Below are 109,646 nucleotides of genomic sequence, written 5' to 3'. Positions count from 1 at the left end.
TGCAAGAGGGGCCGGGCAGGAAGTTTGTCCGACCAGTCCTTTGAAGAATGTGTGTAGTCGAAGTGAATCGTGGCAGTGAGGACGGTGACGATTGCCCAGGGGCCTGGGGTTCTCCCCGCCTGGCCCTGACTTGGCGATTCTGAATGAGAGCCCCCCCCCCTGCCCCCCCCGCCCCCCCCCCCCCCCCGGCTGTGCTCACTGTCAGCCCTGGGCGTGTTCCCTTTTTCTGGAGTGTTCTGTGTTTCCCTGCTGTGCACTTGCTGAGTCTGGAGGGGCACCCTGTTCACTGGCCACATGGGGGCGACTGTCTGCCTGCTGCGCAGCTGTGAGAGCTCCTGGCTCTAGGACACCCCCACCCCACCCCCGCTTCCTTTCCCGTGCCCCCCCCCCCCGTCCCCTTCTCCCCTCCCCCTCCCTCTTTTCCCTCCCTACAACCCCCGTGCCTTCCCACCCACCGCCCGCTTCCCCCCTCCACTTACCTCCCCTGCTTCCCTCCCCCACACACCCACCCCCCTCGAGCCAAGGCCATGTGTGGCCAGAGAGCGCCGGGCCAGTGTGGGCTGGAGCCCGTCCTGTTCCACAAAGCGCAGGGCTTGCCCAGATGCCCTCAGGGGCCTGGCAGCAGCGACCGCTTCAGGATGGCAGGAAACACGCAGGAGACTCGCGGGGCGTCTGATGGTGGCTGCTGGTGTTTGCGTTCTGTTCCTGCCCCGTGATGTGGTCTTCTTTCCTTTCTCTTGTCTTCCTTTGGCTTTGTTCTGTTTTCAAACTGCTTTAGATATGACCGCTCAGCGTGTGAGCTTTCCTAGTTCCCTGGTCAGTCAGCGCGGTTTGGCACCCATGGGGACCCACTGGAGAAGAAGCCAGAGTGTGCTGGGGTTAGAGCAGGTGGCGTTTCCACACCCTTGACCACCAGGTGTGGCCACGAGGCTCCTGCTCCAGGAAAGGCCTGTTCCCACGAGTTCTGACGGCAGGGGGGCCGTCGGGTGAGCTCCTGCCGGAGGAGTGCCCGCTGGCCATCTGGGAGACGCTGGGGTGACACCACCAGCAGGTGGGCTGGGCGCCTGCCCGCGGGCTCCCACCGGGGGTGGCGGGGGGCCCTGCCCGGCCTCCCCCGGCTCTCCGCAGATCCCACCAGAGGGACGGACGTGAGGGTGTGGGAGGAGCGACCTCATTCCTTTCTCAACACGCTGATCTGTGAGCCCGTGTGACACAGGACCGCCCTGTTTGTTTTTGTTACTTTGGTTGTGAACCCTCCTGTGGAATTGGCGAAAGCTACGTTTTTACTGTCCTTACGAGCACGGTTGGCGTTGTCTGTGCTGTAGGTGTGGGCAGTGGGTGTGTGTGTGTGTGTGTGTGTACATATGTGAATATGTATATATCCTGCGGCAGGCGTGACTGCTGCTGCCCAGCGGCAACAAGTACAATAAAAGCTGGCCCCAAAACAGCCTTGGGTTTCCTGGTGAGTTGGGTCAAGAGCAGGGTCTTGGAGGCAGGTAGGCTCCTTCGCCGGGTGCGCAGAAGTGAACACCGACCCACTTGTGTCCCTAGGGTTTGTGTGAACGGCCAGGTAGGGTGCCAGGGCTACCGTGGTGGACCGTCCCCCAGTGCCACCCCCATCTCTGGGGGCCCACCCTTCGTGCTCACCTGACACTCCAGTGAGTGACCCTTTGGGACCTCCAGGTGGCTGGAAATCTTCCCTCCCTCGAAACATTAAAACCAGTTTTCTAAGCATAGGATACAGCCCATGACAAATGCATTCTAGAGGGGATGCTGTCTCCTGCCCACAGGTCTGCTTTGGGAGGGGTCCACTGGGAAGGAGCAGGGGCCACACGGGGCCACCCTCCAGGAAGGGGCTGGGCTCAGGGTCCACAGGCAGTACCTTTCGCAAATTTTGTTTCCCTAGGAAATGGGACAATGTTTCAAGCTAAGAGAGGGAAAGCAGTTCACTCTGGAATAGACACGTGTGTGTGTATATATACATTGTTTTTAAATACTAAATACAAATGCATGGAAACAGCTGTCCATGCGCCGGTTTTGTCCTGTTGCTGGAACCCACAGAGGTGGGCAGGTGCCCCTGACCCCGGCTCCCACGTGCACCCTTGAGGGCCAGGCTGGAGGGTTAGGATGGGTCCCGTGATGATCTCCATTTCGTATGTCTGAATGTTGACCTTAAAATAAAGATAACTGTTGTAAAATAAATGTTTTCACCGCAAACCAGGTCTTTATTTAAGGATCCCTGCGGCATCCTCTTTTGGGGGCGTCTTGCACCGGGGGGGGGGGGGGGGGCAGGGACCTCACTCCCACCTGCCTGGCCCACGTGTGGACAGAAGCCCCTCCTTGGTTCTGTTTTTCACCTCCATTTTCTAAATACCACAAATAGGGTGAAGAGAGGGTCCTGTAAGCCCAGGGCGGCTTGGACTGTGGCTTCTGCGGCCCTCCTGGGACATGTCCCAGCAAGCCGCTGGCCGAGAGCCCGTGCTTCCACTGTCCCCTCATTCCCACCTGGCTGACTTGGTAACTCCTACCGCCTCAGCCTGGAACCGCCCCTGTCCCCCAGGCACTGGAACCGCCCCTGTCCCCCAGGCAGATGGCAGATCACAGAACTGCCTGGCAGGACGGGGCGGGCTGCAGGAGTCCGGAACAGCACGCCGGGCTTGGGCCCGAACCCTCAGCGGGTAGCACAAGGTAGGCAAAGGGTGACTCTGGGGGCACCTGGGGCAGGCTGGCCACCCCCCGCTGTCCCCTGGGCCTGTGCTGTGTCCCCCCGTCCCCCGGTTCCGACCAGGTCACCCCAGTGCCCGCCCACCCAGGGCATCAGCGTGGAGTGCACTCGGGTCCTCGTGCCTGGACGCTGCTCTGCCTCCCTCCTGGGTCGTGTCTGAGCCAGTGGTGACCTGGCACTGCATCCTGGTGTCTCCTCAGCAAGGCCACCCTCCACCCCAGCCCCCATCTGGTCCTCCAGCCTTCATGGCTCCACGGGGTTCAGAGTTTCACCCCCACACACACCACACCGCCTTGGTGGCAGACAAGAACAGTGCGTGGCCTGGGCCCCGTCGGGCACCCCTGGACTGTGTGCAGGTCACAGCATGGGGTTTCCGGCCCCACTCCAACTACTACTGTGCCTCTCTTTCCCCATCTCGGAGATTGAGGTCTCTGCCTCAGGGCACGTGTGTCCCTGGGGGGTTCGTGTCTGGCCCACACAGTGGGGCGGGTGGCCCAGGGGCCTTGGCTTTAGGTGGGAGAGGCCACCCTGAGCCAGGAGGCCCGTGGGTGTGACCACCTGGTCCCGGCCACAAGTGTCACCTTCCATACCCTTTCAGTGACTGTCCCTCACACCTGGAACCCCCCCCCCCTTGGGTCAGGGTACTGGGTCGTCTGTTCCCTTGGTCTTAGAGCAAGGCAGAAATACTTGGAAAAAAATTAAGCAGCATAGAAATGCTAAAAGTAATTTAACAAACACCTTGAAACAGACCCTCCTTCTGGACATAAATATGAAGCCGTTTGATTTAGACTTTCCATAAAAGGAAAGCTGACGGTGAAGCCCTGTACCTCCCTCCCCAGCCCCGCATCCCCCTTCCAGCCGTGGCCACCAGAATTTCGGTCTCTTTCTGCCTGTGGTTCTAACCCTGCCCACCGGTGTCAGCAGCCACAAAGCCCATTTCACTCATGATTTTATCGAGCTCTGAGATTTTGCCTCAACTGTAGCATGCTGTACTCAGCATGCACTTTCCCTCAGTGTAGGTGTTTTGAAAACTCCGTCGTGGCTCCACGTAGGTTTGGTTTGTTTGCTTCAGCTGCTGCATGGCATGCAACCTAGAACCAACCACGAGTGGTCGACGGCCTTGCTAGCTGAGGACGTGGCTTTTCGGTTTTTCGCTGTTGACCAAAGCCGGGCTGCCAGGAGCAGGTGCACGCACGGCCAGCGGGCCGTGGCTGGGCACCCATCCGGAAGCCCGTGGACTGCGCCGGTCACCGTCACCACTGGAAGCGGGGAGCAAGCGGGAGGGGGCGACCGGGAAGTGGCGGGACGTGGCCCCCCGCGGCGGGGGCAGGGGTCTGGGGACCCGGGGCGCCGAGGGCCAGGCGGGGGGGGGACTCCCTCCCGCTCAGGAAGACCGCGGCAGCGACTCCGCGAGAGCAGCTCGAGCGGCCACGGGCCGCGGGCAGGACACGGGGGAACCGGGGCGTCCGGGTCTGGAGGGGTCCCCGGCGCGGCCCCACCCGTTGAGCGCACGGCCGCTCGCAGCCCCGGACGCCGGGCTCTCTCCTGCCGCAGGGGGACCCCCGCTCCTACCGTTTCTCCGCGGACTCCGCTCACCGGCCCCCCCCCACCCCAGCCCCTCTCCGTCCGGGGGCGCGGTGCCGCGCGGGCCGGCTCCCCACGCTCGCTCGGCGGCTCCGCTGGCGCTGGGGCCCGGGGGCGCAGCGGGGGGCGCGGGAGGCTCGGAGGGGGCGGGGCCAGCGCTAGCCCCACCCCCGCCACGTGACGGCGGGCCAATCCTCGGCCCCCTGGAGGCCGGCCGGTGACCAGAGAGACGAGCCTGAGGACCCGCGCCGGGAGCCGGGCCCACCCACCGGCGCGCCGACCCCGGACGTGTCGCTGCTGAGGCCGACCCCGCTCCCAGCTCAGCCCCTCCTCCGGCCCCGTCCTGTGGCGGTCAAAGAGGCGGGTCCTCGTGAACCCCATGTGCGAATTACCCCCTTCTTGCCCTTCGAGCCGAGGCCAGCTAAAAACCCACCCGCTAACCCCCGCCGGGCCCCTTCGCGCCTCTGAATCTGCCGCTCCCTCCCGTCCTGCTCGGAGCAAACCCACGGCTCCAGGCTGCTGAGCCCGAGGGAGCCCGGCCAGGAATCCGGGCACCTTGCGGTTCGGTGCGGGGCGGGGCGGGGGGGGGGGGGGCAGCTGAGGCCCCGTGAGGGGCGGAGTCTTGCCCCAGGCCCGTAGCAGCCCCCAGACTCCACTGCTGACAACCTGGCTGATTTGCCCGACTGAGCGTGACCACCAGATGTGCCCAATGCCGGTCTGGGGCTCCCCAAGCTTCCCTTCCGGCCAGGCCCCGGGGGCATCGCTCCTCGCCTTGTGGCAGCCGCTGCTGGCAAAGGGGTGGCACCTCACGGGCTGACGAACCTGAGATTGACCCCGGAGACACCATTCTCAGGTTGGACAGTCCTGGAGGCACCGCCCGGGGGCAGCTGGTGAAGGACACCCACCATGTCATGGGAGCTTCTGGACCAGCGTGGGATGGGCTCCCGGCTGTAGCCCCGTCTTCCCAGCTCTCCTCAACTTCTCCCCCAGGCACCTGCCCCCCCACCTCCACCCCTCAGCTTCTGCTGGGCCCGGAGGAGCCCAGATGCCTGGAAAGGCAGCATGAGGGCCACCGGAGAGTGTCCTGGGGATGGGCTCATCCATCCCTGGAGGGCCTCACCCTCGCCTTCTGCCCCAACTGGAACCCCCCGATGTGCCCAGAAGCTGTGTTGATTGTGGTTCCCAGGAAAGTCTTGGACCTTGGATTCTGGTCCTATCTCTGGGACTAAGAGGCCCCAAGGCCCGGAGGAATTGTCCCCTCCTTTCTCTGGCAGCCTGAAGACCCTCCCCCAGCGCCGTCTGCAAGGTGACCTACTACTCCCTGCCCCCAACAGGACCCAACAGGAGATGGGCTCAAGAACGCCCACCCGCCCTCCCCCAAGCCCATGGCCTAGCTTCCCCAAGTTGCCTTGGATGAAGGGACCACAGCCTGAGGGGGCAGGTCCTCTGGTTCCGGCTTCCCGTCTCCCGATTCTGCCCTAGGCCCCCACTGACCCTCAAGAAGCGGGAGGAACTCGTCCTCCCCCAGAGGCTGGCTGAGTTGGGCAGGGGCAACTGGGCCCTCTCCTTCGAGCTGCGTTGTGCACACGCACACGTGCCTGTGGATTTGCTGTGTGCTGATGTGTGTGCGTGGTGTTGATACGTGGGTGTACGTGTGTGGGTTTGAGTTATTCTCTGGGAGCTGGCCAGCCTCTAGCTGGACTCTGGGGGGGCCGTCCGAGGAATAACCTAGCCTCTGCCTGGACCCTCATTAACAGTTTGCCCTATTTCTGTTCTGGAAAGACCCAGTGTGACCAAATGGCACGTTCCCGGCCTCACTGCCCCAGGTTACCTCCTAAGCAGGGCCAGGCCAGGTTCCCAGCACACAGCACAAAGCACAAGGATGTTAGAATGGGTGAGCGGGGGCCCCAGAACATGGGGGGGGGGGGGGTCTACTCACCAGCTTGGGCAGAAGCCCCTCCTGCTGACCTCTGGGCCCCATGTCCGTGCTCTGTCCCTGGTGCCTGGCCACCCCTCGGACAGCCTCCTGCCTTTATCTGCCTGCCCTTGGCCTGGCCCCCACCCAGTGACTTCCTGTCCACGCCCCCGCAAGCTTTTCCATGACATGGTCTTTTGTGGGGGGGGGGGGGGGGGGGGGGGGGGACCAAGGAGATCAGGAAGGCAGGAAAGCGGCAAGAGCCAGCCCTGGAAGAAAGAGGGGGAGGAAGGCTGGGGGTGCCCGGCAGCCCACCCCCAGCAGCCCGAGCCTCTGCGTCCCACACACCCACACCCAGGCCGGCCTGCCACAGACCCACCGTCTGGAGGGGAGCGAGAGAAGCCCACACACCCTCGAGCCCGGTGGCAACGAAGGCAGGGCCGGAGGTGGGTTTCTGGCCCCACACAGCACGGCCGGCCGCTGAGGCCCCGCCATGTCTGCTGCAACTTGGGGCTCTTGTCAGTGGCTGGGATCCACTCGTCACTCCCTCCTACCGCCGCCCACACGCTGATTTCCGCCCCGCTCCCCGATACTACAAACACATGGTGGGGGTGGGAGGCGGCTGCGGAGGCTGTCTCTTGAGACCCAGAGCCCCAGGTCCCCGCGGCCACCCAGGGGCCCGTCTAGCAGAGCCAGGAGCTGTGCCCTCCTAAATCCGGCACTGAGCCCGGATCGCCGGGAAAGCCGAGCGCGAGACCGGGGGTGCCTGTTGTGCTGCGGAGAAGGCCAGGCCCCTGGACTCTTCCTCTCCGTGGTGGCTCCGCACCTCGGTCCCAGGCAGGGCAGCACTCAGGTGCCCCTCACCCATCGGTCACGGCTTCATTTCCCTGAACTTTATTTTATAAAACGTACAGAGTGAGTTACAGCGGTAACGTCTTTTTTTAAACTGAAATAAGTTACGACATCTCTGTAAGCAAGGCCACGCGAGGCGGGAAGAGGCTGGGTGGGGGCGAGGGCAGGAGGGCTCAGGCTCGCTCAGGCTCGCTCAGGCTCGCTCGTGGAGGCCACTCTTCCTCATCACTGCCGTCAGGAACAGCGTCGGTCCCGAAGTAGCGGTCACCGAAGTTCCCTGGGGAAGGAAGCAGGCCCTCGTGGCGGGGATTCGGGCCGCCAGACACCACCCCCCCCCCCCCCGCCCCCAGCACCGCTGACCGGCCCTGTGCGGCCTCACCGATGCCAGGGATGATGCGGAAGAGGTCATTGACGCGCTTGTCCACAGCTGTGGTGAGGATCCTCACTTGCGGGAAAGCATACGCCACCGAGTGAACACCCATCTCCGCCATGAGCAGCGACAGCAAGAAGATCTTGTCCTCCGGCACGTCGTGGTCCTGCACGGTACGGGGCCAGTGAATTCCAAGCCAGCCCTGCGGCCGGCGGCCCCCTCCAACGCACTCACCAAGAGCACCCGCACGGCCATCATGGCTGCAGCGCCCGTGGACACGGTGCAGTCCATCAGGATGACATGGTCGTCACTAATGTCCTTGGGCAGCCGCAGGTAGTGGAGCTGCGAGGAGCCGGAGTCGGAGCCGGAGTCAGAGCCGGCACAAAGCCAGGGCTGCCCTCCGGGCCCTCCGGGCTCTCGCCGCCCCGGATTACCACCGCCTCCCCCCCTCTCCCCCCCCTTGTCCTCCAGGCTCCCTGCGCCCCTTGGCCCCTGCCCTCCAGGCTCCTTCCGCCCCCGGCCCCGCACCTCGGGCTCCCCAGTGAGCTGGTTGGTCTGGATGAGGATAGTGCCTATCCGCACGTCTTTGCACACGGCCCGCAGCGCGGGCTCCATCGTCTCACCGGCCCGCAGGATGGACACGCCAGTGATCTGGGGGCCCGGGGGTGGGGGGCGTTGAGCTGGCCGGACCTACCGCCTCGCCTCCCCGGCTGCCCCAGTCTCGCCCCCCCCCCCTCCCCCCGGCTGCGGCCGGCCCCGCCGGTACCTGCTTCCCCGCATAGCACTTGCCCGCGTAGTCCTGCCCCTGCGGGGTCTGCACGACGCAGTCCTGCGCACAGAGGGGGTGGGGGCGCTCGTGAGCACGAGAGGCCGCCCACATCCCGCTCCCCCGCCCCCCTCCCCCCCACCCCCGCCGGTCCCACCCCGCCCCGCACCTGGAAGGGCAGGAAGGAGAGCGCATGCTCAATGAGCAGCCGCATCAACCGCTTGGAGTAGAAGATGAATTCGTCACGGCTGGTCTCCTTGTCCCTGTGGGCCGGTGGCGTTAAGCAAAGGGGTGGGCCGCCAGGGGCCACCTCGTCCTACAGAAAGGGCTCTCACCTGATGATGGTGTGCATGCCTCGCACCTGCGGCGTGCTCTCGAGGACACTCAGCGTCTGAGGCAGAGGGTGGCACTGGTGCGCCGAGGCCAGTGCGGCCCTGGAAACACAAGCCAATTGGGGGACTCAAGAAGGGGTGTCTCCTCCTGGCGCCCCATCCTCCCGCTCCGACACCGTGTGGGGGGCAGATGTGAGGGGGACAGTGGGGCGTGCAGAGTGGGGGCCGCCGCCTCCCTGTGGCCGACCTGGAGGGAGGGCCCCACCCCCGAGATCCGCCCGCCAGGCGAAGGCAGAGCAGCTGACCTTCAGGTGGGAAAGCGAGGGGCTACGGTGTCAGCCTCCCCTCCCAGCCCCAATCCCCTCCGGGCCTTGCTCGGGAGAAAGCGAAAGGGGACCAGGCAGTGGGAGGGAGAAGGAGTCTCAGCCCCCAGGAAGGGCGACTGGTCCCCAACCCCAGAACATGTCTCTCTGGGCAACAACTGAGCTTCAGGGCCAAACTTCACCCTGACCCTTCCCTCCAGGTGATGCACCACCCTCTCAGAAGACAGGAGCAAATCTAGCTCAGGGCCACCCCTGCTGCACCAGGCCTGGAGTGGGGAGAGGAGGCGGGGGGAAGTGGGGAACAGAAGGGGCGGGGCAGGACGGAGCAGAGGGGGCGGGGCAGAGGGCAGAGCTGAGCAGAGGGGGCGGAGCAGAGGGCAGAGCTGGTGGAGGGCGGGGCAGAGGGCAGGGGGCGGGGCAGAGCTGGTGGAGGGCGGAGCAGAGGGCAGGGGGCGGGGCAGAGCTGGGGGAAGGCGGAGCAGAGCAGAGGGGGCGGGGCAGAGGGCAGAGCTTGGGGAGAGCGGAGCAGAGAGCAGAGCTGGGGGAGGGGGGAGCAGAGCGGGGGGGCGGGGCAGAGCTGGGGGAGGGCGGAGCAGGGCCGGGGACAGCAGCCCCCCTCCCCCAGCAGCGCACAGCACAGCAGCAGCACAACCAGAGCGCACTCTGTCCTCACATATCCCAGCGCAGCTTCCTCTGCTCGCCAGGTGAAGAGTACGTTCGGGGAGGGAACAGGGCAGGAAACCCAAGGGTTTACAAAGAGGAAAAGAACAAAGAGAAAAAGAGCATTTAGCAAGGGAGCGCGGGCAGCCCCTGCAGCCTCCGGCTAGCTGGCCTGAGAGAGAGAGGCAGGTGGCGGGCGACTGGGGGACCCCTGGAGGCTTTGCTCTCCGAGGCACGCCCCCGTCCTGAGGCCTGCCTGCCTGCCTGTCCCCGCCGCCGACCGCCCACCAGCAACACTTCCTGGGGCTGACAGAGGCGAGCGGCCACCAGCCACCACTTCCCGTGGCTGGCCAGAGAAGGGGAACTAGCCGGCAGCAGCATTTGGGTGTTTTCTCAAGTCTGAAACCCCAGGAACTGTATTCTCACAACAGAGGCTTCCAGAGGGCCTGACAGGACAATCCCTGCAGGTGCCCTGGTCTGGAGGAGAGCCAAGCAGTGATTCAAGCGAGGGCAGGACGCTGGAGGGGCCAGTGACTGGCCCTGGAGGCATTCCCAACGCAGCAGCTGGGGCTCCCAGTTGTGAACCGGGGGCTGTCCTGGTGCTTCCCGATCCCACAGAAAGCCTGGGCTAAAGGCAGGTCATTCATTCATTCATTCATTCATTCATGCTGAGCACTGTGTGGGGTAGGTGCCTCCTCTGCTCCCTTGGGGCCCTGGTGCATTCAGAGCTCCTGGCTCTCTCTCTCTCCAGGGCCAGATGGGCAGGGGGCCAGGGGGCTGAGGCCTCACCACCATCTGTGGGAATCCAGACCGGACCCTCAGATCGGGCAAAGGAGGTATAAACCCAGGCCCTCCCTCTATCTTCTGAGGGGCAGGCCTGTAGCCACTGACCTGGGGGGCACCCAACAGGGCTGGCTCAGCACAGCTGTGCCCTCTGGCGTCAGACCCCATGCAACCAGCCCCATGCTAGGGAGAGGCCTCCAGAGAGGTCTGACCAGGGCAGAGTCAGGGCTCTGTGTGACCTTGGGCAAGTTCCTTAACATCTCTGTGCCTTAGTTTCCTCATCTGCCAACAAGGACAGGCAAAAGCAGTGTGGGGGCCACCACACTGTCCCTTCCGTGCCTGGGGCAGGGCTGCCCAAGGGTGGGCATGACAGGAGAGGACCCTCCCGCCTGCCCAGGTGACAACCCAAATTCTGAGCTGCCTGTGGATGTTGGAAATGCCTCCGTCTCTGCAGACAGGTGTAGGAAGTCTTACCTGACACTGAGCTCACGCTGCGGCAGCAACACAGGGAGACACAAGGGAATGGGGTGGCACGTCAGTGATGGTAGCGCTGCTCACCTTGCAGTCACCGGACAGCACAGCCCCTCGCCACCGTGCACCCTGGCCAGCTGGGCCACCCCCACCCAGGAACGGACCTGCCACAGCCCCACCAAGGGATCGTCCGAGGCAGCTGCCAACCATGGGAGGGAACCAGCTGTTACGGCCTGTGACCTGGGCACCCTCTGGACTGGGCAGTAAGAGCCAGGACTCCTGGGGCTCTGTTCCTCATTCCTCAGGCTTCCAGCACCCCATTACGGAGCCTGCCCAGAGCGGTGGGCAGTGCCCTTAGCCAGCCCAGCGCATGTAACTTCAGGTTGGGGCACCCCTCCTGGAGTGTTCGGGACACAGCACCCAGCACTGACACCCAACGGTCCCTGGAAGCTTTGGGAAGAACAGGAGTGCACCCTTCCACTCAAGGCCCAGCTCAGGCCGGAAACACCAGAAGGCACCTGTACACTCCACGCTTCCTCAGGGAACCCAGCTGCCTCCGGCCAGCACAAAGGGCTGGGGGCTGGTGGGCAGCAAGGCTGACCGAGCAGGCCTGGGACACTGGAGGGCCAGAACGTGGCAGGGGACAGTAAATACACGGGGGCTGCAGAGCGGGTGGCTGTGGATGGTGGCTGCAGGGAGCCAGGGAGTGGGGCTGGGCGGGCTGCAGGTAGCTGGGAACCTGGCCCAGCTGACTCACCTCCTCCAGCTGGCTGTGCATGTGCTGCACGATCAAGTCGATGGCCACTGTGTTCCCGCTCCCTGGGACGGGACAGGACAGGTCAGGAGGGTGACACGGGCAACCAAGGCACCTCCTCTGCCCACATCCCCAGGGCAGGTGGGTCTGCAGGCTCACCCCAGGGCACCACGATGTCTGCCACACGCATGGTGGGCTGGATGTACTGGTCGAAGGCAGGTTTGACGAACTTGTTGTACTGCTTGATGACGCCCTCGATGTCTCGGCCTCGCTCGCTGATGTCCCGACGTAGCCGTCGCACGAGGCGGATGTCAGAGTCTGTGTCCACAAAGATCTTCATGTCCAGGAGCTGGATGGGGAGAGCCGGCTGCTGAGCGGGGCGTGCCACCGGCATGGCCGGTGTGGGCGACATCGGGACCAGTTCCTGCAAAGATCTCTGGGCTGTGTGCCGACCTTGGGGCACCTTGAGGGTCTGGCTGGTACCTCTGGCTGGCAGCGTGCGTGGCTGTGGGGGCATGTACACGTTGCGTGGGGGCGCTGTCCACCAAGGGCTTCAGCCAAAGGCCACTGGATGGGTACTGGTTCCTGAGGCAGGTGGAGCCGGCACCACTACGGTGGGTCGTCCGCTATCTACGTGCCCTCGCACACACCAGGGGACTGGGGACTTGTTCCCTCCCCACCACATCCCCCATCATGGTCCTTGGGCTTGGTGAGTTCAGGTCTGGCCAAGGACGGGCGGATGTGGGGCTGGGCACTGCTGTACGGTGGGCAGCGGAGTTCCCTGAGCCTCAGCCCAAACTCGCTGGCCTCAGAACTACAAGGAACCGGGAGCAGATCTGGCACAGCTGGCTGTGAGCACAGGCCTCCCCCGATGGGCCTCGGCAGGGGCAGGAGAGGGAGCCCCGCACAGCAGGGCCTGGCGGGATGGATGCGGCCGTGCACGCCTCCCAGGGGTCAGGGGTGCGCCACGCAGACGGCACAGACACAAGGGCCCGCCTCCATCCCAGGCAAGAGCACGCACGTGCACACACGCAAACCCACACCCACCACCCCAAGGTCACTCTGACCTCAGTGCCCTCACGAGCCCCAAAGAACGGCAAAGGAAACACAGACACGTAAGAGGGTGAGTAAGGGTCAGAAGAGAAAGAAAACACAGTAGAGGCCCTGGCCCAGGGCTTGCACCCCCACCTGGAAGGGAGCCCCTCCTCAGGCTGCCTCCCCCACCAAGGCCATTTCCAGTCTCTCTGTGGGAGTGGCGGGTCTGCTTGACCCAACGTCCTGACTGGCTCCCCACAGAGTAGCCATTCCTCACCCAACACCCAGTGACTGCACCACAAGGATGGGACAGGTGGCCATGCACCTGTCAGAGCCAGTGGCTTGGCCTGCTTGGAGGAGGCAGGTTTGAGGTTAGAACCACAGCGGGGGCGGGGAGCTGAGCCGGGGTGGGCGTCCCCGGCCGTCAGCCTCGAGCCCTGCTCTCACCTCCAGCAGTGTCTTGTCAGCAAAGGCCATGATGCCCTCGAAGATGATGACGTTTGCACCGTAGAGCGTTTTCTGCAAAGGAATCGTGCAGCGGTTCACCCTCTGTGCCCACCGTGCTCCCAGGAGGATAGGCATAGGCCGAGCCCAGCGGGCCTACCCAGTCTTTCTTCCGGCTGTGGGTGGTGAAGTCGTACACGGGAACCTTGACACTCTTGCCCTGCTTCAGCTTCTTGAGGGTGGACACAATGAGGTCAAAGTCAAAGGCGTCTGGATGGTCAAAGTTGAAGTTGTTGCGGGCAGCCTGCTCCTGCTGCTGCGTGGTGAGCACCTGTAGGGGGAGGAGGCAGGGGCTCTGTGTACCCCTCCCCGCCATGCCCCGGGGCCGGGGCGGGGGCTCCAGGCCCCTCTGAGGCCATGGCCTGCATGTGCGGGAGTGCTCCTCACCTTGTAGAAGGAGTCCATGGACAGCAAGACCACCCAGGGCACGTCCAGGGCCTCGATGATCATCCTGGCCACGGTTGTCTTCCCGGAGGCGCTGCCGCCTCCCAGGCCTGCGGGAAGGGGCAGAGTGACCCTGAGCAAGGGCCGCCCAGCCATCCTCCCAGATGGGTTCCCTGACACAACTGAGGGGCACGAGGCTGCTGACATGAGTGGAGCTGCTGCTCAGGTGCTCGATGACAGGTGCTGCCTGACCTCCCCCTCCCGCCGCGGGCCTGGCTCACCGATGGCGAAGGCCTCCTTGGACTGCGTGCCATGCTCGTTGTACCAGGGCGGCCGCCCGGCTGTGTAGATGGTGCGCTTGCTGGTGCGCAGCAGGGGCGGCTCAGACTTGCACTGGCTGGTGGTGCGCTTCCGGGGCGAGCGCCTGGTGCCCACAGCTGGGAGGAGCCTGTCCAAGGACTCCGCATTGCTGCTGCAGAGAAGGAGTACACGCTCGCCTCTGCCGTCCTGTGTCGGGCCTGGCGTGGCCGCCGTGGGGCGCAGCCCCCCCTCCCCCCGTGCAGGCACACGGGCACGGCGCGGGGGGGCAGACTCAATTGGGGCATACACAAAAAACCACCCGCAGCCCACCCACAGGGCTCCGGGCCTCGGACCGCCACTGCCCACACAAGTTCAGAGGGACAGCAAACACAGGGCAACGAGGACTGCCATCTTGGGCCTGGCTCCTCTTTCCTCGTAGGCTGGGCACCAGCGGGCTCCATAGGGCCCCTGTCCTTTCAGGAGATGAGAGGGGCACACCAATGGCAGTCAAGACCCCGTGGAGGACTATGTTTCCTCCCAGGACACTCTCTGGGCAGTCCTCTTGTTTTATATGATCTGATCCCTGCCACCCCGTAGGGTACACAGGGCGAGGGGCTCCGGAGACAGAAGCTGCTGACGGGAGAGCTGGGCAGGGCGGCAGAGTGGATGGGTGCAGGAGGAAGGCCCTGCGCTGGGAGGCCTACAGGGAGGCCCTTGCTTCTTGCCCTCCAGCACGCTGCAAACTCCGGGCAGAAGGCCACGGCCCCCAGGGGCTACGAGCTGGAAAACTCAATCCAGGGAAGGCACGGACGGCATCCGTGTTCTGTCCTGCCCATGCTGTCCCCCTAGTGCCGAAGGGACATGCTGATGTCTCTGTCATTTCAGAAGGGGCACGGTGTGGCTGCTGGCCCAAGGCCTCAAATCCCAAGAGCGGCAGCTCCGGGGACATTCAATTTGGCTGAGTGGCCCAGCTGGGAGGCAGTGTCTGCCCGATGCCTGCTCAGAGTCTGTGCTGAGAGGCTTGGACACAAAAGCCTGGTGTAAAGATGGCTGCAAGGCCAGGACAAGCCCAGGGAGAAGGCATTTCTGGCCACCGCATGAGAGAGAGACTGGGCTGGCCAAAGCATCACCTTGCTGACCTGCTCCCGAGGCTTCAAGGCAGGTCGTGGCCCAGCACAACTACTGACTATCCGGGCAGAGCCCCCGGCGGGTGGGAAGACAGGGCAGGGAACCACGTGGACGCGCTGGGCAAGTCGGTCCCTGCGCAACGCTTTCTGCAGCACTGCCTGTCCACCCCTGGTCCAGGACCCTGGTGATGAGTGCTGCTCACAGTACTAGCAGGAGAGCCGGGGATGAACAGAGACAGGGAAGGCGTCCTGGAAGTATGGCTGGGTGAGAAAGTCCAGTGCCATGAGACACGAACTCATGTATATATTTACATAAAACCGCCCGCCTGCACACACCTTCATTTGAGGGTGCGTGAGCAAAATGGGGCGCACAGAGGGGACTACGGCCTGTGAAGTCTGCTGCCACCCCTACAACCAGCAGTGCCGGGCCGCGGGGTGCCTGGAACCGGGCCGCAGACCCATGCCCCGGCAAGGGTGCTGCCAGCTCACCCAGGCCCGTGACAGTGCCTTCCTGCCTCTGGAACAGCCTGCAAGAGCCGGGAAGGTGGGGTGCACATGTGTTGGGCGTGGGAGGAATTAGCTGAAGCCAAAGGCGTGACAGGTAGCGCTCGGGAGCCTACTGGTGTGTTGAGAGGACAACTTCAGCAGCAAGAAACCACCCACCACATGACAGGAGACACGTGGCCGCATCCTGGGGGACAGACAGCACAGGACTGCCGCTGCTCCTTGCCAGGACAGCACAAGGAGCCAGCGCTGGAGGTGATTAGCCTGTCTGTGTGCTCAGTGTCACCTCTGTGGCTCTGGAGACAGCAATCTGGAGCGAGGACAGCCCTAGGCACTGTCACCCAACAGCAAGCATGTGGGGGCTTCTGCCCAGCATGGAGCCACCCCAGCAGTGCCGCCCACACGCCCAGTCAAACCAGAGAGGGACACGGTGCGGGGGTGGGGAAAGCATGCACCAAGCAGCAGTATCTCCAGGACCTGGGCAGAGGGCAGTGCTGTGTGATCTAACCCCGGACGTATTCGTCTAACCACGCTGAGCACACAGCCCCCACGGCTCACCAATGTGTTGTCCTCCCAAGCAGGCGGCCCGCCGCTCGCTCTGGAGATGACAGATGGCCCATTCGGGAGAGTGGAGCCAGCCCTGCCGTGGCCCTGGGGGTGACGGTGGGCAGAGAACAAAGTCCAGCCCCGTGCCTTCTGCGAGCACACTCCAATGTGGAAAACCTGACTTGCAATGGAGGAAGTCCTCCCCATCTCAAAGAACGCGCTCTTGTGCGCTCGTGCTGAGCATGCCCACGCAGGACCGCCTCGGGGCAGCGTAGGCCTGGGGCTGGCATCGCTCCCGTCCCCTGCTTCTCACCCCGGCGCAGTGGCCTGGCCTCTCCAGCAGGAAACTCAGAGTCCCTATTTGTGAGTGTTCATTGTACTACTGAGGTAATGACGGCCACCACCACTGACAACTTCTGAGGCTCATGCTGCCAACAGCCTGGGACCATTCCAGGGAAGAGTACCCGTGCGCCAGGAAGAGCTGAAAGTAGGGCAGAGAGAGCTTTGCCAGAAACCCGCCCCGTCTAGGGCGCCGCCCCATCTAGGGCGTGTGATGGGCCGGAAAGGCATCAGGCTGGGTCTGCAGCCAACTCCAGCTGCACTGCCTTCTCCAAAGCCCCGTCTCTCTCTGGGAATCAGGGACAAAGCCGCGCTGTGACCTCAGAGCAAGCCGCACCCCATTTTCTCAGCGACACGACCTTGGAAATGGGAACATCGCACAAAAGATCTCATTTCTCAGTCAACAGATGGTCGGGGTGCTTCTGGCTACAGTGACAAAAGCTAATCTCAAACCAAAGGATTATGAGCCACAACAGAGACTCACCTGTAACAGACAGCCCCAAGCAAAACCAGACCCTGCTGGCGGCCAGCCCTGCCTGGCCCCTCACGAGCACCTACCCGGCCTGTTTCCCTACGTCGATCGGACACACGTTACATGGGGCTGCCAGCGGCCAAGACACTGCAAAGGCAGTTGCCTCACTACAGCCACGAGGGACAACAGGCCTGCCACTCACCTGCCTTCTGCTCCGAGGGCCCAGCATCCCGAGATCCTGATGCCAGGGTAAGCTGGGGGGCTGCTCATGGCTGGGACACAGGGGACAGTGGACAGCAGGGTGATCCCAGGTGTGTGCAGGAGCATCTCCACAGGGCCACTTAGACCCACAGTGGCCCCCTTGGACAGCTCAGGAGACACCTGAACTGTCCCTCCATGCGTGGGCAGGAAGTGCTGCAGGTGAGAAGCTGGGGTTGGGTCCGAAGAGCCTCCCGTGTGGAAGGAACAGCACTCACTGCCGGCCTCAGAGGCTGAGGCCACGGGCATTAAGAGGATCACCCGGCTGGGGGCTGTGCACTTTCCTGATATTAATAGCACTGACCCTGCTGAAAAGAACAGTGTCCTGTGGCCCTGGCAGACCTCAGGCCTGCCCTGGCCTGTGCACCGGCTGCTGCACTGCTGGCCCAGTGCTTGCTGAGGACCACAGTGCACCCCTCCTAGAACACCATGGAAAGAACTCCAGACCCCAGGCCTGCTTGGGACTGTGAAACCAATCCTCTCCTACACCCCTACAGGACAGGGAAATCTGAGGTCTCTCCTGGCCAAGTCTTGCTGAATGTCATTGCTGCGCTGGGCGTCACACTCTTGGCCCCAAGGTGCCTTCTAGAGGCATAAACAAACCTGAAACTCTATCCACCTGCCCCACCCCCTCCAGGGGTAGGCTCCAGTTCATCCCCCAAGGCCACCCAGTGCTGCGTGTTCAGCCAGGGGGAAACAGTCATTCTCTAGCCTGGCAGCAGGAGAGAGAATGGGTTCAGCCCCAGCCTCAGCAAGGGTGGGTCAGCCAAAAGATCTTTACTGCAGTGTGTGAAGCGGTCTGCATCCCTAGGTCCTCAGCCTCCTTTCCAGCTTTCCTCCTGGCTTCTAACAACATGGAGGCTCAGGGAAGAGAAGATTCCAGATGGGGCTCACACACCTGAAGAGGGGCCGCTCCTGGCCGGCCCAGGTAACAAGGGTGTGTCTGCCTCCCTGTCCAGAGGCACTTGGAGGCAGAACTGAACTGTCCAACTTTGCCCACAAGCGCTTCCCCCTCCTGCTCCCTGGCCTGGACAAGCGGGCAGGGGCTGGCCCACACTTGGGAGGCTAGAGCTGTCCTGGACAGGGCTGCAGAGTTGGGGCATGCAGCACCAGGGCCTTCACTGGTGCCTGACGCTCTGTCCAGGTTTAGGAAGTTTGCTGGATGAGTCAAATGAGGCTGGATGGAGGAGGGAGGAGCCAGGCCCCAGTGGACCCCAGACTGCTCAGAGACAGAGGTGTCAGGGGAGTATTCTCAGGGCAGGTAGAACACTGGGGGGCTGCAGTCTTAAAGGAGCCAAAAACAGGCTCCAGAGACTTGCACAGCCCCTACCCCATTACCCTGGAAACTTCCCTGCAGAAGTCCCTCGTTCCTGCTGCTCTGGGCGGGTCCAGCCAGCCTCCCTCCATTCCCATAGCTGCAAACCCACCTCCACCAGGACCGCACCAGGAGACAGCCCCAGGGGTTCACTGTTATCACCACCATTCTCATTTACCCATCAGCATGTCCAGTGCTAAGGGAGTTGGAGTCTCTGTCCTCATGGAGCTAACCCTCTAGAGGGGCAGGCAGACAAAACACAAGGGCAAAGTAGACAAACCATACCAATGCGCCCGCAATGACGTGGAAGAAGCTGGAAGGGTGGTCAGGGAGAGCCTTAGCTCAGGGGCACTGGCACATACACCTAAAATGCCAACCAGACCCAGCTCCGGGGCCCTTGGGGGGTGTGCAGGGACTGTGGGGGCAGCACAGAGGAACAGCCCTCAGGACACCAGCCAGCATCAAGGGACAACCGTGAAGTCCAGAGGCAGTTCCAGGGTAGACCCCATGGGCCTCTGGAGAAAGCGTGCCGGAGTCTCCACTTACGGCTCCCAGGTCCTGGCTCTCTTCCTACGACCTATGCTTCCCTGGACATCATGGGGGGGGGCACCCAAGCCCACTACACGATTCTGCACGCAGGATGGGGCCCTGACTGCAGCTGCCACCTATCTGTGTCCTCAGGGAGTGCTTTTCTCAAGGGCCTACCTAGCTTTATCCTCTCTGATCTCGGGCTACCTCAAAGATTCTTTGGCACAAGCAGGTGTCACAGACGCAAGTCCTACAAGACTCACCCGGTGCCAGGCATATAGTCACTTTTTGCCGGGAAGGTGTGAGATGGGAAGGACACACAATGCTCCTCAGGGCCTGGGCAGCCTCCTGCGATCTGGCGGCTCCTGAAGGAGAGCTGTCATCGCAGGGCAGCCTCGCCTCATCCCTTACCCCTCCCCCCCCTCCTCCCTCCAAGAAAGAGGTTGCCCTGGCACCCAGACCATTCTGGAGGAATCCAGGCACACAGCATTTCTGCCTTGGAGAGATCACCCAAGTCCCGGGATGAGATGCCCGGGCTGGAACCGTGGTTTCCTTGGACCCCCACAACCTGCGGCCCTCGCAGAGCCTTCCTGAAGCGACAGTTTAGACCCGGAAGTGCAGGAGGCTGCTCCGGATCGCGGCTCAGCCACCGCCCCCTGGTGGGCCTGGCCCCAGGAGCTCAGTAGGAGCCCATTTCCTCTTGGCCTCTTCCATCTCCCCAGTCAGGGTGACAAAATGGCCCTGCCCCCCGCTCTACCCTTCCAACTTCAACTCTTGCAAAGCCTCCCCAGAGCCTGGCGGCACGGCACAACAGGTGGGGCAGGCGGAAGGCAGCAGGCACGATCTACCCCAGACTCACGAACCCTGGCCTCTTAGGTGGAGCAGAGCCTGAGTCCCGGCGGATTCCAGAACACACTGACCACCTCAGATGCTCCAGCCCAGGGGCCCTCCCCGTCCCCTCGGGATAGACAACAAAGTCCACGCCAGCTACGGGCAGAATCCGCTTTATCCGCAGAACCTCGGACTGGGCGCCCGGCAGGCCTGCCCATGAACCCGGTGCCGCCGGCCATCGAGGAGCGGCGGGGCGGACACGGTCTCACCTCCGGGCTCAGCGCCGCCGGCCCCGCCAGGCCCGGAGGAACCTCCCACCGCGGCAGGGGGCCCCCCGCGTGTCCAGACCCAGCCCGTCGAGGTCGCCCTGCCCGCAGGCGGACGCCCCACCGCACCGCGGGCTCCGGCTCACACGGCGGACGCGAGAGGGCGTGCGCGGCCCCCAGCCCGTGCTCGGCGGGGCGCGCCTACCGGTCCTCGCACGAGGCCTCGCTCCTCTCCGCCGGCCGGTCGGGCCCGTCTCCCGCCGCAGCGGGCGGCGGAGGCAAGCGGGGCGCGTCAGCAGTGGCTGGGGGCGCCGCCATGGAACTCTGAGGCCTCTCCGCGGGCCGCGTCTCCGGGGCTGGCCGCCGGGAGTCGTAGTTCGGGGCTTTGCGCCGCACACTCGCTGGCGCGCCGTGCGGACTACAAGTCCCACAAGGCCGTGCGGCTGTGCGTGCCGGGACTCGTAGTCCGGCCTCACCCGCTGCGAGCGGGCGGACGGGCGTCGTTTGCGGGGAAAGATCCCACCCCGAGCTTTACCACAAACTCAGCAGCACAAAGCCCCTGGAAAAAAATCAATAAACATTTATTTGATACAGTCATATTTAATACATACAGTTGATGGCCCACCCCCGCGCCACATGGGGCCGGGAGGCGGGGACGAGGACCGGGGACAGATGGTCACAAGGCGGGCAGGGCCCGAGCTCACCGTCAAAACATCTTGCAAATAAACACTTTGTAGATAGAATATATATGTATATATACGGTTACAAGTGATAGCTGGAACCTCTCTTCCGAAATGCACTTATGTACGGAGAACCGGCATTAAAAAACCCAAACCAAGAAACCCAAAGCACAGGCTGTGTGGCTGCCAGGCCAGAGGTACTGGCCGGCGCCCCCCCCCCCCGCCCCCGCCCGCGACCCCCAGGCCTCCAGGGTAAGCCACCTGGGGCCCATCGAACTGGACACACCGGGACAGCCCTGCCCCCCGTGGGTCAGGGTGCACCCATTCTCTCCCTTCTGAACCAGAGGGACAGGAAGGGGCTACCGCTGGGAGGGCCACTGATCACCTCACACCAGGATACACCCTCAACTGCCTTTGCACAAGCAAATAAAGTGCATCCTATTTTTGTGTGAAGTGTCAGCCCCTTCAGTCGGGCCGTTCCTGTTCTCAGGGCAAGGGTGGGTGGGCTGGGCCAGAGGTAGATCTTCAGAGAGGGACCTGGCATTGTGCCCTGGGCTTGGGTCTTGGGCAGGGTTCACGCCCACCATGCCCTGGGGGTCTGCCACTCCAGTCCCTCTCACTGAAGGTGTCAATCAAGGCCAGGCGGTTACCTGGCCGGATTCCCACCAGAGTGGGAGGTGGGCGGATCCCGCTGAGCCGCCCAGGGCTCTGCCCACTTTGGAGGAGGGCTCTGCCCACCAGCTCGCCACTGCCACTCACCAGAACATGGGAAGCAGGAAGGGAAGAAGGGAGAGAGGGGTCCGACCCAATAGTCACTTTTGGCAGCAGCCCCCCACACCCACTTTAAAGACAAAGAAGGGGGTTAAAGTGCTAAACATCAAGTTATCCAGGACCCCACCTCTTCCCACACATCTAGGCAGGGTTCCCAAACCAGGGACCAACTGTGGACTTCAGGGGGTGACCTGGAAACTCACCCCCCAGCAAAAAACCAGCCCCCCGTTCCCCAAGGGCCAAGTACCTGAGAGGCTGGGGCGGGCGGCCGTCCCCAGCAGAGGTGTTGAGGTCCAACCTCCTCCAGCCATTGGTGACAAAGACAAATGCACCTGGGGCTCCTGCCAGCACCTGCATCCCCTCCCTGCCCAAGGCTGCCCCCCTCCCCCCACAGTGGCTGCCTGACCCCACCTCTGCCTCCACCAGCTGTATTACCATAGTGACACCCAGGAACACAGAAAAGTCTTTCTGCCCACGCTGCCCTCCCTTCGTGTTTGACACTGGATCACATCCATCCGTCCATGCCTCCAGTCTTCGATCAAATCAAGGTGTGTGTGAGTGGGGGTAGTCCAGGTCTCTACACCCCCTCCCTAGCACACAGGCCGGGGTTGCCCAAGAGCCTTTTGGCCAAAGGAAGGAAACTGGAGACGGGCAGCATGACCAGCCCCCAAACCCCCCTGGAATCTGTCTCCCTACTGCAGGGCCAGGAGAGCCAAGCCTGGCTTAGGGCCCCTCCTCTCCTGTGACTAGATGAGGACGGGAGCTGAGGGGCAGAGAGGTGCCCGGTCAGCACCGCCTCCCTGAGCAGGGGAGAGACACCCCCTCAGCCCCTAGATCCACCGTCGGCACCAGGAAACCCTTAGCACCAAAATGTCGGATTGTTGTTTTTGTATAAAAAACAGAATAAAAAAAAGGTTGTTACTTGTCACAGCAACAAGACTGGCATCCACTACACCCAGGAGATACACGCACACGGGCAAATATCAAAATTCACATCGTCCAGGATCGGCAAGGCCGAGCCCTCAGCCCACCCTCTACCCCCCAGTGGGAAATAACCTCTGTCCAAACCCAGTGGCTCTGAGTACCTTCCTCCCCCCTACACTGCCGAAGCTGGAAAGTGGGGCCCAGGGAGGAGGCCAGAGGCGGTTTGGCCACCTCCTGTGGGTGCCCTGGACTCCAGCCTGAACCCTGGTCAACCTGCAGACCTAGCCACGCTCTGAGCCCCCAAAAGGGCCAGCACAGAGCTGCCACCAACACAACGTGACCTTGGCCAAGCCCCCTCCTGGCCTTCAGCTCTCATATCGAAAGACCACACAACCAGAAACAAAAGGGCAGGTAAAAAAAAAAAGGGGGGGGGGAGGAGACTCCCATGGGAGCTTAGCCACAGGCCAACCCAGACCAGCAGACAGAAGGCTGATTCCCACAGGGATTACTCCTCAGAGCTGGGCCCCAGTTCCATGCCCCACATGCCTGTGGACCCCAGACCAGACTGGCCCATCCCTGACCCACTGGGCTGCCCCAACCTAGAGCAGTGGTCTTAGCAAAGCTGGAGATTGGAGGCAAAGCTATGCTCCATGTGACCCCTTCACCGCCCCCCCCCCCCCACTCCGGCAGCCCTGCAGGTGAGAGCAGAACCCTCCCCCTGCCCCAGGCAGGGAGCACCCATGAAGACAGGATGGCAGGAGAGCCCACGAACAGGGCCACCTCCACCCACTGTGACGGACAGGGGCCAGTGGGGCAGGGGCCCGAGCACAGCAGGGGTCACACAGGCAGGGGAGGGTGGGCCTGGAGAGGTAGAGAACAGAAGCAGAGGAGCCAAATGCGGAAGGACGAGGGAGGCCACGGTAGGGCGGCTGTCTGGTCAGCATGGTAGCAGTCAGACTCAGGGTCTGTCCTGGGAGGTAGCTGGGGGTGCTGGGGTCCAGTGTTGGGTAGAAAGGTGAGGCTGCTCAGGTGCCCTCATCAGCCCAGAACCATGGGTCACCGAGGACCCCCAAGCCTTGGGCCTGAGAAAGCAGACGGGGCCGGGAGCTTGCATGGTGAAGGCCATCTGCCTGCCTTGCTCTACCCCGTGGCGCTGAGGCCTAAGCCACAGACCCTCTTCCTGCCCATCCAGGGCCCCAGACTCCACCAGGCCCATAAATGTCCCTCCAAGCTATTGCACTTCCGTTGCTGCCACGGGCCTCCCCCCAGAGAACCAGCCCAGGTGTGCCCTGTGCAGCCTGCACACGGGAAGGGCCGTCAGGAAGGAGAGAGGGACTGGCTGCCTCCGCTGGACAGATGAATAGGCAGGGGTGGGGGGTGGAGAACCGGAGGGCAGGAGGTCCTGGAGCTAGCTACCCCCACCCTGAACAGAGTGGGCTTGGTGTCCAGTGTGGGGACCAGGCCCCACCCACCTGCCAGCCACTCTGCTCACTTCTCAGGAGCTTTGCTGGCTCCCACCTTCCGGCCAGTGGAGCCCCGGGCCCCTTTGTCTCTGCCTCCTGGGGGCCAGTCGTCTCGACGTGGGGGCATCTTGGGTGCGGGCTCCTCAGGGGTCCGCTCCTTGGGCTTTCGGCCTCGCTTCTTCCCACCTGCCAGACTCTTCTTCTCTTCCTTCTTGGGTGCCAGTGAGTCCTGGCTCCTGTGTTTGGGAAGTGGGTCAGCCGAAGTACGGAACCAGTTCTGGAAAGAAAAACACCGCAATGTAGACCCCGAGGCAGGAGGATGCTAGGCACTGGGGCCAGGCAGGCTGCTGCGCTACGGTGCCTCCTGCTCGGGGTGCGGGGGAGTGGTGCCCAAGCTCCTCCCGTCCTCCAGGGAAGCCAGAAGCCACTTTGAAATAACCCCACCAGATTTCTTCTTTCCTTTTCTTGTTTTGTTTTTTTTTTTTTTGAAACCACCAGATTTCTCAACCTTGGCTGCTTGCTCAAAGGCCACACAAGCTATTACCCCACCATTCCCGCCCTGGCCCAATCCCCTGCCTGGGGCCAGCCCATTTGCTGCAGGCTCAGCAGGTGTCTCAGCCCATCCCACCTCTGCATGGGTCTTGAGGATGTGATACTTGACGCCACTCTCAGAGCTGAACTCCTTTGGACACAGCAGACAGCAGTACTTTCCCACCAGGTGGTCTCCCTGCAAGGCATCAGGCAGGCCAGCCCCCAGATATTGGACCCCACCCCACCCCTGGGAATACCAGAAGCACCAGATCTAAGCAGGGAACCCCGGCCCTCTTCCCGCACCTGTGTGGCTATAGGGTCGGGGCAGCAACTACAGCTCATCTTGTTGGGTGCTCGATGGGTGAGCTTAGGGACCCATCAAGGCTTCTGTGTGGCAGGACCTCTGAGCTGCCCCCGCTGCAGGGGAGGTAAGGGATAAGGAGAGGATGGGAAGAGGAACGTGCCTTGGGGAAGGGCTGCAGCCTTGGCCTAAGGCCCCTCACCCCAAGCCCAGGTCCACTGTGCCCGCTTACACCCACACAGACGAGAAGCCCCTGTGGGCAGAAGAACTTGGGCCAACGGACTCATGGATAGGGTTGGAGAATGCTGAAGTGTCCTGGGCTGGGCTGGCCATCGGGCACTGGCCGGTCCCTGCCCCACCGGGGTGGGGTCACACACCCAACATGCCGGAGCCCCTAAGGGTTGGCTGGGAGTGCAGAGCACCTACCCCACCACGGGAAAGGGCCAGGGGACTGACCTTGCTGCAGCTGGCGAGATGGGCCTTAAGGCCGGACACACTGGAGTAGATGGCTTCACAGCACTGGGGACAGGAGACAACGGTGGGGGAGGGCCTCCCAGCAGATGTCCCCACACAGACACACGCGTACCCCTGGCTGAGGGATTATGGGGCCTCTGGGGTAAGTGGGGGGCTTGACCCCAGGGGTCCTGGGATATGGCAGGCTAGACCTCTAAAGCTGAGATTATGGGGCTCCATCTAAGGACCCTGCAGGGATCACAGGTTGGCTGATCACTTGGAGACCTCCTACCCAGGGCCACACCTGGGCTCTTTACTCCTCAGCCCCAGGGTCCCCACACCCACCCACCAGCCTGCCCCAACTCACGTCATTGGGGCAGTTGACGTGGCCTTTCTCCTTGACTTCATTCTTCCACGCCTCCAACAACTGGGGGTTAAGTGTGGGGAGGCCTGGCCGAGTATAGTTGAGCTGTAAAAGCAGGTGAGCACCAGGGTGAGCCCAGGGGGCCTGTGTTAATGGGAGGCTACTGAATGCCAGGCCAGAGCCGACCCCACCTGCTCCAAGGACCAGACTGTGCCCCCCACAGATGGCAGATGTGAACCTGGAAGGCCAGCAAATGGGCCAAGTCGCAGGGGCGGGGCCGCTGCAGGGGACCCCAAGCTAGGTCACGCCCTGTTCGGGGACGGGAGCTCACCCGGGCAGTCTCAGGTACTAAGTCATCCTTCACCCGCCGCTTGGTCCAGTCTCGAGCCAGTTCGTCCTCTGCAATCTCTTGCAGGTGGAACACGGCAACCTGGGCTGACGTGCGGCGGATGCGGCCGCTGGGGGTCCGCTCCACACCCAAGAGGTCCTCAGTTTCGGGGGGCTTGTCCTCAGGTTCCTCAGGCGGCTGCAGAGCAGGAAGACAGGGTGAGCAACAGGGACCAAGTGGCACGGGGTGCAGAGAGACAGAGGTACGTGCCCCAGGCAGCGAACACGGGCACTCGGGGGTCCCAGGCTCACTAGGCCCCATGCACGTAGCCCCCAGAAAGGGAAGGGGGAGCACACACAGCAGATGGCACGCGACACACGCTTGGTACCCCAGGGGCAAGAGGACCCAGGCCACAGGCTGCTCACTGGGGCCGTGTGCTCCGAGCGCATGTGGTAATCGTGTCCGGCCTTGGAGCGGTAGGTCTTTCCACAGTGGGTGCAGGGAAAGGAAGGGCTGTCCACTTCACAGGGAGGCTTTCCGCAGCGTCGCTGGTGGTACTGGTAGCCCATGAGGCTGGAGAAGGCGGCCCCGCAGCCCTGGGGTCAGAGTCGGGTAAGTGGCCAGCAAGGGGCTGTGTCCCATCCCACGCCCAGCGCCCCGCACAGTGCGCCCCGCCCCCCCATCCCACTGACCTCCTGGGGGCACCGCAGCCTCCCCATCTGCTTCAGCACCTTGCGCAGCCGCTCCCGCTCCTCCTGCTCACTCCCCTCCGAGGCCTCGGCGTCAGAGGGCTGGGGGGCAGGCCCAGCCTTAATATCCCCACCACCACAGGGCCCCTGCCCCAGCCCAGGGGTCAGGGCCACAGGTGTCCAAGGTCAGGCACGGGAACCACTAAGTTCTGCTGCCACGTGGGGACGAGAGGTCAGTGGGCAGGGCAGGCAGGGTGGGGTGGGGTGAGATGGACTAGGAGGCTAGCGGCTGGTGGGTCAGGGCATACCTTGGCGCTGTGCTCTGCCATGGTGTGGTAGTTGAGGCCGGCCTTGGACTTGAACTGTTTCCGGCAGTGCTGGCACTTGAGAGCATCCTGCAGCTGCAGACATGCCCCTGTCGTGAGAAGCTGAGTCTGGGCACTTCCCCCCCTGGGACCCCGGGCAGCCTTACCTTTTGACACACCTCCATGTGCTTCTTAAGCCCCACGAGGGTCTTTCGGGTGACCACGTTGCAGGTGGGGCAGACAGCCTCCCCCCGTTCATGGATGGCCCGCTGCCACTGCTCCTCAGGGCCACCTGTAGGGCAGGGCCAGGGCCTCAGGGGCTGGTGGGGGCTCCCGGACGCCCTGGATGCCAAGCACAGGACCCACGGTCCACACTCAGCCCCCAGTCCCTGTGGTCCAGGATCTGCCCCAGAGTTGAGATCTGTCCTGGGCCCTGCACATGGCAGCCCCCCCACCTGGAGCTGGGTGGGCCGTGGGGGCCGGCACGTCCTTGCTGACCGTGCTAGCAGGAGCCAGCACCTTCTTGCGCACATCCTCGGGGCCCGGCCCCTCCTGCTTCTTGGCACGGTGCAGGCGGGATTTGTCCTCTGCCTTGGCCAGGCCTGTGTGCACATACAGGATGGGGCAGGTGTGAGCCAAGGGTGCAGGCACACTTGTGCATGTGTCGAGCCCCAGATGCTGTACTGGCTAGGGCCTCACCTTTGAGTCCGAAGGTCCCTGAGATGGACGGCTGCTCCCCTGTAAACTTCTTGGGTGTCTTCTGTTTCCTTCCTGACTCGGGGGAGAGAAAACAGGGCCCAAGGTTTCTGGTCAAATAACCGTCGGGAGGCCTGGGCCAACAGACCGCTACCCCCACCCCAGCCACTGCCTCCCCCCTCTCGTCTTACTGTGCTTTGTGCGCTCCGCTCCCTCCTCAGGTGGGGACACAGGGCCTGTGGCCCTCGGTGCCTCCTTGCTCCCCAAGGGCCTGCTGCCCAGAGAAAGGGGGCTGCTGCCGGGGTCTGTGCTCAGCTGGAAGGCCGAGGTGTGGCCCGTGGTGGATGGGCCATACTCCCCATTCTCCGGCCTCGCCTGCTTTGGCAGGATGGGGCATGCATCCAGGCTGTCCGCAGCCCTGCAGGGAGCAGGCAGGTGAGGGGCAGGAGGGCCCACTTCTGACCCTGTTACCACCTCCAACCTGGAAGGAGCCCCCGTACCTTTTCTTACCACTGCTCCTCCCTGTGGCTCGAGGAGTTTTGTTCTCGGACTTGGTCAGCAGCACCATTTTGCAAGGTGGTGTGTGTCTGCTGATGGCAATGGGCCTGCTGACCGTCACTGGCTTACTGACCACAATGGGCCTGCTGACCGTCACCGGCTTCGTGACTGGCATGGGTTTCGTAACTGTCACAAGTTTTGTCATCGGCACCGGTTTGTTGATGGTCACTGGTTTGGTCACCGGCACGGACTTGGTGACTGGCACTGGCTTGTTGAGACTCGCTGCCTTGGTGACCGGCATGGGTTTGGTGACCGGCACGGACTTGGTGACCGGTATGGGTTTGGTGACCGGCACAGGCCTGCTGACCGTGATAGCCTTGGTGACCGGCACAGGTCTGCTGACTGTCACTGGCTTGGTGACCGGCACAGGCCTGCTGACCGTCACTGGCTTGCTGATGCCGATGGGTTTGCTGACACCCACGGGTTTGCCAACAGTGACAGGTTTGCTCACTCCAATGGGCTTGCTGACCCCAACGGGCCGGCTGATAGTGACCGGCCGGCTGACCGGCCCAGGCTTAGGGGCAGGCAGGGGTCGGTCCATGTGGTTCCAAATCCGGTGCTTCTCCAGCTGGGTCTTGGAAGTGAACGCAGCCTCACAGAAGGGGCAGGGAAAGGTCAGCCTCTCTGAGATGGCACCCTGGGTGGAGAGGGCAGGCATGGGATGGCAGCCCAGGCCTCTGCCCAGACACGCCCTGAGCAGACAGGTGGGGCAGGGCGGGCCCCAGGCCTCTATTTCCCTGCCCCACAGCCCCTTACCCCTTGGCACCGCTGGTAATGGTACTTGAGCCCGTAGATGCTGGGGAACTCCAGCCAGCACCCTGAGTTTGGACACTTCACCCTTGAGTGCGCCTTGAATTCATCTTTCCACTGGTTCATCAGGGAGAGCTGGACATGGAAAAGGTGAGGCTACTGACCCCTCAGCCAGCCAAGTCTCTGCCAACCCAACCCATGCCCAGCCTCCGTCTCCTCCCCAGGCCTGCAGGGCAGACAGGCTCCAGGAGCCCTTCGACCTCCGAAGTGCAGCAAGATTCAGGCCACCCCAAGCAGCGATGGTGTACTTGACCTGTTCTAGGAACCCCACAAATGTGACCCACTGGGTCCCAGGCCGCACCATGAAGCCAGAAAGCACAGAGCGACCTCTGACGCAAGCTGAGGGCTTGGGGCTGGTGTGTGAAAAGCAAGCAAAGGCAGGGTGGTGGCCTTGACAAGCAGACCCCAGCATGAGTCCCACCCCCGCCTTCAGGGAGCTCACAGGAATATCTCGGAGGGCCTGGTTCTCGGCTTTTGGACGCCCCTTTTTCTTCCCTTCCGTCCTGTCACTGGCTGGACTCCCCGGGTCAAAGCAGAGTGGGCTCTGGCTGGGCACTGTCTGCCCGCCCCGGACCACCGGCATCCCTGCAACACATGATATGCCAAGGCTTGGAAGCTGCATTCCCCACAGCCTCACCTGCCACCCAGGGGGCTGCTCAGGCCTGGAGGAAGCCCCACTCCCCCCACAGCGAAGCATGGGGAGTGGGAGACTGTGACTGTAGTCAGCCCAGGACAAGAATCCAGGGGCCCAGGCGGCCCAGCTGAGCACCCAGGAACTAGACTACTGGGGGAGCTGGGAGCTGAAAAGGAGTCCCACAACCAGTAGCAGCTGCCTGTGGTCACCTGGAGTTGACCTTGGCCTGATCCCTCTTACCCAATTTTGGAGGGTCATGCAGCACAGGAAGTCGGACTTCGTTCCGGCCTCCATCCTTCCCAGGTCCACTCTTGGTGGATCCTGGGAGCCGGCGGCCTCCTCCAACACAGAAGGGATCGGTCATTTCTGCAGAGCAAGTAGACAAACCTGTGAGGCTCACCAGGACCGACTCAGGACTTGAATGGACTACTCTTAAACCCTGCCCCCAGATAGGCCCCTCTCCGGCTCAGGGGAGGAGAGCCTGCCCACCTGTGTATGTATGGTAGGTGATGGAGGCTTCTGGTTTAGGGGAGGGGCTGCCCAGCTGAGGTCTCCCCAGATTATCCAGGAGACACAATCATCTTGGAAGCACCTAACTGTCCCGAAACCCTCATCAGCTCTCATAGACTTCCTTTGTCCCCAGACACACAGTCCTAAAACGTGCCATGAATCATACCTGGTACTGAGCTGCGGGCAGCCCCTGAAGAGGTGGAGCGTTCAGGAAGAAAGAGACCGACAGCATCCCTCCCAGGGGCCAATTATGACGCTAATATGGCTGCTAGCTCACAAGCCGCTCTGGCCCAGCACCTTGGGACACCTTACTCCACAGCCCCACTCAGACCGAAGGCAATGCCACCCTACCTGGACATGCACCCCTGGACCCTTCTCTCCAGGACACAGATGGAAGATGGCCAAGATGGGCACTGCAGGCCCCTAGCCTACTCAACTGAATAAATTCCCCTGGGCGGGGGGGGGGGGGGCAGATCAAGGACTGAGGATCCCAGGAGCACCTGTTTCTAGTCCCCATGCCAGCTGAACCGTTCAACCTGACTTTCTTCTCAGCCTTGTCTCCAGCAGGAATCCCTCAGCCACCCTCTACCCGGCTGACCTCCTCTCCACCTCCACCCTCAAAAGCCTATCTGTCCCCCACCTACAGGTCCACCAGTGCCACTCCAGAAACTGCCAGGCCATCGGCCACAGGGATTACCCTGCTGCCTGAGGCTGGACATCCTGGGCCTGTTCTGCTGGGGGACTCCAGACCCTGAGAGCTCTGGGGAGGGACTCTTGAGCTCAGCCCTACAGGATCCTCCTACAGGGACACCTAAGGTCACAGGAAGGGGGGGGGGTGTCGTGTGGGCAGGCAGCCCCTCCTCTGGCAGTTCCTAACGAACTTACATCAGAGGAAGCGGGGAGGGACTGCAGGGCCTAGAGGGGGTCCAGAGACTGAGGTCTCTGGTAAGGACAATCACTGCTCATTACCAAGGGGGTGCCCATATCCTGGGCCCAGGGGGAGGTTCGGGTCTACACGGGCCTAAACAAACTTCTCTGAAGTCTTCACACCAAAACTTCCAAAGGAGACATGCCAGCATCAGTCATCCCAACGCCATGATGATTCCACCAGCCTGGGATGTTGGTGCCTACCAAGAACCCACTTTGCAATCTCTCCGGCTTGGGCGGAGAACTCAGAGTTGGGGGGCCTGGGGCCAGGGCTGGCCTAGGGGGCAGACACCCTCCTTCCATCCACGACCTGTGACTAGAACAACAGGAGGAAAAGAGATTCCACCCTGTCAGAGGACCCAGCAGGGTGGCAAAGGTGGGACCCTCGCAGGGGGGAGGGGGCGCCACAAGCAACGCTGGCGGGGGGACCTCGGCACAGGCCGGGCGCGCGGATGAACCCGGCCAGGAAACGTACACCTGGAGACTGGCCTCGCCACACACCTGTCACCTGCAGCCGGGGTGCGGGGCCCCGGCCTGGCCTCGAAAGGGCCGATCGCGGGTGCAGGGGGGGAGGGGGGGCGAAGGCAGTGAACCAAAATGGCGACTTTTTCTGGAGAAGGAGGAGACAGGAGCGCGGCGCCGGCGCGGGGCGCGGGGCGCGGCGCGGGGCGGGGTGGGGGGGGGTCGGGGCGCGGCGGGGGGGTGGCGGGCGGGGGCTCCGGGCCCGGTTCCCCCCCCCGACGACCTGCGTGCGGGGTCAGGGTCGGGGACGCGGCCGAGCGAGGGCTGCCCCGGGGTCCGGCCCAGGGCGCGGCCGGGTGCTTACCTGCGGCGCCCTGCGGGACGGCGGCCGAGGCGGGGGGCCGGGGCCGGGGCGCGGGGCGCGGGGCGCGGGGTCCGGGCGGCGCAGGCTGCGCGCCGCGCTGCGCACATGCGCGCTCCCGCCCCTCCCACCTTTGACAGTTTTACTGTAGGGGGGAGGGGGCGAACTCTCGCGGTATTCCTGCAGCCGCTCCGCGACGGGGAGGAACGGGTTGGGGGGGAGGGGGCCCATCGGCCCGGCCCCCTCTCCCGGCTCCTGGGTCCGTCGCCTCCGTCCGCTGGGGCTCCAGTGCAAAGTGGCCCGTTATGCCGCCCGTAGGGCAAGAGGCGTTTTTTCAGGCAGTGGGGTAAACTGAGGCACTATCAGGACGCTGGGAACTGCCCCGATCCCAATGTACGCGGATCGAAGCGACCAGATGCCTCTAGGTGTTGGCCCTGGGAAGGTGCAGCAATGGAGACCACCGTCCTCTGGGAGCCTGAACTCCTGGCCCCTGGGAGATTGGGGCCTGCAAAGCAGGATCTGGATCTCTTCCAACCGGCCCTGTGACCACCTCTGCCTGTGGCCACAGTCAGGGGACCGCCTGGCTACTAACAGTGCTGGGGGAGCAGTTTGAGGCCATGGGCTCTATGGGGTTACTGACCACTGGACCAGCCTCTGTCTGCTTCGGGTGGGGGTGGCCAGGGCCAGTGCCTTGCTCTGCCGTGCCCCAGAACCCAGGGGACACTGGTATCAGGGCTGGGGGTAATGGGGTACCATCGCTACCAGGATTTGGGAGTGAATGAAGCAGAGGAAGAGGTGCTAGTTGGGAAATAGAGTTACAAGACACACCTCCTTCCCTGAAGCCTTTCCCACCCCCGGCACCTACCCCCTCTCCACCCTTCTGTCTACCCTGCAATAGATTCAGGGCAGAGCACAAGAGACATGGTCAGATTAGGGTCTGCCTCTCCTCATGGGCACTCGAGAACTGCTTCTCTAACGGCTGGCACAAAGTGCCGCCAGAGAGAGGGGTAGGGGCCCTCTTTGGAGCGTTCATTGGGTTAGAACTTCCCTTGGAAATCAGAGCCAGAGAAAGGTCCATGTGGCCCCAGGAGGAAGAGGAAATGTCCTTCCCTCATTGACCGTGTCCACCCTGGGGACAGGACATCCAGGGTTGGGGGAGGGGTCAGTGCGTGAGACCCAGCCAGGTTTGTCATCTTTCCCCGTGTAAGTCTGCATGTCCACGCATGGAGCACGTCCTCGTCTGTTGATAGGTGTGTGCCTTAGTGACCACGTGTGCCGGGCAGTCTCCTGTGTAGACGTCTGATGTCAGGGTTATGTCTATGTGTCCCATACTAGGGGAAAACATGCCTATCTGTATGTTAGTATCCAGGTGACTAGTTGGAAGGTGTGTGTGTGTAGGGAAATCTGTATCTTAGCAGATGTGTCTCCAGGCTATAGAATGTCTGGATGTTGGGATATTGTGTGTCCTGTGCCCCCTGTGTTTATGTTAGGGGGTCACTGGGTATCATGGTGTATTGTGGATCTGGAAACCAGCATCATGTGTCTCTGTGTCTCCAGACTCCCGTGGTCAGTTTCTGCCTCTGCATTACCATGTGTCTGCTTGCTGTGTGGGCACATGTGTCAGGGTGTTGTTGTGACCCATGTGTTTCCTATGTTAGGGCATTACCCTGTGTCAGGGGCTTAATGGGGGCCCTCCAAAGATTGCCATGTCAAATCCCTGGAACCCACGAATGGGGCCTTATTTGGAGAAAAGGTCTTTGCAGATCTTAAGTTAAGGGTCTTGAGGTGAGAAGATCATCTGGGATTATCCAGGTGGCCCTTAAATCCAGCGACAAGTTTCCTTGTAAGAGGAAGATATGACACAGAAGGTGATTTGACCACGACGGGCTGAGATGGGAGTGATGTGCCCAGGGATCCCCGCAGCAGCCGCGAGAAGCTGGGAGAGGTGAGGAGGGGTTCTATCCTGTGCTCCGGGAGGGACTGTGGTCCTGCTGGTTTTCAGACTGGTAGCCTGCATTGCTGTGATGAAATCAGTTTCTGTTGTGTTAAGCTTCCCAGCTGTCATTCGTTATGGAGGCCCCAGGAAAGTAACTCACCTGTGTCCGTGCATCTGGCTGCAGTCCACCGGGCTGAGCCCAGGATTCCCCACCCGGCCCTGGGGTAAACAGGTGTGCTGTCAAGATGCGACACCACTGCCCCCTAGTGGCCCTGTGGAGGCACCTGAACTGGGCACCGGGCACCGCCTCCTCCCACAGCCAGGGGCCCTCCATCCAGGACTCTTCCCACTCTCCAACACCCAGTTGGCCTGAGCCAAACACCACACTGGGGCAGTTGAGAACCAGGTTTATTTCTGGTCTTTGTCAGAATATAAAAAAGCGCAAAACAAAGAAGACAAGACAAGCATGGCAGGGTGGGGGGCAAGACAAAGGAGGGAGAAGACTGCGGCAGTGATAGGAAGGGCCCCCTGGAGAAGACAACGTTGTGATGGCACAAGGCAGGCTGTGGCAATCAGGGTGGCCAGAAAGGACGAGGGGGCTTCCTACTGGGGCCCGCGGGATAGGGGGCACCAGGCCAGTTATCCAAATCCCACTCGGGACCTGCAACAAGCCACTTCCCATCTGGAGGCCGGCTTGGGGCACAGAGAGGAGGCTGGAGGCTCAGCCTCAATCCCTGAGATTTTCAGGGCTCCCTAGGGGAGTGGGAAGGCAGAGGAACAAGAAGGTGGGGGCTACCAGGACTGCCCTCACTGTCCCTCTGCTGGGCAGCACCAGTCCCAAACCTTGGGCCCTCTGGCTCACAGAGTGGTTGCTCAGGTGCTGGCTGGGTCTCTGGTGGGCAGGGGTCGGGGGCACAGCCCTCAGGACAGTCTCTTGTGTGAATTCAGATTTTCTTGGGAGAGGAGCAGTGAGAATACATGCCCACAACTGTCCCTCAGAGGCAGCCTCCGCAACCGTGGGAGGAGGGGGGACACCCAAACCCAAGGCCAGGAGACAGCTGGGTCTGATCCCCGTCATAGGGTGCTCATAGTGCTGGGTTAGGTCTTGGGTGCCTGAGCAACCCCCAGACCTCTCTTGCCACAGTTCCCGGGAACAGATGGGGGCGTGGCGAGGGTTTCAGAAATCACGAGGGCACGCACTTGGCATGGTGTGCCTGGGGATGCGGCTGCTGCTGATTATCCGGGTGGGGTAGGGGAGGGCACTCGCCAGAGGGAGCTTCCACAGCTTATTCCGCCTGTCCTCTAGATGCTGGGTGAGGGTGTAGAACTGGACAAATGGGCAGACAGACAGACCTCTTGCCCTGGGGGAGGGCAGGATGCTCAAAGGAAGCATGATTCAGCAGGCAACAGGGGCACAGACATCAGTGTGGGTGAAGGGAATATAAATAAACGGACTCCCCGGGAGTCTAGGGGGATAACCAGACCCTGCTCTGGCTCCACGTAGCTGCCCCACACGCTGCCAGCAGCACCAGAGGGTGCATTTGGGCTCAGGTCCTGCAAGGAAGGGCCACACCCAAGCAGCCCGCACCTGCTCAACGGCCCAGAATGCACAGCCAGAGATGGCAATCCTGGTCCCACCTGTCCATCGGGCTGGGCTCAGCCCCTGGGGCCTCCTGCAGGGTCCGAGAGGGGCTGTGTGCCAACTATGCATCATCCTTGCCACAGGCTCCGGTCACAGTGCTGGGGTCTGGGGTTCAAGCCTCAGGCAGCAGCTAGGACATGTTTCCAAAGGAGGCTACGGGGTGGGTAGGGGTGAGGAGGGGTGGAGATCTCTGGCATCTTCCACTCTGCCAGGCACAGGATGGCCCTTACCAGCGTCCTACAGCCGCCCCCCTGAGGTCAACTCACCCACCCTCCTCTTGGCCCCATGGCCCAGCCTCTCCCCCTGCCCCCCCCTCCCCCAAGACTCTCAGGGCCCCCTGGCTCCTCCCACTGACCTTGGCTCAGCAGCTGCAGGCTCCGCCCCTCCTCGCGCACCTGCAGGCGCAGCACCTGCTGCAGCACCTCCTGCCGCTGCGCCTCCTGTGCCAGCCCCATCCGCTGCAGTTTCTCCCCATTCAGCCTCAGCAGCGCCCGGCCTGGGAGAGAGGGGAGGAGGGGTCAAGCCAAGGTCAACACGCAAGGAGCATTAAGAGCCAAGGCAGAAGTGGGGGGGAGAAGAGGGGGACATAGACTTAAAGAGAAAGAGAGGCAGAGACAGAGAAATAAGGAGAGGAAAGAGGAGGATAGGCAGAGGAAAGGCAAGGACGAACAGAGCCGGGGCAGAGAAAAGCCAGAAAAAGATAGAAATGCACTGGGGAGGCAATGGCAGATTCTGCAAAGAGACAAACCTAGAAGGAGAGGTTGACTAGAAGGAAACAGAAGACAGGAAGAAATGATAGCAAAAGAAACGGAGGCAGGCTGAGGGGGGCTCTCCAGGGGATCCTTACGCCCCTCACACCCCGAGCAACCGAGGGTACCTGTGATGGCGTGCTGGGAGAAGGCCTCCACGTAGACGAGGTAGTTGTGGGGACAGTGCTTCTTGAGCCACTTGCAGACGTCCTGCTGACTCCACAGAACCACAGGCCTCGTCAGGCCACCCAGTGAGGGACTTGTGTGGTACAGACCATAGTGGTCGGAGTATAGCCGGCCCTGCAGGGGAGATGGGTGGCAGGTGGAGTGAGGTGATGGGGAGGGCAGGGGCTGAGGTGGGTATGCTGGGTGGGTACCTGGGGGGCCTCTGTGCCAGGCTGCTGCAGGAGCTTGACTGGCCGGCCGCCAGCGGCCCTCTGGCTACGGGAGTCGTGCCACGTGAGGCTGGTGCCTGGCGTCCGAGGCAGGTGACAAGGGATGCTCTCAGTGGACACTGTGTGATCCAGGAGGGTTCGGCAGAAGCTGAAGTGTGCCGTGGCTGTAGAGCACGGATGCCTGGTCAGAGTGGTCAGGGACAGGGCCAGAGGACCCTCTCTCTGCAAACCAGCTCCCTGCCCAACCCATCTTCCCTCCCAACACAGAGAGCCACCTTCCCAGTTAGAGGTTCCCAACCCCCCAAAGGCAGAAAGGAAGTACACAAGAGCTGTCTTGAGCACCCACCCAGCCCAAGGATGACGACCTAGAAACACCTTTCCTTCTCTGAGTACACAGTTCATACTCTGGGGAACAGGACTGTGCTTAGATTAGAGAATAAATGTGCCCACCAGGGAGCCTCAGACTTATAGCCTGGCGAGGGGCTATCCTGAGTCAGGCCTGATCTTGCCCTTGCCTTGGGCTGACACGTGCTGAGCCAGAGTGGGGCACAAAGACAGGACCTGCTTGTGAGGGAGCACTGGCCCCTACGTCCTGGGAGAGCCTGCATGGTGGGAACCCCCTGAGTATGCTGCCTGCCCCTCACCAGTGAGGGCACCCCGTCTCTGCAGCCATACCTAGCATCTGAGACTTGGCTCCTGCCCTGTTGTGCTCTGCTCATCTGCTGACCCACCAACAAGAGGCCTGAATGAACTCCGGGTCAGCCAACAACCAGGATGGCTCTCCTCCACCTGCCGCAGAGCCCTTGGCCCAGGACAGCTCCTGGGGATAGTGGGCTTCCAGAGGGCATGGGCTGCTCAGCACAGTTGTGCAGGGTCCAGCCGTATGCTCAGAGGGCCCAGTGACACCTTGCGCCCTCTATTCCCCACACAGACTTCATTTTACTCTTGAAGTTTCAGTTTCACTCTCATTTCTGGGCTTGTTGCTGACATAGGTCATGGGAGGGCAGACACCCCGATGAGCTCCTCCCAACACCTTGCACAGGTCTGGGCACAAAGGAGGTGCCCAGAAATACTGTGGATTAATGGGTGGGTGGGTGGGTGGGTGGACAAAGGCTCTGTGTGGTATCCACACGTCAACAGAACCCTAGGGAGAGATAGGGCCCAGGTGTGCCCTCATCTTTACAGCATCCAGGCCCCAACTCAGCAGGCAGAATCAGGTTCTTGGCCAGGGCGCTTGCCCCACTGGCTCTCAGCAGAATGAGAGACCCTGCCTCCCATGGACACAACCTCGCAGCCGCAACTGAGGGCAGGGTTTGGCGATGTGCCCAAGAGGTCTCGGTATCGGGGAAAACCCATTACTTCCCCTCCTTCTAGCCCTTAAGATTCCTCCGACTTAACGTCCCCCCTTCATTCTTACAACGTTCTGGAATCGGATGACACCAGGTGACTCTAAAATTGAGGTCCAGGTGTGGTGTGGCTGCCCCGTTGTGGCTTCTAGTATCGTGGAAAAAGATTAATAAATCTTTCAGGACACAGGTGCCTGTGCCGCTCGGCGTCGCGTCTCAGGGCCTCGCGAGCGGAGCCGTGCAGGGCCGGGGCCCCAGAGCTAAGCTCTGGGCGAACCAGTCGGACGCCACCGAGCGCGCTGCACCTGTCAGGGTACAGCCGGGCCCCGCCCATTTCCTGCCCAGCACCAGGAGGGATCTCCATCTTTCCGTCCGTCTGCCGGTCGTTCCGTCCCTCCCTCTTAGCCCCAACGTCAGAATTCCAGCATAAAATGGGGCGGGGGAGCCCAAGCCCGACTGTGGCCTCGGCTCCCTCTCGGCCCCACTGCAAGAGCTGGGGAAGGAAGGGGAGCTCGCGCGAGGGAAAAGGTGACCGCAGGATGGTGCGAGCCTGAGGACAGGAGCCCCAGCCCATAACCTCCTTCCAGCCAAGGGTGCGCTGATCCCGGAGGCCTGAGGCTACCCGCCCCACCGCCCCAGCTCAGGACAAAGACACCGGAGACCCCGTTCGGCAAGGACGCGCCCCCCCAGTCCGCGCCAAGCCGCCACTTGGAGTCCGCCAGTTCCCGCCCCCGTTCCTCTCGGTCCTCGAGCCCCCAACCTGCGATATCCCCGAAGCCCTGCTCACCGTCCACATCCCGGCGCTCCCCGAAGCCGGCGCGCACAGCCCCGGCGCGGCCTCGCGGGGGGCTCAGCTTGGTCCTTAGCTCCGTGAACATGGGGCCCAAGGATCCCGGGCCCGTGCACACGCCCCTCGCCGGGCGCAAGGCGGCCCGTGTGGCCGGCGGGGAACGCGCGCCGCTGCCCCGCCCCAGCCGGCCCCGCGCCCGAGCCGGTCCCCGCGCCCGGCGAGTCTGCGCGGCGAGGCACCTGCCTCTGAGCCCTGAGTGCTGGGCGCGCTCCGGGAGCTCCGAGGTGTGTCGGCGGCGCGCAGGTCTGCGTATGCAAAGGGTGTCTGCCAGGGTAAGGGACGACCTTAGGCACCTGGGCATGGCTTCAAGGAACAGTGATTCTGTGCACCTATACGGGATCCAGACGTCTGAAGGGGCTTCTGAGGCAGGGAAATAAAGATGCGATCTTTCGCGCGGGGAAGGAAGGGGTAGGAGGGGAGTATCCTACCTGCTCCTGGGATCTTCTGTCCACCGGAGCCCAGGTCAAAGGCCAGACCGATGCCTTGCAACCACTTCCCTTCATTCTCCTACCTCAGATTACCGACTCACTCCTTTATTTACGCATTCTCCACACCTATCCAGAGATCTCTCCTCAAATGGGCACTTGCTCCCCTAGACCCTCTCTTAACCCCCACCACAATGTGAACTCCAGGAAGACAGCCAGGGTCTCTCCCCTTCCCTCTGTAGCCCCAGAATCTGACTCAGTGCTCAGGATGTGGCACCAAAAGGGGGTTGGCTGGGAATGGGGAGGAGAGAGAAGCTCCAAGGAGGCTGCAGCAGGCAGGAGGGATGTGTTTGTTCCAGGACGCCGCTGAGAAGTGCTAGGGTGGGCTGGGGGCTGCCCTGTCCAGAGGCTACCCACTGAGTTTCGTTTGCTCTGCCAAGTCTGAGCACTCTCCCCAGGTGTATGTGGGCTGCTGGAGGATGTCCCACAGAATGAGCAAAGGTACACGCGGAGATACAGAAACGTATGCAGAGTCGTCATGTATGTCCACCTGAAACACGAGCACAGGTGATCTGACTGGTACCCATGTCCACCAACACACGCAAGTAGAGATCTGCACCGAATTCATCCACATGCTGTGGCCACGCATGCCCACATACCAAATTGTTCCCAACATATCTACTGCCTTTACTTATTTTCGCCAATTGGCCCTGTAGGGGCTGCGCTTCTGCCCTCACTGCCATGTTCAAGGTGTGGTGGGGGTGGGAGTGGAGCCTGTACAGGGACTGGTGCCTGAACTGGAGCCCGGGGAACCTGAGCGCTGAGAGCTAGAACAGCAGCCTGCACCCTGGGGCACGAGCAGACAGGTGTGCCCACTATCAGGACACATACACCGCACACAAGCTGTCCACAACTAGTCAGGTGCAGCCCCGCTCAGATGTGTTAAGGCCTGCCCCAGGGCCAGGACGATTCTGAAGGGAAAGGTGAATGGCTAGGCCTGATTATGAGCGGTCCCCGGCGGTCAGGCGGACTCGGGGAGGGGACCCATGGGTCCCGCTCATGCAGGCAGGTCTCCTCGGAAATGCGTCGAAAGCACGCAGTAAGTAAAGATGACCCAGGCTGAGTTTTGAGGTCCTGCAGGTTTTTTTCCAGGATGATGTCGCTCCAGGAGGTCTCCAGCTGGGCGGCTCGCACGCCTCCCCACTATCAGGCGCCCCGCGCGTGCGCCTGCCACATCCCCGCCCCATCGCCGGTGCCGGAAGTCGGTTTTCAGGAACTTCCGCCCGAGGAATGCGGAGTGGGCGGGGCTTCGTGCGGCCGGCGACCTTTGCTTCCGGGGCGCGGGTGACGCAGGGCCCGGGAGCTCTTCCTGCTGAGGAGCCTGGGACGTCTGTGGTCTTTTGCCTGCGGTCGCGGCCTCCGTCCCCTCTTCCTCTCCGGCGGTGGTCGTCACCGGCGCCATGAACAAGAAGAAGAAGCCGTTCTTGGGCATGCCCGCTCCTCTCGGCTATGTGCCGGGGCTGGGCCGGGGGTAAGGCTGGGGGCGAGCCGCGGCGCTTGAGGGGAGGGAGCCGGCGAGCAGAGCGGGCCGCGCGCGCTTGGGGAAGAGGGGCTAGGGGCCGGCCCGGGCCCGGACAAGACCGTCCGCACTACCCGACGCTTCTCCTCGGGAATCAGTCGGATTTGGGGAGCTTGGCGACGGGGAAGATTTCTCGAGAGGGTTGACAGATTAGGATCTGTGGCCACACTGTTTGCAGACGTCCCTGGGCTTGGTTTAATCCATGTAGAAGAATGATGCTTTGGGGTGGACCAGAGCTGAGTACCACTTCTGCTTGCTCCCTAGACGACGCGAGGCTTGGGCTTTGACCATGCGTTGGTGGTGAGCCCGTGTTTGGATCTGTAAGATGATCTGTGAGCAGGTCTGCAGTGAGGACTACGGGAATCTTTGACGGGTCGTAGGAACACCGCGGCTACTCTCCCCAGGCCAGGCAGACCCCACACCCTTGTCGAAAGCATAAGTGATCCTTTCCCGGCCAGATTCCTCTGTGTGGCGGCTCCCAGTGCCCCCTTCTTTCCCCGTGGTGTTGGTCGTCATACACTGGGTGTTGGAACTCTCAGCTCAGGCACGCAGGGCATCTGTGAGGCTTGTGACTGGGTCTCCCGCGCCTGTCACACGGATTACTGTCACAAGAGGTTGAATAAGTGAGCAGTCATCATCATTCTATTTGTTTGGTTATTCATTTGTTTAGGGAAGCTATCAGGTTGCCCTGTGGGGGGTTAAGGTTGGAGTGGGAAACACACAAGTCTCACTGGCATCATCTTCAGAAGACCTCCTACCGGGAGAGGTGAGGTCTTTGCATTACTAAATATATAAAGAGGAACAGATTCGTTTTTAAGCCTTTTTTTCCCTAAAGTTTATTTGTTTTGAGAGAGACAGAGACAGAGACAGAGAGAGAGCGCGCATGTACATGAGGGGAAGGGCAGAAGGAGAGGGAGGGAGAGAGTCCCAAGCAGTCTCCACGCTGTCAGTGAGGCATTGGATGTGGGGCTTGATTGAACTCACAGACTGTGATCAGCAGTCAACGCAGGGATGCCTGGGGGGCTCAGTCAGTTGAGTGCCCGACTTCGGCTCAGGTCATGATCTCACGGTTTGTGAGTCCGAGCCCCGCGTTGGGCTCTGTGCTGACAGCCCAGAGCCTGGAGCCTGCTTCGGATTCTGTGTCTCCCTCTCTCTCTGCCCCTTCCCTGCTCACACTCTGTCTCTCTCTCAAATATAAATAAACATTAAAAAAAAGAGTCGATGCTTAACCCACTGAGCCATGCAGGTGCCCCTAAAAATTTGGAACTCTTGGGTCCCAGCGGTCAAGGAATGCTCTATCGAGTGGTAGCATTTGAGCCCCATTTGGCAGAAGATTGGGATTTAGGGATGTAGAAATGTGTGTGACTGACACTGTGTGCTGGGTGGTGAAGAAAAAAGGCCTGGTGTGGAGGAAGCTGAGGGACTCTCAAGGGGTCTGTTGGGTGGAAGGTGCAGGGGTGGAGGGGCCGGAGTTCCTGTGGGAGAGACAGAGCCGTCAGAGCGCCGTGGTCAGGCTGCGCTGAAACGAGAAGAAGGCTAGAGGCAGGGGTAGCGAAGTTGGTTCCCGGCTGTGATGGGAGTCAAGGTTTGGGGAGGAGGGGTTTCAGAGGAAGACTCAGTAGAACTTGGTACCGAGGGGATGGAGAAGAAGGCACGGAGGTGAGGCCGGTGGTCTGGTGCCCGCCCGGTACTTGGAAACACCCCAGGGCGGCTGCAGGATAAGCACAGAGAAGGAATTCTGGTTGGGTCACATCGGGGCTGAGGGCCTCCTTGGATGTGTGGGGGACGCGATCAGCAGGTTATTGGAAATGGGAGGCGGGAACCTGGGCAGAGGAAGGTCTGATGCTCTGGTGAGTCTCTCAAGGAGAAGGTGCGGCCTTGGTAACCTCCTCAGCGTAGGTAGGTCGGAAGCTTTCTGTCCCAAAGAGAACAGACTAGTAACGTTGGCGAGCGCAGCGTGCTTGGTTCCTTACTGCCTGGCGCTTTGGTGCCTTCCCAGAGATGCGAGAAAAAGAGGGGTTATTAAGCGGGGACTGTGGAGGGAGAACAAAGGAACAAGTTCGCCTGGGTAAATGGGTGTCTTGGGGTCTCCTGCAGTGCCACTGGCTTCACCACCCGGTCAGACATTGGGCCCGCCCGGGACGCAAATGACCCTGTGGATGACCGCCACGCGCCCCCGGGCAAGAGGACCGTCGGGGACCAGATGAAGAAAAGCCAAGCTGCGGATGATGACGATGAGGATCTGAATGACACCAACTACGATGAGGTGACTTGTGGCGCGCTCCCAGCCAGTCCCCAGAAGGGCCGGCCAGCTTCTTGACCCCGTGTACCCTTGGCATCTCTGGCGACGGGCTCAGAGAGGCCAGTACAGCTAGCGCCTCTGCTGTGCCCAGGGTACCTTCAGCAGAGGGCAGGAAGGGAGCAGGACAAAGATACGTGCACTGTTGTCTCTTCAGAAGAGATGTACTAGCCCTGGGGTTTTGTCTTGGCTTGTTTTTAATAATGAAAATTCCAGGTGGAATTGGCGATGATTCTCTATTTTGTTTCAGTGCATACTCTCTTAGTTAGTTAGTATTTGGCCATTTGAGGTTTTCTTCATGTGTGTTCTAACAGGTGGCATTTTTACTCAGGAAAAGATTTTTAAAATTTCAATTCTGAAATGATTTAAAAAAAAAAATTTTTTTTTTAACGTTTATTCATTTTTGAGAGAGAGAGCGTGAGCCAGGGGAGGGGCAGAGAGAGAGGGAGACACAGAATCCGAAGCAGGCTCCACCCTCTGAGCTGTCAGCACAGAGCCCGACGTGGGGCTCGAACCCACAGACCGCGAGATCGTGACCTGAGCTGAAGTCGGACGCTCAACCGACTGAGCCACCCAGGCGCCCCAATTCTGAAATGATTTTAAACTTCCAGGGAACTTGCAAAAATCGCGTGGAAAATGCCTTCACTAGCTTCTCCTCATCTCACGTGACCTTAGTACAGTTATTGAAACCGGGAAACTAACATTGACACAACACTGTTGGCTGTGTACCTAACCCGTGGGCCTCATTTGCGTTCCATCCGTTTTCCCCTGGTGTCTTGTTTCTGGTGCACCCAGTCCAGGACCCTGCACTGCACTGGCTGTGTCTCTTGGTCCCTTCCCCTCTGGGTAGCTCCTTTATCTCTCATGCCCATGATACTTGTGAGCAGTACAGATGACTGACTTTATTTTCCCTCAGTTTGGGATTGTCGGATTGAGAAAAATTGTTTAACAAACGTTTTACAGCTAGAGGTGTTCTCTGTTTCTGCTTGTGGGGATTGTGTTGGGGGTAAAGCTGACCCTCTAAGTATGTTGTTGTGCCCTTAGTTTAATGGTTATGCTGGGAGCCTCTTCTCCAGTGGGCCCTACGAAAAAGATGACGAGGAAGCGGATGCTATTTATGCCGCTCTGGATAAAAGGATGGATGAGAGAAGAAAAGAAAGGAGGTAATGTAAATTTCTGCCCTTTACACTGTATTTACCCAACTCTCTTTCTCCTTCCTTTTTTCTTTCTCTTGCTTTTAATTCTATTTATTTATTTTAATAGTTTATTTATTTTGAGAGAGAGAATGTGCATGCGTGAGTTGGGAGAATGACAGAGAGAGGGGGGAGAGAGAATCCCTGGCAGGCTCTGAACTGTCAAGAGCAGGGCCCAATGCAGGGCTCGGACCCATGAACCGTGAGATTATGACCTGAGCCAAAGTTGGACGCTCCACCAACTGAGCCTCCCAGGTGCTGCATTAAGATTGTATTGTATTTATTTTTTGACGTTTGTTTATTTTTGAGAGAAAGAGAGTGCAAGTGGAGGAAGGGCAGAGAGGGAGACACAGAATCCAAAGCAGGCTCCAGGCTCCCTGCTGTCAGCACAGCTGGAGCCCACAAACTGTGAGATCATGACCTGAGCTGAAGTTGGATGCTTAACCGACTGAGCCACCCAGGCACTAATCTCTGTACCCGTGGGGTTTGAACTCACACCCAAAATCAGGAGTCATATGCTCACTGATTGAGCCAGTCAGGTGCCCCTGTATTTACCTAACTTTAAAAGAGATATTTGCTTTGACTTACTTCAGATGTGGAGAAAAGTTGCAAGATGCACGTGTCTGCTCAGCTCTGAGGCCACCTGGATCTTAATTTATGGCAGCCACACTTGGATAAGTGCCAGGCTGTTGGAGCGTAGTCTTAGGGCTGGGGACTGGAGTGGAGAGCTTAAGAACTCTATTGTTTTCCAGAAATCTACAGAATTTGAGGGATTGTTTTGATCACACGTCAGGATTACTGTCTTTGAGAGGGGTGTAGTGATGTTAGTTGATATTTATTAAGTAATTTGGAAGTTAGCTGAAGATGAGAGATGAATATGTAAGTCCTTGTAGGCAGGGGCTGTGGCTTGAGAATCTTGGTCCACACGACAGCGCTGGGACTGCGTTGGGACTGTGGGGAGTCAGGCTGGGCTGGTGGGGATGGGTGACGGTGAGCCTGGAGGGAGCAGGTGCACTCTGTCCTTGGGGGCCTGTTCAAGAGAAGACGTGGTTTCTCTGTGGGTTCTCAGGTGGGTGTCTTGCCCTGAACTTTGGTTTAGCAAATCTGTTCGTTGATGTTACTTCAGTCTCCATTTGATATGGCAGCTTTCTGAATTCCCCGACCCTGTTTCTGGGGAAATTAAAACAAAGTGAACACATAATCTTTTAAACCATAATAAGTTATATTGTTTTGTAAGTTTTTTATGATTTGTAAAACAAATTTTAAAAATGAAACAAGTTACAAATAAGAAAGCTGTAATTTTTTTTTAATACTGAAAGAATGTGTTTTTGTTATAGAATATTGGGACAGTGAGACCAATATAGATAAAAGGGTTATATTTGGTTGTAAGTCCAGAAAGTGATAGTTAACATTGCTTCTTACACATGCAGTTTAGTAACTTCCCATAATGTGTGTAGAGTTTTTATTTTGGAAGGGCGAAATACAGTTGTTCAGGGCTTTTCGTAACGCTGGTTATTTGTTATTACGTAGACGTGCGTTATTTTATATACATCTAGTAATTAAGTATATGTGGTTTTGCATATTAAAGAAGGTTGAATTTCAGTCTTCTAGAATTCACTTCAAAAACTGGGGGACATGGATACGTGTAGAAAGTCATCTCATTAAGTGGTTTTGGAAAAATGCTTGACTTTTAAAACTTCTGTTAGGAGTACTTTTTACGATACGAACCAGTGGGACAGTGCAGCCAACCATGCCCTCATGTAGTCTCAGCCCTGGCTACACAGCTTGTACATTTGCTTCTCCCACATCCGCTGGTGGTCTTTGCTGGGTCGTGTCAGGGTCAGTTTATCCTCTGCACTGGTGCAGCACCTTTATTGCCCCCAGCAGCATGAACCCCAAAGCTTTATTCCAATGACTACCTGACAGCCAGTCCATATCCGTATTTTCTTTTTTTTTTTTTTTAATTTTTTTTTCAACGTTTATTTATTTTTGGGACAGAGAGAGACAGAGCATGAACGGGGGAGGGGCAGAGAGAGAGGGAGACACAGAATCGGAAACAGGCTCCAGGCTCCGAGCCATCAGCCCAGAGCCCGACGCGGGGCTCGAACTCACGGACCGCGAGATCGTGACCTGGCTGAAGTCGGACGCTTAACCGACTGCGCCACCCAGGCGCCCCCATATCCGTATTTTCTTAAGAAAAACGTTTTTTAATGTTTATTCATTTACTTATTATTTTTAACATTTATTCATTTTTGAGAGTCAGGGAGAGCATGAGCAGGGGAGGGGGAGAGAGAGAGAGAGAGAGAGACAGAATCTGAAGCAGGCTGCAGGCTCTGAGCTGTTTGTTAGCACAGAGCCCGATGCGGGGCTCAAACCCACAAATTGCGAGACCATTACCTGAGCTAAAGTCAGATGCTCAACCGACTGAGCCACCCAGGTGCCCCAATGTTTATTTATTTTTGATAGAGACAGAGTGTGAGCAGGGGAGGGGCAGAGAGAGGGAGAGACACAGAATCCGAAGCAGGCTCCAGGCTCCAAGCTGTCGGCAAGCACAGAGCCTGACACGGGGATCAAACTCAACAACTGTGAGATCTTGAGCTGAGCTGAAGTCGGACGCTTAACTAACTGAGCCACCCAGGCACCCGCATATTTTTCTGCTGGTCTCCAGAACATAGTAGAACTGCTCTTTTCCAAACCAAGATACAATCAAAACCACTCCTCAATTCCTGTCTCTTAAGTCTGTCCCCTTACCCTGCCTTTTTAAAGTTTTTGTGCCATTGGCTTTTTGAAGAGATCAGTTGTTTGGTGGCAGGGCGTGAGTTATGGAGTGGCTGCCCATCTCCTCGGGTGTCCTTAACCTGCTCACAGTATTCCCTGTGGAGTGGGAATTGGATCCTGAGGCTGCATTAAAATCAGGTAAAATGAGTTTGACCAGAAAAGCTGATGGGGGCAGCTTCTCCCCTATGTGTGTTGCTTTTCATTAGGAGCCATGAGGACTAACTGTCTCCAGCTTATGGGGAGGTGCTGGTCTTTTCCAAGCGCGTCATTTGTCATAACACATTCCCGTGCCTGGTGTTTTCCTCTTTACCTTATGAAGGAAACGTAAATCTCAATGTTAGGAAGTATTAGTTACGTGGGTCACATTAACTCTTGTTTAACTTGGTTGATGCTTTGTTACAGTAACCCATAAATTTCTTCTCAGTGCCTAGACCTGGTCCTAAACCACCAGAACCCGGTAGCTCTCTGTCCCTGAAGGCCAGTTGCACGGATTGATGAGACAGCCCATTAGTTCTGGCACATGGAGCAGAAAGCTGTCTTTAGAGGTGCACTGACTGCTTGGAAGGGAGGGAAGCAGTGACAGGCTGAGAGTCAGGTGAGCAACTAGGACAGTGGTTCAGTTTTCACAGGATGGATCTACCTTTGGGATTTTGTAGAATTTTAAAGGTGTCAATGCACTCATATTCAAATGCAAGTATTTTTATCAGGGTAAGATAACCTGCCCCTGTCCCGTTTTTTTAAGTTTATTTTGAGAGAGAGAGCGGGGAGAGAGCATGTGCACTTGAGCTCATGGGGGAGGGACAGTGAGAGAGAGAGAGAGAGAGAGAGAGAGAGAGAATCCTAAGCAGGCTTTGTGCTGTCAATGCAAAACCTGATGTGGGGTTGGATCTCATGAACCACGCACGGGATCATGACCTGAGCTGAAATCAAGAGTTGGATGCTTAGCCGAATCATCCAGGCACCCCCAGCTTCCTTTTATTTTAGTGAATTTCTGCCTGTTTTCATTTGGTAAATAATTGGGTCAATATAATTATGGATGTATCCATTGATACTTTAAAGTATATTTGATTTAGCCGCTGAGTGTGTGGAATTATTCTTTTGGTGACTTAATGAAGAATAGTAAAATGATTTCGTTTCAGAATTGACGTCCAGTATTTCTCTTTTTTTGAGAGAGAGTGTGCATGTGCGAACGAGGGGGAAGGGGCAGAGGGAGAGGGAGAGAGAGAATCTTAATCAGACTCCATACCCATCACAGAGCCTTATGCAGACCTCAATCTCATGATCCTGGGATCATGACCTGAGCTGAAGTCAAGAGTAGGATGCTTAACCAACTGAGCCACCCAGGTGCCCTGACGTCGAGTATTTCTAATGGATGCACACATTTTACGTCCTAGGGAGCAAAGAGAGAAAGAAGAAATCGAGAAGTACCGAATGGAACGGCCCAAAATCCAACAACAATTCTCAGATCTGAAAGTAAGTGGATGGGTGGCACGCACTTTCTCATGCATCTAAGTTACCCAGCGGAGAATGGGGTAGGATTGATGAGACTTTACTAACTTGCTCTTTTTTAATTTTTTACTTTTTAAATATTTACTTATTTATTTTGAAAGAGAGCGAGTGAGCATGAGCAGGTGAGGGGGAGAGAGAGGGGGAGAGAAAATCCTAAGCAGGCTCTGTGCTCAGTGAGGAGTCCGACACGGGGCTGCATCCCACAACCATGGGATCGTGACCTGAGCCAAAATCGAGAGTTGAATGCTCAACTGACTGAGCCACCCAGGTGCCCCAGCTTGCTCTTTATTAAATTCATGTGATAGCAGACGGTCCCTGCTTTAGTGTTTAATTTTATGTGTATGTGTGCAAAGAAAAAGTTCTTTCTCCCTCTGCTGAAAAACATGGGACTTGTGAGCTCATTTTCTTAGTAACTTTAATTCTGTTTGTGCATAAGGTTCTCCACACAGTCTTCTGGGCTTTGACAGAACAATTTACATTTGAGTGAAATAGAGTAGATCCAAGACATTGAATTTTTTGAGTGAAGTAGATAATTTCTGCATCAAAATTCTTTCTAAACCATGATGATTTGGGGACCAGGGGTCAGGGAGAACATAGTTTTTCATGTGCACATGAAAGTCTACCAGAGAATTCATGTTTTTCGGGGGTCGAATGTTTCCAGAGGAAGTTGGCAGAAGTCACAGAAGAAGAGTGGCTGAGCATTCCCGAGGTTGGTGATGCCAGAAACAAACGCCAGCGGAACCCGCGCTATGAGAAGCTGACTCCCGTTCCCGACAGTTTCTTCGCCAAACATTTACAGACTGGAGAGAACCATACTTCAGTGGATCCTCGACAAACTGTGAGCATCTGAAAAGAAGGCGACTAGGTCTTTAGCCTCATTAGAGAGATCAGTAGTGGGAGCCATGGGTGGTGTTAGAGTAAGTGCTTCTGTGGTTCAGAAGCTGAACTGTGGCTGAGTCTGTATAGCTGCATGTATATCAGGCTACCCTGGAAAGATTTCAGAGTGATGGGATTCTTGTGCATGAAAATGCAACCCAGTGTTTTTTGTCCTCTCCCCCTCCTCCCCCAGCAATTTGGAGGTCTTAACACACCCTATCCAGGTGGGCTGAACACCCCATACCCAGGTGGAATGACACCTGGATTGATGACACCTGGCACAGGTGAGCTGGACATGAGGAAGATCGGCCAAGCGAGGAATACTTTGATGGACATGAGGCTGAGCCAGGTGAGTCTGTGTTGCGTGGCGTCTTCCTACGATGTAGAAATTGCTTTCTGATGATCAAACTAACATATGTTAGTGAAAAGTGCGTATTTTGAAGTGCTTTGTCACAGGATACGCAGACCTGTGACGAAGTAGTGTCCTGGCAGGACCCTGCATCCAGGCGGCCTGTGCATCTGCCCACAGGGCATGCACAGGTGTGGTGCAGTCAGCGCCAGCGGCAGAGGCCGGGCCGCGCGGCGCTCCTGTTCCCTCTCGGGGAGCTGAGGGTGGTCGCGGGTGACAGAGGGCTGCCTGACAGACCGAATGAAGGCACGCATGTCAGGCTGCGCGCTCTCTGTCAGTGCGGCTCGGCCCTTCCACCTTTATGCGGAAATTAAGTGCGGGTGTATATCCGCAGCGGAATATCACTCAGCCGTACTAAAGAGGGAGAGCTGGTCATTTACAGCAGCGTGGGTAGGCTCAGAAGATACTACGCTAAAAGAAGTAAGTCAGACAGAAAAAGACAAATACCAGATGATCTCATTTATACGTGGAATTGAAAAAACAACCAACCAAAAAATAGACTCTTCTATACAGAGAACAAACTGGTGGTTGCCAGAGGGAGGAGGGAGGGTAGGTGAAATAGATAAGTGGGGCTTAAGAGGTACAAACCTCCTATTGTAAAACAAGTCACCATGATGAAAAGTACCACGTAGGGAATCGTCAGTAAAGTCGAGGTAGCGTTGTGCGGTGGGTGACTGCATCGTGGTGACGTATGGAGTTGTCGAATCAGCATTTTACACCTGTTATACTTCGTATGGTAATTCTACTTCAATAAAAAAAGTTAAATGTGCATATTTTCTGCCTGCACTTGAGTAAATTTGTCAGTGCTCTAGAAAACCCAGGTGAGGTGCAAAAACCTTTCTAATTATGACATGCACATCGGAAACCATGAAGGGATATATTTCCAATTTGATTACGTACCAACGATAAACTTTTGCATGATAGAAAGCACTGTAAATTCACAAGAATGCACAATGTGGGAAGAAGAATCCTCACGTGCTCGACTGCCTGTGTGGCATGTATGACCTTCCACGGTGTAGCCTCACACGGATGCACCTGCACATTCTTAGGAGGCATCCGGGCCTACACCCTCACGCCACCAGTGGATGACGTGGGCTGTGCAGCGGGAGCTACTTGTGACTAGAAGTGGCAAAACAGTGTAGTGAACATCTCAACCGTGACTGTTGGATGCAGTGAGAAACTTTCAGGTTTTCAGGGAACTTTTACTGTACTTGAGCTTTTTCTGGTGAGCAAGTATTTTATGATACAAATCAGCTTACAAATCTAAAAAATTACCCGTTTTTATGTTCCTGGATGTGTACCTACTCTACACTTCATAAATTGGGAAGTAGTTCACTGTTAATGGGTATCGTGATTGAATCTTTGAGGGACTTTGTGGGGTTTCATTATTATTCTTATTTTTTTGCTGTTACAAACCACGCTTCGGTGAGCTTGTTTGTGTATCTTTAAAATGGACTTGCGGGGTTTTTTCACGTAAGTGCTAAGCCGTCTCTCCAGCACACGGCATTGGAGAGCCCACGGCAGAGGCAGAGCTTTCGCGACCAGAGGCTTGCTGCGCTGGCTGAGGGCGGGGCATGCATCGCCTCTGTGCTCACTGTCACGACTGGAGAGGCAAACCCCCTGCGGCCAGCCAGCCTCCGTCTCGCTTCCATTCTTGCCGGTGGCGCGGCTGCATCTTCTCCCGCGCGTCTCCTGTCCCAGCAGGGCTGTCAGTGCTGCTTCTGGCGCCTGCTTTGTCCGTTTCCCTCTTGCCGCGACACTGCTCTGATGTAAATCGTCATTCCTGTTGTGTGCGTCTTCAGGACTTGTTTCTCTTCTAGGGTTTTTTATGGAATACAGAATAATTTCTTAAAAATCCTTTATGGTAACTTTTTTGTGGTAAAATACATGTGATAAAATTTACCATTTTAATGATTTTTCTTAATGTTTATTTTTGAAAGAGAGACAGAGTGAGCAGGGGAGGGGCAGAGAGAGAGGGAGGCACAGAATCCGAAGCGGGCTCCAGGCTCTGAGCCATCAGCACAGAGCCCGAGGTGGGACTCGAACCCACAAACTGTGAGATCATGACCTGAGCCGAAGTCGGACGCTTCACCGACTGAGCCCCCCAGGCGCCCCCGTACTTAAGTGTACAGACAGTGGTGTTGAGTGCGTTCATGTTGTTATGTGACTGTCACTGCCGCCCGACTCCAGAACTTTTTCGCCTTCCCAAACTGAAGCTCTGTCCGCATCGATGCTGATTTCCCAGTTTCCACCTCCAGCCCCTCTTAACTTCTTTTCTTTCTGTCTCTACGAATTTGACTTGACTCTTGCACGTACCCTCACGTGAGTGGATTCGCACGGCATCTGTCCTCTTGTGACTGGCTTCATTTCCATTAGAGTGATGTTCTCAAGGCTCATCCCGACTGTGGCGTGTGTCGGTACCTCTTTTCTTTTTCAAGCGGAAAAACACTCCATCGTGTGTATGTATAGATCCCATTTTGTCTGTTCTTTCGACAGACGCTTGGGTTGCTTCCACCTTTCGGCCATTGTGACTCGTGCTGCTGCGGACACGGGTGTGCGGGTAGCCGTTTGAGTCCCTGCTTCCGAGTTCCTTTGGGTATAAACCCAGAAGTGGGTTGGTGGATCATGTGGTGACTCTCTGTTTACTTCTTTGAGCAGCTCTGCCTAAGGGTTGCAGTTTCTCCCTATCCTGGACATTTGTTATTTTCGGATATCCTGGTAACAGCCGTCGTAACAGGTGTGAAGTACTGTCTCGTCGCTGTGGTTTTCATTTGTGTTTCCCTGATGAATGTTGAGTGTCTTTCCATGTGGAGAAATGTCTTTTCATGTCTTTTCCTTGGAGCAAAGTCTACTCAAGTCCTTTACCCATTTTTTTGGTGTTAAGGTTTTATTGACACAAATACAGCGTGCACATAAGCTGTCTGTTCATTTTGTTTGCTGCACAGCCTGGCTTGAGATTGGTGAGTCTCATGGCCGGCGGGGCTGCGCTTTCCACAGTGGTTTTGTGGTTCCTGGAGGGACCCCGTGAGCGGTCTCTGCATAGTAAGATCTGTGGCACGTCAGCAACGCTTCAAGCTCCTTGACATCGTGGACGAGGAACTTCCGGAAGCCACTGGGGAGCGTGTGCTTTGTTTTCTTGTTGCTCCCGTAACCGGTGCTGGCCATCAGGATCTGGCCCTTGAACCTTCTGTGCACTCTATTTTCCGTGCCTCTGGGTTTCTGCCAGTTGAGTTTAATTTGACACATGGGTCTGACTGGTGCTGGATGAACTTCTTGGTTCCCTTTCTGACGGTGCTGTGCTTCACCTGAGGTCTGAAGGCGGCCACGATGCCGGGGAGTGACAGCACCGAGGACGAGCTGCCCGGTTTTTTTCAAGAGCAGTTTTAGATTCACACCAGAGTTGCGAGAAAAAGACAGATTTCCCATATGCCCTCTGCCCCCACACGTGCGTAGCCTCTTCTATTGCCAGCATTCCCATCTGAGTGGGCCAGTCTTTAAAATTAATGAACCTACATTTACAAATCATCATCCAAACCTGTAGTTGGTATTAGGGTTCACTCTTGGTGTTGTGCATTTTATGGATTCGGACAAACGTATAGTAACGTGTATCCACCATTGCATAGTTGACTCTTGAACAACGCAAGGGTTAGAGGCAGTGACTCCCTGCTCAATTGGAAAGCCGTGTGTAACTTTTTACTCCCCAGAAACTTAACTGCTAAAGCCTATTGTTGACTGGAAGCCTTACTGATCACTAACTGTTGATTAACGCCTATTTTCTACATTGTATGTATCATGAACTGTATCCTCACAATAAAGGGAGCTCAAGAAAAAAACATTATTTAGAAAGTCGTAAGAGAAAATACATTTACAGTATTATCCTGTATTGAAGAAAATCCATGTAGACCCATGTAATTCAGCCATGTTGTTCAAGGGTCAGTTATTATATCACTAAAAAGAGGTTCACTGCCTTTTAAGAGATATAAAAATTCCCCTGATAAGCTCTGCCAGCTCGTCCCTCCCTGCCTCTCCACCTCTAGCAATCACTGAACTTTTTACTGTCTTCCTAGTTCTGCCTTTTCCAGAATGCCATATGATTGGAACCATTCAGTGCGTAGCTTTCTCAGATTGGCTTCTTTCAGTTAGTAACATGCATTTAGGGGCGCCTGGGTGGCGCAGTCGGTTAAGCGTCCGACTTCAGCCAGGTCACGATCTCGCGGTCCGTGAGTTCGAGCCCCGCATCGGGCTCTGGGCTGACGGCTCAGAGCCTGGAGCCTGTTTCCGATTCTGTGTCTCCCTCTCTCTCTGCCCCTCCCCCGTTCATGCTCTGTCTCTCTCTGTCCCAAAAATAAATAAACGTTGAAAAAAAAAAAATTAAAAAGTAACATGCATTTAAATTTCTTCCATGTCCTTTCTGTTGTTTTTTTTAATTCACATTAGCTTAAAAACATTTTTTTGATGTTTTATTTATTTTTGGGAGTGAGAGTACAAGCGAGGGAGGGGCAGAGGGAGGGGGACAGAAGATCTGAAGCGGGCTCTACGCTGACAGCAGCAAGCTTGATGTGGGGCTTGACTCATGTGAGGTCATGACCTGAGCCAGTGTCGGGCATCGCACCAACTGAGCCACCAAGCCACCCAGGCACCCCTCACGTTAGCTTTAATTGTAATAAGATTTGGCATCTCTTTGCATGCTTAGTGGCTATTTCTTTTTAAAAAATGCTTTTAATTGCAGTGTAGCTGACACACAATGTTACATTAATTTCAAGTGTGCTTCTTTATGTCCTTTCATGGCTTCACAGCTCATTTCTTTCTGTCACTGAGCACTGCTCGTTTTCTGGATCTATTTTATCCATCATCTACTGAAGGACATCTTGGTTGCGTCTAAGTTTTGGCAGTTTTTTTTGTTTTGTTTTGTTTTGTTTTAATTTTTTTTTAACGTTTATTTTTGAGACAGGGAGAGACACAGCATGAACAGGGGAGGGTCAGAGAGAGGGAGACACAGAATCCGAAGCAGGCTCCAGGCTCTGAGCTGTCAGCACAGAGCTCGACGCGGGGCTTGAACTCACGGACCGCGAGATCATGACCTGAGCCGAAGTCGGCCGCTTAACCGACTGAGCCACCCAGGCGCCCCAGTTTTGGCAGTTTTGAATAAAGCTGCTGTAAACGTTCGTGTGCAGTTTTGTGTGTGTGTACGTGTAATTTTTTAACTCTGGGTAAATACCAAAAAGTGTGACTATTGGATTATATGGTAAGAATATGTTTAGTTTTGTAAGAGACCAACGAACTGTCTCCCAAAGTGGCCGCACCGTTTGGCATGCCCGCCGGCAGCGAATGAGAGCTCCCGCCGCCCCACACCCTCACCGGCGTGTGGTGTCAGTGTTCTGGAAATTGCTCGTTCTAAGAGGTGTGTAGCAGTATCTTGTTTTCATTTGCATTTTTCTCTGGTGACATATGATGTGGAGCATCTTTTCATATTTATGTTTGTCATCTGTATATCTTTGGTGAAGGGTCTGTTAGGGTCTTTGGCCCAGTTTTTAATTGGATTCTTTTCAGATTATTGAGTTTCAATTGTTCTTTCTATGTTTTGGATACACGTCCTTTATCAGATTTGTCTTTTTGAGTATCTGTTCCCAGTCTGCGGCTTGTTTTTTTATTCCCTTGACAATGCCTTTTTATTAAATTTATTTTTAAAATTTACATCCAAGTTAGCATCTAGTGCAACAATGATTTCAGGACTAGATTCCTTAGTGCCCCTGACCCATTTAGCCCATCCCCCCTCCCATACCCCCCCGGTAACCCTCAGTTTGTTCTCCATATTTGTGAGTCTCTTCTGTTTTGTCCCCCTCCCTGTTTCTATATTATTTTTGTTTCCCTCCCTTATGTTCATCTGTTTTTTCTCTTAAAGTCCTCATGTGAGTGAAGTCATATGATTTTTGTCTTTCTCTGACTGATTTTGCTTAGCATAATACCCTCCAGTTCCATCCACGTAGTTGCGAATGGCAAGATTTCATTCTTTTTGATTGCCGAGTAATACTCCATTGCATATATACACCATGTCTTTATCCATTCATCCATTGATGGACATTTGGGCTCTTTCCATACTTGGGCTGTTGTCGATAGTGCTGCTATAAACATTAGGGTGCATTGTCCCTTAAAAATAGCACAGCTGTATCCCTTGGATAAATACCTAGTAGTGCAGTTGCTGGGTCGTAGGGTAGTTCTGTTTTTTATTTTTTCAGGAACCGCCACACTGTTTTCCAGAGTGGCTGCACCAGCTTGCATTCCCACCAGCAGTGCAAGAGAGATCCCCTTTCTCTGCATCCTCGCCAACATCTGTTGTTGCCTGAGTTGTTAACGTTAGTCATTCTGACAGGGGTGAGGTGGTATCTCATTGCGGTTTTGATTTGTATTTCCCTGGTGATGAATGACGTTGAGCATCTTCTCATGTGTCTGTTGGCCATCTGGATGTCTTCTTTGGAGAAGTGTCTGTTCATGTCTTTTGCCCATTTCTCCACTGGATTATTTGTGTTTTGGGTGTTGAGTTTGATAAGTTCTTTATAGGTTTTGGATACTAACTCTTTATCTGATATGTCATTTGCAATTGCAAATATCTTCTCCCATTCCTTCGGTTGCCGTTTAGTTTTGCTGATTGTTTCCTTCGCTGTGCAGAAGCTTTTCATTTTGATGAGGTCCCAGTAGTTCATTTTTGCTTTTGTTTCCCTTGCCTCCGGAGACGTGTTGAGTAAGAAGTTGCTGTGGCCAAGATCAAAGAGGTTTTTGCCTGCTTTCTCCTCGAGGATTCTGATGGCTTCATTTAGGTCTTTCATCCATTTAGAGTTTAGTTTTGTGTCTGGTGTAAGAAAGCGGTCCAGGTTCATTCTTCTGTATGTCGCTGTCCAGTTTTCCCAGCACCACTTGCTGAAGAGACTGTCTTTATTCCGTGGGATATTCTTTCCTGCTTTGTCAAAGATCAGTTGGCCATACGTTTGTGGGTCCATTTCTGGGTTCTCTATTCTGTTCCATTGATCTGAGTGTCTGTTTTTGTGCCAGACAATGCCTTTCACAGACAGAAATTTTTTAATATAAGGAAGTCTAATTTATCAGTTCTTTCATGGATGGTGCCTTTGGTGTTGTGTCTAAAAAGTCCTCACCAAGCCCCAGATCATCTACATTTTCTCCTATGCTACCATGTAAGAGTTTTATAGTTTCGTGTTTTCTATTTAGGTTTGTATTCCATTTTGAATTAATTTTTGTGAGGGGTATAGAGTCTGTGTCTAGATTCATTTCTTTGCATGTGGATGTCCAGTGGGTTTAGTGCCATTTGTTGAGGAGACTGTTCTTGCTCCTTTATGTTGCCTTTGCTCCTCTGTCAAAGATCAGTTGACTGTATTTCTGGGCTCTGTGCTCGCCCCCCACCCCCGCCCCAAAGTAAGCTCCACACCCGACATGTGGCTTGAACTCAACAGCCCTGAGATCAAGAGTCCCATGCTCTACGGACTGAACTAGCCCCCTGGGCCCTGTTCTCTACCACTGATCCATTTGTCCATGTTTTCGACAGTACACACTGTCTTGGTTACTGTGGCTTTGCAGTGAGTCTGAAAGTTGGGTAGTATCAGCCCTCTGACCTCTTTCTTCTGCTTCAATATTGTGTCGGCCACTGCAGGCCTTTGTCTTTCTACATAAGCATTAGAATCAATGTGTTGATACCCATGGAATAACTGGTTGGGATTTTGATTGCGATTGCATTGAATCTATAGATCAAGGTGGGAAGAACTAACTGATATCTTAATGATATTAAGTCTTTTTTTCAGGAACATGGAGAGTAGATGATACTTTTTTGTTTTGTTTTTTTAGAATTAAAAAAAATATATTTTTAGCTTTTTTTTTTTTTTTTTTTTTTTGAGAGAGAGAGAGGGCACAAGTGAGTGAGGGGCAGAGAGAAAGAGAAAGAGAGAGAAGTGGGGCTCACCTGAAGCGAGGCTCGTGCTCACCCCAAGCAGGGCTCGAGCTCAGGAACCATGAGAGCCAAAGTCAGAAGCTTAATAGACTGAGCCACCCAGGCACCCGATACTTTGTTTTTAATTTCAGATTCCTTTTGTTCACTGCTGATATATGGGAAAGTGATTGACTTTTGTATGCAACCTTGTATCCTACACCCTTGCTATAATTGCTTATTAGGTCTGGGGATTTTTATGTTGATTCTTTGGGTTTTCTACATACACAGTCATCTGCAAACAGAGCCTTATCTTTTCCATTCCAGTCTAGACCACTTTCCTCTTTCTCTTGTCTTGCTGAATTCACTTAGGACCCTCTGTCCACATTTCTTTTTTGTTGTTGTTGTTGTTGTTGTTACTGTTTATCATGGTAATTTTAAGGTGCACAGAGAGAATTGTATAATGAACTGCTATTTGCTAATTTAAGGAAAGTTATTGAAATAATCTTTTTACTTTATAATTTCTAGGTTTTACTCATTCATAGGTAGACCTTATGTTTAGCTAGGTTTTTTTCCCCTTGGGGCTTTTATGATTTTTTTTTTTTTATAACTCTGTTTTATATATATATGTGTGATCATCACAAACTGTTGTTTTGAATTAGTGTTGTTTTTCTACCTTTATAGTGTCCGTATTCACTGGTGGTCAGGATTGTGGGAGGGGTCCTGGGGCTTCTGGGTACTTTGTTTTGGCGTCTTTCACTCCCCTCCAGTTCCTGTTTGACTTGTCCTGCCTTGCAGGTGTCTGACTCAGTGAGTGGGCAGACTGTGGTTGACCCCAAAGGCTATCTGACGGATTTAAACTCCATGATTCCGACCCACGGAGGGGACATCAAGTGAGTGCTCTGTGGAACTGGTGGGAAGGAGTGGGACTCAGGTTGCCTAGAGTGTTTTAGATTTTATTTGAAAAGTATGCAGCCAAAATAGGACGTGGACATTCTAAAAAACGTGTGGTGAAATAGGTTGATGTTTATCTGTACGGTTAAGTATGTCGTGGATATGAAATATGTTACAAATAATATTCAAAATTGGTGGGCGTGCTGAACTAGAAGGCACCTTGCTAACTGTGTCCCACACGAGGACCCTCAAGCTCAGTGCCTGCCTGGCGCCTGGAGAGGTCTTACAGTCTTATAGCCTGTTTGCACGGGTGCTCCGCAGCCGTCTCAGAAGGGTGCTGGTCAGAGCTTTGAGCGGGTTTTGCCCCTTGGGACATCAGATTTGACAGTTCCTGCACTGGCGTCTTCGTTCTGGGCCTGGGCATCCCCTCGGCCTGACCCCGTGTGCCTTCTGACCCTTGCAGTGACATCAAGAAGGCACGGCTGCTCCTCAAGTCTGTGCGGGAGACAAACCCTCACCACCCACCAGCCTGGATTGCATCCGCCCGCCTGGAAGAAGTCACCGGGAAGCTGCAAGTAGCACGAAACCTCATTATGAAGGGGACGGAGATGTGCCCCAAGGTAAGGCGCGGGCTAGGGTTTTCCTGGAAGGCTGCACGATGCCAGCCGCGGAGGGACCCTCAGTGTCTGTAGCACGCGGGGCGTCTGTGAGAGGTAGACTTGAGGTAGAATGAACCTGCCTGCCTCTTGGTGTCGAGACTCCACACAGCTGGACAGGCCAGGGGGAGGAGGCAAAAAGTGTGAAAGGGCTTTTTCCTGCTTATTTTCACTTAGAGCTTAAGGCTCATCTGCGGTTAGTTTAATGGCAGGATAACCTTAACCAGACAGCTGAATTGGTCAGCTTTTCCACCCCACCTAATATAAGAGGCATAAAGATGAATTCTCACTCTTAGGAGACTATTCCAGTACTTTTTTGGTTTTATTTTTATTATTTATTTATTTATTTAATGAACGGGGGAGGGGCAGAGAGAGAGGGAGACACAGAATCGGAAACAGGCTCCAGGCTCTGAGCCATCAGCCCAGAGCCCGACGCGGGGCTCGAACTCATGGACCGCGAGATCGTGACCTGGCTGAAGTCGGGCGCTTAACCGACTGCGCCACCCAGGCGCCCCTCCAGTACTTTTTTGAGAGGTGGGGAGACTATACAAGCTTTAAAAAGTCCTTTGAGACCCTCTAACGCACCATACATTTATTGTGCAGATGGGGTGCCCTTGGCAGTGAAAGATACCCTCTCTGAACCCTTAACACAGGACATCAGGCATAAATTAGAACTTCCCAGGCAATCCCACAGCCACATGCTGATACGTCTCCATTTCGTCTGTCGATTGACTCATCATCCCAAAGGGCAGACTGTTCGTCTCTCATAGTGTTGTGTGTTTCCCTGACTTGGACACAGAGGTGCTGTAGCGACATTCCCAAGTGTTGGCATTACAGGGCCCCCGGTGCAGGCGTGTTTGAGACCAAGCTCACGGACTTAGGTTTGATTGTAAAACCTGGGGCCATGGGTCTGATGAGCCCAGCCCCTCCTGTTCCTGAGGCTTTCGGAGTCGCCTGCTGCTCTGCCTCAGCTTACTGCCTGCACGGACACTTCTGTTGTTTTGTTTTGCCTCACAGAGTGAAGATGTCTGGCTAGAAGCAGCCAGGCTGCAGCCTGGGGACACAGCCAAAGCTGTGGTGGCCCAAGCTGTCCGTCACCTCCCTCAGTCTGTCAGGATTTACATCAGAGCAGCGGAGCTGGAAACAGACATTCGCGCCAAGAAGCGGGTTCTTCGCAAAGGTGAGCCTCCCTGGGGCTGCCGTCACCAGCGGATGCATCTGGGGCTGTGACCCACGTGAGGCAGGCGTCACCTTCTCCACTCCTGGTGCCCGTGTTCTCGCTCGGAGAGCAGACTCTTCACTGCTTTGCTCAGGCTTTTGGTGGAAACGGTTAGGGAATGGGTGATGTTTTCAGGCCTTTTTCTGGGCTGGGTTGCCTCTGCTCTTGGACCCTCTTGGATCGGGGGGTAGTTTCCACTCTGGATGAGGCACTCGGGTTTATATCCCACACCTGCCTTTTCCCGTTGTGTGACCTCGAGCACGGTAAGCAGTCACGCTGTGGCCCAGGTTTTCCCATCTGTAAGAACAGTGCTCATTCGGAACCTGCTTCTTGGGGCTTGATGTGGTGGTGTCTGTGGGGGGCAAGCCGGGCCAGCCCAGGGCAGGCTTTGGGGTGCCCGTCTTCTCCACTGTCAGGAACCTGACGCTGTGACAGGTAGCGTGTCATGGTTTTAAGGCTGGACCAACTGGGTGGTCACAGCAGAGCTGTGTGTTAATGGGGTCCTTTCTGTCTCCTGAAACCCTTGCTGGGTCACGGGATAGCACCTGTCTTCTCGCCTGGTGCTTCAAGAAGGGTGGCATGTGCCATCGGCTCCTGTCACAGCGAATGGTTTGTATGGCGAGGAGGCTGTCCCCACCCGGGAGTCACTGCCCAGATGGAGCCTGTGTGGTGAACTGTTGTTGCAGAGCTCGCGTTAAGAGCCGTGTTTCTCCCTGCACAGCCTGTGAAGTGGATGCTGCTTCTGGTCTCTGTTCCAGAGCAGATACGCATGAGAGGGCTGGTCTGGAGTAAACCTGTGTCAGTGGCATAACTCTACTTGAATTGGTGGTGTGGGGAAAACGAGGTATGTTTTGTAGAATTGAGGGCAGTGTTCGGTGAGAGGTTCCCAGCTCTTGTTTTTAAGGTGGGTGTTTGAATGAGATGTTAAGAGGTGTGTGACCTCAGGCCATGCGAGTGTTCTCACACAGTTTCTGACTGTTTTGTTCTCTGTGTTTGATTGAGGCCGGGCAGAGTCCCCCTTGTGCCTGTGTGTATTCATGCGTGTTTTCCTCTCTTGGGTCTGGTTCTTGATTGCAGCCCTACGACCCGTTAAGTGCTCAGCCAGTCTTTTAAAATGAGGCCAGGAGCAGAAAGTTAGCACCTGTCTTGGTTTATAGAAATCAGCTTGTCTTTTTTTAGCCAGAAAATGAGTTCTTTAATGACAAACATATTAAACTGTGGGTAATTAGCATTATTTATTTAGGAAAGCTCTACTGAATCTCGCCTGCCACAACTCATGATGAATGGTCAAAATGTCTTTGTGGCCACTCCTTTTCACCACCACATTACCTGGATTCATTTCCATCTGGCTTCAGATTCGGAGAGGGGAGCGGGCATGGAGGTGGGGCCTGCAGAGCAGTGTTGACTGATGGCTTTTCCAAGCTGTGCTGGATCTCTAGAGCGATGGCTCTCCTGCCTCTGCTTCTCTCAGAGAGCTGTGCTAAGGTAGAAAGAACATGGAGTCCCCAAGCTGGCCTCTGCCCCTAGTCCCTGCTCTTGGTCCTGGCCTGCCCCTGGCCTCAGAGTATTTCCAAGAACAGCATTCTTTTTTCAGATGCCTGGGGCAGAGCTGGGTGCCGCTTCAGTTAGCTCTTGGTGAGAATCAAGGTGACAGCTACTTCCATCAGTGACTTAGGACACCTCTCCAGCCCTTAGTTGCTGGCATGGGAGCTCTGGGTCTCAGTTGAATGCAGCTGACCTCTTAGTCCGTTGTTGGGAGGATTTGAACTTGGAATGCTAGTCTGACACCTGAGTGACCTTGAGCGTGGTATTAGACCTTTGAGCTGGTGTCCTTGTCTGTATAAGGGCAACACGTGGGCCTGAGGCTAGGCCATTGGCTGCCTCCTGTCAACTCGGCTCACTATGATAGACGTGAAGGTCTATGTTACTCTGCGATTAATACAGTCATCAAAGTGGAGTTATTTTACCCTGAAACCGTATATTTTGGTGCACAAATCACGGCAGCCTCCAGCGGCAGTCACTGTCGGGTCACTGTGAGCAGAGGGATAGCACCTGAGTGTCCTCCCTGCAGGGCCATGGCTGGAGACCATGTTGGCCTCTGTGTGATCCCGTCTTCTGCTTGCGGGCGTGTCTATTCCAGGGTGCTCTTTTCCTACCTAGGCTGCCCCTTGTATACCGGCTGGCTGCAGCCTCTCAACATGGTAGCTGGCCTCTGGGAAGAGCTCTGGCAAGAGCCGAACCGGCCAGCAACAGCTGGCTTTAGCTTTAGCGCTCCGGGCTGCTGACGAGACCGCGGTGGAGGAGTTCCCACTGTCTTCCCCAAAAGTGGACACACACCAGCCCTGGGCGTCGTACCCATCTCTTGGTGAAGGTAACGACCCTGTGAGTTCAGTCCCACTGGAAAGTTCCAGATGCTAGAGACTGAATGACGAAGTTTACTTCCCCTGATCTGCAGTATAATGCAGAGAAGGGAAGCAGGGGCAAAGTAGCTAACGTGTGCCTGCAGGGGTGTACTTGCGTGTCCTCGTGTTTCTGGCTGGTCACTTGGCTGGAGGATAGGACTTTCTTCCTCCACTGCTTGTGCCCTCTGCTAGCACCTTACCTGGTCAGGGTCCTTTCCTGGACCGGGGACTCAAACTGTGAACTCCTGAAGTGGCTAGGTCCTCAGCGGTCTTGCTTTCTTGGGCTGCCACGCTTCCATTAACTAACTTTGGAAGTGGAAATCCTAAGCCAGGCCTTAGCACTCTCTGGGCTCTGGTCATGGGTTGTCCTTCCGCAGTACACAGTGCCACTCAGTCTCCCCTTGGGGGTGAGAGTTCCCCTCTCCAGCCAGGGCTGGTGCACTGGCCTCAGAGGGCTCATCTTTCAGTGTGGTAGAGCTGTGGCCCTGAGGCCTCCTGCAGAGTTCACAGGTGGGAACCAAGCTTTCCCAGTGGGTTGTGACCTGTAGTCTGGGGAGCTGCTTGGATGTCACTGCTTCTTCCTGGACCTGTGCGTTTTGGCTGCGTGAGAAGCACCCGTGTAGGCGGTTGCATCCCATGATGTTGAGGCCTGTTGCTTCGGGGTGTTTCTCCCAGCCACGTTCGAAATGCTCACTAGTGTCCCATTGTTCTGCTAGGCCTTTGCTGCAAATGATGGGGATGTGGTAAGGCCAAGGGATCCCGCAGTCTGAGCCCTTTGCTGCACGTTTTTCTCTGTGAAATCGGTTTCTTGAGTATGCGGTGGATGTGTGGTGCTGGAAGGGCTCTGTAGTCAGGGAAGGCACTTCCAACCCAGAGAGAACCAGTCCCTGCCGCTCCCAATGGAATGGGTCCAGGGTGTTGGCCCAATCCAGGGGCTGGCTAGGGAATGGTTCCGGGTGAGGGGACTCAGCTCAGCAGTGGGCATCGTCAAGCCACCCTTGGGAGGGATTCCGTGAACTCCGAATGGCCCTCTGTGATCCTGCTCCGTGGCGCTGGTACGCAGCCCCGTGGATTGGGTGGGGGCGGCACGTCCCCTGAAGAGGAGGCCTGCCAATTGCTTCTGCTGGTGAGGGAGGCTCAGCTCCATTGGCAGGGAGACCTGCCAGTTCATCTGCTGGTGATGAAACCTGGCTTCATCCGGGTGCCCCCAGAAGGCCCCGGTCTGTGCCCTGATTTCAGATGAAATCAGAGAGCTGCCTCAGAAGTGCTGTGCTTTCCTGGCTAGTGACCTGAGCTGTGCTGTTCTCCGTCAGCCCACCCCTGCCGGGGGCCTCCCGGAGGGCCTGGCCTCACCCTCCCCTAGTACTCACGCTGCAGGGCTCTGTGTTGGTCTGCCTTCTGATTTGGACTTTTTGGTAAATTGTGTATGAAGAAAGGGTTCTGTTGCTTAAACAGAGGTTTGGAAGTTTCTGGACTGCACAAAGTTGTAGCCTCTTCTGGGAGTCCGACCCCCTTCTCTGATGTCACTCCATATGCTGGCTGCCGTGGGCCACCAAAGGAGCCCACCTGCTGCAGAACCAGTCTGTCTGCGTCAGCGCACAGCGCTCCTCAGGGGCCAAGAAGGAGCCCACACCCAGCTGGCCCTCAGATGCACACCAGCCTGGGGAGATGTGTATCCCAGGGCCACTTCTCTTTTCTTTCCCCCGATTTCTGCACACTCACTCACGTGCGACCCGCCCGGCCAGCCCTTCGCACGTGGGTGATTGCCTTCTTGTGGTTCTTAACATTGGTTTTCAGGCCTGAGTGGGAGCAGAGATGGCACACAGCTCCCTGTGCCTCCCTCAGTTGTCTGCTGTGTCCTGGCCTTGCTTGCGATTGAAGATGTTCTGCCCTGGGCTTGGCTGTATCTGCCCCAGACTCGAGAGGACCCACATAAAGGGCTGCTCCGCGATCCTGGCCACCAAGGGAGGGATCTTTTGGCCCTGCTGGTGGCAGCGCTCTTTGTGACACAAGCATCCTGCTTCTGCTTCTGCTTTTCCGTGACCTGATTTCTTGCCTGACCTTTCTCAGCCCTTGAACATGTTCCAAACTCGGTTCGCTTGTGGAAGGCGGCCGTTGAACTGGAAGAGCCTGAAGATGCTAGAATCATGCTCAGCCGAGCTGTGGAGTGCTGCCCCACCAGCGTGGAGGTGAGTCTGGCAGGCTCTGCCTGAGTCCAAGTGCAGCGTCTGGAAGTGGCATCGGCTGAGCATCGAGCTGTGATTTCTGGGGCCGTAAGGCGGGGTGAAATCATACGAGGCCACCTCGTAACATGGCTGCTGGGCAGAATGGCCAGCCTGGCCGTGGTCACTCGTGCTCCTAATGGAAGTGCAGAATGGAATCTTAGCTCGCCTCCGGCCCCTACAGAGAATTCTGTTTTGAGCACTCTTTTGCAAGGGCCTGTCCTTCTTGTTCAGCTCAGAGTTTGTAAATGGGACCTGCACAGTGGAGGGTGGTAGAAAATACTAATGGCGTCTTTCTCTCAGCCCAGCATGAGAGGTTCGTTGCCTCAAACTAGTTGGGTTTCTTTAGTTTGAAACATTCTGGTTCACAGCATTCTGTGCAATGATTTTTAGTGTTGGTTTTATGATATCCAACATGTCCTTAATTATCCTAAGGGGTATTGTGAAATTCTGCAAGCAAAATTAATCTTCATTTATGTAAAAGTAAATAGAGCCCTACACATCTTTGGTGATGAAATGCTGCAGAATGAACAGCCAGGATGTGAGAACCCCAGAAGGCTGAACAGCCGGGTGTCCTTTGTGAAGTCCGCAGTCGCGTCCTGCTCATCTTCTGTGCCACACCTGGAATGAGTCGGGCACAGTGTGTACATTTAACTGGTGTTTGAAATGTTTGACTGAGAATCTGTCGACTTCTCGTGTTCACCAGAGTCACTAAATAAGTCAGAAGCAGAACTGCACGGTTAATCAGATCAGGTGAAAAATGTTGCTGTATATGTTCATGGGCCCTGTTTAAAGGATCCTTGAGAGCTGTTAGAAAGAAGTTTGTGCAAGTGCTGCGGCCTGTTAAGGTTGGCTCAACGTTTGACCTGGTGGGTTGCGCTGAATGCTGTCCTCTTGTTTGCTGGTGTTGTCTCCCCACAGCTCTGGCTTGCTCTGGCAAGGCTAGAGACCTATGAAAATGCCCGCAAGGTCTTAAATAAGGCCCGGGAGAACATCCCTACAGACCGGCACATCTGGATCACGGCTGCCAAGCTGGAGGAAGCCAATGGCAACACGCAGATGGTGGAGAAGATCATTGACCGAGCCATCACCTCGCTGCGGGCTAACGGTGTGGAGATCAACCGCGAACAATGGATCCAGGTGAGGTCAGCAGGTAGGACTCTCCTCCGTAAGCAGCTGTGTCTCGGTGTCTGCTTTAAACACGTACGTTGGGGGGCGTCTAGGTGGCTCAGGTCATGATCTCATGGTTCGTGAGTTCGAGCCCCGCGTCGGGCTCTGTGCTGACAGCTTAGAGCCTGTATCGGATCCTCTGAACCCCTCTCTCTCTGCCCCTCCCCTGCTCTCTCTCTCTTTCAAAAATAAATAAACATTAAAAAAATAAATACAAATAAAAATGCATGTTGGGGGGTGCCTGGGTGGCTTAGTCAGTCAAACCAAGGTCTGACTCTTGGTTTCTGCTCAGGTCATGATCTCATGGTTCGTGAGTTCAAGCCCTGCCTTGGGCTCTGTGGTGAAAGTGTGGAGCCTGTTTGGGATTTTCTTTCTCTCTCTCTCTGTCTCTCTCTCCCCCCACCTTGCCCCTCTCCCGCTTGCATGTGTTTTCTCTCTCTCTCAAAATAAATAAATAAACTTAAAAAAAAAACCACGTTGGAGTCTCTCATAGGGTAGGGGCTGGTGGATGCTAACTGAGGGTCGTCACGCTGGCAGGAAAGCAGGCATGTGTGGCTTTTCCTTAGTTTTTATAGAGTTGACACCCTGAAGGACACCTGTGGGTTGGATACTCTGAAGAACTTTCTGCACACGGACACTAGTGAATAGTACCACTTTTCGAGGAGAAATAATACGATGTAAAGAGAACGGTAGGCCTGGGGCTGGTGAAGTCTCTGAAGATCTTCTGACCCGGCTTCCAGGATGGGCGACCTCTCCTGCCTTCCACTTTCACCACGTGAGCTCTGTGGGCAAGGACTCCCCGTCTCCTGGGGGCCCTGCCTGTAGTGGAGTCAGCCTGGGGCGGGGAGTGCTTCTTGACCACCATCTGCTCCCCACCAAGGGCCCTATGCAGGCGGCCCTCTTGTTTCGCCTACTGCCCTTGGCATTAGAAGGTGGGAAGGTGGCCTCAGGCCTCCCGCCTCTTCCTTCTTGTGTTCCTGCTGCCACAGGTCTGCTTATAGGTCCAGTTGTCCGCCCGGGGGCCTCTCCCCTCCTGAGGAGGTGGCCTCGAGGGGTGCTGCCCTGTTCCCAGGGATCCCCTTTTGATCAGTACCTCTGCCCTGTGTGGGTGTCATGCCATGTGGCCTCTCTGTGTTTGGGCATTTTTTTTTTTTTCCTTTTTTTTTAAAATCCTGGCTGCAAGGTCTCACATGTCCCTCTAAAATTCAACCGTTGAGATTCAGCCCCTTTATTTCCTTGGTGTTTTTAGCCACGTTGTTACTTTTCGATGCCTCCTTCCTTTGTGGAGACCCGTGGAGACCCACGTTTCCAACTTGTGTCTTCTTCCTTCTGCCTGAAGGGCTGTAACAGTTTCTTATGTAAATTCTTCCAGTTTTTACGTGTCTGGAAACTGTATTTGATCTGTTTTTGAAAGCTGTTTTCCCTTGGTATAGAATTTAGGTTGACAATCTTGTTCCGCAGTACTTTCGAGATACAACTTTACTGTCTTCTCTTGTGTGTTATTTCCCATAAGGAATTTGTCATCTTTAGCTTTGTTTCTTCATACATATTATCTTCTCTTTCTTTTTAAAACAATTAATGACTTAAGTTTTTTTTAATGTTTGTTTGTTTTTGAGAGAGCGTGCACGTGCGCACGTGAGTGGGGGAGGGGGAGGGACAGCGAGAGAGGGAGACCCAGAATCTGAAGCAGACTCCAGGCTCTGAACTCTCCTCACAGAGCCTGATGTGGGGCTCAAACTTAGAAGCTGTGACCTAAGCTGAAGTCGGATGCTTAACCGACTGAGCCATCCAGGTGCCCCTGTTGTAGCTCTTACATTTAGATTTATGATCCATTTGAGTTCGTTTTTGGGTGTGGTGTGAGGGAAGGCTTTAACTTCATTCTCCACGTGCATGGCCAGTGGTCATCGGTGTAAGAGTTTATTTCTGAACTCAGTCCTAGTCCTTGGACTGTATGTCTTTATGCTAGCCCTGTGGTATTCGGATGGCTGTAGCTTTGTAGAAAGCTTTGAAATCAGGAAGTGACAAAGTGTCCTTTGTCGTCTACAAGATTATTTTAGGTGTGCTTGATTCTTTGTGTTTCCATATGAATTTTAGGATCAGCTTGTCAGTTCCTGCAAAAGAGAAACTTGGGGGGGGGGGCGCCTGGGTGGCTCAGTCGGTTAAGCGTCTGACTTCAGCTCAGATCATGATCTCGCAGTCCGTGAGTTCGAGCCCCGTGTCGGGCTCTGTGCTGACAGCTCGGAGCCTGGAGCCTGCTTCGGATTCTGTGTCTCCCTCTCTCTCTGCCCCTCCCCTGCTCATGCTCTGTCTCTCTCTCTCTCTCAAAAATAAATAAAAACATTAAAAAAAAAAATTAAAAAAAAATAAAAGAAACTTGGACCAGCTGGGATTTTGATAGGGATGTCATGGGACCGGCAGATTGCCTTGGGGACTGTTGGCATCCTGACAGTATTAAGTCTTCTGATCCATGAACATGGGGTGTCTTTGCATTGATTTAGGTCTTCAGCTTTTTCAGCAATGTCAGTGTACTAGTATTGCACTTTGTTTTATTCCAAATATGTTGTTATTTTTGATGCTATTGTAAGTGGAATTTTCGTGTCATTTTCAGGTGGTTCATTATTTGTGTATAGAAATACAGTAGACTTCTGAATATTGAGCTTGTGTGACCTTGCTGAAATCATTTATTAAATTGTAATAGATTTAATGGGTTCTGTAGGGTTTTCGGTATGCTAGATCATGCCATCTGCTTATACAATTTTACTTCTTTTTTTTCCCCCTTCTGGATACCTTTTATTTCTTGTCTAATTGCCCTGATTAGAACCTCTAGTGAAATGTTGACTAGAAGTGGGGAGAACCAACATCTTTGTCTTCCTTCTGATCTTAGGGGGAAGTATCTAGGTTTTCCTGTTGAGTGTGGTGTTAGCTCTGTAGCTCATTGGTGCCTTAGTTATATTTTAAAGAACTTTTCTTCTTTTCTTTCCATTTCGTTTTGGATAACTTGTATGGCTTTGTCCTCAAAGTTTGTTCTTCTGTAACATCTGATCTGCTGTTTATCTCATCTAGGGGATTTTCCACTTCAGATCTTGTAGTTTTCATTTCTGTGAATTTAATTTTGGTCTTTTAAAAATGTCTTTCGGGGTGCCTGGGTGGCTCAGTTGGTTGAGTGACCGACTTCGGGTCAGGTCATGATCTCGCGGTTTGTGAGTTCGAGCCCCGCATCGGGCTCTGTGCTGACAGCTCAGAGTCTGGAGCCTGCTTCGGATTCTGTGTCTCCCTCTCTCTGTGCCCCTCCCCCACTCACGCTCTGTCTCTCAGAAATAAAGAAACATTAAAAAAAAAATGTCTTTCACATCTGTACAACCTTTTTTTTTTTTTTTTTAAGAGAGAGTGTATATACGAGTGGAGGAGGGGCAGAGAGGGACAGAGAGAATCCCAAGCAGGCTCTACATTCAGTGCAGAGCCCAGTGCAGGGCTTGATCATGATCTGAGCTGAAAGCAAGAGTTGGACGCTCAACCAACAGAGCCACCCAGACACCCTTGTGCTGGTGTTTTGGACACACAGACTCAATATAACGACTGTTTTAGTGCCCTTGTCTCCTAACTCTGATGTCTTTGTCCATTTGGGATTAATTTTGATAGATTTGTTAATCCTCTCGTTACAAGTTGCATATTCTTATTTCTTTGCGTGGCTGGTAATGTTCAACTTGTTGCCAGATACCGTGAATTTCCCCTTGCTGGGTGCTGGGCAGTTTTGCATTCCTGTACGTCCCCTAGGCTTTCCTACTGGACCAGCTGGTGCTTTGGTCCTTTGGACCTTGCTTCAATGCTTTGCTAGGTTGGACCCCAGCAGTAGTGGTTTTGGGACAGTTCAGGGCTAATCCCCCTGTGGAGGTGAGACCTCTCTGTGCACTGTGCCCAGTGACCTGTGTCTCTTGGGGGTTTCCAGTCTGGCCATGGAAAGAGGCACTGTTCCTGGCCCCATGTGAGCTCTGAGGAGTGCTCGAACCATTGTGGATGGTTCTTTTCAAACACTCATGCTTTGTTTGGTGCTCAGTGAAGACCCCCAGGTGGCTCTCTGCAGAGCACATCGCCAGGGTTGTCTCTCCACTGCACTTGTCTTCTCTTGTGCTTGATCCTGTGTACTGTATGCTTCTTCATCTTCTAGGGCTCAGCACCGCCTCCTCCAGCGTTCCCACCTGGGTCCCCCTCCCTGTTCTGCGGCCTGGAAACTCTCCAGGCGGTGAGCTGGGCTAACATGGGGCTCCCCTTGACTGCTTCTGCGTCTCAGTCCTCACAGCCCTTTGTTACCCGTGTCCAGTGGCTTGACAACGGCTGCTTCACAGGTGTTGTCTGGATTTCTCGTTGTCTCAGGAGCGGGGGCAGGGGGGTTCCGGCTCAGTCAGCAGCTTCTCTGGCTCTCTGAGGGCTTTTTGGAGGCTGACTGTGCACCTGGCAGGCCTTACCTGCTCCAGCTCTCTGCCTTCTCGGTCTCCCTGGAGCCCCGTTTTGCACAGAGTGGAGGCGAGCGCCCTGTGCCCCCGGAAAAGCCCACGCACGTCAATTACCATTCCTAACCCCCCCCTTTTGAGGCACACTGGCTTGGCCACAGTGAGTCCCGTTTCTTCTGCCAGCCTGTGTTTCCATCTTGTCAGGAAGGATTACTGCAGGAGGGGATGGTAGGTGTCCTGTCTCCTTGCTGGTTCTCAGACCAGCTTCCTGTAAACCCTCCATTAAGACACTGGCTTTGTGCAGAAAAATACACAGCACGAGCTAGAAGTTTTTAAAATTTTCCTCAAAATTTGGGGCACCTGGGTGGCTCAGTCAGTTAAGCGTCAGACTCTTGATTTCAGCTCAGGTTTGTGTGTCGGAGCCCCGTGTTGGGCTCTGTGCTGGCCGCGTGGAGCCTGCTTGGGGTCCTCTCTCTCCCGTCTGCCCCTCTGCCCCTCCCCTGCTCATGCTCTTTCTCTCTTTCTCTCTCAAAAATAAGTAAACATTTAAAATTAAATAAGAAATAAGCTTTCCTCAAAATTTGTGTTTTGCTGCTATTTGCTTCTGTTTGAATGTGATGCAGGGATCTGAAAGCACACGAGTCTTGCCTGGTCTTTTTAAGCCTAGCACATAAAACGTGTCTTTGTGGTGTCCTGCGAAGCGTGTTACGGCTGAGGGGTTTTGCCCTCTGAGCAAAGTCACCATTTACTGAGCACCAGACTCTGCCGAACGGGTTTTCTCCTTGCCTTCTTACTTCCTACTTCCCCTTCTTTGTGGAACCCAGTCCCGGCCCTGACCCCGGGCCCCGCTGGACACCTCAGGAGCCTCTGCGACAGGCCTGGCTCCACCAGCCATGCCCTCGAACAGCGTCTGCATGTACTCACATGCTTTTCCTTTCGTCCTGCTGGTGCCACTTCCCCTCCTTTGCTGGTTCTCCTTCTCTCCTCTATTTTTTTTTTTTTAATTTTTTTTTAACGTTTTATTTATTTTTGAGACAGAGAGAGACAGAGCATGAACAGGGGAGGGTCAGCGAGAGGGAGACACAGAATCTAAAACAGGCTGCAGGCTCCGAGCTGTCGGCACAGAGCCCGACACGGGGCTCGAACTCATGGACCGCGAGATCATGACCTGAGCCGAAGTCGGCCGCTCAACCGACTGCGCCACCCAGGCGCCCCTCTCCTTCTCTCCTCTAAGTCCCTTGGTGGTTTGGCCCTCAGTCCCTTTCTGAGACTTGTCTGTGCTTCTGTGAGGGTCTCGTCTCACCACATTGCCAAGCAAGAATGGCACTTACAGGGCAGGAACCCCCAAATGTGGACTCTGCTCTGGGTGCTCCCCACATCCTGGATTGCACCCCTGCTGCCCTGCGTCCCCCAGCGACATGGGACAGTCCCAGGGCCTGATGTGTCCAGGATGCATCTCCTGGTTTGCCCACAAAACGTGCTAGTCCTCAGCCTTGCTCACCTCAGTATGAAGCACCACCATTTATGCCTCGTGAGTCACTGCTGACTCCCTTTTTCTCATACCCCTCGTCCGGCAAGCAGTTTGAGCCTGCCTTCCCATCTCTCCCTGGTCCGGGTGGCCTGCCTTGCCGTCTGTCCCTGGTCCGGGTGGCCTGTCTTGCCGTCTGTCCCTGGTCCGGGTGCACCTTGTCACCCAGTTGTGGCAGTCCTTGGCCAGACCACAGCTTCCCCCAGACATGGCAGTGTGTCCTGTTGTGTTTCCCTGCTAATGCTCCACACAGTGGTTAGGGCTGTCCTTTTAAAATGAGACTGATTATGTGACTCCTCCTCTAGTTTAAAAACCTCTGGTGCCTGCCTGCCCCACAGCTGTAAAACCCAGAGCTCTTGGTGTGGCCTGCAAGGCCCTGGGATCCAGTTGGAGTATTTCCTCCTTTTGTCCATTTTGAATCCTGAGTTCTAGACCAACAGATGCAAATGTTTGTCTTGGTTCTTACTACTTTGGAAGTGTGTTCCATGCAGAGCCTCGTGTGGCCACTGAGCTGTCTCCCACAGTGCTGTGCACACAGAGCTGCTTGTGCAGTGCTTGGGAGTGCATAGATGCAGCCTTGTTAAGTCCTTAGGTATTTGTCAAGCATTCATCTGCTGGGTGGAAAGGAGGGTTACCTTGCCGGGTGGGCTGCAGGAGGGCTCGATGGGCATCAGTGCCTTGGGTGCGCACCGACCTGCGGTGCAGGGGCTGTCCGTCCTCTTCATGTGGGCGTAGCGTGCCCCTGTCAGGCACCTGCAGCTCTGGACTGTAGTTTTGTGTCCCTCTTGCAGGATGCTGAGGAGTGTGACAAGGCTGGGAGTGTGGCCACCTGCCAGGCCGTCATGCGTGCTGTGATTGGCATTGGGATTGAGGAGGAAGATCGGAAGCACACCTGGATGGAAGATGCTGACAGTGTAAGTCCGGCTACGTGGGCCTGAAGCACCTGTGGGGAACTAGCTGCAGATGTGAAAGTCTTCTTGATCTGCTGATTTTTTAAAATGTATTTATTTTGAGAGAGAGCATGCGTGAGCTGGAGGGTCGGAGAGAGAGGAGAGAGAATCCCAGGCAGGCTCCATGCTGTCATCACAGAGCCCGACGTGGGGCTCGAACCCACAACTTGCAAGATCATGACCTGAGCCAAGATCAAGATTTTCAAGAGTCAGAGCCACCCAGGGGCCCCTGATCTGCTGACTTTCTTAAACATAGTTGTAGCTGTAAGGAGTACAGATTTCTCCTAACCCGGGTTTACCTGGAGAGCCACTCCTTGCAGACCTCCTGATCTGCAGTGCTCTGTGCTCTGTGTGGGCTGACTATGTGCTGTGGACCAGGAGCCAGCAGAGTGGGAGCCCACAGAGCTCTCTCAGCTGTTTTTTACCTCCCCACATCTACCCCCTGGGTTCTTTTATAAGTTGCACTTCAGAAGGCATTTTGTATACGAAGCTTTTGCCTACTTTGAAATTATTTCCTTGGAATCGGCTTCCAGAGAAGAGAGCATGGGGGTCAAAATCAGTATGTATTTTAGGTATTCAGTGCCTTAAAGGTGGCTCTCTCTTTTTTTTTTTTTTTTTTTTAAGCTTATTTTGAAATAATTTTAGATTTACAGATGTTGCAAACTGTATGAAGGCTTCTCATATGCCCTTCACCCAGATTCCTCCGAATTTGACCGTTTCACCACATTTGCCTTTCCCATTCCACTCACACGTGCACACGCATGCACACACACCCCTTACTGTTTCTTCTGAATAGTTGCGAGTAAATTGCAGAGGTCACGGCCCCTTTCCTCCAAGTACTGCAGCGTTTCTTTAAAAGACGATGTTTTCTTACACAGTCACAACATAGCTATCAAAATGAGGAAATAATGTTGACACGGTGCCATTATGTAATTTGCAGGCCAAATTCCACCAGTTGCCTCCCTAAGTGTCCCTTTCGCAGGAAGGAAAAACACAGCTGGTTCTGGTGCAGCAGCCGCCCCCGGTCACAGCCTCAGGTTTCCGTGGCCCTGATAGTCTAGAGAGGGCTTTGGTCTGTCGTCGTCTTTCAGGAGTCTGACTTCTGGCCCCCTGATTGACTTTGTGACTTTGTGGCCCCCTGATTTGGGTCTCCATGATGTGTCCCCACATTGGGGTTGGGGTTCTGCATCTTTGTGGGATGTTGTGTCCTGGCAGGCTGTGTTGGTAGGTGCCTGTGCCCGTTCAACTCTGAGCAGCTCAAGTGGCATCCATCAGGGTTCTCCACTGGAAGGTTACTCTTTTTCTCCTTTCTAATGAATAAGTGCCTTGTGGGGAGGCACTCTGAGATTAAACATCCTGTTTCTTGCCAAACTTTGACCTACTAGTTTGCAGGCCCATTAATGATGTTTTTGTCCTGTATCAGTTACTATGGTATTTGCCAAATAGTGCTTTTCTTTCTTTCTTTCTTCTTTCTTTCTTTCTTTCTTTCTTTTCTTTTCTTTTCTTTTCTTTCTTTTCTTTTCTTTTCTTTTCTTTTCTTTTCTTTTCTTTTCTTTTCTTTTCTTTTCTTTTCTTTCTTAATGTTTATTTTTGAGAGAGAGAGAGTCAGAGCATGAACGGGAGAGTGGCAGAGAGACCAGGAGACAGAATTCAAAGCAGGCTCCAGGCTCTGAGGTGTCCTCACAGAGCCCAACGTGGGGCTCGAACTCACAAACTGTGAGGTCATGACCTGAGCCGAAGTCGGACACTTCACTTGACTGAGCCCCCCAGGTGCCAAATAGTGCTTTTCTCAACACCGTTTCTTCTGTATTTTATTAGAGTTTATTAGTTGGAATTCTACAGTAATGACCTTTCCCTTATTCACGTGGGTATTTGTGTCTTTCTGTTAGGAGAGGCCAAGGATCCCTACTCCATTCTGGGAGATTATAGCCCCTGATGGCATCACCGGTGTGGAGCTCACATAACCTCTTTTTTTTTTTTTTTCAATGTTTTTTTTTTTTTTTTTTTTTTTTTCAATGTTTATTTATTTTTGGGACAGAGAGAGACAGAGCATGAACGGGGGAGAGGCAGAGAGAGAGAGGGAGACACAGAATCGGAAACAGGCTCCAGGCTCCGAGCCATCAGCCCAGAGCCTGACGCGGGGCCCGAACTCACGGACCGCGAGATCGTGACCTGGCTGAAGTCGGACGCTTAACCGACTGCGCCACCCAGGCGCCCCTCAATGTTTTTTATTTATTTTTGGGACAGAGAGAGACAGAGCATGAACGGGGGAGGGGCAGAGAGAGAGGGAGACACAGAATCGGAAACAGGCTCCAGGCTCTGAGCGGTCAGCACAGAGCCTGACGCGGGGCTCGAACTCCCGGACCGCGAGATCGTGACCTGGCTGAAGTCGGACGCTTAACCGACTGCGCCACCCAGGCGCCCCGAGCTCACATAACCTCTTGAGCGCCACATGTGCTATGACCCAGGGCACAGGTGCTGGCCATGCCGTGCACTTCCAGGGGCCTGTGGCCTGCCCATGGTCTAGTGCACACCAAATATACCTTGGTTCTTTAGGCGAGTCGAGACACAGGCCAACCATGATGGTTGCTAAAAGCTTTTCATTATGTAACATTTAAGACGCAAAGAAGTGTAAAGAGTAACAAATATGCTCAGTGTCTGTATCGAAAGGAAATTCCCAAATATGCCAAAGAATCCTAGTTTCTTGTTGTCGAGCCCCTTTTTATTCTGCATATGGAGTTAAACACTTCACTTCATTTTATTTTCCTTATTGCTTTGACAGCATAGGAGGCCTGGCGAGGGGAGGAGTGGAGGGGGGATAGACCTTGCCCTATGGATGACAGATTGTGGGAGCGGAAGCCCACGAACCATTTCAGATTTTCTTTTTCTTTTTTATTGTCTCTTGCACGTGTCATAGAACAACACGGCTGTCTTTCACAAAGCTGTGCAATTCTGGAGTAAGAGCTCAAGTCTCTGTGCTCAGAAGAGCGAAGTGTTTTCGTAATACTCCCACCCCACGGGGCCCTGCCTGGCTCACCCACACCTGAGACCCCTGGTGGGCTGTCACTTGATCCAGTGGGGCCACGGATGCCCGAAAGTCTTTGTAACCGGCCTCCAGGACCTTGGTCAAAAGTCACAAAGAGTACAGACCAGTTTGTATGGGGTCTAATCCTCATTTGGCATCTTCTGTCACTTTTTCAGTCACTACTGGTCAGGACACGCCCGAGGCGGGGCCCTTCTTGGTTTCTGTGGTGCTTGAGTCAGACTGAGGCCACGTGACCAAGAAGGAACCCAGTCTGAACAAGGAGGTCGAAGCTGCATCCCTGTTTTTTAACTCCACACCCATTTCCACATGGTGGTCTTTGTGCAACAGGAGGCTTAGAGCCGTTCTCTTGGAGAATGCAGCTGTCAGTCTGGGAAGTGGCCTTGGCTGGCTCTGTGAGGTGCCTGTCTGGTTCCATCCGTGACATTTTGATGATCGTTGCTGCAAAACTTTGTTTCCGACACAGTTCCTAGTGGCTTTTCACTTACCTCACAATACAAAACCCTTTCTTGGTATGAGAACGCTTCCTGCGTGTGCAGAGTGTTTAGGGCGGCACGTTTCTCAGGTGGTCTGCGAGCATCTGGTGTTGAGTATGGGGCGCACTGGCCTTTCCCCTGGGTCAGCCCGTTCCAGTGAGCGTCCCTGGCTCGTGGCCTTCTCAAGAGATGGCTTTCACAGAGCGACTGGCTTTCTTGTGTTGCTTGATTCCAACCAGGGAATAAAGTCATTCTTTCTGTCTTTTTTTTTTTTCAATGCTTATTTATGTTTGAGAGCGAGCGAGCGAGCGAGAGAGAGAGACAGAGCATGAGTGGGGAAGGGGCAGAGAGAGAGGGAGACACAGATTGCAAAGCAGGCTCCAGGCTCCAAGCTGTCAGCACAGAGCCTGACGTGGGGCTCAAACCCACGAACCATGAGATCATGACCTGAGCCGAAGTCAGATGCCTAACTGACTGAGCCACCCAGGCCCCCTAAAGTCATTCTTCAATAAGGAAAAAAAAACATCCAGAGAAAGTAGCAGCAAGTGTTTATGGAAGTTCTGTTTGAGTGGATGGGTTCTTTCTTTCTCTTTTTTAAGCTGCATTTTTTTTTTTTTTTTTTTTTAAGAAGGAAAGCTAGGGCACCTGGGTGGCTCAGTCAGTTCAGCGTCTGACTTTGGCTCAGGTCATGATCTCACGATTCGATTCGTGAGTTTAAGTCCTGCGTCAGGCTCTGTGCTGACAGCTCAGAGCCTGGAGCCTGCTTCGGATTCTGTGTCTCCCTCTCTCTGTGCCCCTCCCTAGCTTTCTCTCTCCCTCTCTCCCTCTCTCCCTGTCTCTCTCTCTCAAAAATAAATAAAACATTAAAAAAAAAAACTGTTTTTCTTCCTTCCTTCCTCTTTCTTTCTTTCTTTCTTTCTTTCTTTCTTTCTTTCTTTCTTTCAAGTTCATTTATCTTTGAGAGACAGTGCTCTCTGTCTGTGAGGGAGGGGTGGAGAGAGAGAACCCCAAGCGGGCTTCACACTGTGAGTGCGGAGCCTGAACATGGGACTCGATCTCACGAACTCGTGAGATCATGATCTGCGCCAAACTCAAGAGTCGGATGCTTAACCAACTGAGCCACCCAGGTGCCCCGTAAGCTACATTTTTTATTGTGGTAAAATACACATAAAGTTTGCCATTCTTGCCACTTGGAAGCTTGTGATTCCATGGCGTCTAGCACACTCACGGTGTTGTGCGGCCATCGCCACGGTCTCAGACTCCAGAGTTTTTCTGTTCCCCGCATCAGAGCCCACACCCGTTCACAGCCATTCAGGTGGATAGATGCTTTCTTTCTCTTTGTGCTCATCTGTGTTTTTACAGGTTTCTAACGAGCATGGCTTTTATAAGGGAGAACATACACTTAACCCTGAGTTCAGAGAGGAACCAACGTGTGTGGTGTGTGGTCAGCTCTCCCCTGCGGCTGGCGGCTGCTGTTCCCCTGCACCAGCTCCTGCTGTGTATGAGGGCTGGCAGACAGCCCCATGCCGGGCCCCGTGTGTTTCACTCCCCATCCTCCTGGGGTTTCGCTCTCCCGGGTCGTGTTTCCCACGGTGTGGTTCTGAGCAGACGGGCCGTCGTGCCTCCTCCTCTGAGGCCGGGGCTGGGCTGCCCACTCTCACCCTTATCTTTCTGCTCTAGTGTGTGGCCCACAATGCCCTGGAGTGTGCGCGAGCTATCTATGCCTACGCCCTGCAAGTGTTCCCCAGCAAGAAGAGTGTGTGGCTGAGAGCCGCGTACTTCGAGAAGAACCACGGCACCAGGTATGTGCTTGGGCCCCAGGTGCCTGGTGGCGCGCTCCACTCCGTGTGCCCACTGGCCTTCCGACTCCAGGTCGGGCAGAGCTGAGTTGAAACCTCCCCTCCCCATAGGTGGGCAAGGACCTAAACTTGAGATCCAGTCCTCTGCAATGAGGGACAGAATCTTCTACTGCACTTGAGACTTTGAGATCTGTCTTTATGGCTCCTTCTGTACCAGATAGGATTATCACTCTTTTATAGTTGAGAAACTGAGACGCTGAGGGCATTTCTGCAGAAGTGCCTACAGCTGCGTTGGCAGACGCCTGGTGGCCCAAGGGTGCCTGGGGCGAGGCAGGGTTCTAAAGCTCCACGTCTGTGCCAGCACTGGATTTAGCAGTGTGGGCGGTGCGGCATCTGGGCCCAGGCAGGCATGGTTTTCATTTAAGCTCTGCTGACTTTGGGTTTAGGCTAGTTTTTGTGCTCTGAGGAGGTCCTTGACAATTTTCTCTAATTGTATTCTTTAATTGAAAAAACCTTTTGGGTCTGCCTTATTGGCTGTAACTGCTGATTGAATTAGGTGTTGCAACTTCTGGTGTTCAAGGGGTGCCTCTCCAGGGTATCAGCCTCATGTTGTGCACTCTCCATCCAGGCCCTCTGCTGCTCTTTCCTGTGCTGGGGCGGGGGGACAGGCCTTGCTCACTCCAGCAGGGCTTTTGCTGGGAGCATCCAGCCCCTTTCTCTTTCCTTTCCCGGCATTGTTGAATCTCAGTCTGGTCAGGGTGTTTTCCCATGTGTGTTGCTGCGGCTTTTGTCTCCTCCCCACTCTCACCATCTGGTTTAGTGTTTTGGAGTGGACTCATCTGAGGCTGCTTTGAGATGACCGTGCTGGCTCACCCTGTACAAGTTCACCCGTGACAGTCCCAAGTCCGGAGCAGGGCCTCTCCTGCTGGGTGTGGTCTGTGGACGTGCCTCACTGGCACTGCTCCTCTTGGGCCCTGGGCGTGGGGCAGCCCCCTCCCCGGCTCTGGCACCCTTCCTGTCCGGCTGACTCGTGGCATGGAATGGCACGAGGGCCTCGGGGTCTGGGGTCCTGGCTCTGGTGTCATCCGGGAAGCATGCCGCAGGCTCTCTTGGGCTTCTCTCCACACAGAGTGAGTCCTTCGTCTTGCTGCCGAGGCCCAGAGAGCTTGTGTGCCAGGCGGTGCAACAGGGGTGGTGGCCGCCTGAGGGTTGGGGGCTTCCCACCTGATACCCAGGCTGGCGGTGTTCTTGCTCGGTAGTGACCAAAAGAAGTTTCTTCCAATAAGACCATTTCTTTGGATGCCAGAGAACAGATTCTGGGTCATAATCTTTATCAGCAGATCTGTGTTTAAAGATGAAAAGAGCTATCCTGTCACCCAGACTGTGAAGTTGTCCCTCCCCTCAGGACCCATGGCTATGAAAGGGTCCCTTGAGAAGTTCCTCCATCAGGCTTAGCTATTTAACAATGCATGCTTTGTAGCACCCTCCTCGGTAGTTGATTTTAGAACCTTTATGAAGAGAAAAGATTTCCCCACACTCTCCCCATCGTAAAATTTGGTAAATCATTTATAGCACCGAACTTTGGAGCAGTAACTGTCTTTTCAGCACCCAGGCTGACGCTGTGAGCACCCTACATGCTCTGGTGGTGACTGTGGCCCTCTGTCTTTCAGAGAGTCCTTGGAGGCACTCCTGCAGAGGGCTGTGGCCCATTGCCCCAAAGCGGAGGTGCTGTGGCTTATGGGCGCCAAGTCCAAGTGGCTGGCGGGGGATGTGCCTGCGGCAAGGAGCATCCTGGCTCTGGCCTTCCAGGTGGGTTGAGGGGTCCGCTGGGCTGCCAGGGGGTGTGTGCACTTGAACCCCCACCTCAGTGCCTGTCGAGGCCCGAGGGCTGCAGCGTGCGTGTGCCCTTGAGCCCTCCCCCTGCTCATTGATGGGAGCTGACCTGAGAGAGGAGAAGTGAGTTGGTCCTGACGCACCAGACTCGGCTGCTCTACGGACAGCTGGGGTCCTGAGGGGGCCCAAGACTAGGAGAATGGCCAGCTGGCAGACCTACCTCTTGGTCATGGCCATTCAGTGTAACCATGGGCCAAATATTCCAGAACACAGAGCACGGGGCAAGCAGGCGACATTCCCCAGGTGAGTGGAGCAGTAGCCAGATACAGCCATTTCTCACAGGAGAGCACATGTGAGAATTGGATTGTTCCGTCCCTGTACTCTGAACACAGGATGCGCACAGAGGCCACTCGTGGGCCTCCTGGTGCTGCTGGGCCCTTAGGTGGTTGGGATTATATTCAGACGGCTACACCTAGCCAAGCTTCTCTTTGGGCTGGTGTCATGACCCGGGCAGCGTGCGGTTAGCAGTTAGCATGCTTAATGTGTTTTAACTTTCGTTCCAGCAGAGCTAACCCACGGTGTTTTTGGTTTTTGGTTTTTGGGTTTTTTTAAATGTTATTTATTATTGAGAGACAGAGAGAGACAGAACATTAGCGTAGGAGGGGCAGAGAGAGGGGGAGACACAGGATCCAAAGCAGGCTCCAGGCTCCGAGCTGTCAGCACAGAGCCCAGCGTGGGGCTCAAACCCACAAACCGCGAGACCATGACCTGAACCAAAGTCGGACACGTAACCAACTGAGCCCCCCAGGTGCCCCCCCACGGTGTTATGTTAGTTTTGGGAAGTGTGCAGTACAGCGATTCAACACTTCTCATGTTATTCAGTGCTCGTAGCAGCCATGTTTATAAACTGTTGAGTGCTGTGTAAACATCAGTGTGTTGTTGTAACCCTGACTAGCGTAATTAAGTTTGTCCTTCCCTGAGTAAATGCCACGAGAGGAGCCTGGCTGGTATCTGGCCTTTTGCTTTTTCCTGTCCGTTGGAGGACAGTCACATGTTCAGGACGCTCCTTCTGTCTGAGCCATCACAGCATTCTCCCGCCATCTGCCTGGGCACCGCTGCCAGTCCCCAGCACCACCCTCCAGGTGCCCTCTCCTTTCCCTGCTGGTGACTCTGGGGCTGTTGATGCGGTCTGTGATGAGCCAGGCGAGTGTGCTTTCAGAAGGCCGCGAGCGTAGCACCCGTGTGTCTGCTGGATTCTGGCTGGTACGTGGCCCAGTCCTAGCCCTTGGGAGCCTTCCACGCCATCAGTGATGCCCTGGGCACCGTTCTTCCTGCTCACACAGACACACCGAGATGGCCAGTCCCTTGTCACCAGGCTTGGGAACAGGGTTGGGTATGGCAGATCCACATGGGTAGAACGTGAGCGAGCCGTTCCGGCTTTGAGAGGCCACTCAGGGAAGCCCGCAACCAGGGGGTGAGCCGGTGCCCCTGGCTGCAGCTCAGGGTGGGTCCTGGAGAAGACGGCTCTCCAGCTGCTGGTGGTGTTGCCTGAGTGCCTAGAAAATGGGCTGGCTTGTTTTCAGGTGGGTCAGCACTCTTGGGCCGGACCCTGCTCTGTCATCTGTTAGCCCTGGAATCAGACTGCCCTGCAGCAGAGTGAGGCCCGGCCTGGTGCCCAGGCTAGCTGCTCTTGATTAAGTATAATCTAGCCCTGGCCACTTTGTTCTGGTCCCATCTCTGCCTCCAGGCCAACCCCAACAGCGAGGAGATCTGGCTGGCCGCTGTGAAGCTGGAATCCGAGAACAATGAGTACGAGCGTGCCCGGCGGCTACTGGCCAAGGCGCGGAGCAGCGCACCCACCGCCCGGGTGAGCGGGGCGTTGGGGCCATACTGGGTCCCTGGGGCCTGTGGTGTCCGGCAGGTGCGAGGTGCCACCCAAAGCTGTGGTACTCTTGGCTTGTTGGTTCATACTTGACTGTGAGGTGTATTTGTGTTTTTGATGTTTATTTTTGAGAGAGACAGAGACAGAACGCGAGTGGGTTGGGACAGAGAGGGAGGCACAGAATCGGAAGCAGGCTCCAGGCTCCGAGCTGTCAGCACAGAGCCCAACACGGGGCTCGAACCCACGAGCTGTGAGATCGTGACCTGAGTCGAAGTCGGATGCTCAACCAACTGAGCCACCCAGGCGCCCCGTATTTGTGGTTTTCGACGCCCACCTTGTTCCAAAGGATGTGAAACAGCTTACAGAGGTCCATAAAACACAGCAGGATGAGTGGCATTTAAGGGGAGCTGTAGTGTAAAGCGTGTATTGTGAAGGTGCCGTCCTTCCAGGGCACAGCGCTAGACGTCGCCGTGCCGTCCAGACAGGTGGTCAGGGCGGGAGCAGGGGCTGCTTAACAGCGTGTCTGGTTGTCTTGCAGGTGTTCATGAAGTCTGTGAAGCTGGAGTGGGTGCTGGGGAACATTGCGGCTGCCCAGGAGCTGTGTGAGGAGGCCCTGAAGCACTATGAGGACTTCCCTAAGCTGTGGATGATGAAGGGGCAGATCGAGGAGCAGGAGGAGTTGGTGGAGAAGGCTCGGGAAGCCTACAGCCAGGGGGTGAGCTGGTGCCCCTGGCTGCAGCTACGAGCTGACTCTTGTAGACTGGACGCCTGGCCTCAGGGTGTCATTACACCTCGCCTTGCTCAGGAATTGGAGGCCCAGCGGGCAGTGATTCACTTGGGCCCCAGCTGGTAGCGTGGTAGCAGGGGCCAGACCCTGGTCCCCTCACTCAGACCCGTGTTTTTCCTTCCACGGAGCTGTGTGGCCCACATTCAGTCAAGTGGCGGGTTATAGCACAGTTAACGTACAGGCGGCCGTGTGTGCGCCCCACACGCATGCATGTGTGCACAGCCACGTAGTAAACATACGCTTGTACACAGCACTGCCGTGCACGTGAAACCCCACACCCAGACCTGAAATGGGCAGGTGGCTGTGGACATAGGCATCCCTGACTCCCGGCCCAGGAGCCTGCCACAGCTGTCGCAGCCCCTCCCTGACACCAGCCAATCCCTCTCTTCTTTGTTGCTGCAGTTGAAAAAATGTCCCCACTCCACCCCTCTATGGCTTTTGCTTTCTCGGCTGGAGGAGAAGGTTGGGCAGCTGACCCGCGCTCGGGCCATTTTGGAGAAGTCTCGCCTGAAGAACCCAAAGAACCCCGGCCTGTGGTGAGTCCCGGCGAGCCGGGCTCGCCCCTCAGAGGGGCTGTGCTCCCTCAGTCGCTCGTGCAGACTCGTTTGTGCAGCGTTTCCAGCTCAGGCTCCGTGAGAAGGGTGGCAGGTGCTGGCTGGGAGGAAGCACAGTCCCTGTCTTGGGAGGGTCCAGCTCGGATGGGCTCCATTTACAAACAGGCCTGCACATAGTGGGGTGCAGTTTCATTCGTGCTCTAGTAGAAGGCGCCCAGGGGAGCCAGGAGCTAACGATGGGGGATCAGGGACGGATGAGGCCGAGGAAGTGCATCCCACAGCGGAGGTGGCATCTGGACAGGGCTTTAAGGGTGAACAGGAAGTTGTCAGGCGAGGATGGCATTCTGTCTGTAGGAAACAGCGTCGCAGGGCTGCAGTGTAGCTGTTGCCAGAGGAGACCCCAGAGAGTTGGGCAGGTCCTGGATGCCGCTGCTATGGTGCCCAGCCATCCTGGGAGCACCAGCGTGCCCTCGCCCTCCGTGTCTGCTTGTGCCTACGTGATGTCAGGGTCCAGGCCTCGGCTAGGGTGGCTGCTGGCAGGCCTGATGGCGGGGTGGGCATGAGTGCCTTGCGTCTCTGGTGGACGAGCTCTGCCTGGCAGGGCAGGTGGCTCTGGCCACGGTGGCTTCCCAGGAGCTTCGAGAACTGTTAGGCTTGCCAGTGGGCTTCAATGGGTGGGGTCTGACTTGTCCTTTGGGCCTCTCTCCTCAGGTTGGAATCTGTCAGGCTGGAGTACCGCGCAGGGCTGAAGAACATCGCCAACACGCTCATGGCCAAGGCGCTCCAGGAGTGCCCCAACTCCGGTAAGGGACTTCCCGGCTTCCCAGACTTGCCAGGCAGCAGCAGTTCCTGGGGGAGTGGGTCTCGGGGTTCAGACACCCTATTAAAGTGTTTTGTTTGTCGGAGTTTCAGCTGCACCTGATCTTTCAGACATTTGAACTAAATCCCCAGTCCCAGTTGTTGTGGGTTTGACTTCGTGTTCTGGTTCACTACCATTACTTTTTCTTCTGAAACTTAACTTCTGTTATCTTACTTTGCATTTATTTTTTTTTTAATTTTTTTTTTCAACGTTTATTTATTTTTGGGACAGAGAGAGACAGAACATGAATGGGGGAGGGGCAGAGAGAGAGGGAGACACAGAATCGGAAACAGGCTCCAGGCTCTGAGCCATCAGCCCAGAGCCTGACGCGGGGCTCGAACTCAATGGACCGCGAGATTGTGACCTGGCTGAAGTCGGACGCTTAACCGACTGCGCCACCCAGGCGCCCCACTTTGCATTTAATCATACATGCACTGTGAACAGATTTGGGGTAAAAAAAAAAATATATATATATATATATTAAAACTCACCTTTAAGTCACTTTTGACTTATTTGTATTGTCATAACTTGTGTTCCTGCACAAAACCCAAGTCCTGTGTGTTTAGTGTTGTCCCTTGTTTTATTTTGAGAGAGAGAGAGAGAGAGAGAGAGCGAGCAAGTGGGGGAGAGGCAGAGAGCAAGAGGGAGAGAGAGAGAATCTCAGGCAGGCTCCACACTGTCATTGCAGAGCCCGACGTAGGGCTCGAACCCACAAACCGTGAGATCACGACCTGAGCTGAAATCAAGAGTCGGACGCTTAACCGACTGAGCTGCCCGGGCGCCCCGGGACTTGTTTTAAAGTCGAAAGTGCCTGTGTAGATATATACCAGAAATCTACGACGCACCTATTGGTCAATTTGAATCTTTGTTAGTATTTCTGATTTTTTTGTTGTAATCCTTAGATACGAAATTATGGAGTCAGCGGGAGTGAACCTTGAAGGTTTGGGGTACTGCCTACCTAGTCATTGCCAGAACTTTGTCTGGCCTGTGCCATCAGAGCGGCTGTGGGGCAGGTGGTCAGGGCAGCCTTTGCGGCTCCCCCCCGACATGTGGGAGGCCATAGCCGTGGTCTGAGGACACCCGGGTTAGAATGTTGGCAGGCCCACCTCGGGGCAGCCTATGCACGGACGGGCCGTGTCTGAAAGCAGAGGTGGGGGTCTGAGTTGTGGCATCCTTGTGGTTGAATTTTAGGTGTCCTGTGGTCTGAAGCCATTTTTCTTGAGGCAAGGCCCCAGAGGAAGACCAAGAGTGTCGACGCCCTGAAGAAGTGTGAGCACGACCCCCACGTGCTCCTGGCTGTGGCCAAGTGAGTGAGGGGCCCTTGTGGGGTTGCTGACCCTTCGGGACCTGATGGGATCTCTTAGGGTCCTTGGCCACCAGCATTCCACAATGAAGCACTTCTGCTTTGACCCAAGGCAGGCACATCTCCAGGCAGAGGCCATGCGGATAGGTGCTGTCCCAATGGTCCGCGCTGCCCCTGACCCACAGATAGGCTGCTTCCTCTGAGCTCCGCCCTCCTTCCCTCTGTCCTGGGCTCCTTCTGACGGGACTGCTCTCAGTCTGGGCACTTCTTGGTTTACACGTACACGTGTCCTACGTCGAAAGACAGAGACAAACTTGCTGACATTGGTCTACATGGAATTTAGTAAGCAAGACTCCTTTGGCTCAAAGGGCTATGAGCAAGGAAATTATCTTTCTCGTGTTATCGTGAGAAAGCAGACACTTTCACCTTGGTGACCTTGGGGACAATCCAGGGTCCATCAGTCAGGCCCAATCAGTGTGCCTGCAGGTGTGGAGATGGCCATGCCAGAGACCATCTTTCCTTTGGGTTGCCTGGTCTCAAGGGCAACAGGTCAGCGAGCGACCTCACACCATCAGCTCATACGTTGGGTGCTGGGTCAGAGGCTCCCTGGGGTGGCCTGTGGTGTGGGAGGTGTGGGAGGGAGTTCGGGGCCTCGGCAAGATTAAGTGAGGTTACGGCCGACGCGTGGGGGGCCTGCGAGCAGGGTGGGGGCTGCGTATGCTCAGAGGAGGCCGGGAGGTGACTGCGTTTGCGGTGGGGGGCATCAGAAGGAGCCTTGGCTGGGCTCCCGGGACTGCTGCTCAGGCCTCCCCTTGCGGAGGTGGCATACGTGCCCAGGAGCCCCTGCGTGCTGTTGCTGCCCGAGCGGGAGTCTGGCCCATCCCGAGGCATGCGCAGGTGGTGTCGGCCCCACTTCCTCAGGTCCTCCCGGGCACCTCCCCTCCAGCTGCTTTGAGGCTGAGGACGCTGCACGTGGAGGCTTCCCTCCGGCTCCTGAGGCCCGGCTTGGGCCCGCCCGGGGCCCCCTTCTGCCCTGGGCTTCCGCCTCTCAGAAGGGCTGCGCTGTTTGATGCTCTGATAGGGCAGCCGTAAAACCTCATAAAAGGCTTTGCTAAAGCAAATAAGTCACTCCTTGCTGTTCCCAGGTTGGTGTCCTGTGAACCTGCTATCTGAGTTTGTGCTCTTTAAGTCATAGTTTATCTAACACCCAGCAATTAAGAATACCACAGGGCTTAAAAAACAATCAAGCTATCAGAGCATGAAATTACTCCGTTTTGTAACTGAGACCAGCCCACACAGCCGCCCTGAATGGCGTGTCAGTGGTGTGGCGGTCTGCTTTTGTGCCTGTGGCCACAGAGGACACCGGGACTGGACGGATGGTGGAAGCCACTCAGGGTCTCAGCTGTCAAAGAGTGCTGCCCCAGTGTCCTTCCCCCCTCTTGCCTTCCGCCTTCCCTGACGTGTGGGGGAGGGTGCTCACAGGTCCTTCAGTGGGTTTCTGGTGTCCTCGCTTGAAGCTTCCAGCGTGGGCCTGGTTTGCAGGTGTCTGTGTCTGCTGTGGGCCCGAGTTCTGGTGCTGAGCCGAGGCCCAGCTTGTCCGTGCTGGCTGGGTCCCTGCCAGGGACTGCATCGTGGGGCAGATGCTCCAGAAGGAATCTATTGAGGAGCTGACTTCACTGAACTTTCCCTAATCACAGTCTTAACTTTTTGTAAGGTTTCCTTTCATCTTCTTGTATCTTACCCAGAGGAAACTAATAACTTAAAGGAGTTTGAAATTCTTGCTCTGTGTGGACTTTTTTAAGAAACAGTCTGGTTAGACCCCTGAAGGACAGTTGCAGGTTAGTGGTGGGAGCGATACCCAGGTAGCCAGGCCCCATTCCTCAGCTCTCCTGTTGGGAGCTCAGGGACTCGCCAGGGAGAGGATCGACCTGATGTTGCCAGAACTGGCTCCCCACCACCCCTCAGGCACCGTCAGACGTGGCCACTTACGCTGGGTCCCTGAACTTATTATGCTTGCGGACAGGCTGTTCTGGAGTGAGCGGAAAATCACCAAGGCCAGGGAGTGGTTCCACCGCACGGTGAAGATCGACTCGGACCTGGGGGACGCCTGGGCGTTCTTCTACAAGTTTGAGCTGCAGCACGGCACAGAGGTGAGGTGCTGCTGTGGCTGCCTGCTGCTCTCCACCCCCACCTCTGGGCGATGGGTGGGTGGAGGGAGAGGCACAGGGGTCCCTCCTGACGGTATTTCCTTCTGCGTCTGCTTTCTCGTTACAGCCTTTAGCCTCTTAACCTGAAATGTAGATGTTTGGGTGATTTTCAGTGGTCTATTAGCATCTCTGATGAGTTGGTTGGTGACTGGGGCGTGGGGTCACAGTAGAAATGGGGATGGGATTCAAGCCCTGATGATTGTCCTGCCTGGGCGAGTTCTGTCCTACTGGACATGAGCCTGGGGGGGCCTGGGCAGCAGCATCACACAATGCTTAGTGTTGTCACAGCTGTCCTGGAGTCCCCATGGGAAGTGGAAGCCGTGCCCCATGGGGTCTGGGAAGCTGCTCGGGGTACTTGTGTGAGGCACACATTTGGTCTCGACTGGGCTCAGCACCTGCGTGCCATCAGCGCTGCAGCGGGGCACCTCAGACACCACTTGTGCCCCCCTGCCCTCCAGGTCCAGGGCCGTGGGGCCGGGCGAGCGTGGTGGGGCGCGTGTGAGGGGCAGCCTGGGAGGAGCCCCGTCTCAAGTGCCCTGTGGTCCTTGCCCAGGAGCAGCGTGAGGAGGTGAGGAGGCGCTGTGAGAACGCGGAGCCACGGCACGGGGAGCTGTGGTGTGCTGTGTCCAAGGACATCGCCAACTGGCAGAGGAAGATTGGGGAGATCCTAGTGCTGGTGGCAGCCCACATCAAGAACACCTTCTGACCCTCTGGTGCCTGTAGGGGGCGGCCCTCAGGACAGCGCGTAGAGGAGCGTGTGGTAGTGACGAGGGGGTGGAAGGGGCCCTGAGCCACCCATCCTGCTCTTTAATTAAAGGTTTTCCAGATAGCCTGTCGGGGTTGGTGACCTGCTGGTTTTGTCTGCGCCATTCTCCCCTGCCTTCCCGTAGGTGCTTTGGCTGCCCCCGTGTGCTCTCAGGCCGCGTCCTGGGCTCACTAGGGCTCTTGGAGACAGCCTGAACCCTGCAGGGGAAGCCGTGGGACCCCCTGAGATTCTGTGGGAAGGGAGGGGCGGTGCACATTCTGGGAACAGCTGGGGCTCCCCCGGGCATCTCCCAGGTCTGCCTGCCAGGGTAAGTGACCGTCCTGCGTGAGTGCAGACAGTGGGCCCAACTTCCTAAAGTGGCTCCCAAGTGTGTTGCCAGGGGCTCACGGGGAGGCCCCTCGGGTGTGTGTCGGAAAGAAATGTTACTGGTAAGAGCTTTTCTCATATTTGCTCATGGCATTATTTTTATAATCAATAATGTATAATCAATTTTGTTCTAAAACACCTGTAAGTCCTCATCTCTGGATTGAAAAATGCATAACCTGGGAGACTTAGCATATTTACACCGTTTATGCTGTGTGAGGATAAAGGACTTCCTCATACTTTGGACCCCTGTGTGTGTGTTCAACTGGAAACCAGCAGATTCTCTTCGAAGGGGTGTGTCAGCCATGGCTGCAGACGTCTGGCCAGAGGTCGTGGGTTGTCCAGAGACTGTGGGCCAAGGAGAGGAGATGCTACTTGTTACGTATGGTGACGAGGGGGGTAGCTGGCAGCCGTCCCCACACGCTCATGTTAGAGAAGATTCCAGACAGGCTGCTTGGTGCCTCTTGGTTCCTGGTGACACCAATGAGGAGACTGTTGTGGGGATCAGTCGCTGACCCACGGCTCAGCCCCCTCAAGGCAGCCAGGGTTGGGGGACACATGCCTCGATGTCAGCACCCGAGGCACGGGCAGCTGTGCCTAGAGAGTCAGGCCCTGCTGGGTCCGCCTCTGGTGTTCTGGGAGCCACAAGGACACTGCCATCCCAGAGCAGGGGAGGGACCACCCCCGTGGCCTGGATCCTACTCCCAGACCGTGAATCTGGAAATGCTGCTTCTGCTTCTCACTTGAGGTGGGCCAGGCCTGAGGAGCAGAGCAGGGAGGTTCACAGGGTCTTTGGGGTTTCCTTCTGTCTCATGGAGGAGGCGGGAGGGATCCGGCCCGGTACATTTATCACATCGAAGAGATACTCCTGGAGTTTTAGGAGGTTGAAAGCCAGCCTATTCCTGTACAGACCTAGAAACCGAGGCCCAGGGAGGAACGGTGACTTGGCTGTAGTCACAGGGGCTGCTGGCAGCCTTCTGTGCTCTGAGTTGGATGTGGCTTCTCCTGGACACATTTCTGAACTCAGTGTCGGGTGCGGCCTTCTGCAGAGCCCTTGGAATGTTCCAGAGCACCTGGATCATCCAGTGTGGATATCTCCTCCTTTGCGTGGGGGTTGTTTGCTTTGAGGTGGTTAAATGACTTTTCTCCCTGGGACAGATGTACCTCAGCTTGCTCCAGCTGGGATTTCTTGAGCTCCAGCTCAAGGCAAGTCGGGTTCTGCACACTGCCCTTGTTCTGAGGTGGTGCTTGCAGGGTTGAGAGCCTGTTTGGGCGAGTGGCCGTGACCTCCCCCAGCGAAAGACCCCCTCGGCCCAGGAGGGATGAGCAGTAGGAGAAGCCTGGGAAGCCCCTCACCAGGACCAGCTGGGGCAGGACCCCCCCCCCCGGGACATCAGGGTGTGGGGGCTGGTGGCTGTGGCGAGTTAGGTCCAGCTCACCTGGTTCTGCTGGCAGCCAGGTTCCTGGGAGAGGTAGCACCTGCTGACCCCTGAGGAAGGCCCCAGTGGAGGGTGCAGACAGGCCCCTGGCCTCTTCTGGCTCCCCTGCCCCAGCGGGCCCAGCATGGCTCGCTGGACACCCCACCCCACCCGCCCCTTGACAGTACAGACCTTCTTGGGCCAATGGCTCAATCCAAGACCCGCTGGATGGGAAGAGAGCCCGCAGCTGCCGGGCTCCAGGGTCAGGTTAATTGAAGAAGCAATTGGATAGGAGGTGGGGAGAGGGAGGGGGTAGGGCTGGGGTTGTGGGGCCTCCCTCCCGCTCCCTCCCGCTCCCTCCCTCCTCTGCTCAGAGGAGCCAACTTCAAAAGCCTTGTCTGCCTGCCGCCAGCCTTCCCTGCTGTGTCCTGTCCTGGGAAGCCTGTTGGCCAGGCTTGGAGCAGGACTTGGAGTGGCAGCCATACTCCCTACCTGAGGACCCAGGATCATGCGCAAGGCCCACTGGCAGGAGTGAGGGAGGGCCTCACCCTCAGAGGCCCATGGTGAGCAGTGTGGGGCCAGTGGGGAGGGGGCTTACTCTGGTCGAGGGTTTGGGACTGAGCATAGTCCAGGGGAGGCTGCTTGAGCGTCTGTCTCCTACTGGGAAACCTCCCTTGGTTCCCGTCACCTTGGCCTGGAGGGCCTGGCAGGCCTGGCCCTGGGTGCTCTTGCCTGTCCTTCCGGCGGGGAGGGGGGGGGGAAGGGAGGGGGTCTGCCCGGCGGTGCCAGGGCTGCTCAGTTCTCACTGGCTGGGGTGGGGGACAGGCAGGCCTTCCTAGAGCTGAGCAGCCAATCTCCCCCATGTGGATGGCTCTCCACACCCACAGCTCTTGTTCTTGCTGTGACCTCTGACCCCACCCCCAGCATGCCTGGGGGCAGATTTGAGGAGGGACCACAGCTAAAGGCACCCATTCCTCCTGCCAGCGCTGCACCCCAGGTCTCCAGCTCAGTCAGGCTCCCCTCCCAGGGCTGGGAAGCCGAGTCGAGTCCTGCGTCTCGCTGGGTTCACATGATTAATTTTCTAGTCGCTGTTTGGGAACTAGCCGGTCTTTCTCTTTGATGTTTGGGCTTCTAGGGGGAGGGTGGTGGTGGGTTTCTCCCCAAGCCAGCCCCTTCTGGAGGGGGAGGCTCGTGAAAGGGATGCCTGGTGGGGCACAATGTGGCCCCTTTCTCCCTTGCCTCTGGGGGATTCCCCAAGACTTCCCCCCCTCCTCAGAGGGGTGTGGCCTTGAGCTCTGAGCCCTCACCCCTGTCCTGGTTGGGCTGGAGGTGCAAGGGCACCCCATTTCCCACGGCTGTGGGGGTGGGTTAGTTCTGCCCCTGCTCTGGGGACCCAGAGGTGAGCAACGTTCTGGGGATCAGGGGGTGCTCATCAGGAGGAGAGAGCCTGGCTGTCTGGTGGGGACTGATGTCTGGGAGGTGTGGGGTTGAGTTAGGGGATAGCCAGGGGTGTAGCCATACCGGCAGGTAGTGTTTCCCACTGGACCCCTAGACCTAGGGGTCAGCCCTGCCCTCCAGACTTGTGAGCCCCTAGTTCCCATGCACACAGAGCACAGAGTTCCTGGTCTGGAGCCCTCTGTCTCCTTCTTGGCCCCTCAGGGCTCAGTGGGCCTGCCTTCCCAGCCCGCCTCCCCCCACTCTCACCCTCACCCCTGGCCATCCTCCAGCCCGCCAATCTATGCATCAAGCATTGAGCTGTCTGGTTCGCAGGCCTACTATCCTTCCCTCAGACTTGAAACAGGAAGGGATTTGTCCTGCTAGACCCATGCTTGGGCGATGAATGGCACAGTGACCTTTCATTTTCTACTGTAGTTCAGAGAGTCCCTGGTGGCTGTGGTAGGGGGCCGTCCAAAGCAAATTGCCTGAGGGGTTGCTGTAGGGAAGGTCTCCTCTGCCCGCCTGGGCACCCCACCCTGACCCCGTGTCCCTTCCAGGTGCCTCCCAAGCCTGCACTCTGGGCGCTCCTGCTGGCTCTGCTGGGGCTCGCACCGGGTCAGGCAGGGCTCCGCACCTGCAGCATCCCTGACGTGCTCCGCCACTACCGTGTGGTCATCTTTGAGGACCTGCAGGCTGCTGTGAGGCAGGTCGGGCCAGGCTCCCGACACCCCCATTTCATCCAGAAAAACCTGACTGGAGCTGCAGTCCTCGGATGGCGGGATCGGGATCGGGTGGGAGCTTCCTGCGGTGCCCAGAAGGTATGGGGGGAGACTCACTCTGTTCCCCTCCGGGGCCTCCCCGTTGAGCTCCTCTCCTCAGCCCCCAATTTCCTCCCTTCCTTTCCCAGGAGCACGATATCCTGCTGTCCATTGCGTCCCTGGGTCGGACCCTGCGCAGGGCAGTGGCCCGGGGCCACCGCCGCGGGGCACTGGAGAAAGCCGCGTGGACTGTAGCCCTGCGCACCGAAGCAGTGATGCGGCGCCACTGCTGGATGATGCGCCAGGTGTGTGGGGCCAGACCCGGGTCCCTCCCCTTCCACAGGTCCCCTGAGCCTCCCACCGTCCCACGGTGTCCCCATCTGGGAGGGGGAGGGGAGGGCGCAGAGACCGTGGTCACTCGCTGACCTTTCTGCCCCTGACAGCGGAGGAGGAGCCGGTGGCCCAAGAGGCACCCTCCTCCGAGTCGCCGCAGCCGCAGCCACAGCCGGAGGCGGCTCCTCCTGCGTGTCCTGGACACCGTCGCCACCTGCTGGGAGAAGCTCTTCGCGCTGCGTGCAGCAGCCTCCGAGGACTCCTAGCGCATCCTGCGCAGGCCAGAGAAGAGCCATCGGGGCCGCGGGGCCTGGGAACGAGCTTCATTTGGTGACGACTGCCTCCTCTCCCTCTTGTTGGCTTACTCCTGGGCCCAGGCCCCTCCTTGTCATGGCCCTGGACATGCTCCAGGCACCTAGCCAGGACTCAATAAACTGCTGGTGCTGCGGTCTGGTCTTCTCTTCGCCTGCTGGGGTGGGGCCCACCACCCCTGGATCCGGGCCTGGGCCAGGAGCGGGCGCTGGGGGCAACAGGCCGCTTGGTAGGGGAACCAGGACTACCGGCCACACCTGGACGAGGCCGGCCCCCACCCCACCCCACCCCCTTCCAGCTGCGCTCCCAGCCTCAGGCAGCAGGGGGCGAGTGGGGACGCTGGATGGGACTCCCCTAGGCTTGGGGGGGTGGATGGGGAGGGGCTCTATCGGGCCCTGAAATGTCCGGTTTCCGTCCTGCTCCTCTCTGGAATGGGGGAAGGGGTGGAAATGGAGGGGAAGGGAAGGCTGAGCTTTGTGAACTCAGAGCAAAACAACCGGATAAAGGAAACGGGCCTGAAGGGAAGCCAGAGTCGCTGGCCCTGGCTGCAAGTGGGGCCAGGCCATTTCCTGCGGCCCTGGGAGGGGTGGCCACGGCCCCCTCTGTGGGCCTGGACAGGCTGGTCAGGGATCCGCTGTCTTGTGCTCTGGGACCGTATGTTTGCTTGCCAGGGAGAGGGTCCTGATCCTGAACTCCCCTGCCCACAGCTGCATAGATAGCCAGGTGTCTGTGACCCCCTCCCCAATCATAGTCTGTGGAGGAGTGGAAGTAGAGCCCGCAGAGCGCCTGGCCAACAAGGGTGCCTGTTGGGCTCCACCTCACATACTCCTTTCTGACAGGTGGACGGACCAAGGAGACCCCAGAGCAGGCCTTGCCTCTGGGGTACCCTGGCAGAACAGACAGGGAGGGGATACAGAAAGGCCTTCATGGTGGGGCAGTCAGCATTAGCACAGAATGAGAACCAGCCCCTGGCCCAGCACCCCGCTGTACGTGTGCAGCAGGGCCTGTTGTCCCTGTTTGGTAGATGAGACTGAGGCACAGCCAGGAAGCGTGAGGGCTGGGGTGAGACCCAGGCCTTGAGCGTGGCTACACCCTGTGTGTGCCCTGTGCGCGGGCCACAGCGTGCAGCTGCCCTGGGGGCCCTGTTGTGGCGATGCGGGGACCGCCTGCAGTGTGGTGGGCCATTCCACCCATCTGTCAGCACCCCCTTCCTGCAGTGGAGAGCAGTCAGGCTGTCCTGGGTGGAGGGGGCAGGTAGGAGGGGGAGCACAGGCCTCAGAGTCCTAGGGACACGATCCCTGAGTCCTGGACCATGACCACGCGAATGGGCAATGTGCTCTTGTACTCTGACCCCATTCTTCCTCCCTGGACGCTCCTGTCAGAGCCCATCTGGTAGTGTGTATGTGTGGTGAGCACGCGCACAGGTGTGCTGAGGGGTTGCCCGTGAGAATGTGCACACAGCTGTGCGTGCACTCTCCTGTGCGTGCGGGGGCGTGTGTCTGTGCATGGGGTCCCTTGGGGTCTGTGCATGTGTGTCTTGCCCTCCCCCTGCCTGGAAGAGCTCCCCACTTGCGGGTGGCCCTCCTGGAGTCTAACTCTGGTCCTTCCTGGCAAATTCAGCACGTTGAGTCAGGGACTGGAGGCAGCCTGTGGCCTGAGCCAGCAGAACCGAGGCTGCTCTTGGTATGAGACCCCACTGCACCGTGTCTGCCCGCTGCCGCTTCTCTTCAGACCTCAGACAGAATGAGTGGCCTCCACACTGGGCGGAGGCCCTGCACATCTTTCCGGGTCCTGCCTCTGCCAACACGCTGATGGCAGGCCAGCATTCTGGGCACAGGGACCTGGGCCCTCGTCCCCATATCTCAGACACCATCTGTATGGGTTTCCTACGACTGCTGTAACAAATGATCACAAGCCATGCGGCTTAATACAATAGAAGTTTCTTTCCCCACAGTTCTGGAGATCAGAAGTCCAAGATCATTATCACGGGCTTGAAATCAAGGTGTTGTAGGGCTGACCTCCCTCCAGGACAAACCCATCCTGGCTTCTTGCAGCGTCCGGAGGCTCCAGGTGCTCTGGGGCCACATTGCTCCAGCCTGCTGCTGCTTCACGTGGCTTTCTCTTTCTTACAAGGATCTTTGCCCTGGGCTTAGGGCCCCTGGATAACCCAGGCTGATCTCATCTCAAGATCCTTAGTCCTATCTGCCAAGACCCTCTTCCTAAATAAGAATCCCACTCCCAAGTTCTGGGAGGTGGGCATCTCGTTCTTGGGGCCACCATTCAACACACTGTCGAGTCTTTCCTCACATAGGATGGCAGCAAGTGGGGCTTCTGGCTTCTGGGACGAAGTTCACTTGTCCAGCATGGGGATAGCCCAACCAGACCTGGTCTGGGGACAGGTGTACAGCCACAGTGACCAGCCAAGACAGACCAGAGGGAGAGCCAGGGATGCCCTGCGCAGAACCCAAGATGTTCGCTTTTGTGTTCAGCACCAGGACCCCTTCTGTGGCTTGCGCAGGAACTGCTGGCTGGAACAGACCGGAACCAGTGACGATGGGGTGCTCAACCAGGGACAGAGCCTTTGGCCTGTCCTGCATGAGGCACTGCCCTCCTTGCCGAGGTCCGGGGCGTGTGGCCTGAGCCTGGTTCTTCCCCTGCAAAAAACGTTGTTTCTGGGGCACATGCATGGTCGGGTTGGGTCCTGCACCCAGTGGTGTCCTGTCCCACACACGAGCCTTCTCAACTGCTTCCAGGGAGGTGGGGGCTGGGTCCCAGAAGGAGGGGCTGTGCCAGGGTGGTAGATGGGGCCGCAGGGCACTGGCCAGGGTTGTGTAACTTCCTGAAACCAGGGAGCCAGACCCCCCATGTGCAGCACCAGAAGAAGGGGGGGCAGGCTGACTTTGAAGGGTAGCCTGTGTCCCACGGCCTTCCCAGACTGGGAGCCTTTGAAAGAACATCTGGAACATGGGCGACTGGCAAACTGGTCTCTGGATTTGAAAACCAAAAAGTTAATCCCGACTTTGCCACTTGTGTTTCCCACCCCCGCCCACACGCTCCTCTCTCCCCACCCCCTCTTCCCACCTCTGCTGCTTTGCAGGCGGGGGCGGGGCCATACCAGCCCAGTGTGCTGATCCTTCCGAGGGCTACTGCGGCTCGCCTGTGCCCTGCCCAGCACCGCCCTCCATGACCCCTCCCTTACCGGTGCGGCCTGATTGAGCAAAGGGAGGTAGTGGGAAAGACGAGTGGCTGCCATGCCCGGACCCTGGACAGATGCAGCTCCGGTGTTCATGGAGCCACGGCTGTGGGACAGGATGTGAGTTAGCCAGCCCCTGCATCTGGCGCTGGGTGCTGAGAAGGCATGGGGCCACACTCAGCCTGGGAGGAAACACCTGCACCCAGACCTGAAGGGTGCGCTGGCCCCGCCTGGCACTTGGCCTTTGCATGTGAGCCTGAGTGTGGGGTCCCCCAGCCTGCAGGTGTGCAAGGAGGCTGCCTGATCCATCTGTGGTTGGTGTGGAAACAAACAAGGGCCCCCACTCCAGGAAGCAAAGCACATACTCCGGGGGGTGGGGGGGCGGTGCCAGGTGCTGCAGCCCATTGTCCCTGCCAGTGGCCTGCAGGACCCTGGGGGGCTCTCAGGGACAGTCCCCATCCTGTCTCCTCCCTAGGAAAAGACCCAGCTTCGTAAACACAGGAGCAAACAACCACCACCATCCCCCCCAACCCCAACTAACCCCCACCTCCACAGCCTCCCTCCTGAAGAATCGGCAGGGATCCCACACTTGCTAGGGGAAGTGAGCCCTTTTTTTGGGGGGGGGGAACGTCGGGACCTTGAGGGGCATGTATTGTGGGGGAGGGCCATCCTGGGGTTGGATACTGGCCCCTGGGTCACCTCTGTGCGGTGTGTGTGTTTACATTTATTTTTTTAGTAATCTCTCCACCCAAACATGGGGCTCAAACTCACAGCCTTGGGATGAAGAGACGCATGCTCCTTCCACTGAGCCACGCAGGTGCCCGCGGGCTGTGTCCTAACGGGACTTCTGCTCACATCTGTGGATGGCCACAGCCTGGCTCAGTCAAATCCTGTCACTGGCCTCGTTGCCTCCCTCCACAGCCCAGTTGTGACCTTCGTATCTTGGGGGTGAGGTGGCCGGGGCTCCCCGCCAGGTGAGCAGGCCCTGTCCTCCGGTCGCGCCCTGCGTCCCCTGCCGGGCCTGTGCCGGGGCGTGAGGCCAGGGGTCCCGGCTGTGGCCCAAGATAAGCGCCGCACCCGGCGGCCGCTTCCTGCATTTCCTCCCTGCGCCGCCGCTGTGCGCCCCTTCCTGTTTTCTCGGGTGCGCAGGCTGGCAGGAGCGTGGGAGACGGGGCGGGGTCATGGGGTAAGGGGCGGGGCCATGGCGCACAGGGTTGGGTCGAGGGGCACAGGTTGGGTAATGAGGGTCGGGGACAGGGTCGCTGGGCACGAGGCAGGATCGCGGAGACAGGACTGGGTCGTGGGGGCCAAGTGGGGTCGTGGGGTCGTAGGAAACATGGTGGTGGACGGGGAGCCCCTACGATGCTGAGCCCGCCCCACTGCACCCTGCCTGGCTTCAGTGCGAGGCTGGAGGTGAGGAGGGAGCCCGAGAGGAGGAGGAGCCTCGGCGTTCACACCCCCCGTCTCTCCGTCTCTCCAGGTCCGGGGCCAGGAGTTCCCACACACCTGGTCCCTGGGGCCCCTCCGCAGCCTGGGGCAGGAGTGGGGGGTGGCTGGGTGGAGGGCTGAGCCTTGGGATACGTGGCTCTAACATGCTGAACCTACTTGCTCGGATGGTCGTTAGAGATATAAATCTGTGTAATTTTAATGAAAATGCACGCCACGGCAAAACCTTGGTACACCACCGTTCACTGCGGCATTATTCGCAATCGCAGCGGGTGGAAGCAATCTAAGCGTCCACCGCTGGGTGAACAGATAAAACGTGGTCCGGTCAGACGGTGGAATAGTACTCCGCCCTACAAAGGAATGAAGTTCACACGCCACAACACGGAAGAACCCAGGAAAGCTGATGCTCAGTGAACAAAGCCAGCCTCAAACCCACTTCTTGTGCGATCCCATTTATGTGAAATGTCCAGAACAGGCCGACCCACAGACACGGAAAGTAGGTGATGTTTCCCTGGGGGCTGGGGAGTCACTGCTAACAAGTGAGGGTTTCTTTTTGAAGAGGTGGGAAAACACTGAAATGAGAGGCGTGGTGGCCGCCCAGTCCTGGGAATGTCCTAAAACCACTGACTTAGCTGCCAGAAAACCTATGCAGGTTTGGTAGAATGTGGGCTGACACCCTTGGGTCGTTGAGAGCATTTGTCCGGCCGAGTGGAGGGTGACTTAGGTCCATCCTTGCCTGCCCAGCGTGGCCTCGTTGGGATCGGGCATATGAGTGAGCAGAGCCTTGGCCCCGATGTATCTCTTGGTAGGCTATGCGACTAGTTGTCTAGTTGTGTGTGTGTGTGTGGGTGTGTGTTGTGTTCCCAAAGGTGTCCAGGGGATGACCTGAGAGGGAGAGGGTGCCCCTAACCTGCCCCCAGCCCCACCCTCCCTGACCCTCCTCCCCTGGGCTGCTTGCTGGGGAAGGTTCAACACCCCAGCCCAGGTCCCTCCAGGGCCCAGCTGAGTCCTGGGCGTGGGAGCTGTGGCTTGTGCCAGGCAGGGCTGCTAGAACTTCCCGCCAGGAGCTAGGCCACCAGGGTCTGTTCCTGGCCAGCCTGACTCAGCGGGAGCTGGGGGTGGGGACTTCCCTTTTCTGACCCTCGGGGAAGCAGGTAGGTGGAGCCAGGAGGGGGAACGGTGGGAAACCTGACCCAGGGCTGGAGCCGCCCAGGCCAGGGAAGGGGGGACAGGCTGTGGTTCTGCCTGAGACAGCTGTTCTGTCCAGGCAGGGCAGAGCCAGTCCCCTTGGATAGCTCCCCAGGCAGGGCCCTGGGCAGAGGGTCCTTTGAAGAGACCCCTCCCCAGCCTCCTGCGCTGGCCCACCACTGAGGGCAATGGCTGAGGAGCTGCTATTGGAAACAGCTGCTCTCTGTGGGAGGCCCTCTCATGTCCTTGTTCAGATCCTGCTCCTGGAGTCCCCCAGCCCCTGGCGATGGGGACTGGCTCCAAATTGGGGCCCCCCACTGGCCTTCTGCCTTGCCACCGTGGGAGGGGCTTCTAGGGGTCCAGCTGCTCTGCCTTCTCCCTACCGGGGCAATGGTGTGTGCTGCCCCCCGGAAGCACCCTTGTGGCTCCCCATCCTACTGACCTCAAGGGGCCCTCTGGGTGGCATCGGGGTGGGGTGAGGAGCCCAGAACGGAGGGTGGGAGAATATCGTCCCGGCCTGTGCCAGAAAACAGGAAAGAAAGACACAACGGGCTGTGTCCGCTTGTCTGACATCTTCTTCTGTGTGTCCACGGGTGTCTCTGGGGTGGGGGCCCAGGTGGGACGATGGACAGTGCCTCAGCCCAGGCAGGGAGGCCCTTAGTGGGGCTGTTCATGGTGGCTCCCACCTGCCCTGGCCTCCCTCCCTCCCTCCCTCCTACCTGCCTCCTCCTACCTGCCCTGGCCAGTGGGTGGAGTGAGGGGATAGGAGGGTCCGCACCCGGGGTAGAGACTCCTGGACTCTGGCTGCTCTGGGTCCCCGCAGTGGGGCACACGTTGGTCCAGCTGACCCAGGGCTCGAGGGGGTGGGCAACCTGACCCCCCACCAGGGGGCAGGCCCAGAGCAGATCAGGAGTTGGAGGACCATGACAGCTGATGAGGTACACTCTTGGGTCATGTGCCCCTCTCCAGGCATGAGTCTGGGACTCAGCACTGGGGCCTCTGAGCACTCCCACTCCAAAGCCGTAACAAACGTGGCTGAACCGGACCACCCTTTTCCCTTTGGGCCTCGGCATCCCTGCCACGCACCGTGCTTGTGTCCACTTGGAGGGGGCAGATGGTGTCCTTGTCGTCCTGTGGGCTATTTGTGCCCCTCTACCCACCCAGCGTGTGTCTCTCTCCACCTCTGGGCCCAAATCCTGTCCTTTTCAGCTTGTCTGTCTCTGTTCCTTTCTATCTCTGTCTCTGTCTCAGTTTTTTTGAGCCTTGTTGCTGACGAGGCAGGGATAGGGGACCCAGGTGAAGTGTGTAGCCCGTGCCACTTAACATAGAGGTGATGTCAGTCTGCCTCTGAGAAGCAGGATACCTACAGAAACAGCCCCACCGCCTGTTTGCCTCCCCACACACACTCAGGCAGCAGACCCGTGTGTGTGGACACCTAGGTTTACACACTGACACATGCACATCCAGCCCCAGGGTTATTGCACCATGTGCACACAGACACAGTGAGCATGGATGGTCACAGTGTCACAGCATCACACCCATGCTCAGAGCCTCACGTACACACACATGCTTGCACACACTGGCTCACACGTGTGCAGTGAGAATCGGGCTCAGCTGCACTCAGCATCGTCCAGAACCCACTTGACTCACAGACGCCCGTGCTCCCAGATGCATGGGAGACCGAGCTAGGACTGACTTTTGCATGTCAGCTCGCCAGGGAGGGGGGCAGAGAAAGGGGCTAGGAGACCAGGAAGTGTGGAAAGAGGAGGCCCAGTTCTGTTGGGAGGGGAGAAGGGCTGGCTGAGAGCTCCACAATCGGGGCCTGAGCCTCCCTGCTCGGGTCGTTGACCTGTCACCGGGAAGCAGCATGGGTGTGACGTGGGGCTGCCCACTCCGGGGACACTGGTTTAAGAATGACAGGGCCCAGCGGCGGGGGTGGGGGGCGGGCATATAGGTGTCCACCCTGCCAGCCTCCTTTGGAGAGGAGCACAGTCCTGAGAAGTAGTCCCCAGGTGTGAAGGAAGTTGCATTTATGTATTTATTTTTAATTTAACTTATTTACTTTGAAGAAAGTTTTGAAAGAGCTGAGGAGAATGAAACATGGGTGGAGGTGTGGGGGCATCGCCAACCCCTATTACGCTCGAATTAAAAAGGGGGGTTGGGAGAGGAGGGGAATAGAAGGGGGGGTGGGGAGTGCCTGCACCTCATGCCTCCCACCAACTCTGTGGCAGGGGGCGGCGGGGGGAGCATCCTGGAAGGATGGAGAGGTGGGTGTTTTGGGGGCCAAGCTGGGTGGCAGTCTCCCAGGAGGCTCTGGGGAACGGCACGGCCAGGGTCCATTTCCCCTTCCCCCAACAACCACAGACTCGGGTGTGCAGAGGAAAGAGCGAGTCACTTTATTGTGGCCTCGCCTGGCCCGGGGTGGGGTGGGGGTGGGGGGTGCAGATCCTGCTCCTCCTTTAAAGCAAACAAATACTGGTATTCCTCATATCGCTACATTGGTGCTTTTGGTCAGTGAAACCCGTTGGAAGAAAAAGTTTAAAAGTTTAATTAAAAATTAAATATGTTGTATTACGTGTATAAAAAAGGCAAAGCGAAAAATACAGCCTGATTCTAGAAAATACACTGCAAGGAAAGCATTAGACGCTTCAAAGAGTTAACCCTAGCAGGGCCAGCCAACAGGTCCCAGGCCTGGGATTCCGGGAAAGGCCCCAGGGCACGTGGGAGGCACCCTCGCAGGGCGCCCGGGAGTAGCCGAAACGCGCGCGCCCTGGAGAGATGCCGGGCGGGCACGCGCGGCGGCGGCGGCGGCGGCGGCGGCCGCTCAACCCGAGATGCAGGCGCTGTAGTAGACGGCGCTGCTGGCGTCGGACAGCGCGGCGATCAGGCTGCTCTCCTCGGGGCAGGACATGGCGCGCGGGCCCAGCTTGGCCAGCGCCACGTGGTACGGGAGCCCGGCGGCGTCGGGCCGAGTCCGGCCGCAGTTGAGGTACTGGTCGAACTCGGTGAGGTCCACGTCGGCCCACAGGTCGGCGCTGGGCCCCAGCGTCTCGGCGCCCTCGGGCGGGGGGGCCTCGGGGGGCGGCGACAGCGGGCCGGGGAACGGGCCGGCTGCGGGCGCGGCCAGGGCGCCGTAGTAGAGGCCGGCGAGCGGCGCGGCGGGAGCGGGCGCGGTCCTGAGCGCCTCGGCCGCGGGCGCCCCGTAGCCGCCGCCGGGGTCCCGGGGCAGCTCGGCGGGCGCGTAGGGCGCGCGGAAGGCTCGGAGCGCGCAGTCCTCGGGCGCCGCGGGCGGCGGGAAGAAGGCGGCCTCGCCGGGCTCCAGGCCGTCCAGCGGCGAGCGCTCGGGCGTGGGCAGCCCCAGGCCGTCGAACTCGGCGCCCAGCGGGGGCAGCTCGCGGAAGGCACGGGCCGCGCCGGGCGCCGCGGAGAAGGGCTCGGGGGGCGGCGGCGGCGGCGGCGGCGGCGGCGGAGGGGGGGGCGCCAGGCCCGGGAGCAGGAGGCCGGGCTCCAGCCGCCGGGCCTTGCGCGCCTGCTTCTTGCGGCGCGGCCGATACTTGTAGTTGGGGTGGTCCCGCAGGTGCTGCACGCGCAGCCGCTCCGCCTCCTCCACGAAGGGCCGCTTCTCCGCCGCGCTCAGCTCCTTCCACGCCTTGCCTGCGGACCGTGGGTGCGGGTCAGCGGGCCCCGCCCGGCCCCCGCCCGGCCCGGCCCCAGGTCCCTCCCCCCACCCCCACCCCCGCCCCGCGCCCTTCCCCGCCCGCCCGCCCGCCCGCGCCCCTCACCCAGCATCTTGCTGAGCACCGCGTTGTGGAGGTCCGGGTTCTGCTGCGCCAGCCGCTTGCGCTCGTCCTTCGCCCACACCATGAAGGCGTTCATGGGCCGCCGGATGCGCGACTCGTCGGCAGCCTGGCGCTCCCCGCGGCCGGCCGGGCTGAGGCCATAGCGCCCCGGCTCGGGGCTTCGCGTCGGGCTGCGCTGCGGGCTGGGCGGCGAGGCGGGAGCGGCGGGCGCGGCGAGGGCGGCGGGGGCGGCGGGGAGGCCGCGCGGCTCAGCGGCGGCCCCGGGTCCCGGGGCCCATGCACAGTCGCGGCGGGCTGGCGGGTCGTCCTGTGCGCCGTAGCCGGGCGGCGATCTCTGCATTCCAGCTGGGCGCGGCCTGGGCGGAACGGAGCGCGGGAGCGCGGAGGGTGGGAGAGCGGGCACTTCGGGAGCCGGGCGCGGAGGGCAGGGCGGACGGCGGTGGAGACGGCGGTGGCCTCGGGCCGGGTGGGCGCCCAGATATAGCGGCGCGGGGCCAATAGGCGGCGGGGCGGGGCGGGGCGGGCTGGGGCCGCCCCCTCCCCGGGGGCTCCCTTTCTTCTCCGGCCCTCCGGATTCCACCGCAGCCTCCTTCGCGCGGCTGCCCCCGCACCCTCTGTGAAGGAGGGACCGCCACCCGCCCCCCTCCCAACACACACTCACACACAGCGGGAACGGGCCGCCGATGTGGGCTGGAGCTTGGAAGGGGGCGTCCTCGCGGGGACTGTCAGACTTTCAGAGACGAGGTGCCGTCCCCACCCACGGAGTCAGACCCCCGGACGGCAACGGGGGAGGCTGGCTGCCCACCCCCACTCCCCCCCGTGAGTGGGTCATATTTTAACCCCACGTTCCTGGGAAGCTTCCCAAGAACGCTTCCTGGGGTCTAGCTCAAAAGTACCGGGCACTTTGGGAAAAGCGCCCTGTGTCTTGGGAGAGCGTGTTCTGGATAACCCCAGGGTATGGTGGCCCCCACCCCTCCCGTACATGTGGAGTCTTCACGACTGGGGGCTTCGAGCTCCTCCTGCCTGTCCATGGAGTTAAAAGAGTTGGTCTTCGTGCCCCCTCCATCACTCCCAAACCCACTGCAAACAGGTCGAACCTCAGCAGTAGGTGCCCCGGACGTTTCCCACAGTGGGAGGGAGCCCAGAGGGCAGAGGAGCCTCCAGGGAAGGCGCTGAGCCCGTGGCCTTGTTCCTTGTTCCTCCTCCCCTCCGGACCCGTTGGGGTCAGGGGGTGGGACCAGTGGTAACTGGTTGCCCTGCCCCGCTGGGGCCACCCCTGCCACATTAGAGTGAAGCTGGATCCAGGGCTGGGGCAGGTGGAGGGGAGCGGGGGAGCCCCTCCCCTGGGCCGCCAGGCCTGCGAGCGTTTCCAGAGGAGCTTCCTGGCAGTCCAGGAGGGGCTTGGGCTCCAGAAGCTGAGGAGTCCGAGGGGTCTCCCTGAGGGCTGTTTCCCTACCCTCCTGCTGAGGGGCGTTCTTTTGGGGGTGGGAGGAGTGTGCTTTCCAGCTCTGGGGTGGGATCTGAGTTTTCGCTCCTGCACAACTGTTTGCAGCCTGGGAGCTCGGCAGCCCTCCTTCCCGTGTCGCGGAGCCTCTGCCCCAGGTGCTGGCAGCTCCGTGGCTCAGGGCCACGGGTGTCAGCGACCCTGGGCTGGGGCACGTAGGCAGTGCTTGTGAGTGGGATGGCTCCCCCATTGCCTGCTCCTGAGCTTTCCCCCCGTGGGCAAGGCCCACAGCCCGACAGGGGTCCCTCAACCCGAGGGCTGTCGGATGCCCGTCCTGTCCCCTCATCGGGTTCTGTCGTGTAGGGTCTTGTCCGTTGGCCGGAGGACTAGAGCGTCGTGCGTCCCAGACTGTTTTCCGGATGCCCCGGGCCCCAGAGCTTAATCCGCAACGTGGAGCCTGTGCTGGTGTGTACTGGGAGCAGTCAAGGCGCCAGAAGTGGGTTCTCTGGGCCGAGGGGGAAGGTTAGCAGGAAAGAACATGGGGCCCTGGGGTGGCGCCACAGGCCTCCCCAGCCTGGGAGCCCACAGGCCCACAGGCCTCTCCTGGCAGGGCCAGCTCCCGTCCGGCCAGTGTAGGAGGGTGGACTGGGCATCCTGGCGGGAGGGGCGATGCGCGAGGAAGACTGTGGGTCGAAGGATGGGTCCCGGGAGCCGGCACCCGGCAGAGGCTACCTTTGCCCTGCTGGGTGTGGTCTGGGCTTCCCAGGGCCTGGCTTGGCGCTGGCAGCAGCTCTCTGGGAGGACGGTCACTGGGGCTCGGGGAGGAGGCCCACTGGGTCCTCCACTGCGGCCTCCCCCCACATCGGGATGGATTTTCAGTCCCCCCACCCCCACCCCGGGCCCTGCCTGGCCCTCTGCAGCTCCCGAAAGCCCCGGTGTGACCGAGCTGCTCCAGAAGCGGTTACCCACCGGCGGTTGCAGCACCCAGCAAGCGCTACCTCGCCAAGGCAGTGCCCCGCATCCCCCAGGGCTGCCGCCTCATCTGGCGCCAGCCGAGGACCCTCCCTCTTGGCAGAGTAGCACCTTGTGCTGCTCAGGGGGGGCCAGCTGTCGTGTCCTGTGGGCCGGGGCTGGGTGGGGCAAGAGGAGAGCCTCTTGGGGTGCCCCCTACCTCTTTGGGGTCAGGCTGCCCTCCTGTGTGTGCTGCCTGGCAGGGGTGAGGACCGTGGCTCTGGCCCACGGTCCGGACGAAGACAGTGGCGGAGGTGGGGTGGGGACTGCAGTCGGGGTGGCCCTGACCTCGGAGGAACAGGGCTGGGGGACTCCCCCAGCGCTATACAAGGGCTGGTGTGGGTGTGGTCAGCTGTTCTGGGGGGAGGGGCATCAGCTGTGCGTGTTTGTGTGTTTGTGTGTGGTCTCTGTGTCTGCGTGGTGGTGAAGGTCTGTGTGTCTGTCTGCCTGAGTGTGGAGTGAGGTTGGCTCTAGTGTTGGAGTCTGCCCAAGGCCTTAGGAGCCAGACAGAGGCTGGACCCTGCCGTGAGATGGGGTCCCACAGGGTGTGGAATAGGGGTCCTGCTCAGTGAAGGCCTCACCCTCAACACCTACCAAGGGAGGGGTCCCCAAGACTTCTCCGGAGTGGCCCCCGCTCTGTCCGAAGTGGGGTGAGTCGTGAGTCCGGGGCATTCCTCTGCCTCCAGAACCCATCTCTGTCTGACCTGGCCCAGCTTGGCTACTGCTCACCCTTGTGGGGGCCTTGTCTGCAGCCCCCAGCTCCCCAGACAGAAAGGGGGAGTAGAGGGGCAAGCTTTCCCTGCGAGCGTGGGGCTGGCCCGAGGGCCGAGTGGACACTGCCCTCCCCGCCCTCCACCCACTTCCTCTCTCAGCCAGGACCAGAGAATGCTGGGCAGTCCCCCTCCGTGCCGGGTGGGGGGTTGGCTGGGCTCTGGGAGTGGCAGACCTCCCAGGCGCTGCCCGGGGCACAGACCTCACAGGCTCCCACCCACCCAGCCCTGGCTGCTGCAGGAGCAGGGAGGCTGGGACCAATTACCCCGTCCCTTGGGGCCGGACCCTCCTTCTCCTGGAGGGTGGGAGTGGGGGTCCCTGTTAGACACAGGTCCAGGTAGAAGGGACTCTCTTGTCTTCTGAGACCTTGGCTTTACAGCCAGGCTGCTCGCGTCAGATCCCACCCTGTGGCCGTTGAGACCAGGGCTCTGGGCCCGGCCCTCGTCCCGGTCCTCCTTGAGGCCGCTCCAGGGGCTGGAGCGGGGGTGGGGGGTGGGGGAGGCAAGGCGCAGGATCAGCCTCAACCTTTGTGCAGGGCTCAGGGCTTCTGAGGAGGCTGCCCAATGGCCTAGTACCAAGTGGGCACATGCATGTGCATGGGGGTCCCTCGCCCAGCGACAGGCCTGGTTCAGGTGGACATCGGAGCTCATGCCTGAGGACAGCTGGCTTGCCCCACCCCGTGCCTTCTTGCTCTCAGCCCTAGGATGCTGGGCCTGCTGTGCGCAGAACCACGGGGGTTCTGAACTTTGGGCCTTGCCCCTGGGAGAAGGTGGGGGTGGGGGTGGGGGTGAGGAAGCAGGTCTGGGTGCTCAGGCTCACAGGCAGCAGCTCTCGAGAGTGTCAGCTTTGGCGTCACAGTTGGCCGCAGTCGTGTGGACCTGAGTCCACAGGCTGGGCTGGGTGTTGTGGGAACGAGGGTGTCAGCGTGCTCTGGAGGGTGTCGGACTGGCTGAGGGTCTCGAGCCTTTTGGATGAGCAGAGGAGGTGGACGTGATGGTGTCACTGTGGGGCCCTTCAGGTGCTTGGAGAGGGTCTGCCCCTGAGTGCTGGCGGGGGGGGGGGGGTGCTGGCAGGGCTGAGCAGGTGGGGGGGGGCGCTTCTCTGGGTTGAGAGGCACAGAGCCTTGTGGGTGTCTGGAGGGCGACAGATGAGCCTTGGGTCCCACGTGGGAGGAGTGACTTCCATAGACGGTCAAGGTGCCCAGGCTGGGGTGTTGCGCTGAGTTGGGGTGTTGGGCTGTGTGAGCCCTGGGGGGGGGGCGTTGTGTGGCCATGTGTGTCCTGGGGGTTTCTGCGAGCTGTGTGGGCCCCACTCAGGCTCAGCAGGGGCTCCATGGGAACCGGGCTCTAGGTTTCCGTGGCAACAGCAGGGAGGAGCCAGGAAACGCCAGCTCAGGAAGGAAGGCCACAGCTGTGAGGAGGGAGCCGAGGGCCAGGCTGCCTGAGCAGGCGCCAGACACTCTGTCTGTCCGGTCGTCCGGCGGGCCAGGCCTGGAGCTTCTGTCCCACTGTGCCCCCAGTGTCCCCCAGTGAGGGCACAGGGCAGCTGCCGGCATGGCTGTCTTTATTCACATCAGCGTGGCCTGGGCCTGGGTCTGCCGGTGTCCTAGCCCTATAGGACTTGTGCCCTGCACCCCCCCGGCCCTGCTCTTGGAGACGCAGAGGGGGGGCTGTCTGTGTGTCCCGGGTGGGGAGGGGGGCTGTGGGTATCCTGGGCAGTGCCCACCCTGACCTCTCTGCCCTCGGATGGCTGGGCCTCTCTCCTGCCAGGGTCTGGTGACAGTCCTCAGCTGTCCTGGGAATGGTGGAGAGAAGGCGCAGAGCCCCCCGAGGGCCCTGCAGCTATACTTCTTTGCTGCTGCTGCCCTAGCTTTGCTGACAAGTGGCTTTGACAAGTGGCCCTCACTCAAGGGCAAGAATCATTCATTCATGCATTCATTCGTTTGTTTCTATGTGCCTGCTACGAACCCAGCTCTGTTCTCAACGTTTATTTATTTTTGGGACAGAGAGAGACAGAGCATGAACGGGGGAGGGGCAGAGAGAGAGGGAGACACAGAATCGGAAACAGGCTCCAGGCTCCGAGCCATCAGCCCAGAGCCTGACGTGGGGCTCGAACTCCCGGACCGCGAGATCGTGACCTGGCTGAAGTCAGACGCTTAACCGACTGCGCCACCCAGGCGCCCCATCCCAGCTCTGTTCTATGAGATGGGGGTCTGGCAGTGAACAAAACAGACCCAGGTCCTTGCCCAGGGTTGGGGGTGCGGTTTCCTGTTCCGATAGAGAGGGACAGACAATCAACAAATCCACAAGCAGGTTAGAATATGGGGTGCCAGGCTGTGATGTGCGAGAAGGGTGCTGGCAGATGTGGAAGAGGAAGGAGGGGCCGTGTCAGGGGGGCTTGCGACCTGTCGCTCCATGAGGTCACTTTTGAGCCAACCCCAGAAGGAAACATGTGAAAGAGATGAGGGGATGCACAGAGAAGAGTGTTTTACACAGCATGAGCAGCACGTGCAAAGGCCCTGGGTCACAGAGGTGTGCCGGTATGTAGGATAAGTGGGGAGTGCAGAAGGGAGGGGACAGGTTGCTGTGTGGGGCCTGGGAGGGTCTCTCTCTCTCTCTTTTTTTTTTTTTTCCTCTGAAGGAGAGTTGGTCACTTTAGGAGGGTTTTGAGCAGAGGAGGGGTGTGATGTGACTTAGTTTTCACAGCCTCCGCTCAGCTGCTGTGTGGAGATGTGCGGCTCGGGAAGGATGGACTTAGCATCAGGAGAGAAGGGGAGGAGGCGGCTCCCGGAGCAGGCCTCGCTCCTCGGCCGAACTGCCTCCCTGAGGAGTTTCCTTGGCCCCCTCCAGGAGGGCAGGATTGGTGTGCCTGGACCCCTGGGAGAAGCTACCCTGGGGACCCCCGGGTTTGGTGCCCTGGGAGTGAGACTGCCTCCTTTCGCCTGTGGCCTGTGACCACCCCCGACACCCCCACCCCCACCCCCCGCCTGGGGCCCCTGGGGATGGGGAGGGTGGAGTGGCCGCCAGGCTGGCTGGCAGGGCAGGGAGGCTGCGTTTCTGGGAATTGTGTGGGGGGAAGCACATTGTTAGAGCCTGGAGCAGGCCGCCAGGACTGCATGTGGCCTCTGGGGGATGCCTTCTGCCTCCCCCAAGTGCTGCCTCTGGGGGAGGGAGCTGGGCCTGGGCCAAGGTTATGGGCTGGACTGGGGACTTTCCTATAGATGCTACCCTGGGTGGGCAGCTCTTCCCATTCTGCAGACCGGGAGACTGAGGTCCAGAGAGAGGGCTGCTGCAGCGGCAGAGCCGAGATATCTGCTGGTGCACGGGATGAGGCCTCTCGCTGGGCATGAGTCTCTGGTCACTGCCCTGCCCGACTTCAGAGGCCAGGATCTGAGGGAAGCCCTGATGGGGTTGGCTGGGGTCACGGCCCCACAGTGACACCGTGGTGGCCGCCCTGGCGGCCTGGGGGGTCTGGTGGATGTAGAAACAGCTGGTCACCTAGGCCCGGGGAGAGCTGCCTAAGGGTAGTGGACCACGTGTGGGGGCTT

The 109,646-nt window shown here is 57.5% G+C and overlaps 6 protein-coding genes across 13 annotated transcripts; 2 read left to right on the top strand and 4 right to left on the bottom strand.

Annotated features, from left to right (window-relative positions):
* Nucleotides 1–7,102: 7,102 nt before the first annotated feature.
* Nucleotides 7,103–20,375, bottom strand: UCKL1 (uridine-cytidine kinase 1 like 1). 6 transcript variants are annotated; one of them, XM_043553382.1, is made up of 16 exons: nucleotides 20,150–20,335; nucleotides 19,111–19,212; nucleotides 13,740–13,927; nucleotides 13,462–13,568; nucleotides 13,175–13,345; nucleotides 13,018–13,089; nucleotides 11,695–11,884; nucleotides 11,539–11,600; nucleotides 9,541–9,560; nucleotides 8,548–8,646; nucleotides 8,382–8,475; nucleotides 8,213–8,275; nucleotides 7,975–8,097; nucleotides 7,681–7,788; nucleotides 7,456–7,612; nucleotides 7,103–7,353 (listed from the first exon to the last, which is right to left on the bottom strand). In XM_043553382.1, the coding sequence occupies exons 1-16, from the start codon at nucleotides 20,260–20,262 to the stop codon at nucleotides 7,250–7,252; spliced, it is 1,773 nt and encodes a 590-aa protein (XP_043409317.1). In that variant the 5' UTR covers nucleotides 20,263–20,335; the 3' UTR covers nucleotides 7,103–7,249. The 6 variants fall into 6 exon arrangements, with proteins under 6 accessions (XP_043409317.1, XP_043409320.1, XP_043409319.1 ...); XM_043553385.1 differs by lacking the exon at nucleotides 20,150–20,335 and adding an exon at nucleotides 19,711–20,123; XM_043553384.1 differs by lacking the exons at nucleotides 9,541–9,560; nucleotides 19,111–19,212 and adding an exon at nucleotides 10,785–10,801 and having other exon boundaries at nucleotides 20,150–20,375.
* A 129-nt stretch (nucleotides 20,376–20,504) lies between these two features.
* Nucleotides 20,505–31,862, bottom strand: ZNF512B (zinc finger protein 512B). The gene is made up of 17 exons (XM_043553378.1): nucleotides 31,715–31,862; nucleotides 29,692–29,817; nucleotides 29,260–29,402; nucleotides 28,764–28,892; nucleotides 27,950–28,644; nucleotides 27,641–27,867; nucleotides 27,453–27,524; nucleotides 27,209–27,355; nucleotides 26,921–27,045; nucleotides 26,757–26,849; nucleotides 26,452–26,550; nucleotides 26,185–26,355; nucleotides 25,763–25,957; nucleotides 25,435–25,536; nucleotides 25,071–25,133; nucleotides 24,411–24,509; nucleotides 20,505–24,059 (listed from the first exon to the last, which is right to left on the bottom strand). Exons 2-17 carry the CDS (start codon nucleotides 29,813–29,815, stop codon nucleotides 23,808–23,810), a joined length of 2,736 nt encoding a protein of 911 aa, XP_043409313.1. The 5' UTR covers nucleotides 29,816–29,817; nucleotides 31,715–31,862; the 3' UTR covers nucleotides 20,505–23,807.
* Nucleotides 31,863–34,038: 2,176 nt separating this feature from the next.
* On the bottom strand, nucleotides 34,039–40,288 carry SAMD10 (sterile alpha motif domain containing 10). Of its 3 annotated transcripts, XM_043553374.1 has the most exons (5): nucleotides 38,567–38,817; nucleotides 36,416–36,597; nucleotides 36,167–36,338; nucleotides 35,645–35,785; nucleotides 34,039–35,442 (listed from the first exon to the last, which is right to left on the bottom strand). In XM_043553374.1, the coding sequence occupies exons 1-5, from the start codon at nucleotides 38,655–38,657 to the stop codon at nucleotides 35,420–35,422; spliced, it is 609 nt and encodes a 202-aa protein (XP_043409309.1). In that variant the 5' UTR covers nucleotides 38,658–38,817; the 3' UTR covers nucleotides 34,039–35,419. The 3 variants fall into 3 exon arrangements, with proteins under 3 accessions (XP_043409309.1, XP_043409310.1, XP_043409311.1); XM_043553375.1 differs by lacking the exon at nucleotides 38,567–38,817 and having other exon boundaries at nucleotides 36,416–38,547; XM_043553376.1 differs by lacking the exons at nucleotides 34,039–35,442; nucleotides 35,645–35,785 and having other exon boundaries at nucleotides 36,221–36,597; nucleotides 38,567–40,288.
* Nucleotides 40,289–40,351: 63 nt separating this feature from the next.
* PRPF6 (pre-mRNA processing factor 6) lies at nucleotides 40,352–88,694 on the top strand. Its single transcript, XM_043553373.1, has 21 exons — nucleotides 40,352–40,585; nucleotides 42,731–42,899; nucleotides 43,977–44,095; nucleotides 48,298–48,376; nucleotides 49,074–49,250; nucleotides 49,482–49,637; nucleotides 58,426–58,520; nucleotides 58,985–59,141; nucleotides 60,195–60,357; nucleotides 64,869–64,987; nucleotides 65,942–66,160; nucleotides 72,958–73,080; nucleotides 78,316–78,437; nucleotides 80,105–80,243; nucleotides 82,015–82,134; nucleotides 82,688–82,864; nucleotides 83,339–83,472; nucleotides 84,202–84,293; nucleotides 85,541–85,655; nucleotides 87,676–87,802; nucleotides 88,413–88,694. The coding sequence occupies exons 1-21, from the start codon at nucleotides 40,515–40,517 to the stop codon at nucleotides 88,563–88,565; spliced, it is 2,826 nt and encodes a 941-aa protein (XP_043409308.1). The 5' UTR covers nucleotides 40,352–40,514; the 3' UTR covers nucleotides 88,566–88,694.
* Nucleotides 88,695–88,816: 122 nt separating this feature from the next.
* Nucleotides 88,817–93,384, top strand: CA3H20orf204 (chromosome A3 C20orf204 homolog). The gene is made up of 4 exons (XM_043553377.1): nucleotides 88,817–90,969; nucleotides 92,401–92,661; nucleotides 92,751–92,906; nucleotides 93,045–93,384. The coding sequence occupies exons 1-4, from the start codon at nucleotides 90,967–90,969 to the stop codon at nucleotides 93,198–93,200; spliced, it is 576 nt and encodes a 191-aa protein (XP_043409312.1). The 5' UTR covers nucleotides 88,817–90,966; the 3' UTR covers nucleotides 93,201–93,384.
* Nucleotides 93,385–101,605: 8,221 nt separating this feature from the next.
* Nucleotides 101,606–103,357, bottom strand: SOX18 (SRY-box transcription factor 18). Its single transcript, XM_043553359.1, has 2 exons — nucleotides 102,856–103,357; nucleotides 101,606–102,727 (listed from the first exon to the last, which is right to left on the bottom strand). Exons 1-2 carry the CDS (start codon nucleotides 103,211–103,213, stop codon nucleotides 101,898–101,900), a joined length of 1,188 nt encoding a protein of 395 aa, XP_043409294.1. The 5' UTR covers nucleotides 103,214–103,357; the 3' UTR covers nucleotides 101,606–101,897.
* Between the last annotated feature and the right edge of the window lie 6,289 nt (nucleotides 103,358–109,646).

Source organism: Prionailurus bengalensis, chromosome A3 (genome assembly GCF_016509475.1).
Source record: "Prionailurus bengalensis isolate Pbe53 chromosome A3, Fcat_Pben_1.1_paternal_pri, whole genome shotgun sequence".
NCBI classification, from domain to species: Eukaryota; Metazoa; Chordata; class Mammalia; order Carnivora; family Felidae; genus Prionailurus; species Prionailurus bengalensis.
Note: the sequence above shows the minus strand (reverse complement) of the source record. Positions and strands in the feature narration are given on the sequence as shown.

Bases quoted from the DNA above. Each gene is read 5' to 3' on its own strand.
- UCKL1 (XM_043553379.1), bottom strand. From the start codon at position 17,253: ATGCCCGTGGCCTCAGCCTCTGAGGCCGGCAGTGAGTGCTGTTCCTTC. The intron at 13,569-13,739 runs GTGAGCCAGGCC...CCCTTCCCGCAG, and splicing joins CAAGGAGGCCTTCGCCATCG to GCCTGGGAGGCGGCAGCGCC. The intron at 11,601-11,694 runs GTGAGCCTGCAG...GTCCCGTCCCAG, and splicing joins AGACATCGTGGTGCCCTGGG to GGAGCGGGAACACAGTGGCC.
- SAMD10 (XM_043553375.1), bottom strand. From the start codon at position 36,835: ATGAACTGTGTACTCAGAGAAGGAAAGGTGTTTCTAGGTCGTCATCCT. The intron at 36,339-36,415 runs GTACCCACCCAG...TCTCCCCTGCAG, and splicing joins CTGGCACAGAGGCCCCCCAG to GGCCGGCTATACTCCGACCA. The intron at 35,786-36,166 runs GTACCCTCGGTT...CCTCTCTCCCAG, and splicing joins CTCCCAGCACGCCATCACAG to GCCGGGCGCTGCTGAGGCTG.
- ZNF512B (XM_043553378.1), bottom strand. From the start codon at position 29,815: ATGACCGATCCCTTCTGTGTTGGAGGAGGCCGCCGGCTCCCAGGATCC. The intron at 27,356-27,452 runs GTGAGGCCCTAG...ATGTGCACACAG, and splicing joins AGGGACCTTCGGACTCAAAG to GCCTGGCCAAGGCAGAGGAC. The intron at 25,134-25,434 runs GTGAGTTGGGGC...TCCTGTCCCCAG, and splicing joins ACGTCAACTGCCCCAATGAC to TGCTGTGAAGCCATCTACTC.
- CA3H20orf204 (XM_043553377.1), top strand. The intron at 92,662-92,750 runs GTATGGGGGGAG...TTCCTTTCCCAG, and splicing joins CTTCCTGCGGTGCCCAGAAG to GAGCACGATATCCTGCTGTC. The intron at 92,907-93,044 runs GTGTGTGGGGCC...TGCCCCTGACAG, and splicing joins ACTGCTGGATGATGCGCCAG to CGGAGGAGGAGCCGGTGGCC.
- SOX18 (XM_043553359.1), bottom strand. From the start codon at position 103,213: ATGCAGAGATCGCCGCCCGGCTACGGCGCACAGGACGACCCGCCAGCC. The intron at 102,728-102,855 runs GTGAGGGGCGCG...CACGGTCCGCAG, and splicing joins GGTGCTCAGCAAGATGCTGG to GCAAGGCGTGGAAGGAGCTG.
- PRPF6 (XM_043553373.1), top strand. From the start codon at position 40,515: ATGAACAAGAAGAAGAAGCCGTTCTTGGGCATGCCCGCTCCTCTCGGC. The intron at 49,251-49,481 runs GTGAGCATCTGA...CTCCTCCCCCAG, and splicing joins CAGTGGATCCTCGACAAACT to CAATTTGGAGGTCTTAACAC. The intron at 66,161-72,957 runs GTGAGGTCAGCA...TCCCTCTTGCAG, and splicing joins ACCGCGAACAATGGATCCAG to GATGCTGAGGAGTGTGACAA.